The 113,765-nt window shown below is 40.9% G+C and overlaps 4 protein-coding genes across 5 annotated transcripts; 3 read left to right on the plus strand and 1 right to left on the minus strand.

The window, feature by feature from the left end:
• Nucleotides 1–4,317: 4,317 nt before the first annotated feature.
• Nucleotides 4,318–42,202, plus strand: TRAPPC10 (trafficking protein particle complex 10). Its single transcript, XM_038150225.1, has 23 exons — nucleotides 4,318–4,521; nucleotides 13,733–13,814; nucleotides 14,502–14,637; nucleotides 15,726–15,922; nucleotides 17,220–17,415; nucleotides 18,521–18,632; nucleotides 19,638–19,885; nucleotides 22,118–22,264; nucleotides 23,672–23,786; nucleotides 24,314–24,390; nucleotides 26,287–26,378; nucleotides 27,489–27,629; nucleotides 28,525–28,637; nucleotides 29,679–30,193; nucleotides 32,668–32,809; nucleotides 34,016–34,174; nucleotides 34,837–35,066; nucleotides 35,869–35,969; nucleotides 36,321–36,447; nucleotides 37,118–37,288; nucleotides 38,673–38,850; nucleotides 39,249–39,443; nucleotides 40,145–42,202. Exons 1-23 carry the CDS (start codon nucleotides 4,443–4,445, stop codon nucleotides 40,381–40,383), a joined length of 3,792 nt encoding a protein of 1,263 aa, XP_038006153.1. The 5' UTR covers nucleotides 4,318–4,442; the 3' UTR covers nucleotides 40,384–42,202.
• A 2,065-nt stretch (nucleotides 42,203–44,267) lies between these two features.
• Nucleotides 44,268–60,541, plus strand: PWP2 (PWP2 small subunit processome component). Its single transcript, XM_038146036.1, has 21 exons — nucleotides 44,268–44,363; nucleotides 44,477–44,589; nucleotides 45,286–45,380; nucleotides 45,739–45,838; nucleotides 46,348–46,491; nucleotides 46,903–47,038; nucleotides 47,474–47,694; nucleotides 48,164–48,307; nucleotides 49,030–49,100; nucleotides 49,810–49,946; nucleotides 51,037–51,185; nucleotides 51,803–51,950; nucleotides 52,984–53,134; nucleotides 53,480–53,660; nucleotides 54,607–54,754; nucleotides 55,739–55,847; nucleotides 56,128–56,193; nucleotides 56,340–56,558; nucleotides 57,626–57,776; nucleotides 58,834–58,908; nucleotides 59,060–60,541. Exons 1-21 carry the CDS (start codon nucleotides 44,346–44,348, stop codon nucleotides 59,217–59,219), a joined length of 2,736 nt encoding a protein of 911 aa, XP_038001964.1. The 5' UTR covers nucleotides 44,268–44,345; the 3' UTR covers nucleotides 59,220–60,541.
• A 649-nt stretch (nucleotides 60,542–61,190) lies between these two features.
• Nucleotides 61,191–68,520, plus strand: GATD3A (glutamine amidotransferase like class 1 domain containing 3A). Its single transcript, XM_038146044.1, has 7 exons — nucleotides 61,191–61,435; nucleotides 63,900–63,952; nucleotides 64,576–64,689; nucleotides 65,020–65,139; nucleotides 66,335–66,427; nucleotides 66,757–66,913; nucleotides 67,537–68,520. The coding sequence occupies exons 1-7, from the start codon at nucleotides 61,322–61,324 to the stop codon at nucleotides 67,663–67,665; spliced, it is 780 nt and encodes a 259-aa protein (XP_038001972.1). The 5' UTR covers nucleotides 61,191–61,321; the 3' UTR covers nucleotides 67,666–68,520.
• A 6,995-nt stretch (nucleotides 68,521–75,515) lies between these two features.
• LOC119706552 (V-set domain containing T-cell activation inhibitor 1-like) lies at nucleotides 75,516–107,011 on the minus strand. 2 transcript variants are annotated; one of them, XM_038150387.1, is made up of 8 exons: nucleotides 106,934–107,011; nucleotides 106,234–106,381; nucleotides 103,781–103,887; nucleotides 86,786–86,862; nucleotides 86,335–86,387; nucleotides 81,402–81,743; nucleotides 80,229–80,264; nucleotides 75,516–77,122 (listed from the first exon to the last, which is right to left on the minus strand). In XM_038150387.1, exons 4-8 carry the CDS (start codon nucleotides 86,791–86,793, stop codon nucleotides 77,019–77,021), a joined length of 543 nt encoding a protein of 180 aa, XP_038006315.1. In that variant the 5' UTR covers nucleotides 86,794–86,862; nucleotides 103,781–103,887; nucleotides 106,234–106,381; nucleotides 106,934–107,011; the 3' UTR covers nucleotides 75,516–77,018. The 2 variants fall into 2 exon arrangements, with proteins under 2 accessions (XP_038006315.1, XP_038006323.1); XM_038150395.1 differs by lacking the exons at nucleotides 80,229–80,264; nucleotides 106,934–107,011 and having other exon boundaries at nucleotides 106,234–106,702.
• Between the last annotated feature and the right edge of the window lie 6,754 nt (nucleotides 107,012–113,765).

Genomic DNA, 113,765 nt, shown 5'->3' on the forward strand with positions numbered 1-113,765 from the left:
TTCAAATGTGGATTTTCCCCTGTAATGGACATTGCATCAAAACATAAGGCAATTAGGCATTCACTTAAAGTTCTTTCCTTTCATTTACCTGCTGCTTAAATATTTGAAAGAAGTTCACCAGGAGTTGTCCCAGTAGAGACCTGAAGACTGACATCATATTTTAGGATTTAATGTCATAACAAAGAGCCAGGATTTAATTAACCTTCTTGCTCTTTGGGAGACCTGAGACACGGGATCCAGTTCCTCAGAAAACCACTGCAGCTTCTCTTGCAGTTACTGAGCTCATTAATCTCTGTGATATGGTTCTTGTGGGCACAGCTATGTTCCATTTTGACCACATGCCAAATATTTTACAGTGAAATTCCTTGTCCTGCCTTGCAGAGCACATCATTTAAACAAACCAGTAACAGAAGAAGAGCAAGGGAAAAAAGAAATGGAAATTCAGGATCTGGAAAAGGTGTGGGATATGCTGACTTCCTCTGTTTGCCTGACACCTGTGCCACTGGGTTTGTGCATATAAAATATGATAGAACAGGACAATGAGAAATTTAACTGTTGGGATACATTAACCACCACACAATATACACAAACAGCACCTCTGAAACCAGTTTCTTCCTCTGAAACAATTCCCACCTTTCAAGTCAGACTTCATTCCTCCTCTAGGAGGAAGAGTTCCCAAAAGCCACAGAAACTGCCCATGAAGCTAGCCTAACCCAAACCCAGGCAGGCAGTACTGATGGGACTGCCTGGTGGCAGGGGCTATTGGGTGTATAAATCTCTAAGTCATCAATAAGAAGAAACATCACAGAAGAACAACTGTGCAAAATGTTGATGGGAGAAAATTTTGAATTCTGGGTGGTAACTTATAAATACTATTGCAGAGAGAAGCTGTGAACTGAGGGAGAAGTGACGAGGCTGCATGATCAGAGTGCACAGACAAAGTGAAAGCTGGAAAAAGAGACACCAGCTCCTGCTAATGAAACAGTTACTGAGGTGCAGTTAAACCAAGCGAGCAATGTACAGAGTCTGGCTGTGGAAATTTAATGAGTTTATGTGCCTTGTTTTGGGAGAGAGTCTATTTTTCTGAGGCTGCTTTTCCTGCTGGAGCCCTGTTCCTGTAAACACCCCTGAGTGTTGATGGTGTGTGCTGTGGCCCTGCTCCATCAGCACACCTCTGCTCTGTGCAGAGGCCAGGCTGTGGAGTAGAGATGAAAAGAAAGGCCGCTGTGCCCTTCTCTCCACACCAACCTGAAATCCACAGGAAAATGAGATGCACAGACTTGGAAACCAGGAAACTCTTCCTGGTTTAGTAATATACATGCAGTCTTTCCATCCAGTCATACAAATGCCTCTTAGATTAATCTGTTCCCTTATACTGTGCCTCAAAGTCAAGATCCATCCCAGAGGTGACCTACTTGGGCACTAAGCCTGTGGCTGGAATAGAAATGATAATGCTGATACATAAAAGCACATGTACAGGCTCTGCCTGGCCATCAACTACCTCAAATTCAGCTCCTCCTCTCTTACTGACTCCTCATTTAAAGTGCAGGCATCATTCTGCCCTGCTAATGTGGCAACAGAAAAGTTTTAGGCACCTGGTACCCAGCAATCCGAAACGGTGAAGAGAATTTGCTTGGCTAAAGACTGATTGGTAGGCAAGAATTAAATTTTATCTTGCCATGCATGAGAGGTTGAAAAATTGGAGTGAACTATAGCACCACGGTGTCCTGGGGTCTGTAATGATTATGTTTTGTGGATACAAAGCTAGTATTCACTTAAGAGATGTAATGATTTCTAGTAGAGACAGAGAGTATTTTAGCTGCTGTAAAGGTAAAAGCAAAATTCTGGTTACCCTTCAAGTGGTCCCTTTTCCTCTTTTCCCCAGAAGGAAAATTCCATCCATTCATTTCCAAATGCAAGGTAGAACCAGAAAATTGTCGAAGTCCTAATTTCCAAATGCTTGTTTTTTTTGTTTTTTTTTTTTTCTCTGTGCAGTTTGCTATAAAAGATCTACCTTTCCCATCAGAGACCAGTCTGTTTCATTCCCTGTCAAACTGACTTCTAGTATTTTTGGCAATTACACACCTGAGACACAATGAAAAGTTGTTTTCCTGAGTCTTCTTGCCTGTATTAGTGAGTCTGTCTTGTTTTTTGGGAGGGAGAAGACAGTTTAGGAATAAACCACAAATGGAGATGTATTTGCTTCACTTGCTATTAAAAACAGCAAGCAGGGCTAGGACAGGGCTTTTCTTTTGGTTGGTTGGTTTGTTTTTTATAGAAGCAGCTATACTGCAACATAAAAACTAGAGAGGAAATAGAATTATTCATCAAATTGTATAGTTAATAAAATGTTAATCCCAATGAACTATTTGCCTTATCTCTAATCTCTGAGAAAAGGGGATAAACACATTTGACTTGGGTTTACCTGTTTCCCTACCTGTGCTGTTCAGGACCATTTGACACATGCACAAAATTTGTGCATCTGAGTTACTCTGGAACTTACTGGGAGGAATTTATAATTTTTTATGAGTGCATAAAAAGTGTTTTTTTCTTTTCTGTTTCAGTGAACAATTTTTTCCATAAACTTACACGGTAAAAGAGTGTTTAAGTGCTGACATTTTAAAAATAAAATTGTACTATGATATGTCTTGACTCTCACAGCACTTAAAAAATGTGTCCAACTCTCACCTAAACCTGAAAATCAGATTAAAAAATTTTATTGTGCTATATAAGATTCTTAAAATTTGACTGTGCCAAGGAAACAAGTTACAACCAAGGTGAAAGCAAATTTCTGTGCAAATGTTTGTGAAAATATTCAAATAAGAAACAACCAATAACCCCCCAGTAAAATGGTAGAGATAAAACTGGGAGTATTCAACAGTATTAAGGGTTGAAATATGTTACAAGGATGCTGTAATTATTTTTGAATCAACATTTTAAGTCCAGAAAATAGGGTTAAGGTTTTACTGAGAGAAAATTCTAAAGAAATTTACTTCTATAAATATTTGAACACCCAAACCACCTGAGCACAATATCACTGTGCAATAAAGAGTTATGATTAATTCACAGATTACTTATAGTCCTACCTGAGGTGACATTTGGCTTTATACATGCATGCAGTGTTTTCCATTTTTCACCCCTTATGGTAAGCTACTTTCAATATGTTCTTCTAGATCTTACTCACTTTTATTTGAGACAGTAAGTGCAAACACTCTAAGTTTAGGATTCTTTATTCTGAAGAAATTGCAGCTGACCCAGGTGAACAGCAGATTTTTTTAAAAGAAAGGAATAGCATCTCAGTCTAAAGTAAAGCAAGGGTCAATTTTATGGCTCTAAAACCACTAATTAGACCCAACAGAAGTGTAATGGGGTGTTACTATCTCTATGCATTTAAAACCCTACATTATAAACCATTAAACTTCAAGGACCATATTCACTTATATATTTAAAGTCAGTGGAAAATATGATCCCTAATGCACTTACTCCCACTGATCTAGCCAGGAACAGCCATGGGAATGACACATCAGGTAGCTGCCTGCGAAGTCCACCAAAGCCTCACAGATGTCCTGCAACAAATTTAAATAATATTCACTTCAATAAAGAGCATCTCTTTTATGAGGAGAGCCTGCGGGAGCAGGGCCTGTTTAGTCTAGAGAAGGCTGAGAAGGGATCTCATCCATACATATAAACATCTCCCAGGAAGGTGCCAAGAGGATGCTGCCAGACTCTTCAGCGGTGTCCGGCGGCAGGACAAGGAGCAACGGGCATAAACTAAAACACGATTAGTTTCACCCCGACACGAGGAAGAACTTCTTTCCATGGAGGTGGCAGAGCTCTGGAGCAGCTGCCCAGGGCGGGTGTGGAGTCTCCCTGTCTGGAGACATTCCAGACCCATCCGGACACGCTCCTGTGTCACCTGCTCTGGGTGACCTTGCCTAGGATGGACTGAGAGATCTCCGGAGGCCACTGAGCGCTCTCCAGAGGTCACTCCAACCCCGGCCATTCCGCGATTCGCGCCGGCTGTCACCGCTCAGGGCGGCCCGGGGGGGCTCTGCCCCTCAGGCACCTCGGGCGGTCCCTCAGGGGCAGCCCCGCCCCGGGTCCCCGCGGCTGCCGGGGCCCGCAGGCCGGGACCCCCCTCCCGGTTCATTCCCCGCCGCTTTCCCCCTTTTCCGGGTTCCCCGGCGGCGGCGCTCCCCGGAAGCGGTAATGCCTGCCCGGTGATCCAGGAAGCGGATGAGCCGCTCCCGCCCGCCTTCCCCTCCGGAGCGGCGCTGCGGGGACGCGGGGAAGGGGGTGGGGGGAGGCGGGGGGGGGGGGGGCGGCAGCGGCGGCACCACCCCCGCTCCGGCCCGGCCCGGCCCGTCCCGTCCCAGCCCCCCGGCGGTGTTTCCATGGCGCCGGGCGGGCGGGGGAGCCGGGGCTGACGACCCCGCCCGCTCATGGACCCCGCCGAGGAGGAGGAGGGCAGGGAGAAGCCCCCCGTGATCTACACCATGGAGAACAAGCCCATCGTGACCTGTGAGTGCCGCCGCCGCCGCTGCTCTCGGGGCTGGGGGTCCGGCCGGTGCCCCCGGCGGGCCCGGGGGGAGGCAGGAGCGGCTGGCTGGGTTTGGGGGGCTCCCGCAGCTCCGGGTGGGGACAGGGCGCCTGCAGAAGGGATCCGATGGCGGGGCTTGCCTCGTCGCTGCTTCCCCCCCTCTCTGATGGCGGTGGGGAAACTTGAGGTTGTTTCTGTAGTAAATAATAAACCGAATGCCGTGCTCGGAGGTGTCTAGGGGAAGAGGGTAAAATATGAGAATAAATCGCGAACCCCAAACTTCCTGCCAGCGAGCTTTGTGTGGCTTTGCTGGTGCTAGGAGAAGTTGCGAGGAGGCATCCTCTGCGGCGATCCCACTGATGCCTTCCCCCTGACATTATACTTTAATCTTTAGCTGCTTTGCTTCCATCCCTGGGAGGGTTGAGTTAACCAAAACGGGATCTCCTGCTTCCAGCTGTGAATTAGTTCTTTCAGGTAGCAGAGACAGGCAGGTGGTCCTGATGTAAAACGTGATCCCGCCTGCTCTCCCAGGTCTGGAGGGGGGCACTCAAAGTTCACTTAAAACAAGCACGTGGACTAGGCTGGGGACTAGGCTGGGCCTTAGGAAGCGTTTCTTTAACAGGAGAGGGGTCAAGCACTGGAAGAGGCTCCTTAGGGAGGTGTCTAAGTCTGTCCCGAGTCTGTCAGTGTCTAAGAGATATTTAGACAGTGCCCTTAACATGCTGTAACTTTTGCTCAGCCCTGAAGTGGTCATGTAGTTGGACCAGATGATCCTGGGAGGTTCCTTCCAACTGGAGTAGTCTTTTTTTCTTCTAACTACATCCATAATGTTGTTTGTAAAAAGGTAAAGGGAATGAGATCAGCATAGAGAATTCTGCTTTTTCTTTTTTAACAAAAGGTAGCCAGTGGCTGGTCTTAGTCAGAAGTATCTCTACTGATGATGTAACAAAATACATATTTGCACTTTATCACTAGAACACTGGGCATGCTTTATGTGCCTGTGAAATAGAAACTTGTTTCACAGTTCTGTGTTGTCTTATTATGAAGTAAGCATTTATTGGTGATTAAGGTCTTAGACCTTGCTTAGAAAAAGTATCCAACTGTAACCTTGTGGCTGTATAATTGTGGAACTCTGTGTGTATATTTTGTCCAGACTATTTTATAAATGTGCTTTTTTTCTGTCTTAAACTTTTTTCCTTTTTTTGAATGCAGTTCATAAGCTGAACAGGATCAGTACTGAATCTTCTCTACTCACCTATTTCAAGAATTTTGAAATCTATTTCACTTCAGATTTAAAGTCAGAAAAAATGTGCATATCAGAAACATCTGGAGGATATAGTTTGCTGGTGTTAATATTCAGGCTGTGGGGGCTTGCTTTAGAGATTTTCTGGCTTTATGTGTATTCAGCATTAGAGAGTCTCCATGTGTGTGGGAGGGGGACTTGGTGGTGCAGGTCAGTCTTCCCTGTTCCTGTATGATTTAAGTAACATTTTACTCTGTTGAAATACACAGAGTTTTACCTCAGAGTAAAACCTCGTTTTTTTTTGTTAGTGGGTACTGAAAATAGCTCTGGTCTCTTTGTACAAGGGAATTTTCAAGCTTTCAAACACAAAATTTAACCAGATTTCAATCAAGCCCAGTTTTCTGATATTGAAAATGGTATTAATTTTGTGTGGTGAATGAGCATACATTATGGTTGTGTAATGTTTTGTTCTCATCCCCATCCGGTATGGTAGCAGCAGACTTACAAATGAGATAGGAGGTGAGCATTACTTGTCATTTGTATGCCTCACTCCTGGACTGAGGAAATAATTTCTATTGCCCTGGACAAGCACAACAGTAATGTCTTTAGTGGTGTGGACTGGAGTGGCTTGGTCTGAGACAGCCTAATTCAGGAGTTGAAGTTAAATCATCAAAACTGCTCACAGATTACCTCTCTGGTGAATGTAGTAAGGGTGACTTGCTGGTTTTTAAGCAAAACATTTGATTTCAATGTGGAAATGCATTTTACTGTAACTGCTTTAGCTTCTCTTCTTCTCTGTTCAGAGAAGTGGAGTACTTAGAGACTGTAGTATTTCAAATAAGTGCATTCACCAATAATGGCTTACTTGAAGGGAAGCTCCTCTTAGCATTATATTGCCAGAGATTTACACAGGGGTGAGGCTTGGCCTTCCAGGGAAAGGCTTGACTAGGTGTGGGTTCATTGCAAAACGCATTAAAAGCCATGGTATTAGAAACTGCTCAACAAACACAGTTTATCTTTTGTCTGTGGTTCCAGTTTCAGGCAGTTGGAATTGTCCTGGGGTAAGTGTCCCACCCAGGAGGGGCATGTGGGGGAAAAACAGACCTGTGAGGGGATGGCTGGGTTCTGATTATGTGAAGGAAGAGTGAAGGTTAAATGAGGATGCTTTTCAGAGCAGAAGTATTTCCTTTTGCTGCAAGATTCAGATTAATCTCTGTCAGGCAAACTTCTGCATCATGAAATAACTCCTGTTAACTCTTAGGGTTTGTTCTTAATAAGAGAGAACTGAAGAGGGAGTTTTGTTCCTAGTGAAACTTCTTTTCAACATTGTCCATACCAGAGTTGTTCTGTAAACAAATGTTTTTACCTCCTTGAAATAAATTTGACAGTGCTCTGAAAGGAACGCGTCTTTGGCAGAGAGAGTTATGCTTTCAAATCTATGAGTTAGTCTTTATTGTAACAGTAGTTATTTGCTATATTGGCACAACCCTGAATTCAGCACTCTGTGTACAGGCTTTGGCCTGTGGAAAAAAAATGGCAGGTTCCACATGTCTTGGACATCTGATGCCAGTTGCAAATGCAGCTTTTGTCAGCACTTCTTTCATGTTAGTGCTGTAACTTGATTATTTTGCCCTCAGAAGCTGTGTGTAAGTGAATTAGCCTTGTTTTTATGGTGTTTGCATCACTGGAAACACCTGTAGTTTTAACAGAGATTTTTTAGATTCATAGAATTTGTCATGGCATGACAAATTCTGGAGACCCTTTCTCTAGGCATACAGATTTTCCAAGTGTGGGAAAAGTAGTATATTCACAGAAAGTTGCTGTTCCTTTATGCATTTTCCTTTTTCCCAGTATGGCAGCACCCCTGAGTGCTAAATCACTCTTGTCAGGTGGGACTGAGTGCCATGATGACTCAATTCCAAATTAATTTGAGCCATATTTTTTACACTGTCAGTCTTACTAGATTGCAAAGCCACTGGGGAGTTTCGCTGTCCAGCTGTGGTTCCGCTCTCTCTGGCAGGTTACTTTGTAAACTCTCAACTCATTTGTAGCACTTTATCTGCATTGCTGCCAGACCTGGTAAGCTTGCAAAGTATTTTGAGTCATTTTACAGCTTTCTCCCTGCTGTAGAAGGATTATTTTTAGCATCATTAATTTTTTTTTGGTTTTTTTTTTTTGTAGAGGCAAGTTGAGTTTTTGCATGTAACATCTTGAACTTGAGTAGTTTCTGTAAAATGTTGACTTTACAAAATCTCTAAGCCAGTGCAGCTTGCTTTTCCTAGGAAACCCAAACAATGTTGTTTCCTTCTCAGGAATCCTATTTGAAACTTTGAGAAGGTCTTTGGAGCTTCAGTATAATGTTGTTGCACACATATATCAGCTGAAGAACTCATGTAGGTGATTTGCACTTAAATTATTAGCTCTATCCATATGAAGAGGAGGCTGGAGACTAAAGGCAGTTCTGCAAAATAAAGTAATTATTAGGTTTTTCAGAGCTAGAGCTTTCCTAACAAGCTGTCCTTTTGTAATTATCTTCATGTGGAATATTCCATTATCAGCTCGTAGTATCTGTTTATATTGTCTTCTGTCTGTTTGTGTTGTGTGTTTGCATGTTTGCTCTCACTGTCAATAATCTGTTTTAGCACAATGGACTTCATATATAATCTTTGGCGAGAATGGTGTGCATCATTTTTATCTGGTCCACGTTCAGAATGTGCTGTGATACAGCAACAGAAAAACCATCAGCAAATGCTTTGTAGGCCCGAGAAGAGAAAATGTTTGCAATTATCTACAGTAGGAACAGAAAGATTAATAAAAGCAAAGGGTGGGGAGGGAAAGGGAAGAATTTTGCATCTTTTTGTGGTGAAAAGAAATATTTGCAGTTAAGAATATTGTTCTGGGACTAGAGGAGCTTGATTCAAAAGTTCTTCTGTTACTAGTAGATAGATGTAATAAAAAAACGTGCCAGCAAGAAGCGGGATGTAGCCCAAGTGATTAGAATGATTTGCTGCTAGTGAGACCATTTAACAACTATATCCTATAAATTCATTTCCCCTGTTCTCAACCAGAACTCCTGCCTGCATTGTAAGTCATCACTGTTGTGTAGTTGATACATCATTCTGTGCTTAAATATTTGATTACATTTGTTATGAGAAGAAGTGGCATATACTTGTTAGTTTTAACCTGTTTTACAGATTCAGAAGCACAGCAGTGGAGATTTGCTTAAAGGATTTTCTTCTAGTGAATCAGCTGTGGTTTTTATGTAGCAATTTAGCTGTATTGTGTTTTGAACATTGAGTTAGGAGAGAGGGGGACCTTCAAAAGATGTAAATATAAAAACCTCACCAAAACTTCAGGTAGATCCACTTCTTACAGACTAGTGATTTAAGGAAAAAGATTCATAGTAGAACTTTTTACTAGTGGAAGAGTAATTGGGGTCAGAAAGGTTAGCTGTGAGTGACACTTGGAGATAAAACCCAAAAAAAATTACACCGAAGTGTAGTCTTGGCTCTGTATTCTTTTAAAGGTATTCAAAGCCTTTTATCTCAGTTGACTGGGCTTGTCATTGGTATCAAAGGAAAATATTTGTCTTCTTTAGTCATCTGACCTCAGGAGTTTTTGTTTTAAACTGCCTGTGTAGTTAGTGGGTTAGGATAATTTTCTCTAGAGGAAAAAAAAATTCACTGTGGTATATTTAGATACTATAGTGTCAAAGCCTCTCTAAGCATCTAAGAAGTATAGAAACTGTTAGGAAAAATATATTATTGGGGATTTTGATGGTTTTAGGCTGGCATGAACCTAAAAAATGTCAATATTTTATGGTTCATTGGTATTAGACAGCTGCTACAAAGAGTGCGTGTTCCCCTTGGAAGTCCTGGTTAGGTGGTCGTTCTGGTTTTCACTGTTCCTGTACAAATTTAGAGTAGAACCAGTGTCCTAGATAGGGAAAGAGGGAAGAGAAGAAGGCTGCACTGATTTGATCTACCAAAATGTCAGGAAGAAAGACAAGGAGGAAAGAATCACAGAATTGTTTGGATTGGAAAAGACTTTCAAGATCGTCCTGTTCCAAACACCTGCCATGAGCAGGGACACCTTCCACTCACTCTCCCAGGTTGCTCCAAGCCCCATCCAGCCTGACCTTGAACACTTCCAGGGATGGGGCAGCCACAGCTTCTCTGGGCACCCCATGCCAGGGCTTGCCCACCCTCACATGGAAGAATTTTGTCCTGATGTCTAAATGTGCCCTCTTTCAGCTTCACGCCATTGCTCCTTGCTCTGTCACTCCAGGCCCATGTACCAAGTCCCTCACCAGCTCTCTTGGTGGCCCTTTAGGCACTGCGAGGGGCTCTAAAGTCTCTTCTCCAGGCTGAACAAGCCCCTCTCTCAGCCTCTCTCCATAGCAGAGGTGCCCCAGCACTCTGAGCATCTTTGTGTCCCTCTTCTGGTCCACTCCAACTGGTTTATGTCGCTCTCATGTTGGGGACCCCAGGGCTGGAGGCAGCTCTGCAGGTGGGCACCTGAGTGGGGCAGAGGGGCGGAATCCCCCCCTCCCCTCCTCCCCACAGTGCTTTGGATGCAGCCCAGGACACCTTTGGCTCTCTGAGCTGTCAGTGCACATGGCCTGGCCATGTTGAGCTCCTCCTCAACCAACACCCCCAATTCCTTCTCCTCAGGGCTGCTCTCTGTCCATTCTTCACCCAGAGCAAATCTATTCTCCGCCCACAGCACGTGAAGTGTTTAGATAAGTGCCAAAGGCCCTACCCTTTGAACTTTGTCATGTAGAAAGAAAGGAAACAGGTGCTTTGTTCTTCTCTTTCTCCTGGGATATTTCTTTTTACTGTATATCACTTGAACATTACTGCTTTCAAGTGTTGTGTTATCCCTTCATGTGCAGAAGCACCCTGTACTTGGTGGGGTGTCACTGAAAGAGTCACTGTGTTCTTTCTGTATTTGTGGGGTGTCTGCTGACATCCAGGTGGGGAGAAGATTAATTCAGACATACATGGTTTAAAAGCTGAGGTAGGTGTTCCAGGAGGTTATCAGAGTCTAATGTTACTCTCTGGTTATCTCTGTAATGTATTTTGGTCTTATTTGCCTGTAGGTTATGAAAGATGAAAACCCTTCTCTAGAAGGCTTCTTGGTTTTAATTATGATAGGATTCCAGAATTACTTTTCCTTCCCATATATGCACATCCTTCCTTGTCCCTTTCAGTTGTGTCTGATAATCATTTACACTCTGGCCCCATTACTGACAGCCATAGAATAGTTTGGCTTGGGTCTTAGTGTTGAGACCAATCCACTGAAATGAATTATGAATTTGCTGTGATACGGTTGAGTCATCATATTTAAATTTTTTTTTCTTTTTCTTTTTCCAAAACACCTCAAACAAAACAATCTCCTCACAAAAAGTGACAAGAAGTCCTACAACAAAATCTTTGAAGCAATTCTCGGACTTTTGTGCAGACTTTTTGGGTTTGCTCTAAGTTTGAATTCTAGAGTTACTTGGGGTTTTGGAATGTTTCATTCTATATTCATAGAATTCATTCAGAAACAAGCAAAAATTCCTGTACTGGTGTTGTTTGCATTTTCTCCTTTATTTTTTCTTTATTTTCCATCTTTTTTTTTTATATTTTGGAAAGTGTATCATAGATACACCGACTACTGAAGCATCAGAGGCATATATATGGAGAAGAAAATGAGACTTGTGCCATGCTTGAAGTCTGTTGAGCCACAGGAATCTTGTTCAACACCACGCCAGAAACAGTGATCTTTTGGGACTTTCTGTTCTGTTATTTGTGCAGGTCTTGTCTCTGTGCTGTGAGGTGCTCCCCTCCCTCCCTGCAGCCCAGTAGCACCCAGTTCACAATTTATCGTGCATCTGACAGCCCTAACAATTCCTTGCTATACTTACTGGTATCAGTGCTGGTCCCGTGTCAGTGCTGTGCTGGTGTTGCCTGCTGATAATTTCATTTTAGTGTTCTTGGCTTGATCAGCTCAAACATGCTGATTACAGTAGATACAGGGTCCAGTTGAGCAGAACATGAAATGTTGCAGCCCTTTGGGTGTTGGAAATATGTGGTAGCAGCTTTGGTCTGTGTTCAAAGACAGCCAATGTATTTCACATTGAAGGTCTGTTCTCACTTTTCTTCTAATCCTAGAGGGCTGTGTTGCCTTGATCATAAAACACATTCTTCTGTGTATTTGATATGCCCTCAAAACCAATGCAGGAGGAAAAGCTGACTGGTTTTAAAATGAATATACCTGTTTTAAGCTGATGATGTGATGTGTCTGTGAATAGCAGGGTGCTTACACATTATCCTTTAATTCCTCTGTATTCAGTAGTAGTCCTTTTTACTTAAGATGTTGAATTCTGGCATATTTTTGTGGCATACATTGAATTTTTTGGTGCAGTGTAGAAAAATTACTTTGCAATACTCCAGAGATAAAATATGTGGCTTGTTCTTTCCAGCAGATTTGGAGCTCACAGACTCTCATTTTGATGTGGTCATCGTGCTGCTGCTAAGTCACTAAGCCATGTTTCACTCTCTGTGGGCAGTAATGAGTTGCAAATCAATAAACTGTTCTCAGCTTGGCTCACAGAGGTGTAACTTGGTATAAAACAGCATTAACACTGTGAATAACACTTGTTTCAGTATTCATTCAGGGCATTTGTTTGTGGTCTTAAATAGCATCTGGTATGGTACACTTAATTCAGATGGCATGAAGGTGAAGGATCAGGCATAAGGTACTTTTCTTGAGAAACAGGGCTAAAGTACTAATTATTTTTGTTTTGTTTTTTAACTATTTTATGAAATTAGCATTGTTGAATAATAGCTAATGTGGTTCTTGCACTTAATCAGCCTTTTAAACTTTAATTTTTTAATGTACTTTATTGTGTGGTGATAGAATTCTGCTAGTGCTGGTAATCAAAATGCTATATGGGAGAATAATAATATATATATAAGAAAATTGGGGAGAGTGGACTGGAAAAGGATTTTTAAGATGAGCTAAAGAATGCTAAAGGAAGGTGGAGGCAATGCCTGGCTTTGTGCCTGGATGTGAGATTGGGGGGTGGGACGGAGAAGAAAGGATATTAGGTACTTCTGCAGCTTCTAGTTCCACAGGAAAGTGAGATGATCTTCCTGTTCTGGTGTGCAGAATGATTGTGAAAAGGAAAACCACCAGGAAATAGCAGAATTGCCTATAAAGCTGTTAAAATCTTAATTAATGTGTTGTCCTCATCATATCTTCCCTGAACCTAAGTGAGTGTAAGAATTAATGTTGAAATGTTACTGGTAATACCTTTTTTTTCATGTGGTAAATACTACATTTTGTTCTGACTTGTATATAAGTAGCTCCTGCAGTGGTGTTTTATTTAATGTGGTTGTTTGGGACCTGCACTGTGTTAACAGACCTCATGTTTTGAAGAGCAGCATGGTAGTCAGGGAGGTGTTTGGTACTAACAACAGCCCCAGATAATGAGAGAGGAATCATATCCAGTAAAACATAGAACATGTGCTAAACCAAAGTTTCTCAGTGTAGATCCTGCTACAGGATGATGGGAACCACTCTCTACCCAGTCTTTGGTTTGAGAAATCTAAATTCTGGAATATTTTTAAATATACTTTTTTTTTTAATATAACAGTGACTCCAGCTAAGGAGCTGTTTGTTTTGTTTTTGGAGTTGGACCAGCTTTATGATACTCTCTTTGGGATATGGATTATGTAGCTCTGTGTAAAATCACAGTAAGAAGTTTGCAACAGTGTCTGCTTAAAAGTGTTGTATTAAGTCTTGAGACCTTAAAAACTCTAGTTCAGTGCTGGACTCCAGTCTCCACATAGCAGACAAAATTAAATATTCTTAGTAACAGCAGACCATTAGTAGAATAGCATATTAATACACATTCTATAATTTGCACATGCTAATATATGAATGCCTTTCATTTTCAGGTGCTGGAGATCAGAATTTATTTACTTCCTTGTATCCTACACTTTCTCAGCAGCTTCCTAGAGAACCCATGGAATGGAGGAGGTAAACTTTCATTTTATTCTGTGATTCTGTTTCAGTGTCTGGTTTTGACCTGGGTAAATGTGTATTTGTTGTGTTCTGAGGAGCTCTTACCATAAATTGAGTTGAACAGAGCAACTGACTCGAAGAAATTGGAGAAATTAGATAATCAAAGTGAATGTTGTGCACTTCAGGGTGATCTTTTCAACCCTTCAACTTTGCCTAAAGAAAAATGATAGTAATGCTGTGTTTCTCTTCCTGATTTTGTGGTTTGTGGGTTTGTCTTGGTGTGCTTTCATGTGCTTTGGCTGCTGTGTTGTGAAAGTGGTATGCTTTCTTCTTAATGAGAGTAGAGGTAGAACTCACATGGAATTAGATGTATTTCCCTTCAGAAATACATTTAATGTATTTGAATGTTTTGTGATTGGAAAAAAATTTTGGGGAATTCTTTTATTTGGTGTTTTCTACTTGTCCGAGAGATACAGAAATTTTTTTACTGAAAGAAAGCTGAAGAGCTTCTAGCTTCTGTACTTTAAAAAAGAGCTTTTATCTCATTTCAAGCAATACCAAATTTTAGTTGACTTTACACCAGCTGCAGTGAGTGTAGTTTGTGGGTTTCCAGTGCCAGAGTATTTCAGTTTATTTCTCTTCCCCACAACACGTGTTCATTTTTCTATTCTGTCCACTAATTTCAGTGTTTAAACTCTGTAGGTCTTACGGCCGTGCTCCGAAGATGATTCACCTGGAATCCAACTTTGTTCAGTTTAAAGAGGAGCTACTACCCAAAGAGGGGAATAAAGCCCTTTTGACTTTTCCCTTCCTTCATATTTATTGGACAGAATGTTGTGTAAGTACTCGGAAAAACTCAAATTTAAAAATTAAATTGTTCACAAAAGCCTGAAAAGCAAATGAAAATAACAGGCAGCACAAGAAGAAAGTCAAAACAATTAAGTCTGGTTGCATAAGCATGCATACCTGATATATTGCTGGAAACAAAACTTAGCTTGAGCACTTCTTGCCATAAGCAGTATCTGTTTGTAATGTTACTTGACACTAAGAGGACAGGCATTTGAATAACCTGTTTTCAGTACTTGTCACAAAACCCCCCAGGATCTTACAGTGATGCTGCAGTGGCACAGTGCACTTTCTTTGTAACACAGAAATGTGGCCAGGGTAGTTCAGTTATGATCTGTTGGTGCATTGGAATCTAAAGATACCCTTTTTTTTCTTTAGTTCCATCTTGTGTGTCTGTCAGGTACTGGTGGATGTCAGCAATTTAACTGGGCAAGATTTGGAATGTCTTAATCCTGTTTATCTCCAGTTCACTGCCTTTTGGTTTGCCTCTGTTGTGAATTAATTATCTACTTGAAGGACATGGGTGACATCTGATCTGTGACCAGTCAAAAAGAATCCAGAACAGCCTTAAGAATTATCTGTATATATCTGTGTAACACCAACCCAGAAGCAAAATAATTCTAAACAATGCTTCTGCTTTTTTAAAAAAAATATTTTTATAAAAAAGCTTTTAAACAGGTTGAGATTTGAGCAGTGCAGAAGGTGGAAATATCACGCTTCTGTTACTATGTGAGAATAAAACAGTTCAGCTTTGTAATTTCAAACATGTTTTTATTGCAAAGCTCCAGAAGGTGTAAAATAAAGAGCTTAAATGATGTTTAAAAATCTTAATTTCAGTCATCTAAAGAGTGATAATGTACCAAATACTACATTTAGTATTAACTAAAATACTGGAAATGAATTAAATTAAAAGGCTAGAGTTTTACTATGCTTTACCTTATTTGATTTTTTTCAGTAAGTGGACTGTCGCTAATTCCATTTGATATGTCTTTCTGTTTGCTTTCTTTTGGAACAAAACTTGCCTTTTGAAATTGTTCAGAATGTCTGTTTGATTTGATGATTCACCACTTCTCATCCCAGGACACGGAAGTGTACAAAACCACAGTCAAGGATGACATCACCAAGTGGCAGAACGTTCTCAAAGCTCACGGCTCAGTGGACTGGCTGATTGTGGTGGTTGAGAGTGATGCCAAGAAAAAGAACAAAACCAATATCCTTCCCCGAACTTCTATAGTAGATAAAATAAGGAATGACTTCTGTAACAAGCAAAGTGACAGGTGAGCATTCTTGGGCTAGCAAACATTTTCATCTTTTGACCAGTGTGCTGATTTATACACTCAGCTTCATGTGCGAGCCATTCCTTGCTCGTTTCAAGACTTCCCTTGATGTCCAGTATTTACACTGGTGGCTCTGTAAGATTTGTGCTTTGAAGGAGGCTGGCACCAAGAATAAAGGGAGAAATTGTATTTTCAGTTTTCCTGGGTTTGTGGCAGCTTTGAAATGTGTGGTATCTCCTCCTGGCGTAGAGAGGTTTAGGCAGAACAGTGTGATGTTAATCAGCTTTTAGACCTTCAGGGTTTTTTGTTTGCTTAGGTGCTTGCAAAAGTCTTACCAGAGTTTCAGGTGGTGGGAGTGAGGTGAGTAGGGAATATGAAGCCCATAGGGCTTATTTTTTGCCATTTTACTTTCTGCTGTTCACTTAATCACCTTTCCACTCTGAGATAATTGACATAAGGCCAGTTTATTCAGGTGTTTTTATTCTAAGGAAATAGTAATGAATGTATAAAACTGCTCTTGCGTTCATTAAAGCCAACAAAATAGGATTTTCTAACCAGAAATAGTGTTTTACTTGGATGAGAGATTTTCCTGTCTTTAGATATATCATTAGTTTTTTGGATGTTAATAAATTGTGGTAGAAAAACTGAGGAAGGAAGATGCTCTGAAAAAATTGATCTGTAAATAATGGGATCTGTTTATTTTCTGAGAAAAGCAGAGGAAGTTTTAGCACATAGGATATGTAAAACCAGATTGAGATATTTCAAGAATCTATTATGGACGATTATTTCAAGTGAGTTAGGAAAGGCTGACTATATGTGAACTAATAGATCCTGATTTGTATTTTGTATAATCTTTACCAGGAGTAGCTATATTTGCTGCTCTGCTGATTTGTATTGCCAGGCAGACTTTTCTTTTCTAGGTTAGCTACAGCTTTACTTATATTTAAATAGTTAGAATAATGTATCCATTATTTGCTAAAAAAAAGGAAAAGCTTTAGCGTACTCAATCTGGGTAAAACACTTAACTCTTCTCATAAACTATATCACATGACAAAGTTTTTTAAAAGCTACCAAGCCCCAACCAAAAAAAAAAACAAACCCAACAAACCCAAAACCCCAACATAGCTGCCTCCAAACAAACAAACAAACTTGTTTTTTTTTCCTCTGATTAATGTGGATTGAAAAACTAAATATTGTTCATTCTGAATTTGTCAGGAATGCACAGTATTCAGCTGGGCATTTATATGTGAATTATGTGTTTGCCTCCTCAAATAGAATTTTATCCATCTCTTTACAGATGTGTGGTACTTTCTGACCCTTTGAAAGACTCTTCCCGTTCTCAGGAATCTTGGAATGCCTTCCTGACCAAACTCAGGACATTGCTTCTCATGTCCTTTACCAAAAACTTAGGCAAGTTTGAAGATGACATGAGAACTCTGAGAGAGAAAAGGACTGAGCCAGGGTGGAGCTTCTGCGAGTATTTCATGGTCCAGGTAAGAGTCTCTTGAAATTGAAGAAAATACTTGAGTCCTAGTTTTAAAAATGGTGCTTTTTTGTTGTGGTTGGATTTCTGGTCCTTTTAATGCTCTGATCATTCTTTGAGGGCTGTGGCAGGAATTATGGAGGCTGGTTTAAAAGCAGTGTTTTTGGATCCTGTTTGCAGCAGGTTTGAGTTACCTTTTAATGCACTAATACAGTTATCTGCTGTTAAAAAAGCAGAATTTCTTCAGGCTTGTCAAAATTTTATGAACCTCAATTGAAGCAAACGAATTGCATCTAAAAAGTGTTTTAGTAGTTGATCTTGAATTTGGGGTAAATGTCCCATTACTGTGCATACACACTCAAACTCACAACTGGTATTTAATATGAATGCTGCTGTTTTCTTTGTTCAGATTGTATCAGTATTTATGGAGGTGATGTTTAGAAAAGTGTCTATTTTGAAGTAATCCATATAGAGAGTGCCATGAATTCTATTTTTATGTAGTTATAAATGCAGTTTTGTTTTAGCTGGTTTAGAGAAAAGAAAGAACTTCTTGTTTGATAAAATTAAAGATCTTGATTCCTTTGGAATTTTCTGGTTCCTGTACAATGCTGATCTCTACTCCACTGCATCCTCCTGTCTCCTTTGACTACATGTGCTATCTTTTGCATAGGATATATCTTCCTTTGAGGCCTTTTCTACTTAGCAGTTTGGCTTTGTATACAAAAAAAAAACCTTTTATGATGCACTGCAGTTGATGCCTTCCTGGTGTAGACTGAGAGGAAATAATCAGTACTATTATGGGAGATGTGTTCAGCATTTATTCATTCATTTATTTAAATTCAAACTTTTAATAGATCTATGAGCAATATCTTGTAGTGAATCAGGATCTGGATACACATCAGAATTTACTGGCAGAGCTGTATGATTTAATCTTCTTTTGTGGACCTCCCTGTGTTGGGAAGAAATCTGCTCCAATGGCAGGTTTTTCTTATATGTCTGAAATGAAAATTAGAAAAAGTAGTTCCTGGAGCTCTGTGGATGGATGAGGACAGGCTGTAATATCAGACATGAATAATGTCAATAACATGTTCCCTGTATTGTTTGTGTGCCAAAAGGAAGAGCTGGCCTTTGTCTTTGAGATGCTGCAGCAGTTTGAGGATGCCCTGGTGCAGTATGATGAGCTGGATGCCTTGTTCTCTCAGTACGTCGTCAACTTTGGGGCCGGTGGTAAGTGTCTGAAAATGTGAAATAAATGTTGAGTGCAGGAATTCCTTCACTGTGCTGAGCAGCCCTGTGCTTTGGGCAGTCCCAGGGAGGCTGCACCAGGCAGTTTGTGCTCTTGTTTTATGCTGTGTGCAAACCCAAATGTCCATCAGTTACAGACTTACCAAAATTTTGTTTCTTGTCTGTGAGGCTTAGAAGCAATTTTTAATGAAAACCTGTGTTTTGCTCTAATGGAATGATTGTTACAACCAGAGCCCTGAACTATGAAATGACACAAGTATTGATCTGGCTGAGATACAGCTGCTGTTTTTACAGCTCACTGCTAGGTTTTTCAGTAAAGAGCTTCCTGGAAAAGTGCATTCAGTGTTGCCTCAAATTACACAAGATGTTTGGTAATCACTGCAAAACCTAATAGAAATAGGTGCTTAATCTGCACTACAGAAGATTTAACTTCATTTTTGAGAAAAATTACTGTGCAAGAAGTATCAAATAGCTTTAAACTGTTTTAATGAGCTAAAGCACATGCTGTTATATAACAGCTTTAATCAGATGTGTTTTATGAATCTGGTGAAAATATAGTGCAGGAGTAATTGCAGTGAAATAGATTTGTGCTGACTGAACCTAACGCAAGACCTAGAAGTGGGGGCACATCCATCCATGATGTCTGAGTGAGAAATATTTAAACAGATAAAGCTTGTTTGTTTTGAACTTCAGGTAGGCTTAATTGCTAATAAATAAATTAGAAACTGGTTGCCACTATACTGATAACAGACATACAGTGAAGACAAAAAAAGCCTGTGGGAATTGAATGTGAAATTGAGTTATCTTACCTCACTGTGGAAGTTCTGGTGGTTTTTTGGTTTGCCTTTTGAAGCTAAGACATTAATTCATTTATCCACGTGATAAACTTGGGAAGGACTAAGGCAGCTCACAGCCTCTGGAGGGAGGATGAAGAGGCTTTCCTAGAAAGCAGTGGTTGATTCTTGGATATTAACTTTGTTTACTCAGATGGTGCAAACTGGCTGACGTTTTTTTGCCAGCCAGTGAGGAGCTGGAATGGTTTAATCCTGCGGAAGCCGATAGACATGGAGAAGAGAGAGCTGATTCAGAACCAGGAGGCAACGCTGCTGGACCTGCGCAGTTACCTGTTCTCCCGGCAGTGCACCTTGTTAATCTTCCTGCAGAGGCCATGGGAGGTTTCCCAGAGAGCACTGGAGCTTCTTCACAACTGTGTGCAGGAACTCAAGCTGTTGGAAGTGAGTCGGTGTCATCTGTTCCATTATGTGAATTATTTCATCCAGTGATGATCTGTGACATTCACATTCTCTGAAAAAATCCCTTCACCCAGGATTTTTCTCCTGGGAAGCTGAGAAGCCTCAGAGAAAAGGAAAAAAATTCTTATCTCGTTTGCTTCTCCTCTGTTCTGCTCCTTTGGAATGTGTTTGGAGATTGTTCACCCACAGGTGATTGTTTCATTGGATTCTGCTGTGAGTTGTTTTGACTCTTTGGCAAATCAGGGCCAAGCTGTGTCAAGACTCTGGAAAGAGTCACAAGTTTTCATTATTCTCTTTTTAGCATTCAGTAAGTATCCTGTCTGTATTCTTTAGTGTAGTTAGTATAGTTTTCTTAAATATAATATTGCATAATAAAGTAATAAATTAGCCTTCTGAGAACATGGAGTCAGATGCATCATTCCTGCCTTTGTCAGGGCAATGCTCAGCAAATACAATAATGACTCATGAGATCTCTCAAGTTTAGCTGTCGGTGACCAGCATTCAGTAAGTGCTGGCTAGGAGTTATCAACAAGATGCTGTAATAACAATTGTGCTGCAGTTGATTGTGTCATAATGAGGATGTCTTTGGCAAGAAATTTAGAGACATCACATCTGGGAACCAAATCTGTTTAGTTAAAGTGCTTTAGTCTTCACCTGGAAAGTTATTCTCTAAGCTGGTAGTCATTTGCCTGCTTCTTTCATGGATTTATTACCAATCTGTTGAACTGTAGCTCCCATAATTTAAATCTATAGCGGTGTTGTATTGAGGGAAATAAGGCAGGGTGGTTATTATGCTGTTATGCAGGCTAATCCTCTGTAACAAAAAGAAGAGATTATTTCTGAATATCACCTGGTGGCTTACCCATGTCCTCATCCCATGGGTGCTCTGTTAGTTTTATCTGTGCCATTAAAACAGCAGCTGCTAACTTTTGCCTGTCTGACATTGTGGTAGTAAGTTCCATCTGTTCATCTGCATTTAAAAACTGCAAATCTGCTTCAGATGCTTTGCTGACACCTTCATGTGTTCTTAAACTAATGTGTAATTCCCACAGATAGTATTATTTGTGTGTGCATTTGTGTGGGTTTTTTTTTTTTAATTTCCAAAGTGCAGCCTTCTAGATCTCTGAAGGCACTTCCTACAGTTCCCCTTTTGCTGCACCCCAGGTCTGTCCTGTGCCCCCAGTGTTTGGAGTTTTCCTCTGCACTCTCTTATTTCTGCTGTTCCTGTCTGGCTGTGGTGATCCAAACTGAATGCAGTGTTCTGACTGTGAGACAGTGGCCCTTAACTGTACACAGCTTGTACTTATCCCTGTTGTGATCCTTTTTCTTAATGCAGGAAAACCTCTTAACGTGGCTTGACACCACTGACACACAGCAGAAATCTGAGCTACTCTCTTCTTAGGATCTCTACATTCCTGAAAATTCTTTCAGAATTCAGATCTTTATTATTTCTTCAAGTTCATTGTGCTCATACTTTGGACTTTCCTATCCTATTAGTCTCTTAGTTTATTATGAGTTTTAGGACTTTTATAGTCTTTATAAAAGGAACATTTTTGCACGGGTTATGAACAGGATTTTGAAACACCATTATTGTCTCTACATTCCATGTCTTTAGTTATGCTCATCTTTCTCTTATTCTTGAAAATATTTTAGTATCAGACTCTCTTGTCTTTCTCTCTTTCTCTTTTTCCTTTGTGTTCCTTTGTTTGTTTTCATCTCCATTTTTTAATTAGTTGTCCATGACAGATGTCTTATCCTTCAATGAATAAGCTCATTTTTGTGAAGGAATCTTAGAGACTAACTTGTTTTCTCCATGTTTTTAACACTTCTTTATACTTTTCATTTCAGTCTCACTTAGAACTGATGTCTCCTTAGGAAAGCAATAGTCTATTTACAGAAATTTTTCCTAACTCTCTTTTCCTTAAGCTGAGTTTTCAGACTTCTGGAATTTTTCCAAGACCTATTAGTCTTCTTTCCTTCTCTTTCATCTTGATGAACGTATCAGATCTAGTTAATGTGTTTCATGAACTAATATATATAAATTATTCAGGAGGCAGCAAGAGTTGTGCTGTGCTTTGTGTATTCTGACAGTAAACTCTTCCAAGAGGTTTTGCTGTGTTGTGTCAAGAAAAGTACTTTTGCTGAATTATTTTCTCATCTGATGATGGTTGATTTCCCAGTTAATTTTATCTCTTCTGTCTCTTTTATCTCCAGGTCTCAGTTCCTCCTGGAGCTTTGGATTGCTGGGTGTTTTTGAGTTGCTTGGAAGTCTTACAGAGAATAGAAGGCTGCTGTGATAGGGCTCAAGTAGATGCAAATGTTTCCCACACAGTTGGCCTGTGGAGCTATGCCACGGAGAAGGTGAGTGAGTGATGTTGGGGTCGTGGTCTTACAATGTTGAAATTTATTTCCCTGAAACAGATTTTGTCCTTTTGATTGTGGAATTTAATACTGGGTTCTGTACATTGTCTTGAGTCTAGTTTAGATGAGACATCAGTAAGTTCCACTTACTCTGTTCCTATGAAAGAGGTGATGTTTGAGGTTGCTACTGCTTTCCACTGCTGAAAAACATTTTAGAAAGAAGGTAAACTCCAGAAATTATTGAAATGGTCTACTGTGATATCTGTGGATGTTTTTGAAGACCGACATCTTTTGAAGACTCACCCTTTTGTTTGCATAGCCTGTAGAATATTTGCTCTTTATTTTAATTATAGTTTGCTCATGTTTCAGTAGACTTAATAATCCTATAATTGAGCCCTTGAGGTCCTTGTTTTATTGCAAAAGCAGGGAAATGAAATTTCACTGCTTGAAGAGTTACTGCTAAAAAAAAAATAAAAAGAGGGGGATGGAGATCAGAATAAAGGAAGCAAAGAATTGTTTAAAATGGCAATTGGTGCATCAGATTCTTCCCATACTCCTTAAATGTTTCTAGGGAAAATAAGCTCCAACATGAGCTAGAAATGTTCTTCCCTTCCATCATTTTTCTAACACAATGGGTAAAGGGAAGAATTTTAGGATAATAAGTAGCAGTAAGGTGGAACTGACTGAATGGAGAAATTTAGCAACTAGTGACAAAATTAAGTGGAGCTTAAAATAAATTAACAAAAAAAGGTTAATGTCCATCCCCATTTTTTATGTGACAAGCTGAGACCTTTATTCCTTTGCAGGCTTAGCTCTGCAGTGGATTGAGTTTTCTAAGTAAATTAACCAAATGGCCAGTAGATAAGAGCTTCTCTAAGACAATATTCTTGGTGTTGAGGCACCAGCTGCTGTCTAGAAAGGGTTTTTATGGTAGTTAACTCTGTTAAGACTGTTAGTTATGCTAATCTCTTTTTCAGGAAGATTTTCACCTGAATACAATACTTCAGGTGAATTTGCAAGCTGCCTAATCACTACACTGCAGACTTGCCTGCTGTTCTTGATTATGCAATTTTCAAAAATACAGACACAGCTATTAGAAATAATCTTTGGTCATAACTGCTGAACATCTCAAGCTTTGTTTGTGTTTGTGTTGAAAACCAGAAGGATTTATTCAGATTAGGTGTTGTGCATGTAGCAATCTGTGTGTGTAAGCACGTGTTCCAATATCTGAGCCAGTAATTTAATTCCTTAATAAGTTACTTTATACTTTGAGAATAACAGTTAATTTTAAGACCCTGTAAGCAGCATAATATGAAAGCAATGAAAATGGAACAATGTAATAGAACAAGAGGAGTTTTATATTGATTTTATAGCCTATTGAAAGCAAGCATCTGACTTCTCTTCCAGTTAAAATCTCTGGGTTACCTGTGTGGACTTGTGTCAGAGAAGGGACCCAATTCAGAAGACCTTAACAGGACTGTGGATCTGTTAGCAGGGCTGGGAGCAGAACGCCCTGAAACAGGTACTGCCAGGAATGGTGGAGATCCTTCAACAGCTGACATTGTCTGAAATGCAGAGCATAGAAGTACATCAGTAATACAAATTTTCAAGTATTCCTACATCTACACACACACATTGACAGAACTTCATGTCTTGCAAGTTCTTTTTTTAATGTCTATTTAACATTTCAAACCACCAGTGCATCTCCTTACTGTTGCAAGTATAAGTTTTTCCATCGATGCTCCACTTATCAGCATTTAGGTGATTGGTCTTGAACAGCACTAGATTTGAATTAAGTTCTTAATGCTTTCAGAAAAGCATTAAGTACTTAATTCAAGCATTATTTCAGAATAAAATTATTGGAAAAACAAATGGAGCATCCTTGATTGCGTGCAGACAGATAACCTGCACCTGCAGCTGCAAAGTGATATTAGTTTTCAGTTTTCTCTCCACTTTCTACTGGAGAAAAAGCAGGGAAGGGATGTGGGGGGATGCTGTTCTCAGAATGTGTTTGTAGGTAACAGCTCTTGCCCTGCTTTTTTCCCAAAGCCAATGCATCACAGAGCCCTTACAAGAAACTCAAAGAGGCCTTATCATCTGTAGAAGCTTTTGAAAAACACTACTTAGTGAGTATGAGTCTTGGTTATTTATATTAGTTTTGTGTGTGTTTGCACTGTAGATTAAATAGGGCCAGAGTTTTCAAACCTGAGAAGATACATTGAGAACATAAATTTGTGTTTCCATGTTTTGGTATCAAAGGTTATTTCTTGCACACTGAACACAACAAGGCTGATTTGTTTAACAGCTGGAAGCCTGTAGGGGCCCCAGGTTTCAAATATTTGCATTAACTTTAATATTTACAGTTATGAGCTGGAGGTTATTATCCGTGGGTACGTATACCTAGATATTAAAAAAGCCAATGTCATGGCTGTCATGTTCTGCTGTCCCAAACTCAGAATTAACTGACTCTTACCCAGAAGAATATTGATATGTGAATTCAGCTTCCTTTTAAATGGTCTGGGCTTGCATTTTGCAATGAGTATTACATGATTAAAGTTATACTCTTGATTAAAAAAAATATATATATATAAAAGCTGCGGGACATCTGTGGATAATAGGGTTGTACCTGGCATAGATTGATGCACAATGAAGATTCTAATATTGTGCATCTTTATTTCCTGACAGCTCCCCAACTGAGGAGCCATTGTAATGATTTCATTTTTTTTTTATTTTGCTGGTTTTGTTTTTCAAATAGAAGAATTCTAAATAAAACAAAATCTCTTGACTGTCACAAGAATGTGTTTGATTTTTTCAGGGCTTGGTTTGACAGTTTTTGTTGGGTTTTTTGGTTTGGTTTTTTTTTTTTTTCCCAACCAGTTTTGCTTGGGTGTTTTTTTTTTCCTTTAAATAATTTTCCTTTATAATTTCTCATATTTGCATATGGCCAATAAGGTTTCCTGGAGAAAACTTGAAGGAAAATGGAATACTTCTTTTGAAACATGGAAACTATGTGATACTCAATTTTACAAAGTTTTATCAAAATTAAAAAAAAACTCAAAACATTTTGTCTGAAGATACTGGGTTTCACTTTTATTCTTCATTTATTTATAGGAGTAGTTGTGTAGCTGGATCAGAATTAAAATCCTGAGAGTTGCCAGCTTCTCTTATCTATTCTTCTCCATCTTGCACCTGAATATCTCTGCTAAGCTCAGCAGTAACTTCCTAAATTTAAGAAACTAAGTGGGATCTGTAGTGTTTGCCAGAGGAATTGCCATTTCTCTTTGTATTTACGACTGCACTTTTATGCAATGCAAATTCAGGTATCAGATACACTCTAAAAGATGGTTTTCTGTGTAGTTGTCATGTCAATATATACATTTTATGTATGCCTGTGTTTAATCTTGTCCTGTATTCAGTGGACAAGAACACAGAAATAATTAAAACTTACTGACACACCTATGATAATTTATTTGCATTTTTAAAAATAAAATCTTTTCAATTTGAAGAGATTCTCCTTTATCCTGTAACAGTGTGATGTATTTATTATATTTTTACATACCTGGTCAGAGATGATTATGGACTTTTGAAAGAAGTTGGGAGGTTGAACGCAGTGTGTGTGTTGTAACTGCTAATTTTGTGAGAAAGGTTTGCTGCTGTTATTAAAGCTTAGGGCAAGGGGAGGAAGGTGACACTTGGACATTGTGGCTGCATTGGAGATTAAGCTTAAAGATGAGGGATAAACTTCAATTTGGAAATGCAAGCAAAATTCCTTTAAGGCACTCTTATGAAAATAATTATCCTGACTATAACTTAGCATTCACAGCTATTGGGATATGACCAGCTGCAGGAGCAGTGAAGGTGACCTGTTACAAACTGCTGTGTATTTTGTGCTCAGGGTAAATGTGGCTCCTTCTGGGCATTTTGTGGCAGTAACTTAGTCTCTGGCTATGAGTTTGTGTGAAATAATCATACAGCTGCCAAAAATACATAAAGCTTATAATGGTTTATTTTCTTTTATACAGGATCTGTCCCATGCCACCATTGAAATGTACACAAACATTGGAAGAATTCGCTCAGCTAAGCTTGTGGGAAAGGACTTGGCAGAGTTTTATATGTAAATGACTCTTTAAAATGTCCTAAATGCATTGACTTTGAAAAGGTTGAATATTATCCCTGAGGAAGATACACTGTCATTAAACAGGAATTTTTAAAAGTATTTTTTTAAATTTTAACAAACCCTACTTCATGCTGTATTTCAGGAGGAAAAAAAAAGAAAACTAGCAGTCTTTTTTTATGAAACTTTAATTCTCACCTCATGATTCTGCACTCTAACTGTTCTGTGTTCTTTAGCTTCAGCCTTTCTTCTTCTGGGGAGAAAAGGCTGGGAAAGACAACTGTGAACTTAGAAACAAGTCAGAGGCCTCCTTAGGAAGCAGGCTGTAGTAAATGCAGTTGTTACCTTAACTACATCTATGAACTGCACCTATCTAAAAAAAGCCAGGAAACATGTCTTTGGAGAGTAATCCATTTAATATTTGAGGTTATCGTTGCAAAGTGGTTGTTTCCCCGCCTGTGAAATAGTGATTTTATTCCTGATTTCCAATTTTTTTAAATTGTTTTTATTCCTGCTGTTCAAATCCACTGAGAAAACCTACTGCATTTTTCAGTGTCATTTTGTATTTCTTATTTAGTAGAATTTGGGAGTCATAAGTGGTTTATTTTGGAAAATATGTTGGGGCATGCTTCCCACCGATATTCACTTAAGCAGTCTGATCTCCATTGCAACGAATTCTCCCAAATTAACTTAAATTTTCACCAGAGGGAGTCATGTTACGTTTAAAGACTGCCATGGAACTGCCGTGTGGCAATAAAATTTTCATTGAAGTATTCTTCTGCTTTAAAATTTTTGAGTAAACAAATTTTTATCACACTGTAAGAAGCTTTGGGTGGCTTTTGTTTTATTTGTGGGAGGTTCCTTCACCTCATTTGCTCTGACTTGGGATAGATCTGCATATGGAATAATGACATTAATTGCATTTCTACTTGCTGAAGTGAATTGCAATAAGGAAGGCCCATATGTTGATCTGTTACCAGAAAATTAAAGATCATAATGGTTCACTGCAGTTTGTTCCTCCCCCATCAGCACTTTGAGAAAAGATGCAGAGAGTCTTCCTGGCTGCAGAGGTTCTTACGTTGCTCTGTGCTTGTTTTTTCATTTTCCAAGGAGGAAGAAAGGTCCCCAGAAGGCAGAGGTGTATCTTCAAGGAGCACTGAAAACCTACCTTGCTGAGGGCTGGGCACTGCTGGTCACACACACGAGGAAGCAGCTGGCTGAGTGTCAGAAGCAGCTTGGACAGATAGAAAAGTATCCTCTAACAGGCAGAGCCAGAACAATCAAGACAGGAAAAATGATGGGATTATTTTTCTGACTTATTTTTAACTTTTATTTAACAGTAAAGACTGCCAGACATTCTGAGTCTGAGCTGAGACACCTGAGTTATTTGATACCAGAGAGTGTGTTTTGGGGGTTGTTCTGTTGTGCTGATTTTTTGTTGGTTTGTGTGCTTTTACAGCAAGACACATTGTACATGTCAGCCTCCTTTGCAAATTTATTCATAAATAAAACAATGAAAGCTTTTCTGGATTTGAGCTGCAGTATTTACAAAATATTCTGACATCACTTTTAAATACTTCTAAATTTTTCTGCTTCTGTGCAAATTCTCATAACAAATCTGAGCGAGTAATATTGCATTCTTAGCTAAATATTCAAGTGATCATTTATATCTCCAGCACTTAAAATTTTAAAAGAATGTCTTGTGACTTAGTTATGGTAAGTGGTGCTGTAACAGCTGGCAGGTTCTCAGCCAGGTAAATTGGAATAAAATAGAATACTCAAGATTATTTAGTGCTAAATGTCGACCAGTGTGATGCGAGGCACTGTGTCTTTAACTTGCACACTGCATGGATTATTGTCAAATAATTAATTTTCTATGCTCATGAATCTTTTTAGATGAGGCAAGATTGCACTGGTTTATTATGGATCATATTTGTAGTAGGTCTGCTGCAGAAGTACTGAGATTCTGCAGTACTCTCAGATGATGGTAAATCTTTCATTTTTTTCTTTTCTGGTGGAAAAGTGCAGAAATGATAATAGCAGGTCTTGTCTTTAAAGCTCAGAAAAGCAGTACTTGAATGTCTTGTTTTCAGTCAAATTTGTCATTGTTGTGGGTTTCTATCTCCTGTTTCCTTAACTTCATCAGTTATCTCCAAACAAGCAGCCTTTTAGCTGGTGATAGTCACTTAACAGAAGAGGAACGCAAAAGATTTTGCCAAGAAATACTAGATTTTACCAATCAGCAAGCAGAGAACCAAGGTGAGTCTGGGTCTTAAAACTTCAGCTACTCCAATCTGGTTGTTCCCTAAAGGTAGGTGGGGAGGCCTTTTCTGATTGAGTTCATTATTTTGTGTATAATTTCTAAACTTGAGTTTCTGAACTTGTAATTTTTGAACTTGTGATTGATAAATGTTTAAAACATTTATAAATTTACACTAAATAGGAATAGTCAAAGATGAAAGGGTAATTAACATTTTCATTCTGAATACTGCAAGGTCTTTGTTTTCCTTCAGTTATGTTTCTCTGCTTTAACAGCCCATAATTTACTGTGTGTTGAGTTTTTTCAATTCCTAACCTATCTTTGTCTCAATGCTGGCATGCAAGTGGCAGCTCTGTGATGATACATCCCGGATTTTGATGTTAGATCTGTGCCTTCTACTTGCAGCCTATTCTTTTGTCCATCCTGCTTCTTCTCTTTATTCTTCATGCTGCTTCAGTAATATCTTCTTATCAGATATTAATCATAATTCAAATTCATATGGAATACTTCCTATAGATCTGAAGACTGCTTATTTTTCTGCAGAAATTTTTTCTTAATGATTAAATGTACCATAAGTAATATGTGACTTTAGACTTGATTCATAAATAATTTTAGGTACTGCCTTAGGGTTTTTGGAATGTAAAAGAGAGAATGAAAACCCCTTGCATAGCAGAGCTGCTGGCTCAAGGCACCAGCCTGATTATAAGTTTCTTAAACTTGTACAAGCTCTGGGAAGTTGGTTACTTAATGCTGCTGTGTTCTGTTGTAGTGAAATGTTCAACTTCTGCTTGGACAATCTCTTAATTCAGGTGTTTTTAATAGCCTGGAAATGGAAATTGTAGTCTAAGTAAAACAAATCTCAATGTCTTTTAACTCTCATGCAAGATAAAAAATTGGAAAGCAGTGATTTGTTGAGAAATAATTAATTGTTGAAAAGTTCTTGGTCCATTCAATTCTAGGAACTGAATTTTTAAGAGAAAAATTTTGCTGATCTCCAGCAGCACTCGAGAATAATAAAATCCCCATTTTTATCTTTCCAGGTCAAAAGGTTATATTGCCTATGCACTCCTTTGCCCAGCTGAAAACTCTGCATTTTGACCCTCCAAATGCTGTTGTCCACGTGGGTGGAAAGTTGTCCATCGAGCTGACTTTGCTGAGCCAAATGCCCATCCCTGTCCAGGTGGACCAGGTTGCCATCCACGTTCACTTCAGCATCGAGAAGAACAGCTACAGGAAAACAGCCGAGTGGCTCACCAAGCACAAAACTTCCAACGGCGTCATCACCTTCCCAAGTGAAATTGCGGGCTTGCCTTTGTCCAGAAACAGCCTGCCAGCCCTGGAGCTGGCTGAAATGTACGAGAGGAGCCCCTCGGACAACTCCCTGAACACAGCAGGAATCATCTGCAAGAACGCGCACATGCTGCTGCGGCGGCAGGAGAGCAGCAGCTCCCTGGACGTGCCCTCGGGGCTCACTTTGGAAGATGGGGCTCACGTCTTGAAGTGCAACAACTTGACTCTGGAACCAGGGGACAATAAAATAACGTTCAATATTCAGGTATGTTTTTGTAGCTGGCTGATTGTAGCACTCGTGAGAGAGAAACTGGAAATGCTGGCTGAGGAAGAGCGTTGCGCTGGTGAGTGGTGCCTGTTATTGCATATACAGGTATTGCTTCCTGTTACACTTGGATCATCCATTCCCCTTGCAGCTTTTTGTTGTTCTCCACCATCATTTCCCTTGAAAGGATGCTCTTGTGTTTATGCTAAAACATACAGATGACTCTTCTACTTGAAATCATTTGAGTCAGCCTTCCTAAACCTATTTTAAACATCTTGACTATTGCTGCCAAAAATTGAACTGATAAATTCATATACAATATGATGTACTGCTCATGAAGTCTGCTTGTGGTGTTGAGGTTATTCAGAATAACATCTAAAAGCTTTGATGTGAATTCTTTTTCCAGCCATTCAGTAAGTGATTGTGTGGTTAAATTTGGTTGACAGCCTTTTCTTCTCCTCAGAGGGTGGTAGAATAATTTTTCATTTGGGGGATGTAGTAAACCTACTTGTAAGAAGTTAAGATCAGCTACAAGCATTTGAATTTAGAAGAAGTTAGAATTAAAATTGTCCCCATTAGTCATCATCTAAGTTGACTAACGTGTTAGTTACTAGTTATCATCTGTGGAATGGCAATGCAGTCATTTGAACTACCTACTGACCTAATTTCTGAGGTTTCTCAGCCTTTTTCAAAGGATTGGGACAGGTTAATGGGATTTGGACCAGAGGCCTTGGTGGCTGGAAATGCCATATTCTGTAAAATGAATTCACATGTATGTAAAAGTGGATTTCAGATGAAGGAGCGTTACTAGAAGAGAGCTGTTAGGGGCTGCACTGACCTGGCATTTGGGTTTAGTGGGATCAGGATGCAATTGGGAACACCAGGAGAAGAGATGGATGAAAAGCTAGATAGAGCTCTGCTTTGAATTTGTCTGGTTCTTCTGTGAATCTGATGGCCACTGGAGGATGGACAGCCTTACTTTTATAACTTTGCTATTTTCCCAACCTTCCTTTCAAGAAAAGAACTTTTTATGGGAAGACTGCTCAGTGTGAATCTCACAATATAGTTGTTTAAGGCATGGTTTACCTGTCCTTAAAGGGAAAATCTGAGCATGTTATAATTTTAACAGTATATTATTAGATAAAACAATGAAAGCTTCTCTAGATTTGAGCTGCATTATTTACAAAATATTTTCTAAAAATCCATTAGCACTGTAGTAATACACTGTGTCACTTCTACTGGATTTCACAGCTGGCCAGAGGACAGAAACTGCTGACAACTTGTTTTCTGGATTTTCTTAAAGTAATGCTTAATTGCACCACTTCTGCAGGAAGAGGAATGACTGTGCTTTTGTGACCCAGAGGGAGTTTGATCATTTCTGTAGACCTTACACTGATGATTAGCATTATTTATGCTGACAGCAATCTTCCATTTTTTTCCAAGCCTTAAGAAGAAATCAGAAAGCATTGTCTAAATTCTTGAGACCAATATTCCCATCCCATGCTAAGATTTAAAGTATATATTATGTATTACTTTATGGATATTATGTGTTACTTTACTCATTTACTGCTTTTATTTTTATTACTTTACTGCTTTTCTGGTTTTTTAGGGCTAAAATGTAGTGACTTTAATGTCAGAATGCATCATACTGAATTTCAGTCTGGATTTGCCATGTAAATAACTGCATGAGGTTTGACTGTTGAGTTGGTACAGCTTTTCTCCATAACTTGAAGACTTATTTAATTATACCCAACATTGTTATTTATGTATTACACTTGGAAAGTGGCACATGAAAAAAAGAAAACATTTCCTATTCCCCAGCAGTCCCTAAGAGCAAATAGAATCAAGAATAAATATACTAGAAGGTGTTACAGATTTGCTTTTGTTTTTAATCTTATGGAGAAACATCCAAAATATTATTACTCAGGGTATGGGAAGGGTTGGAAATTAAATATGTATGTGTTACTTGTAAACATTGACTTGGGGTGTGTGTGAAATCAATAGCTGGAGCTGAAAGCTGTGCCTTATAAGTGCTGTGGGATTTTATAATTGTTTTTATGAGTTAGCCAAATAAGCACAGGTGTTGTTTAGGCACTTAATAATGTTTTTTTTCATGTATGTTGCACTTTGGGGGAGAACCAACCAACAAATAATGCAAAACACACCCCAAAGTAACAAATTGACAGCATAGCTACTACTTTAGTTATCCTGATTATTAGTACTGGTAATCATGATGTTTTCTCTTGAATCAGACAGCACTTGAGAGCTTCTGTCTCAGTGGGCCAAAAGGTTCCTTTGTGCAAATCTTGTCATTTACTCAGAAAACTGAATTTTCTGAAATCTGCGATTTTACCTTACAAACCCAAAGTACCTGATAAAATTGAGATGGAAACATGCTGTTCTTTAGCAGAGGGCTTGTTCTAGGAGTATTTTCTTAAAATTAAGAAAAAAAATTTGAATGTTTTTCTTCCAAGGCCAAAGAACCTGGGACATACACGCTCAGGCAGCTGTGCACTTCAGTGGGAAAGGTGCAGTTTGTCCTTCTTCACATCTACCCCATCGTGCAGTACGACGTGTACTCCCAGGAGCCCCAGCTCAAAGTGGAGCCCATGACTGGTAGGTGCAGTGGCTGTGCTGAAGCTGCCTTGATGATTCCTCTTGTGCTCCTGTGGGACTAGAGAAAGTGTTTCATGGCTTCGGTGTTTCTCAGTTTGCCTTTCTCTGCCTTGTAAGTCTAAAATACAACCTTGCTTTTCAAATTAGCCATCATCGTGTCCTGCCATTTCTGGCCCTGGACACAACTTGGCTCTGGACACATAGTGTCACTTTTGAACCTTGATTTGAACATGCATTGTCACTGAAATATCAGGTGTGATTTGAGCTCCCACACTGGCTAGAAGTGAATATTTGCATTCGTAATTGACTGAGCTCCTTATTGGTTGTGATGACAGGATCAGTTAGGCTGGAAAAGACCTCTGAGATAGAGTCCAACCTCTGGCCAGACACCACCATGACACTGAGTGCCATGTCCAGTCTTCCCTTTAAACACCTCCTGGGACAGTGACCACCTCCCTGGGCGGCCCATTCCAATGTGTATTCTCCCTTTCTGTGCAGAAATTCCTCCAAACTTAATGTTAGAGTCCCTTTGATATTTACAAGAAATAAGTAAGAAATGGGATTCTCTGCTAGAGAGGATATAAACTTACTAAAAATGAATATTGAATGCATCCATTGGTTTCAGGGACAGCTAAGCACTAGTTGTTGTATAAATGGAAGTTAATAGTGATTTGTTTTCAGGCTATTGAGTGTGACAGCTGAGGAGTTAATATGAATTTTGTGCTGGCTTTCCAGGTTGCAGTGTGTGGCAAAGGAAGGACAGGCATATTGGGCATAAATCAAATTAAGGACCCCTATGAAAATGATAGCTGTGATTCTGTGTGCACACTGGCATTCCTGTTGTGCTGATCATGTAAATACAGTACATGGGTGTGACTGGAATCACAGGTGTGAAAATACAGAGCTGTCTGCAACTTGGAGAACTTCAATAGCTTAGTAAATTCTTTGGGGTTATTGTATTTCACTGAAATCTGTGCTAGAGAGACAGCTCATCTAAGCCATCCAAGATGCAGTGGGTGTGAGCTCTCAGGTTCAAACAAGTGGTTTCCCCACAAGTTGTATCTGAGCTGGGTTTAATGTGTCCCATAACACCAAAACCCCACACTTGTAAGTTACCCCAGTGTGTGACCAACTGTCTGCTAACAAGTCTTAGTGCACTGTAACCACGTGCTGGAATCTGTTAACAATTCCTGCTCTGTCCTCCAGAAAGCCTTTTGGCTGGCATTCCCCAGAAGGTGAAGTTCACAGTGACCACTGGTCACTACAGCATGAAGAGCGGGGACACTCTGCAGCTGAGCAACGCGGATGCCATGCCCATCCTGTACCCCCCTGAGAGCAAGGCTGTCATCTACTCCAACACCAGGGGTAAGCCAGCGACTGAAAAGGAATCATCTCTTAAAGGCTCACAAATCCAGTCATCCTGAAGCTTAATACTTACAGCATTAGGAACGCTGACACTGTTTGTCAACAGTCATTATTAAGAACAATTTTAGGGATTTGCAGCTGAGTACTTCAGTGCAAGAAAGGTCTCAAATTTTCACCCTCAAAGTAGCAGTATGAACTTTGACAAACACAGCGGGACAATTTTACTTCCATTGATGAAATCCAGAAGGCATGTGAAACTGCTGCATGTGTGTCCAAGGTTGCTTGAAGTGAAATGATGAGGCTTTAAAAAGGTGCTTTCACTTTGTAGATACCTGAGTAAGTGTCTTATGATGGGCTAAAGTAGCTCTTAGGCTGGTTTGGAGTTTGTTGTTAAAGTGCCCTCTCAGTTCTTTCCTGAGCATTAGGAGCCTTTTATTACATGGAATGTGGTGGTTAACTTCCTGCAGTTAAAGAAGGATAGAGCATTACTCCTGGGAAGTTAAATATTCAACATGTGCAGATTATAGCTGGTTTGAAGAGATTACTGTGGAGTTTTTTAACATGGTTTCTCATTACTGTTTTTGCAAACATTGCTGGGAAGTGGTTATGGCCCCACATATTTTTCTATTATTTTCTTTTTATCCCATTCTACACATCTACAGAAAAGATCTCAGAGTCATCATTAAGGATTCAGTCTTCTGAGAAGATCACAAGCATCAGCTTGCCAGTGGCTCCTGCTTACCATGTGATTGAATTTGAACTAGAAGTCATGTATTTGCCATCAGCCTCGGAATCTGCAGTGGAGAAGGAAAATACTACAAATAAAGAAAATCACAGGAAAAACAAAGAGAAGCAGAAACAGGACAACTGCATGGCTACTGTTGATCAAAAGGTAAGATGTAGCTTAACTTTTTTAGTGTGAAATGTATTTGATTGCAGGGGTAAACACTTTGGGTTAGCGGGAACTTGCTTGTTTGGAACTTGTTTTCTTTTAGAAGACATTTATGCAAAAATCATACTGAATGTTAAAATGTAAAGAAATTGTAAATATAAGTAGAAATATGCACTGTTGTTAATAAATTGTCAACTGTTCCTTTGGCTAGTAATCTAACTTCAGGTGTTTTAACACAGATTATAAAGCATGGAGGGTACCTGTGTCTTTGTAGAAGGTAGCATGGTGGTCTTTTAATTCCAGCTTCTGATTCATGGGAGAGATGAAGTCAAGTGTGCTACTTCAAATTAAAACAAATATGCATTAAATGCATTTATAAATATATTTTGAGCTTGTATTTAATATATTAAATTATTTTAAAGACATTAAAATAATAAATCTTACAGATTTATTTGATGCTGACCTTTACGGGGGTAAAGGTGTCAGAGATGCCATTGGTGTCCTTTTTTTTCTTCTATCCCCCTTCCTTTTTCTTGTAGACTTTAGAACTGGGTATTTCAGTTCCTAGAGGAAAAGCTGCTTTGAGATTTCATATCCCACTCACAGGCAAACAAAAACCTGTTCTTTTTTTCAGATTAGATTTTACATACTGATTTTTAAAAAATGTTTATTTGTTCCCCTCCTGGATGCATTAGGTATAGACACTTGATGAGAAAAATTTCACTTAAAAAGGAAAGGAAAAGCAAAATCATTGTGCCAAAGACTATTGCAAATAAGAACTTTGTTCCATTTTTTCCTTTAGGTGACCATTGATTGTCCTTGGTCAATTTACTCCACTATTATTGCATTAACATTCTGCATACCCTTTAATGCCAAGCATTCCTTATTGTCAGCTGGCAAACGGTAATGTACTCATTGTTTATTTATTATTTCTTTCTTATTACAAAGTATGGAGCTGTATGAGGTTTCATAACTCTTATTTATAGCAGGTTTTTTTTTTAATACATAAGCTGGGCTTTTACTATCTTCCCCCTGGAAGCTTGTGCATTTCCTCTCGTGTTCTTTCATGACAATAAAAACAAATTTGTGGTTTTGGAAATGAGGCCACAGGATGAACCCAGTATTCCTGTTTGTGTGTAGTTCTTTGGTTTTGTTTATGTGAAGGAGGAAGTTTTACAGCCTTGTTTTATGGACATGGACTCTTCCAATGTAACTGGTCAGTTTTTATTGAAAAAACTGTGTTGCATTTTTCAGGAAATATGTGCAAGTCTGCGTACAGAATTTGTCAGAACTCTGTTTCCAGCTTTCAGACTACAGCCTAAAAAATTCTGTTGAGTGTACAGATTTGCAGCTGGTACCTCTCAACCCTGCATCTCAACAGGTAAAATTCACTTGCTGGTTTATTCAATTTATTCATCTTATGGTTGCAGTTTGTCATTGGGTTTTAGGAAAAAAAAATCAGAGACAGTTTTCCAATTAAATACAGCTGTAAACCAGCTCAGTTGCAGAACAGTTTCTTACCACAAAATTATAGAATGGTTTGGGTTGGAAGGGGATTTGAACATCAGCAAGTTTCAATCGCCTGCCCTGGGCAGGGACACCTTCCAGACTGGGATGCTCAGAGCCCCATCCAACCTGGACTTGAACACTTCCACAAGCTCCCTGGGCAACCTTGAAGTTTCTTTCAGCCTCATATTAAATTGTTCAGTCTTGGTGCCCATAAAAAGTATGTAAGAACATAGTAATAATTTTATTAAATTTGACTTTTGATTAAAATATTTTAAAATATGAGATTGGACTTCACTGAATGTGAAGTGTTTCCTCTTGAAACATTTGATTCTGACAGTGAAATGGATCCTTCCTTTTAAAAAGATGTGCATTGTGAAAAAAGATTCAGTTAGTCATTTTGTTGCATATTTCCACAAATGATTTATTGAGTTTCTTTCTGTAAACTGTACCAATGTCAGAACAGACAAATATGTTCATGTGTGCATTTCCTCTTCTTTCCTCAGAGGAAGGAAGCAGCTAACACTCTTAACATTCTCTTTCAGGTCGTGTACAGTAAGCAATCAATATTCTTTGTATGGGAATTGAAGTGGACAAAAGAGCTTCCTCTCTCCTTGCAGTGCCTGTTTTCAGTCAGCTTTTGTCCAGCTACCTCTGAAGAACAGTCTCTTATCTTGAAGCCGTTCACTTACGAATTTCAAGTGGAAAATTTTTTTGTAAGTACTCCCCTAAGTTATAGGATAGCATATCTTAACTGAATATGGCTTCCTAAGAAGTGAAAAGGGAAAATCAAAAAAATATATTAGAAAAATTCTGTTTAGATCATGAGGTTGATAACCTACTTAGAATCATTGGAAGTCAGTTTGTGAGTGACAGAGCTACAGCCTGATGTGATGTAGTGGAATCATATCCTCGCCACAGAAATGTGGTGAGGGCTGTAACACTTGTGCTTAATTGTGTTCCATTTTTTACTGTTTTCACCTTCCTGGGTTGGTGCCATGGAGATTGTCTGCAGCTTACTGAGCTGCTTTTTCCCTGCTGGCTTAAGATTGTGCTCTCCAAAGCAAATTGCAATTTCCAAAATGTCTTTGCTATTGAAAGCATCTGAGTAGTTTTTTGCAGTGCTTGAGATGAGCTCCCCTTAATGAAATATTTAGGGTTTTCTAGGCCATTATCTGAACTATTCTTCTTCCCCTTTATGGACAAACTTTTTATTCCTTTGATCAGCTAGGGAGCTCATAGGCTAGGTAGAATTCCTTTAATAGGAAGTTTTATCAACATTATTTAATCTCATCTCTAAACTCAGTGTTCCCCTTTGTGATGCTTGGGTAAAAAGCAGCATCATGAGAAGACTCTTGTTTTTTAAATCCTTTTGTCTGTTTCCAGTGTTTTCTACCTGCTTGTTGCAAACTGGCATTGAGCAGCATTTCAGGTGTTGGTTTTCCTACTGCCATGTAACAAGCATTTTTGGCACCTCTATCAGCATCTTTCTGGAGTTTTTAAAGACAACACCTGTGTGAAACAGTGAGGGTTTTCTGGTAGAAATTTAATCTTGTAGGAATTAAAAATCAGTTCTTTGATGTGGGCACTGTTATTCCAGGGTCTATGACAGGAAGAGGGATGAAGGAGTTCTGTATTACTCAGAATCTGAGTGATGTGTCTGAAAGGGAGGAGCTAAGAAAGTGATAAAAATTGTTAAAACAGTAAGGTTTGTGTCCATTTAGGAGCATTGAAAGGCTGTGTTAAAGTACAGAAGTCAAGGAAAAAAATGCTATTTTCACTGCTGGTACCAAAAATAGATTGACTCAAATTTGATTTGTTCTACTGGAAGGTGTCCCTGCCCGTGGCAGATGGGTTGGAACCAGACGATCTATAAGGTCCCTACTATTGCACAGCATTCCAGGATTCCATATTCTGTGATTTTATTAAACTGAGCAAGAAAATGAAGTGAACATTACTTATAAGTGACTCTTGCATTAAGAAGATTTAACAGGATCTGTTACGTGTAAAGTTGGTACCGTACCCATTGTCCAGTTCAATTTAAACGCAAATAAAACACTCATTTTTCTCTTGATAACAGCATTGTTTTCTTCCTGACAGACATTGTACCATGTGAAAACTGAAATCTTCCCACCCTTGGATGCAGAGTACTGTAAAACAGGCTCCCTCTGCTCCTTAGAGGTGTCCATCACCCGGCTTGTTGAGCTCTCTGAGGTTGACAGAGATGAAGCATTAACAGAATCAGATGGATATTGCACAACAAAACTTATGTATGAAGGTAAGACTATTTTTCGTAAGCATTTTAATAAATTTCCCCCTAATTTTTTCTTGACAATGACATTTGCCAGACTTGCTGTGGCATAAATTCCTTTATTGTGGGTACAGCTGCTTAGTAAAGCAGTTTTCATTTTGCTAGGCTGGGAATATTTTATTTTCCCCTCATTAATCTGCCTTCCAGTGGAGTAGAAATGTTCTTCAGACTGGATGGATATGTGCCCAGCTATGGTCCCCTCTGTGTAGGGCTGTTTTCTTACCTTGCACAGTTCTTCACACATAAAAGCTGGTGGGCTTTTAGATATTGCTAAAATGCAGATTTTCAAAGTGCTCTAAAACTATCCTGAGGGTTCTCGATTTTTCACAGAAGAACTTTATAGTGTTTTCTCCTTGTTCTTGCAGTTGTTGACAACAGTAGTAACTGGGCAGTCTGTGGAAAAAGCTCTGGAGTGATTTCTATGCCTGTAGCACCTCGAGCAACTCACAAAGTGCACATGGAAGTGATGCCACTGTTTGCTGGGCATCTGCCTTTCCCTGATGTCAGATTGTTTAAATACCTCCCTCACCATTCTGCTCACTCCATGCAGCTTGATGCTGGTAAGGCCAGTTGGACCACGCGGCTACTTACAGAAATTACTCTGCTTTTCCTGTGTTCTTGTGTAAAGAGAAAAGCAAAGCAAGAAATACACTGACAATATATGGGCCAGGTACTCACAGGTGTCTTTGCTACCTTCACTCAGAGTCCTAAATTGAAACTTGCTCTAAGGGCAACTTTAAATTCGGGTTGCCACCTAAATCTCTGAGGAGGAATAATAAATGCATTGTTCTCTTCTGTTTCCTTTAAAGATTAGTATGCAAATCACTTGTCACTGGATTTACAATCAAGTGAAAACTGAGAACCCTCTAATTGTGCAGTTCCATTTTCTCTAAATTGTGTGTGTGTTTTCATTAGCTTTGAGATTTTTTTCTCTGTTTTCAAGGGATTGAATGTGAAATAAAAGAACTGCTGAAAATGTGGGCCATTCAGTTAGATGCAGAGTTTAAATTACCACAGCCATGTAGAGTATCTAGCTTGTGACAGATGTGAGGTCATGCTATTGAAAGTTTCCTTTGAAACCAGTATAATTCATTCTGTTACATCTGGTGCTGGCCAAAAGTGTGCACAGACTTATTTATCATCTCAGCAGAGATGATAAATAACTGTGAACATGTGTCAAGCTGACTGTCAGAGCTCTGAAATGACCTTTTAGACTTAATTGGTAGAATAAAACTCTATTTTTTCTTCTGTTTTGAAACAGATAGCTGGATTGAAAACGATAACCTGTCTGTGGACAAGAATGTGGATGAGCAGGCTGACAGCAGCAGCATCAGGAGCAGGGGGAGCCTGCATTCCACAGCCAGCGGGGAGCACAAGGGTCTGCCCATGCCCCGGCTCCAGCCCTTCTCCCCGGGCCAGGTGTTCAACAGCAGCACAGGGATGCAAATCCTGGTCATTCCCAGCAAGGACGACCACGTTCTGGAGGTCAACGTCACGTGACAGCTCGGAGTGGAGACCAGGAACCCCTTAGGAACTGGATATGAAAGCACTTTATGGGATAATGACCTGCTCAGTCTTTGTTGCAACATTAACTCCAAGGAGTCCTGTGGCACCCGGCGTGTACTGGCCATGGAAGCAGCAGACAATTGTATCAATTTAAATGTACAGTGAGGCTTGTGTCAGCTAGTTTATATTGCCACTTTAGTATGTTTCGTGTCAGCTATTGGGTTTTCTTCCTGCAGTCACATCCCTGCATCACAACAACCAACACAGGGCAACAAAAAGCAAAAAATCCAAATCTTTGGACCACTTCTTTATTTTTGTTGGGCAGCTGAGAGATCTGTTTCATGCTTCCTTACATATTTTAGAATGTAGAGTTGGATGATGTAATTATCCAAACCTTGAATTTTTATGTAATAATTTACAGGCTTTTCCACACATGTGCCAGAAACATTACAGAGCATACAACAACACATTCACTGGTGTAACAGTTGCTTTTCTGGTTTGCTTTTATTTTGTTTGTTTGATCACTGTTAATTCCTGCCATTGCAATTTTATATTAAACTTCCATCATTTGCATACTTAGATGCATGGAAGAGCTACTGCTATAAACAATCTTAACTGAACAAAATTCCTTAATTTTCTGAGGCTTTCTCCTTCACAGAGTAGACACTGTGATGTCACATATTATATGATTTTTTTTTTGGGGGGTGGGCTTTGGGTTATCCTCTTGCATATTTCTTACCAAAGAAAGATATTGATAGAATTTAATAATAAATTATTTGGCTTATTGAGTTCCCAGATTAATTTCTTTTATTACCATTTCCAAGTGGCTTGGTTTGCTGCCCCAATTTTTAAGTTGGGGCAAAAATTTCACTATGATGTGATACTTGAACAGTCAACCTTTCATCATAAAGGCTTAGTGTAATTATTACTGATTAGAGGCCAGGCTTGTGCATTCGTGATGAAAGAAGGAGGTTGGTTTGATACAGGAAAGCTTGCAGATGTAGAATAATCGTGAAGCAAAGTTAAAACATGTAACTTAAAGAATTTCATTATTTATATCTGAAATGTAAATACAAAAAAAATGTAAAAAAAAAAAAGTGTAATTTTTGTGAATGTTGCAAATTCACCTGTGACTGGAAAAATTACAACTTCTTCTGATGTCCTGCTTCTGATATTAAAACTTGTGCATTTAATGTGAGAATGACCTTTTCTACTTGCAGATCTATAATGGTGCGTTGTCAAGAGACTCCACAGAGGAAACAGTCCCATGTCAAATACTTGTCAGCAAAACTGAAGTGAGGAGCTGCTCATTAGACAAACTCATCATTTTCTTTTCTTCTGCTAAACTACAAAGGGGAAATAAAAAACAAACCCTCTTTCCAAAAAGAACCACAACTAAGTTGAAAAATGAATAGGCACCCTGCACTGGTCTAAACATTTTACTTTAATTTTATTTTTTATTTAAAAATTCTAATTAGATGTATAAAGTAGACCTGCTAGCTGAAAATGTTCTTATTATGCATCTTCTTTCTGTGAAGGAATGCCCTTTCTCTGTGGAAATCATACCATTTTATTCTGGATAAAACCCAAAGCATCATTTAGTGCGAATGACTGCTGGGATTCTTTGACTGGAAAAGGTAACAAGTTAGTGACTTTGACACTGCAGGTATTATTAATTCCATTTTCATGGTTTGCTATTAAATCATTTTTCACATTGTTCTGTAATATACTGTTAGATTAAACACATTGTACTAAGATTGTTTAATGAAATTGTAAGCGTTACAGTTCTAAATATACATGTTTTAAAAAGAAATCAACTTCTTTGCTGCTGTCAGTTCTGTTTGGTCTGGAGGAGTGATGGTGTCATCTGTTTTAACCGAAGCTGCTTTTGTCTGCAAAAATCTACCTGGTGTGCAACTACACACCTGAAGGAGACATTGATTATTTATTTATTTCAGAGTTGCACAAGCCTGGAGTCTCCACAGTATTCCCCTAATTCAGCACACCCCTCCAGACTTTTCCTGCTGTTATTTATACACAGAAATTCAGTGTTGGCAACCTCCCAGGTACAGCCCCTCTATTATGAATGGTTAATAATTTCCAAAAAAATTGTGTAATACCAGCTGATTTCTATGCATCCTCCAGGCAAGGGTCTTCACCTGGGCAGGGTCTTTTTGCCCTGTAGGTCTGACTTTTAGTATTATAATAAGTTATAACAATATTATAATAATATAATAATTAGTTATAATAATAATACAATAATTATAATATTATAATAATAATAATATAATCAGTTATGGGACACCTGGATCTGAGTCTTTTGCCAAGTTAGCAACATCTACATAAGACATACATTCATATCTTGATTTACTGCATCCTTAAAGCAGTAAAGTTACTCATTATAGTTCCAGGATATCCATTATAGTTCCAGGATATCCATCACTAAGGGACACTGCTCTCTGTACCACCAATTAATTCTCCTTCCTTGCTTATCAGGCTTGGAAGTATACAAAGATCAACCATCAAAGAACATCCTGACTTAGGTTAATTTTGACATATTCCACATTTTGCAACACTAACACCTGTGAGTGAGTATCCAAGGACCAAGCTGAAGGAGCACAGACAGTAAGGATTTAACAGACTGCTAAGCCTCAAACACCAATAACCGTTCAAATGGGAAATAGGAAGGTAGGGCAGCATCTTTCTGGTGCCAGTTTTGCTGTCAGGTCCATGGTGGCTACACAGTCCCCAGTGCAGGTGCAGAGGTGGGTCATGGAGCAGGCAAGAACAAGAGAGAGGATTGAGACCACCGAGGACCCCAAAGCAGCCTGTGACACCTTTTGGAACTCTCCCTCAGCAGGTGCTGCATGCCCCAGTCTTGTGTCAGACATGAAGAATTCCCTTCCTGGGGAGGGATCTGGGTGTTCCAGTGTTACTCTGACTGTACATAACCTGAGGAAGTTTTTGTTTTGTGGGCCCCAATCCCCAAAGGATTGTGACTGTGACCATCTCTCTGACCAAGGGACATCAAAATGCCAACACTCAAGTCCCATCACTACATCCATGGGTGGTGTTATGTTTCCACTACCTACTCTTATCCATTTCTTCCCTTTCTTTCTTTTCCTTCTGTATTTTCTTTGTGATATTTTTACACTTTTATTGAAAAGAATCCTGCCCACCAACATCCTTTCCGCTGCAATAAAACTGCTTTAAAATAAACCTCTCACGTCTACACACTGGGCATTCAGCGTTGTTGCACTCTGATTACAGAATCACAGAATAGTCAGGGATGAAGTGACCTCTGGAGATCACCCAGTTCAACCCCCTGCCCAGGCAGGGTCACCCAGAGCAGTGACACAGAGCACATCCAGGTGGGTCTGGAATGTCTCCAGACAGGGAGACTCCACACCCTCCCTGGGCAGCTGTTCCAGAGCCCTGCCACCCTCAACATAAACATAAATTCTTCCTCGCGTTGACTTGAAACTCCGTGTGCTTTATTTTACAGCCGCTGCTCCTCATTCTGATGCTGGCCACCACTGAAAAGGATCTGGCACCATCCTCTGACACCCACCTGGGATATAAATGTATGGACTGATGAGGTCTCTCTTCTCCAGACTAAACAGGCCCAGCTCTCACAGTCACCCCAAGGCATTTACTAAAAAGTATAAATACCGTAATATATTTAGTAAAAAGAACAAGAGCTCCTCTAGCTCGGGGCGGCCGCTGGGGAGTGCTCGGAGTGGCTGAGGGCGGCGGCGGCGGGCCCGGGGCTGGGGACGGGCACACCGAGCGGGGCCACGGCTCGACAGCGGCAGCCTGCAGCAGCCGCCCCTCCCTCTCCCTTTCCCCTCCCTCTCTCCTCCCTGTCCCTCCCTCTCTCCTCCCTTCCTTCCCTTCCCTCGTTCCCGCCCCTCGGTGCCGCAGTTCCGCGGCCGCGCTCCGCACGTGTGGCCGCCATGCGCTTCGCGTACCGGGTGAGCGCGGGCCGGGGGGCAGCCCCCGATCCCCACAGCTTCACCTCCCCGTCATCTTCCCCCGGTCCCCATCTCCGCAACCCCTCTAACCCTGCCCTTTCCTGCCCCCGCAGTTCTCCGGCCTGCTGGGCACCGTGTACCGCCGCGGCAACCTCAGCTTCACCCGCGATGGCAACTCCCTGCTCAGCCCCGTCGGCAACAGGATCTCCCTCTTCGACCTCAAGAAGTGAGAGGGGCGGGGAAGGGCCTGGGGGTTTCGAAGGGTTTCGGGGGGAATAAAGCTCTGAGGACGTTTTGGAGCCCGATCCATGGGGCTCTCCGGGATGCTCGGCCTGCCAAAGTGTCCTGGAAAGCATCTGCTTTAGCATTAAAAGGTAGAGGCCTGCCTAGTGGAGTGCCTGTCACGGTGTTGTGCGGGTACACCCGTGTGGAGAATAGCAGGGGAATTACCTAAAGGTGTATTTCAGAGGGAAAAAAAATAAAAAGGAAGAAATAGATTTGTGTTTGATTTAGTTGTATGGTTTCTTTGGGTGCTTCTGTCTTGTGTATAACAAGAATTAGCGCATCATCAGCCTTTCCTGCGTGCCAGAGTTGTGATCGATGCTCCCTGTGCCTGCATTCCAGTCAGGAGCCTGGAATTGTAATTCTGTTATGTAGAGTTAGAGACCATCCTGGAGCCTGGAATTATAATCCTGTCATGTAGAATGACAGACCATCCTGGACTGGAGGGATCATCGAGTCCAGCTCCTGGCCCTGCACAGAACAACCCACCTAGCTGGTGTTCAAGGATTTTGACAGCTAAACAAAGTTGATGGGGTTTTACATTAAATTTTGTCTATGGCCTTAAACAAAGGTATCAAACCTTTGATGTTCTTCCTGCATTCCTGTCCCCATTTTACAGTTCTGTGTTTTTTTGTTGCAGTAACAAGTGTGAGACGTTGCCCTTGGCTACACGGCTCAATATTGTGTGCGTGGGGCTCTCTCCAGATGGAAACCTTGCCATTCTAATTGATGAAGGTACTTGCACAAAGAGATATCTGTCTTACAAAAGAATTCAGTAAAAATGCAGCCTTGAGGGGAGGAAATCTGTATTGTTAGATGTTCAGCCTTAACACAAAATTGGAAGTAGTCTGCTTTAGAAATTGCATTAGAATTTTTGGGGAAGGTATCTTTATTTACAGAATTTTAAAATAACTTGTTAACAGAATTTGGATAGTGTCTCATAATTTGGACTGTATTTTTTTATTTTAATGATATTAAGCACACTGTCTTGAAAAGGTTTTGCCCCTCCTCTCTAAGAAAATAATGTTTTCTAGGGTTATGATTTCTTTGGGTACTCAGTTATTCTTACGACCCTTTCTTTCTGCCCTTACAGAGGGAGCTGCCTTGCTTGTGAGTTTGATTGGGAAATGTGTGATACATCAGTTTTATTTTCACAAGCCAGTTCACAGTGTCAGCTTTTCCCCTGATGGCAAGTAAGTAAAGAGTGCATGCTTCAGAACAAAACAGCAGGAATTGCCCCATAAACCTAGTTGATTATGAAGACATCCTAACCAATCTGGGAATGTTTCCTATTCATGAGTGAGGGGAGATTTTGAGCTGATCAGGGTCACTTTGTGAAATTGACAGGGGGAGAAAAGAAGGAAAGCCAAGCCTTGGAAATAGAATATCCTGGTTTGAGTGTTTCAACTTTTCCTTCTGTTTTGGGGCTTTGAGAATAAGAATTTCATTATTCAACCCCAGTGATTTTTACTGAAGGTTTTCTCTTTTATAATGCTTAAGTTGGGGGATAATATCTATCTGCAAATACTTTGTTTTCCATTCAAAATTTTTTGTTCAAAAAATCGATCCATTTTTGTCATTTCAGTAGTGCAGGAACCTCTTTATTATTGTATTGCTTCATTGTGTTGCAGTCTGTACTGAACAGTTGTTTGCTTTATCAGCTTTGTGTGCAATTACGTCTTTTTCCCCCTCCTTACGCCAGGAAATTTGTGGTTACAAAAGACAATCTTGCTTACCTGTACCACGCTCCTGGGAAGAAAAGAGAATTTAATGCATTCGTTCTGGACAAAACCTACTATGGCCCATATGATGAAACAACTTGTATTGACTGGACTGATGATTCCAAGTGAGTTGTTCAACTGAAGCACTGTTTACCTGCACATGTTGGTATTTCAATGCACGTTGCAGTCCCATTTGCTTTCCTCTGAAGTATTGTAGTAGCTTTAAAAATTCTGTCTTTAATTAAAAATACAATTAGGCAGACCAGAAAGTATAAAATTGGGAATCAGCAATGGATTCTTACTTGAATATGCATAGTAATTCATGAAAGGAACATATCTTAGGAATGTGAGCAGGGTTGACCTTTTGAATGTGTTTTAGCCCCTTCTACCTCTGCTACAGTCACCAACCACAGTTGACAACACTTGTTTGTGAAATTAAAGTGGTGGCTGGTGGATTTGAGCTCAGAACATTCTCCAGCCAGGGAGGAGTTTTGCAGTCCAGTGTTCTAATTTTCTTTTCTGTTTTTCTTTTGCAGGTGCTTTGCAGTGGGGAGCAAGGACATGTCTACATGGGTGTTTGGAGCAGAACGATGGGCAAACTTGATCTACTACTCTCTTGGAGGCCATAAGGATGTCATAGTTGCCTGCTTTTTTGAAGAGAACAGCCTAGATGTATGAATAATCACACAACACACTTGAATTGTAATATTAAAGTAGTGCAAGCAGAACCTTATCTGTAGGTGGCTATTTTGACAATATTTCAGAATTTAGAAAATACAGAAGTGTCTCTTGATTGCTCTGCCATCATTATGTGTTTGAATTTGCTCAACCAAAACATTATAACTTTAAATATGAGAAAATGATTTAGTTTAGCTGTGATGCTGACTGGTAATGAAGTTGCCTTTGGTCCTTGCAAAATATTTTTGAGGGCAGGCAAATAATTCACCAGTTCTCAGGATAAGTAAAACTCATTGTTCAAAGCACCTTGGATTCTATCCTGTGAATAGAATGCACACTTGCTAACCCTTCTGCAAGTCCATATTCATATTTTTGCAGAGAAAAGAGCATGGATATTGGACAATAATAATTTGTGTGTTTGTATTTTAGCTGTACACAATTAGCCAGGATGCAGCTCTGTGTGTGTGGCAGTGTGACACTGAGCTGGATGGTTTGAAGCCCATGCCCCCTAAAGATGCAGCAAAGGAAAAGAAGGCAGCAGAAGATGATGAAGAGCTGCTTGAAGAGCCCAAGGGTGAAGAAATTCATGGGAAAGCTGATCCAAGTGAAGAAGAGACTAGAAATAAAGTTAAATATTCACGTGTTGCGAAGTAAGTGATTTTCAGTTATCAAAAATTAAAGTTGTAATGGGGATTTATTGTACTGGGTTCTTTTTCATCAGTTATAACTTACTCAAAGCAGTATAAAACTGTCCAGGATTTAGAAATTTACTGCAGATCCCATTTTAAGTAGTTCTGGGAGAACTCCTGTCTGTCTTACCTTAATTATATGATGGGCACTACCTTTCACCTTCAGAATAACAAGTGTAATTTTAACAAGATAAGAAATACTGGCTCATGGTGTGCTGTTGTTTGGAACTCAGAAATTGTAAATGGGATCTTTATTACAGTACCCTCTCTAAGTCTTGAGGCTTTGGTTTCTTGCCAGAAGGGGTTGGTTGACTTCAGGAGATGACATAAAGGTGGCTCATCAGCCTCTTTGGTGAGCTCCTTAGGGATGCAGCTCTGACAACACCCTGTTCTTCAACATTCACCTTTTTTCTTGTTTCTTGGGTGCCAGGTATTTTTTCAATAAAGAGGGAGATTTTAATAACCTGACAGCTGCAGCCTATCACAAGAAGACACACCTTTTAGTCACTGGTTTTGCCTCTGGAGTCTTTCACCTCCACGAGCTCCCAGATTTCAATCTGATCCATTCCTTGAGGTGAGGCATGGGCTTGTCACTGTATTTGGGTTGGTTTTTGTGGGGGAAGGGAATATATTTTTTTGCAGGGGTTTCATGTTTGTTCCATTGAGAACACATCATGTTAAGCAGTGAAGGGTGAATAAAAAGAGCACAAAAATCTCAAGACATAACTGTCTATTTAATACTGTAATTTCTGGAAAGGCGGAACCATAAATTTATGTAATAAATGCCATATAATTCCAATCCTTATTCTGGAAAAATGAGGTCCAAACTGCTCAGGAGTTCCTGGTTGTTGGCTAGACTTCTTTAATTCTGTCCATTTTAATATTTTCAATTTCTTTGTAGAAAATATTAGCTGGAGAGTTCTGCATATGTAAAATTGTCTGTAAATTGAGTCTAAGTTGAGAAATCAAATCAGATTCTTTTCCATAACTGTAGGATGCCAGCTTAATAATTTCCATGTACAAAAAAAACCAACCCTGTTTTATTTTCTTAAATTTGAGGAGTTTTACTCTGTTGGCAAGTACATCTTTGGGATGTAGATACTCTGCCTTCATTCTGAATAAAGAATGTTTGATGGTTTAGAGTGGAGCAAAGGAATGAACTTTGTGGGTTTTGGTGTTACAGTGGTACAGAAGTTCAGTAAAACAATCAAACAACTTGCTTGAACAGCGTTAATAAATATTAGACTTGAAGTTTTATCACACAAGTTTGTTTATTGGTTAATTCTCTTACTTCAGTATTTCAGACCAAAGGATAGCTTCTATTTCTATCAACTGCACTGGTGACTGGATTGCCTTTGGATGTTCAGGTTTGTCAGGTTTTTTTTTTTTTGGTCTGTATTCATGGGAAAGATAAGGAATGTGGTGGGCATGAGGCCCAAATTTCTCTTGCTAGTTTTGACTCCAAATGTTAAATAATCGATAGTCTCATATCTCTGGTGTCTAGGTGTAGTAAAGAAATTATCACTAATTAGTCTCTCACAGAATTCTGATGATTCAAGAAAGTATTTTGCCGAGACAGGAAAAAAATACATATTTTATATAGGAAAGGTTTTAACAGAGTTAGGGAGACCCCAGATCCCCTGTAGTTAATTTCTGCTTTCATTCTGGGCAGTTCTCTCTCCCTTTGCCACATATTGCCCATGGCATTTTACAAACCTGCCTGGATGTTCCAGCTTTCCCACCCTGTCCATAATGGTTTGCATGAAACCCAAAATTGTACTCTTCTATGCAGCCCTGCTTTTCTTTCCAGCTATTTTATCAACTGGTTGATAGCATTGCTGTTGTAGTATTGCAAACATTATTCCAAGTAACAGCTCGTGGAGGAAATTTTTTGGGGAAATTGCCTTGAAGTTATAAAAGGAAAAAGCTCTTATTAGACTGAAAGATGCAGAATTCAACCTGTCTGCATTAACCTTTGGGGATTTTTTTTGACATTGCTTGCCACAGTGTATTTTGTGGCTTGCATTTGCAGGGTTGTTGTCTTGGTGGCTGTGGTTAATCCTGCTGTGCTCACAGGTCTGGGTCAGCTCCTGGTGTGGGAATGGCAGAGCGAGTCCTACGTGCTGAAGCAGCAGGGCCATTTCAACAGCATGGTTTCCTTGGCATATTCTCCAGATGGACAGTACATAGTAACTGGAGGGGAGGATGGCAAAGTAAGTGAGGCAATATTGCTGGAATGTGAACTTTTAACAACATACTAAGCAGACTTTCCATTTTATGTAGAAAGCTCTGTTACTGTAATTGGTACATATTTTTCTTCTTATAAAGTCATAAATTTTTATCCTCTCCTTAAATGTTTTGATTTTTCTCTCTAGAGTTTATATATTTTGCTTTGTGACTACCTGTGGCTGCAAATTGCATCACTTATGCTTTCTAGCAGGTGATTTTCTGATTATTACAGGTCCAGTCACCATAAATGCAAAAATAACTGATTCAGCAATATTAATTTATTTATGGTCTTGTGATATCTTGGGATGAATGAACTTCAGCTACCCAATTTCTTGCCCTTTTAATAATTGTTTTTTGATATGAAATTAATTTCAAATGATTTATGCAAGTGCAATTTTCTTGTTGAAATGTGCCATTCCAGAAGCTTGTTATTGAAAAGAAAAAATAACTTCTCAGAATGACTTGCATTGAAATGATAGGCTGTGTGTACAGGTACTTTTATTTTAAAAGGTGTTTTGCCACAATGTCTTGGCACATAAATGGGAAAACAGTAGTAGCTGATGTCCTGTCAAAACTTTTAAATGTCAGAAAAAGATCTGCCACTTCATGGTTTCTGCCATTCAGGAAGAAAATTGGACAAAACCGAGAAGTCTCAAACTGCAGAAAGCTAAATGCATAACATTTTTGTTCAGGGAAAAAAACCCAAAAAACAACTGGAATATCATCTCACTTGTAACTTCTGTAATAGCTTTAGAGTTGGTTCTGAATTTGATGCCTGTCTTACTTGACCGTATAAGCTTCGAAGCTCAGGATGCTCACCAAGTGTTACTTTCCTTTATTAACTTTGTTTCAACTTTGTTTGTGTCTGTCTCCACTTAGATTTTTATGTTGCAAATGTGTCTTAAGAGGTTTAATGGTAAGCTCTGGTCTCTTGACTGCTATTACTCAAAGTCTTTTATGCTGTTGCAGAGTTCAACAGAGTTAATTTGGTTTGCTTTACTGCTGCCTTACTCTTGTTTTCTCTCTTTACTGATGATGGAGATTCCAAGAAGTCTTTTCTTGTCTGTCCTGCAGGTGAAAGTGTGGAACACTTCGAGCAGCTTTTGTTTTGTCACCTTTACAGAACACAACAGTGGGGTAACTGCTGTAACTTTCACTTCCACTGGTTATGTTGTTCTGAGTGCTTCCCTCGATGGAACAGTGCGTGCCTTTGATCTGCACAGGTAACTCTTTGCATGAAAGCTTTCGTGTCTCGTTTAGTCCTCAGCTTTCACACTCCCCCCAAAATACAGCAAATTGCTGACTGCTTGTTTGAAGTCTCATAAAGGTGAGCAGCACTGCCTTACTGGTTTTTGGCTCAGCCTTTGATTTAAATTTAGAGAGTTATTAGGAATGCTCTTACTCCATCCAGTTTCTGTGAAGAAAATTCTGGAAGAACTTTCCTCAGAGAAGCTGAACATCCAGGAAAATCATTGTCTGGCTTTGCTCAAATGGGGAGGATGCACTTTCCTAACGACACTTTCCATAGTATAATACAGCTGTGCACAGAACTGGGTGTGAAAACAAGCCCATGTTTCTAAAACATTGACACATGCTATTTAATAGAAGAAAGCTCCTGAGAGTATTTTTGTCTCCTATTTCTGCGGAGTTTTTCATACTTCTTTTGGATCTTGCAATCATGCTGAGGCATCACACCTAGTTTTATAAAAACAATATTTTTTCTGTACGTAGCTTAGAAGTCTTTACAAAACAAATGAACTCCTTTTGTAAATAAACTTGTTAAACACACATTTAAATCTATGTAAAATGTTCTCATAATTTTTTTTCACTTTTTCAACAGGTACCGGAATTTCCGTACCTTCACATCTCCACGACCAAGTCAGTTCTCCTGTTTAGCTGTGGACTCCAGTGGTGAGATTGTGGCAGCTGGTTCCCAGGATTCCTTTGAAATATTCATTTGGTCAATGCAGAGTGGGAGGCTGCTGGATGTAAGGACCCAGAGTATTGGGAGGGCTTGAATTTAACCCTGTGTGAAGTGTGGTGATACTCAGCAACTTTGGGATTAGCCAGGGGGGTTTCAATACAACATGAAGTGTTTTGTTATATTTATATTCAAAAACTGGAGCTACACTATGTTGCTCTCAGCATTTTTTTCTTTATTCATTGCATGGAGCTCACCCTGAATTTGTGTGGGAAATAGTTGTTAAAATTTTTGAGTAATGAGCTCTTTCTAAGTGATGAAGTAGCACCAGTGAGTGTTGCTGAGCTAACGCATGGGCACAAGAATCTTTTCCTCCTTGTTCAGAGATGTTATTGTCTACATATTTCCTGCAGGTAATGAAGAAATTGTAGTTGCTGTAGTAAAACTGATACAGATTTCATTAAGGGTTTTGGTGGAGCAGAGCAGGGGGATAATTTTTCAATTATTTTTTCAATTCTTAAGCATTCCTGTATGTCTTGTACAAGTAGAAGAGCTCACGTATTTAATGTGGCACAGCCATGGAATACAGATCACTACAGTAATTCAGGATATACTTGACTGGATCTCCAGAGTTTTGAGTTTAGTTTCTTTCCTTGATATTTTTGAGGAGTAGGAACTCCATGAAATGAAAATCTCTGTTACTCTTATTCTCAGTTTTTTATTTTTGTTTTTATTCTGAAGTGCTGTCAGCTGCAGGAGATACTGAATTCTCAGAGTAATCACTTGGTTTTTCACAATTAGTCTGATTGTTTTGAAAGGAGGGAGGAAAATGGCACACTGCATTCCTAAATTGTGTGCATAGGAGTGCTTGTAGATGCCTATACAGTGGTAGCAACTTCAGGGAATTTTTTTAAAACTTGTGAAAATAAAAAGTTGAGAATCACTGGCGTGTATCATGCCCTGTGTCCAAAAGTGATCTCAAATGTGTGTGGACAAGTCAGGCATGGTTTATTGTCTGTGTCTGGAGTTTACTGAATGCAGACAACACAGATTTCAGTTTCTTTCACCTAATTCCAGGTTGTTTTTTCTTCTCTTTTTAGGTCCTAGCAGGTCATGAGGGTCCCATCAGCAGCTTGTCCTTTAATCCAATGAAGTGTGTTCTAGCCAGTGCCTCTTGGGATAAGACTGTAAAATTATGGGATATGTTGGACAGCTGGAGAACTAAGGAGACATTAATAATAAACTCAGATGGTAATTTTTGTTTCATTTCCCATCTTTTATCAAATATAAAAATACTATGTAAAATATGTTAACAGCAACAGAACATGTCAAATACAGAGAGACTCACTCATGGAAATGGAAATCAAAAGTTCAGATACTTCACTCTTGTGCTTGGTTAACAGTGCAATAAATACTTTATTCTAGCTTAGTGTTATAATTAACTAAACATTTGTATGTTGTCCATGGGAAAAAGTACAGTCATACTTTTTACTCTTAAACTTTTTCTAATAGCTGAGATAAGATCCTAGAAAAATTAGGGTATTTTCTTAGAAAAGCATCTGACTGCATTTTTAACTGTTATTAAATTCTTTGCAGTTCTTGTTGTTGCCTTCCGTCCTGATGGCAAGGAGCTCGCAGTTGCTGCTTTGAATGGCCAGATAACATTTTGGGATCATGACAATGCAGTGCAGACTGGCTCCATTGAGGGCAGGCATGATCTCCAGATGGGGAGGAAGGAGCTGGATAAAATAACTGCCAAGCAGGCAGCCAAGGGCAAGTACGTCCAGGGGGCCACAGTGACAAGAGGGTGCCACGCTGGGTTACTTTTGAGTTGTTTTTCCATTTGTTTTCTACATGAAGATTGCAGAGTGCATCTGCTGTTCAGATATTCCTCATTCTGATGCTGGATTTTAAAAGCCTGCCTGACATCTAGATGCCTTCCTTTTGTAGCTGGCTGTGTTCTCTCACTGGTCAGCATCATTCTGAGCACATGTTCTTTCTTATCTATTAGGAAATTGGGTTGCCAACATAATGTTAAGCTTCTCAGGCCAAGGTGTTAATTTGCTATGGGTTTTTAGTAGATATCTTTCTACAGAAATGCTAGTGTACAACCTTTAGTATGTAGAAACTATTACATTTTTTAAAGAAGGTAATTAAAATATGGGGTTTATTACCTGTTGCTATGCATGTGAAGTAATGTTTAAAGGCAAGTTAAATTTGTGCGCTGTCAAAAAATAGATCTAAGAAATGCTATTTCTTCTCTTTCCCCCCTTTTTTTTTTCCATATTGCCTCCACTCAAAATAAAAAAAAAAAAAAAGAAACAATAACTTTTTGGAAAAAAGTTTTGGAAAAAAGCCATATTTTTTTGCTGGGGAACTCTCAACCATGTCTTTCAAACATGCCATGGCATTGGTTTTTCTGTAGCTCTTCTGACTGTCTTTCAGTGTCATGCGTGATGTAGTTGAGAGCTCATTGACTGAGCTGTGACTCAGATTCAGAAGAATGGAAGTATTTCATAAAGCTGTTGATGTTCTAAATTGTCTGTGATTCATAGTAAAGCACCAAATGCTTTTTAGTAAATGTGTGTGAAGTACATGCCTTGTGAATGAAGATCTCCACTTTTACCATGGAGTGGTTATTTTCTGAGTCTTCACACTGTACTCATATCTTTTAGCTCAGATGTGGCAGTGAAATTAAACTGCTTTCTCTTTTCCTTTACCAGATCTTTTACAACTCTGTGCTATTCAGCAGATGGTCAGTCTATTCTGGCAGGTGGATTGTCAAAATTTGTCTGTATATATAATGTCAAGGAACAGATTCTTATGAAAAAATTCGAAATTTCATGCAACCATTCTTTAGACGCAATGGAGGTATGTGAACACAGGAGTCTTTTTTAAATTTCCTCACCCCCACAAGACTTTGGTTTTCATATAACATCTCATTGAGAGTGATTCATGAATGTTTCTTAAAGAATGGGTTTATTTTTGTGCAGGAGAGGGGGAAGGAAATATTCCTCTTGGAACAGAATTAATTCCTGAAACTCTTTCCAGGTTTGTAGTGTGCTTGTGTTGAATGGAATGAACTTTCAAGCATACTAAGTTAGTTGGCACTAGATTTAAAGTGGAAGTGGAAATTTAAATTACCAACCTTTTGTAATAAGCTAACTCCCTGGGTGTCAGTTTGTGTTAGCAAAGAAATGAAGGATTTTTTTTTTGTGGACACAGAACAACATCACTGACCTTTATAAACTCTGTTTCTGAATATTGCCAAATGCCAAATTAAATTCCTTCAAAAGTAAAGTGAATTATGAAAAACATCAGAAGGGAAAAAAAATTCCAGTAACCCTTTTCATCATCCCCTTACCAGGAAGAATGATTGTTGTTCATGTCAGGCTGTATCTGAAAAAAATTCCAGTAACCCTTTCCACCATCCCCTTACCAGGAAGAATGATTGTTGTTCATGTCAGGCTGTATCTGACTGTGGTTCCAAGTATCCTCCTTTGTGAGCTGGTGTAGATCAACATCTGGCTTAAAAGAAAGTGAACAAGCTGAAACAGAATCCTGGAGGGGATGGGTATTTATAAAAGGGGACCGGGGAGGTCCCTAAAATCTCACTTGCATTGTGAAGTGCCTAAAATCTCATTTGCAGTGTTCTGGCCACACAGCCCTTGCGTTAGCACAGTGCAGTTATGGAACCTGCAGGATGGAAAGAGTAGGGCTGCAGCTGAAGAAGCAAACAGTGCATCCTTCTCTGGAGTGAACAAAGCTGTAATAATGTGAAAGCACAGTCTAAACTGAGCTCTGCTGTTTGAGAAGAGATTCAGTGCAGTGAATGGAACTTGCATGTCTTTCCAGGAGTACTTAGATCGGAGAAAAATGACTGAATTTGGCAGCATGGCTCTGATTGATGAAGGCGGTGGAGGTGACGAAGGTGTTGCCATCCCTCTTCCTGGAGTAAAAAGAGGTAAGGCTTTGGCTTTTCTCTCTTGTTTCTACTTTTATGACACAGATAAGAAGGGTTTGACTTGTTTAGCTCAGTTTTAACATCAGGATTACAAAATTTGGTCCCACCAATTAAACTGTAGGATCTCTTGGACATGGACTGTGCCTTCCTTAGCCAGTCTTGAATTCTGCCAGATTTTACCATGCTGCACATTATTTAATGGTAACATCGTAGTCAGAGTTGATAACTGACTGTGAACTTGTGGTGAACGTGTTAAATCACTTCCAAATTTCTCTTTTAGGTGACATGAGCTATCGACACTTTAAACCAGAAATAAGGGTGACTTGTGTGCGATTCTGTCCTACAGGTTAGTATCAACTGTTAATTTAGGAATTTTTGTTTGTTCCATATGAAACATGTGAAAGAATGGAGTACTGGAGGATTACCTTTACTCTTCTGTTTCCATTCTAGAACATCCCTCTTTGTTGTTAAATACTGTTATTTCTCTTTTAGGACGAAGCTGGGCAGCCACCACCACAGAGGGTCTCCTGCTCTATTCACTGGACTCTGGGCTAGTTTTTGATCCTTTTGAGCTGGATATTGATGTCACACCCAGCAATATCCACAAAACACTGACTCAGAAGGAATACACTGTGGCTATTGTCATGGCCTTCAAGCTGAATGAAAAGAAATTAATTCAGGAGGTGATAGAGGCTGTGCCTAGCAGTGAAGGTGAGTGGATCTGCCATGAAACTGGGCTGAGCTAGCTGTAAACAGACATGTGTGAGCCAAGGTAAGTTGAGGTGTAAAGGCAGACTTTTTAGTGTTAATTTATGTTTTAATTTTACCCATCTACTTCATGCTTATTTAGTGACTTCTCAGCATGGAATTTGATCAGGCCCAGAGGTACAGGGAGAGTTTTTGGATGTCAGCTGGTGTTGGAGGGGCACATCAAGTTTCACCTGAGTTAGCACTGTGCCTGTGGGATGAAGACCATTAACTGGTAGCAAGGATGTAATCAGCAGTTTGAGGAAAGTGATGAATCTTGTTTGTTGAGCACTTGTGGCACCATCAGGAGTACTGTACCTAGTTCTGGGACTGACAGCACAAGAAAAGACATTGATACTCCAGAAAATATGGTGGAGAGCTTGGAAAGTGATTGGAAGGCCAGAGTACTGAGGAGAAGCTGTTGTAATCCATTGTTAACAGGATGATTGTGTGCCTGTTAAGCAAAAGCTGGGTTTGAGAGTGGACTATATATAATGAGGTCATTTAGTTAAATGTGAGATTATTTTGGATGCTTCTAAATTGTTTCTTTGTGCTGTGCTGCTGCTAGCACTATACAGATGCTTCCTGTGTGGGCAGGTGACTTTGCTGTCTTTTCAGGTATTACTGCCTCTGATTGTTGTGCATAACTAGTTCCACTGAATACAGAAATTTGGGTGAAGTCAGGAGCAGCAGCAATAAAGTTACTTTAGAAAAGGAGAAAAGGGTGGAAGTAAAAATTCTGAAGGAGTGCTGCTGGGGAGAGTAATCTGCTAGGAGGAAGAACTTGGAGGGGGAGGAATTAATTTCTTGCTTTTAAATACAGTAGTGTTTGGAAGGTTCAAAGGAGGAACATTTATCCCCTGAGAGATTGTAATACTGTACCCTGAAATACAGCACTAAATATCCACCACTTGCCAAAATGCTGCTTTCTCCTCCTTCCCCCATGCTCTCCTGTGGTCTCTTTCATGTTATTCCAAATAGCAACTCAGTTCTGTTGAATGTTTATGGTTTTTTTTTTCCTTTTTGCCCAGTTGATGTTGTCTGCTCATCACTGCCAGACCTGTATGTGGAGAAGTTACTGGAGTTCCTGGCCTCTGCATTTGAGACCTCTTGTCACTTGGAGTTCTATCTTATTTGGGCTCATAAGTTGCTTATGCTGCATGGACAGAAGCTGAAAACAAGGTGAGATCCCATGAAAGTGAAAATGCTGACAAGAATATTAAAATTAAAAACCTGTTAGTTTATGGCTTTTACTTAACATTTACTGACAATCTAGAGAATGCATGCACTACAATTAGAACACTTCAGTTTTACAGCTTCTGTATGATAAAAGTTAGAGTTTGGACTTATCTTAAATGTCTAAAAAGATTCTAAAAGGTGTGTATGACAGAATTGGAATATGTTACTGGATTTGTGAGGAAACATTGCAGAAACATTTTTCAAATACAATAGGTAAAACTTGCTTGAGTTGCTTAGACAGTAACTGCACAATGATTTCAAGAGTGATAGTAAGATTTTGGCAGTTGTGTTTTTAAACAGTTATGCACTTAAATGTAACTGAAAGGTGATGTGCAGGTACTGATTGCATTTTTACAGACCTAGCTTGTGACTGTAGCTGGTAGTACTCTGCCTTCCTACAGAGTACTTCAGAACTTTGTGGAAGAATTCAGAATTCACTGGTCAGTGAATTATATTCAGCCCACCCCTAATATGGAATTTTTAGACTTCTAGGAACAAAACCAGGCAAATTTACAAATTTAAAATGGGCTGAGAGATAATCTGAGAAGAAGTCCTGCAAAAAAACAGTGCATTGTGTAACTCTTCCCTTGCTTCAACATGGATATTAATGTTTTAGTTACTGAAATGACTGGAACAGAATCTCTCCTGTGTTTCTGCTAAAGTAGAAGAGGACAATTTAAAACGAACTCCTCCTTGTTCAGAAAGTCTTGTAGTATCTGGAAGGAACTGTCATTGCTGCAGCAAGCAGAATTAGCTCTTTGAGATTCACTTGGACATTAGAAGAACTTTCTCACAATATATTATTTGTATTAAGTGTAATCATTGTGGGCAGAGTCAAAAGCAGAGAGCTTTCGTTTCTTTATGATTATCTTAAAAAGTTGGCATTGAAATTGTAAGCTTGTTAGAATCTTGAGAATATAGAAAAGTTTTAAAGTTCATGTTTACATTTCCATATGTAAACATGAACTGCACTGCAAATTGCATATTTTCTCCATCCAAGGTCAGTGAAGCTGCTCCCTGTGATTCAGTTCCTCCAGAAGAGCATCCAGCGCCACTTTGAAGATGTTTCAAAACTGTATGTATTGTTACATTTGAAAGTCCAGATCAAAAACCTGGAGTGATTTGGGGTGATGACAGTGTGCTGTTAAAACTTTTGAGACAGCCTTCTTTTAGAGTTGTTTTTATTTTAGGAGGAAAACAGCGTTTTTTCCTATTTATTTTTACAGCTGTGAGTGGAACATTTACAACATCAAATACGCCTTGGCCATTTCACAGCAGCGGGGCATGAAACGTCCAGCAGAGGAAACACCAGGAGATGAAGAAGAATTGGATTCTGACAGTGATTATCTTATGCAAGAAGCTCATAAGGATAATTTGAGTTCCTAATTACTCCTTGTGAGAGGGAGAAAACCTCAGACAGTATTTTATGCAGTGGTATTCACTGAGAATGAGTGGCCCTCATAGTGGCATCAGTTGCTAACAGTGTGATGGAGTTCCCTGGGAGGTAGAGATGGAAATGTAGGATATGCCATGGATGGCACTTGGCCTGTTTCCTGTGCCATTTGGCTGTAAACTAGATAGCATTGATTTCTTGATTAACTGATTTCTTTTTTTTTTAAATAATTTCTGATTTCAAGTAAGAAAACAAAAAAGTGTTCTTAGGGAAGTTAGAAGTACAACTGGAAGAAGTTTATTCTTCATTAAAAATACCTTGCACATTAAGTATTGTGAATTTTATAGTGCAAGCTTATCCTAGACTGACTGAATTTTAAAAAGGATAGAAAAATTTTCTTGATTGGAAATATACTGGTCTCAACTTGTTTTAAATGTTGTTTTACTTGGATTTAATATGTACATATTTCTGGAACACTGTTTTTTTAGTTCTGTAACCTCCAAACCTGATGAGATTTCAATAATGAGGAGAAATGAGGACCCATAGCAGCAGCTATTGGAGAAAATTTACGGGGCTTTACAGCTTGTGTCGAGGTTTGCTTGACAGCCTTGAGATACTGTAGTGAAAATTTGTTGGGACATTACCAACTCAATAATGTAACTTAAACTGTAAGAGAACGTGTTACAAATGTAATGGCTTGTTGGATTTTTTTGAGGTTTTTAAAATTTTGTCTTTTTTTGATGAAAGCCCTTTTGTGTCTTTTTTTAAAATGTTGTTTATTAACATATTAAAACCTGAAACTTTTGATTCCCATTGTTTTTTGTGAATTGATGGGAGAACTGGCTAATAAGAGCAGGAGCTTGAATACAAAGAATTTGGTCTGTCCTTGTAATACTTTCAAGCCTTGTGCTGAAAGGGCTTTTAATGAAGATACTACAAATATTACCAATAAACCAGAATTTATTTTCTCAGGAAAATGTAGGAATGTGCCCCTTGTTGACGGAGTGACAAAACTATCCTTTGTCCCCTTATAAAGGAAACAAGCCCAGAAGTTTCTCTCCTCAATTAGGTGAAAAGACACCTCATAGGCATGGGGGACTTCACCTCAAACTTAGGGATAGCCAAATGGACAGGAGCCAAAAAGTCCTGCCTGGGCAATTCACTAGAAAAAGAAGAACAAAGAAAATAATTGCTTTTGTGAGGTGTTTTAGCAGGAGCAAGAGCCTCTTGCACCTAGCTCGGGTTTTCTCTATTTGTTATTTTGCCTTTTATTAAACTTTGTTTCCAACACTGCAACAGAAGCCATCCTGCTGATTTTATGCTTCCAAAGGTAGCTGAGCTATCTTGGGTGCGAAATAGACCTCCAAGAGCTTATGAGACCTGGCTCAAGGAGGCTCCTATATCACCTGCTCTTCTGGATTTGTTTTCTGGTCACTTTTCACTGTTGGAATAGAGGAGAGGTATAAATATTAAAGGTAACTGCCATGAGGTCTCCCCTCAGTCTCCCCCAGGCTGAACAGACCCAGTGCTCTCCACACAGCTTCTCAAGGCCTTCACCATCTTCACTGCCCTCCTCTGGACACTCTCTGATCGTTTATTACCTTTCTTTTCAGCCTTTCATTCCCCAGTCTGTGCGTATATCCAGGATTGCCCCATCACAGGAGCAGAATCCAGCACTTTTCCAATGTTCAACTTCACGCAGATGGCGACTGCCCATCTCTCTGATTTAGCAAGGTCTCTCGGCAGGCCCTCCGTGCCCTCAAGGGACCCAACAACTCCTCCCAGCTTTGTACCGTCTGCCAACTTGCGGAAGTTACCGGGGAAAAATAAGCACCGTTATCTTTTTACCCTCAGTCCCCTTCCCACCGCTGCCATTCCCGATAAATGCGGCCCGGGAAGGGAACAAGGGCCCGCGGGTCCCGGCCCTGAGGTGGCCCCTCCCCGCCTCCAGGGGGCGCCGCCGCCGCCGCCGCCAAGGGCGCAGCGGCCTCCGGGCGCCGCCATCCCGCTTCCCGTGGGCTCGCCCGCTGCCCTTCCCGGCTCCTCCGCTGCCGTTTCCCGGCTCCTCCGCCGCTGCCCCCCAGCCCCCACAGCCATGCTGACCTCCCGAGGCCCGGCCCTGTGCACGGCGCTGCGGCGAGCAGCGCCCGGCGGCCTCGCTTCCTTCCACTCCTCCGCTCGGCGCTGCCGCGCCGCCCGCGTCGCTGTGGTGAGTAATGGAGGAGCGCGGGGGCCGGCGCAGCGCTGAGGAGAAGCGTTTGGTTTTGTTTGTTTGTTTGTTTGTTTTTCCGCTGTCTGGCTCTCCATAGCTACCTTCGGCCCTGCAGCCGGGGTCGCTCCGGCAGTGGGGCCGGTGCAGGGGCGGCGGCCTGGGAAAGCCTCGCCTGGTGGCTGCCACAGCTGGAAACCCTGGGGAGACGCTGAATTTGAGAAGAAAAGGCTGCTTGCAGTTCAGAAACTTGGAGGAGGCCAGACCAGCAGTGGGAAACATGTAAAAATTGGCGTCTGTATAGTTGGCCTGGAGTTGATTTGGGAAGAACCCGAGAACCACGGGATGGCTCAGGCTGGAAGGGACCACGGTGGCTCACCAGGTCCAACCTCCCTGCACCAGCAGGGCCAGCCCAGAGCACTGGCACAGGGTTGTATATAGACGGTTCTGGAATATCTGCAGTGAGGGACACTCCATACCCTCCTTGTCACTCTGTCCCAGTGCTCTGTCACTGCACGGGAAAGAAATTCTCCCTCATGTTGAGGTGGAACTTTGTATTAGTTTATGCCCATTGCTCTTGTCCCATTGCTGGGCACCTCCCAAGCAGAGCCTAGTCCATCCTCTCACACCCCCCATTACGATATTTGTACACATTAATGAGGTCTCAGTCATCTCTTCTTGAAGCTGAACAGCTTCCTCAGCCTTTCCTTATAAGAGAGATTCCTAAGTCCCTCACTCATCCTCACTGCCCTCCCCTGAACCCACTCCAGGAGCTCCATGTCTCCTTTGTACTGAGGAACCCAGGAGGATTTAACTTGAAATAGTTTATAGTGTTACTGGGTGAGGTACTGGCAGTGAATATATTTAAACTGGGTTATGCTTTTTGGCAGGAAGGGGGTAAAACATGTGACAAACACAGAAGAAAGCAGAGGTGGCTACAATTGCTAAAGAAAAACACAGGCTGTAGATGGTGTCACAAATGGATACACAGTTGTGGAACTCAGTGGACAGTCTTTGAAGCTTGAGCTTTGCATAGTCTAGACAGCATTAAACAGGAAAGAATAAGAAGGCACTACCTAAACAGGAAAGAATAAGAAGGCACTACCTGCATGAAGAAACGTGTTTGGGGCAGAATTGGTTTGGGAAAGGGCAGAATGCTGGTCCAAATGGCTAAAAAGTAACCCAGCAAGAATGCTGTCACTTTAGCAAGTCACAGCTTTTTGAATAGAACTGGGAAAAGAATTACAGTATTTTGGTTTCACGGAATTAAAAAAAAATTTTGAAAGTGTTGCTCATAGAGCATAACCTTAACACAGTTGCTTGTCTGTTTATTCAGTCTAAAATGAACGAAAGATAAAAAGTTATGAAGTAAAAGGCAGCTCTGAAATACCAGAACAGGATTCACATGGGCAGAAGAACATTCATGTGTCTTGCTCATTTGGTGATATTTGGTGAAGTGCTGCCCATGATAGCAGACAGCTGGGTGTTGTGACCTGAAAGTCCCTTCAAGTCTAACATTACTAGATAAGACTTTCTCAAGTGTGAGTTTCTGTTCATGTGTCTGCGTTTAAAAACTCAAGTTTCAAAAAAACTCAGGGAAAACCAGGAAGGAAGAGATTAAAGTAAAAAAAAAAAAAAGAAATTAATAAAAAGAGAAAAGGAAATAGACTTCATAACTGGAGCCAAACAAAAAACTCTGAAAGAGTTAATCTGTATACTTTCAGGAACTAGATAGACCTTTATAATTTTTTTGATTTTGTTTCATTCTTACAATGGCTTTTAGGAAAAAAAAAAAAGTTTTTTATCCTTCTACTTGGTTAGATTCTCCACCCACGCAAGGGTAGCTGACTCCTTTGTGCTTTTGTTTTCTGGTGTGTATAAACAAATTAAAAGTAGTATTTCTACATAGTTAAAGAAAAGTAAGGCTAATATGGCATAATTGTATTACTGCATTAAAAGTGATTTAGCTGTTGGTCTCTGACGCAGATGCTCAAGTGAAATACAGCAGCTGGTAAAATAGTTTATTTTAGGTGCCACCTCAAAGTGCATTTCTGTTCCTCTTCTGGTAGATGTGCACCTGGATGAGGATGTGTTTTACATGGATGTGGACACTACATAAGAAAGATGGATGACACTCAGAACAACCCCACTGTGTGCACAATAAAAGCATTCCTAAGGGTAACATGTCAGTTTATTAACTGTGGTATAAATGTATCAGCCAGGAAGTAAATAGTGGTTGTTTCTGAGCCCTGTGTTGGGTTGCTATAAATAGGAAATGCCAGTTCTGCAGGGTGTCAAGTGGTGACACCTGTGCTAATAGCATGGCGTTCACTGGCATTGTAAGAGCTTGCTTTTAAAATGTTTTTTAATAGTTTGTTAACTATTTTTTTAAAACCTTACCTTGTGAAAGATCCCATGCGGAGTTGTGTGTCACCTGCAATACTCTGTTATTTTCTCACTGCAGGTCCTGTCTGGCTGTGGTGTCTATGATGGCACAGAAATCCACGAGGCATCAGCGTAAGTTGCATTTTGGGACTGTGGGCTCCACAAAAGTCTCCATTACATTGCAGCAGTTCGTTTAATGTAGTTTTGCTGTCTCTGGCTGTCAGAATTACCCTGAGAGATGAACGATGAAGCTTTCTCGCAGTGTTCTCACAGCCTGATTGTGAGCTTAGGCTGCGTTCTTGTAGAACCCAGTGATTGTTCAAAGATGCAGCACCGTGCATGTGATGCCAGAACAAGGAGTCTGAGAGAGACTCTCTTCAGAAACAGAAATTCAGAGTTCCAGATTCAATCTCAAGAGGGTCAAAACCAGACCTAATTTCAGAACTACTTGAGTTTCCGTTCCTGGGGCTAAATCTAACAGCAGAATTGTTAATGCTTAAATGGAATTAACTCTTACTGTGAATTAATCTAGACCTAGATTAAATGTTAATGACTATGTTAATTGTGAGATTCTTCCATAACACCTGGGGACTTGGAGAAAAGAAGCTTTTGTTGTTCCTGGTTGTCTGCTTTGGTAGGATGTATGTTTTTCGTCATCTTTCAAAGTGAGTTGGTGGAATATTTGTAGCAGGTTTAGGGGTCAGATAAAGCCTCTCCCTTTAAGTTTCCTGCATGTTGTATCTCTGTGTTTGCAGTGTCCTGGTTCACCTGAGCCGTGGGGGAGCTGAGGTTCAGATGTACGCTCCAGATGTCCCTCAGATGCATGTCATTGACCACAGTAAAGGGCAACCAGCTGAAGCTGAGTCAAGGTAAATCTGTGATGTGTTAGGCTTTCTTCAGATGTAGCAGCCTGTAATGGTTCTTGTAGCACTTGGCCGAATGCCTTGAGTAGCTTTATGCCAGCTGTGGTGGTTTTCTTGGAGAGAAGATATTACATGAGAGTTCTGGACTTGATTATATACAGTCTGTCAGTGCCTGTGTTTCCCAGCAGTAGCATTTCAGAACCATCAATAGTTTCAGTTACTAAACACCAATGTCCTTGTTTCCTCCCTTCCTCCCCCTCCTCTTCCTCTGCAAAACACTCTGTTCTGTGTGGAAATGCTTAACTAATCACATTGCTTTATTTCTGGTTCTTCAAGGAATGTTCTAGTGGAATCTGCCAGAATTGCTCGTGGTAAAATCTCAAGCCTGGCTAAGCTCACTACAGCAGACCACGATGCTGTGATATTCCCCGGTGGATTCGGAGCTGCCAAAAACTTGTGAGTGCCAACTAAGCATCAGATTCCTCAACTAAATATTCATCATTAACTATGCATAATTAGCCTGGCAAAGAGAAGGCTTTGGGGTGATCTAATTGCAGCCTTTCAGTACCTGAAGTAAACGTGCAGAAAAGATGGAAAGAGACTTTTTACAAGGGTCTGGTGTGATGGTGCAAGGGGCAATGGCTTCAAACTGAAAGAGAGTAGGCTTAGATGAGATACTAAGCAGCAGCTGCTTGCTGTGAGGATGGTGAGGCATTGGAACAGGTTGTCCAGAGAAGCTGTGGATGCCTCATGCCTGGAAATGTTCAAAGCCAGGTTGGATGGAGCTCGGAGCAACCTGGTCTAGAGGGAGTTGTCCCTGCTTATGGCAGAGGGGTTGGAATGAGATGATCTTTAAGGTCCCTTCCAGTACAAACCATTCTGTCATTCTATGAACTAAGATTCACACAATTAAAGCCATAAATGGCCTTATTTACTACATATGTAACTCCTAATTAATAAGGATAACTCCTTTCAAAGTCTTGTCATTGTCTTGTTTTAAGTTCTCTGAACAATGTTGATGAGAACTCAAGAGTTTAGATAATGCAGAAGAAGTCCTTTTTCCTGTCCCTAGTGCTGTTTCTTTTTGGGTCTGAGGGAGGTACAGGTAAAACTTAAATGGTTTAAGGTGCTTGTAGTGTTATTATTCTGTTTCTTCCTCTCTGCCTACCAAAAAATCCCCTGTTGCTTTATAATTATAAAACAACAGTTGTCTCACGAAAAAAAGGAAACAAAAAGTGTTAGCCATGTGGAATACTGGTTATCTTGCTATTGAGATGCTTTTTTGTTGGCTTGGAGAAACATGAATGTTACTTCCCTTTTCTTCTTACATATTTTTCTTCTTTGAAAAGATTGCTGTTCAACTTCTCAGTAAAGATTGCTGTTCAACTTCTCAGTAATCCTAGAAAGCTGATTTGAGGATTCTCATTTGAAGATATTTTTATTAAGTAAGGGACTTTCTGGTAGACCAAAGCCTTGAAAAAAGAGACATTTTGGTTAAAGCATTAACGGTCATCTACAGAGTGGTTTTAACCAATTTTTTAGTAGCTGTTAAGTTTGGTATGACCCTTTGGAGCCAGTTTCATGGCAGTTAGGCAAATACCTCTGTTTGTAGGTTTAAACTGAGCTTTGTGTAAGTTTCTTGTTGTGACAGATCTACCTTTGCTGTTGATGGGAAGGATTGCAAGGTGAACAGAGAAGTTGAGCGAGTCCTGAAAGACTTCCACAAAGCAGGCAAACCTATTGGGTACGTATGTGAGCTGGATGGCATTTCATTGAAAGTATCAGCATGGAGACAACCTGTGTCTTGTTGAAACGTGCAGCTGTTGTTGTTAGAACTGGAAAAAGGATCTTCTGTTTTGTATCATTTGCAGCCTATTTTTTATATTTGTTTTTCAAGACTTGTGTGTGTTGGTGTTTGTCGAAGGAGAAGCTGGGGAAATGCTGAGAGGAAGTTGCCTTGTGATGTATCTCAGATTTTCAAGGCTGTGTCCTTGTTGTTGAATCATGTCAGTTGTGAGCAAGTTCTGGAATAGTGGTGTTGTAGAATTACTCTTACAGTTCCTTCTGTTGCAGCCTGTGCTGCATTTCCCCAGTGCTGGCAGCAAAGGTGCTCTCTGGTGCTGAGGTAACTGTGGGCCATGAAGAAGAGGAAGGGGGCAAGTGGCCTTATGCTGGGACTGCAGGAGCCATCAAAGAGCTGGGAGCAAAACACTGTGTGAAAGAAGTAACCATATCCTTTCCTGGTCATTTCCACGTTGGGAGGCAGTTTAGAAATGTGTCATTAAAGGAATGAACGTGTGTAAAAGCTGTGCTTTTCCACATAGATTTTCATGGGAACGTCCAGCAGGTAGCAGATAGCAATGGTGCAGTGCAGGATTAGAAACTCTTCTGTACACAGCTGGGTAACTACTGCTGTGCAACTACACACTGGGAGTTAGAAGTTGTTCTCAGTCAGCTCCCTTGGGCACCCAGTAATACACTGAGTGCTGAATGAATTTGCACATAAAACTGGCATGGGTCACAGCTGGTCGGTTCTCTTTGAGATTTTTATTCTTTTCCTGAAGTTTTATGCTGCAGATTGTACTTCAAGATCCTTTACTACCATCAGTGAATTTTGTAGGTTTTCTTGTGTTTCTGGGTGTTTCCACAGGTTTCTTATGCAGCATTTGTATTTCTGGCAAAAAATACCTTGTCATAGCTTGTATTATAGGTTGCAGCTGTCTTTACAGCTGGATGGTATAGCATATTTGGAGGAAGTTTTATTAGGATAGAGGAGCTGTGAAGTTTTCTCACTGCTGGTTCATTTTGCAGGCAGCATCTGCAAGTGCTGTGTTTTCCTTAACTCCTTTTTACGAAGCTCATGTGGATACAAAAAATAAGGTGGTGACCACCCCAGCATTTATGTGTGAAACAGCATTACACCACATCTTCGATGGCATTGGGGCAATGGTAAAGAATGTGCTAAAATTAACTGGCAAATAAAATCAGAAATGTTCAAATTTAGGGTGTGGTATCAAACATACCATGGACCAATGGAGACCTTTGCACCTGCTTGTCCTGCTCACACTCTAGTGAATGCTGATACAAAGCTGACTGATTCCCAGCTGTAGGATTTGCCATGCCTTTTTGAGACAGGGGCATTGCAGAGGACAAGGAGCCTGGCCTGAGACACCGAGGATTTTCTTGAGCTTTTCCATCTGGAGCGAGCTGACAGGATGTATTCTGAAACAAAGTCTTCTCAACACACCAATGTCAAACCAGTTTTAAGGAGGGAAAAAGAGACTCAAGACCCTTTCAGAAGCTGAGGGCAGATGTGTTGTAGGGATTTGGCACATGGCAACATATCTAGTAGATGAAGAATGGGAGTAGAGGAATTAATGCATGGTTCAAAGTGTCTAAGCTCAGGCCTGTGTCTGGAAACTAACAGCCAAGATCATCTGTTGAGGGAAAAGACATCTTCCACATCTTAATTTAACTCTGTATTAATGAAAATATTTTGTTGGCATTTCAAAGAAACCCACTTTCACAAGTCATTCTGAACATCAGCCAGCAGCAGGACACAACTGCCACAACAGTAGCACTTTGAAAAACTCATCCATTGGCCCATTATAGTTTTAAAAGCTCTGGAAATAAAGAGGAAAATAATATCCGCTGATGTGACGCACAACTCCTACAGACAGCACCCCTGTTAAAGCAGTTGTATGACAAGTAGTGAATGGAAAAAACAGTCTCAAAGTATCCTAACTTCCCCTGCTTTAGGACAATAAAGCTTTCTCCAAAGAAGTATTGCTGAATGTCTGGAATAATGATGTATAAATAAATTAATTTCTGCCTTTATCTTGTCCTTTCACTTTTGTTTGGGAGCTGCTTTTGATAACTTTCAACTATAACAACTTGAATGGTTGGTGCATTTTAGCAATTTTTCTGCTTTTCAGTTCACTAATTTTGTTTATTTTTTCCATATAGAATCCAGCAGAATCTTCTCCAGCTCTTCCAAGTTTTTTGTCACCTTTCTATTGAGGAGGACACAACATTTCTCAAATTCAAACAAACAAACAAGCACAATGACACCCATTACCTTGGACTAAAGTTTCTCTTCCATGAGAGACTTGCTGAAGTGAACCCATATTTTCAGGGGAGAAGTCTGTGCTTCATAAATGAATCTACAAGCCTTAGACTGAGTTGGTGTATGGCAAATGCCATTTGTGGCTGAACATTTCCCAGGGGCGTGGGGTGATATTTTTTTATTGGGGTGAATGAAAAGAAGCTTGAGAGTGAGTGTTGGGCATGCTCAGCTCTTGCTCAGTCAGGGTTCAGGGAATAAGCATTTTTGCTTCTGGGGCCTCCTAATGACTAATTTTTTGTCACTAAAAAAAAAATCCAGATCTGAATTTAGAAGATTTGGATTTGTACTGCAGTGCTGGCACTGTTTTCTTGGGGGATTTTAGAGATTGCCTGAGCAGATCACCAGTGAGGTTACAAAGGAATCATACACAGACACCAAATCATTGTGGAAGTAGGCATAATTCATAAAGTGAATTATGGACCTTTCTCTGAAACCTTTTTTTCTTTTGCATCAAATTCTTAATGAAATTTTCAGTATCAAGTTGGTAAGAAACAGAATTGAAAACACTGCCCCTGTATAATTCAGTGCAAAAACACCCCTTCATGAACTTTGCTTGTACAATGTGGATATTTTTAGGATCAGTTTTATACAGAGAAGCTTAGCAGAGCATAGGAGGTCATTGCTCATATAAAATGTAATAACATTTTAAAAGTACATGTGTTTCCCACATCTGCAGGAGGTTTAAAAGAAACTTGGTAATAGAAATGGTATTGAAATCCCCAGGGTGGAAGAACAGCTGTTGTGTCTGTGTTAAGAGCACCTCCCTCAGCTGCAAGAACTCAGCTCTGGGTTAAACCTTCTCATGAACTCCCTCACCACATCAGGGCTGAGGGCTGGGATTTAAGGTTTCTCATCTCTACAGTTCCTAGTCAGTGAAGCTGTGGTGGCACAAAGCTTCCTTAGATGCTGGATCTTCACATTCAGGCGCCCTGAGAAAAAACATGATCTTTCGAAGAAATTGCTGTTACTCTCAGTAAGCAGCTGTGGGAAGTTGGTGATTGATCATCTAGACGGTTTCTTTACAGTTCTCAACTCTCTTTACCCCTCTTTTTAAATTTCTCCTAATTTAGAGACAATGGGGGGTTTTAAGGGAGAAAGACTCATGCACCAGAATTGCCTTTCATTTTTTAAATTCTCTCTAATTTCCCAGTAATGTCCTGACCAGAAACCTCTGATACACACATTTTTCAAGGATTTGGTGCTATGGGTTTTTTTTGGTTGTATAGTTTGTTATGTGTTTTTTGTTTTGGTTTTCATTTTTGTTATCAGAAGAAAGTTGTTTAACTTTGGTGGAAGATGTAGGATTGTCATCTTGGCCTTCAGCCTGTGTAAATTTGGAGGGAAATTCCATGTGCATTTAGAGATTATTATTACAGATTTGTCTGCAAAGCTGGGATTTTCCTTTCTTTCAGTAGGGCAGATTGGAGCTGGTGAGGGGTTTGCTACTTTCAGCCAAGTGGACAGGAGTTTATGATTAATATATTTTGCTAAATGCTACCAGAAATAAGAAGTGAAAGAGGCTTCTTAAAGCCTCCACCAGGAGTCATGCAGTACCTAGCTTATCAATTCCTGACATTTCTTATCTTTGGGAAGCTTCAAGAGCTTTGTGCTGCTGAAAGGGAGTTGTAATAATTGTGCTCCTGCTCGGGTTGCTTTTCCAGTCCCTGCAGGGGTGGGAGGAGTTGCTGCCTCTCAGCTGTGATTGTTTGTCCCCTTTTGCCTCATTGAAGGTTACACACCAACCCCGTTTTGTGAAAGGTTTCTCTGCTGGTTGTTGCAGCGTTCGCAAATTTGGCAACAGTGCTTTTCTCTTCTAAAAGCAGAAATGAGAGTCGGGGTTTGAGAAGCCCATTTTGGTTTTTTACCCTTTGGTTTGTGGCTGCAAGAGACACTTTCTGGGGGGGAATAAAAAGCCAGCAGAGGGCACTTGGTGAACAACGTTCTGTGCAGGGTTCCACTTAGCCAGGGACGATATTCCAGCTGTGTGGCAGCTGGAACGTGGGACAGTTCTGTAGGGCAGGTTTTTTTGGACATTTTGGATCCATATGGAGAATAAAACAAACATTTCTTCCTCCTAGCTTCACAATAATAGATAGGACATCCTATCCCATTTTAGTGAATGCATTTGTCCTTCTGTGTTGTTAAGATTCATTTCTTCAGCACAGTTATTTAACCCCCTGAAAATATAATAGGAAATACACATCAATTAAGCTCTAGCCCCTTCCTGTGGTACAAATATCTTGAAAAAAACATGTAGTATGAAGTCATAAAGGTACACAGTGAAGTTTGGGGTTTCTTTGTAGGGTTTTTTTTTTTGTTTTCTTTTGTTTTCTTGTTCAGGTTTTATTTAAATACTAGTGGTGTTATGGCCAACGTGACTAAAATGAAGGTTTGTCAGGAAGGACTTTTATCAGGCCTAGAGATATCCCTGGAAAGAAACACACTGTTTCTTGGAGTGTCTGTGTCTTTGCAAGCTAGCACTACTTTATATGTGTGAATATGCACTTTTTTTTTTTTTTTTTTCAGAGTGGGAACTTAGATAATTCTCCACCTGCAAATTAAGAGTTGCCTTTATTCCAGGGCTTGAGTCTTTTGTTTTTCTGATTTTCTTCTTCCTGTGGCTTCGAGGGGAAGCTTCCTTATTGAATGGGTGAGCCTTAGCCCTGAGGAGAATTTAGGAGCTCATATTTGGTTATTTTCTCCAGGGTGATTCCAGTGGCGGCCAACATCTCTGCAGAAAGAGAGAGAGAGAGAGGAAGAGAAGGGGCTAATCTGGGACTATCCCAAAAGCTGAAACAGAAGCTGCAGCGAGGATTGCGGCACCGATAGCCATGCGATTTCCTGCTGCTTGTTTAAAAATAATCACCTTCCCTGCTTGCTTTCACTATTTTTCAGTACTCTGTTCAACTTCTGGGTGTCAGGCTATGGAATGACTGCCCTCAGGTTTAGCTGAATTCATGGTGAAAATTCCAGTCTAGTGGAAGGTGTTCCTGCCCATGACAGGGGTTGGAACTGGAAGATCTTTAAGGCCCTTTCCAACCCAAAACATTGTAAGATTTTATGATTCTGCATCAAATGTGTCCACATTAATTTCTTGATGATGTTCTCTATGGGCCATTTCTCCCACATCACATGAAACTAAAGGCAGCTGACAGAGGAAAGCACTAACCAGTTAATCTGGCCTCGCTGTAAACTTGAAAAAACATTATCAAGCTAACTCCTGGTCGTCTCTTACCATTATCACTGCTAAATATTGAAAAAAAAAATCAATTGGCTTTTACAGCCATTCTTTGGCAATAATAATGTCCAAAGACCTCTTAAAAATTTCTTCAATGTAACATATTATCAGCCATATGCTCCTGCCATATGGAATACGTAGGTGTGGGCCACCAAGGTACTGCAAGTGAGAGAAGTGAAGATTACTCCTTAAATGTGTGAATTGGTTTTGTGCTCCTTAGTTTTCAAAGCAATCCCTCTCGTTCCCAACGAAACTCTGGAAGACACAAGAGCTGTGTGCTCCTCACATTCTGCACAGTGAGGGAACTGTCAAGGCAGACACCTCCTGTGTCACCACCCAGCCAAGGAAGGACCACTCAAGGTCAGCTGGTCACTCAAACCTTCACTTGCAGGAAATTGTGGTTGTAGATAACCACTGGGAAGGGCATGAGGTACAGCTCTGGGAAAATATAATAAACAGGGACATTTAAACATCTCAAGTACAGCTGCAAATCTGAGTCATAAAAAAGAAGAGTAGTAAACAACATTTAGAGGTCACCCATGCTCTTCTGTAGTCACTCAGCTCACACTTGTCAGTGGAGGTGCTCACACAGCACAGAGCAGCACACGGCAGTAATTAAATTTAAAAACAGATGGATGATACAACAAAGAAATGAATGTTATTTTCCCAACAATAGCACAGTATGTGGATCCAAGTATAAAAAGTTTATGCCACATGAAGCATTTTCAAAAACATGAAAACATCAGAGTCTTATTCATATCATGGCTTTGCAAATCAGTTTTAATGGGCTTGATTTACAGGTGATAATCTATTAACACCATTTTTTTTCCAGTAACTTTTCACAGCAGCCATAAAAATTGAGTTCTACAATTTTTTTGAGTAAAGCTGGTAGAAATTAAATAGTATATAATCTAGCTCATGTGTTTATACTGGGCTTAGTACTAACACAGTTCCATATGCAATACACTGGATGTGTCTGTGTTCTTGTGCAGCTATTACAAGGGTTTTATTTTCAAAATATACTCTGAGAATGAGTACATTAGTCCATTTACATGATTGGACTTCTAATATTTTTTTCAGTTTATGACCAAAAAATTATGATGCTGATAGAATAAATGCCCAATACTGTGTAAAGCAGTAGCTAGGAAGCTTCTCCTACTTTTGGCACAAAACAAACCCAAAACAAAGGGAGGAATCCTGACTCAGGTTTCTGATCTGTCAGCAATGTCAGCTGGAAAAAATTCCACTGCTTCAGCTTTCTCCCCCTAAACCAGGAATGACTCTTTTCCAGCACTGCACAGGGATGGTGTTGGGGAGCTCCCTGAATTTATAGAAATACTTTGAGCTGCCTGCATCAAAAGGGCTTTGTGTGGCTGGTCACTGGGAAAATGAGATTTCTGCATTAGTGTCTTCTGTGCTTTAAAGCAATTGGGAAGTTTGCCTCCCTTCTGTGCCATAAAAACTCCTTCCTGTAAAAGACTCTGGTTTGGGGCTGGAATTACAAGGTTTCTTTAGCCATGCAGGTGTTACTGAAATGGATTTCCTTGTGTTTTAGTTTTATTCTCCTTTGTTGGAGTGTACTGTGAAAAAAAAAGCAGCAGAAGTCCTCTCTTTATTCAGCAATAAAGGTGCATCCGGGCTGGGAGCACAAGAAGGACCCCGTGCTACCACTCTGGATTCCTTAAATGCAATTTTAAGACTGTTTGCATATTTGCTTTTGCAATTTACATAGCCTATTTACATAACAGTTTACATTACAAACCAATTTACATTACATCTTCAGTGACTTACCAGTACCTGATCCTCTGGGTCCTTGCAGCTCAGTTCTTGCTGCTGCCCTTGCACCCTCATGCCCTGGCTTGGTCTCTCTTTCTCATCTCTGGCCAAGAAGCTCACTTCAGCAATTTTGGCAGGCAAAAAAGATTGCCATCAGTATGTGTAATAATTTGGAAAATGCCATGAACCTCCTTTTCCTCTCCCCCCTTGCCTTCATTTGTTTGCTCCAGATCCTCATTCTTAAAATTCTTGCTATTAAGGAAACAGGAACTGCTTGGCCTGTGTTCTTATGCCATATTCTGAGTGCATCATGTGTAGTGATACATTTCTGATAGTCCTTTCTTCTCAAAGGGTGAGATACAAAAAGAATTTAGAAAAAAAGAAGAGAAAAAGTAATTAAAAACTAGGTGTGGGAATATTTTAGTTCTGGTTAGGTTTTTTTTTGTTTGTTTGTTTTTTGCCGTTTCAACTTTCTTTTGTGACTCTTGTCAAATGTCTTTCCATACTCAAAAAGTATGGAAACACCTTTTTAATTCCATGTAAAAGTGAAGAAAAATGCTGTTCTTAGTATAGGCTAAATCAGCATTCACACAGGGCCTGTTGATCTAGAAGGGGTGAAAGGCAGAGCTGTGTGACTGATGTGGGGAGGGGAAAGGGAGGAACTGAGGGAGAGGTTTTAGATGTCTTATGTACAGTGTAACTGGAAGGCATCTGGGATGAGATATAAACCCAAAATCTGGCCATAGCTTAGAAAAGAAAGGCTAAGAGAAAAGGTTTAAGGTAGAGACTAATGGGAAAGGAGAAGAGAAAGGAAAGGAGGGGAGGGTATCATTAAAGGAAGAAAACAGCCAAGTTACACCTACACTGCCAAAAAAATCCATCTGCATTGGCTAAAAGATGTGACCTTGTCTTTTTTGATGTGGCTGTCAGTGCTATGATTAAGGAATTTTATAATTTATAATTCCAGTCTGGATTGTTGCTTCATACAGCACTATGTGGGAATGAAATTAGCACAGCTAGAGCAAATTATTCCAGGATGTGCTGTTTCGACATCCCTTTGCCTTGTGACACCCTTTGCAAAGAGAAGTTTGCTCCTAAAATGAACTGGATCCTGGTTTGTTTTCAAGTGCGACACAAAACACGGAGTTTAGTTTATAAATTAGATATGGTTTGAAGTCCTTGCTCCTAACAGACTGGTTTTTCCCTGGCAGCCCTCTGGACAGGGGCACTGCTGGCAAGGGAATTTGTCTCGAGTCTCTGTCTGCCTGCTGATCCATCAAAGCCATGTCTGGACGTGTGCCAGGCCTGTGTTCTCACAGAGAGCTGGCACCAAAATGTTGAGATTGTTCAACTGAGCTGCCACCCCTGGGGGATCTAAAAGATGTGTAGATGTGGCTCTAAGGGACATGGTTTAATGGTGGACTTGGCAGTGCTGAGTTAATTGTTGGACTCAATGATCTTTTCCAGCCTCAACTATTCTGGGATTCTACAATTCCTGAGAAATGCTGGGCTGCTTTAGTGACTATCAGATTTTTAGAATTCATGGAGTCCTTGAGATGAGGGCAGGCAGTCCAGACTTTCAGGGCCAACAAAACCACACAGATGTTTCCTTTTAAACCTTCTAATTGCAGAGGAGCCTCTCTAACCGTAGGTACAACTGGAATACAAATAAAGAACTCTTATAGACCAAGCGATTGCCCTCATCAGGGGTTTTGGTTTTATTTCAGGTTTTTATTTGTTATCAAATTGTGTCTTGAAAAATACACAAACTCTAAGACAAACATTTGGAGGATGTGACACAAAAAGACAGTCACAGTACGGACAATTCTTACAATCAAATCTCTCTGTGCAGTTGGACCCCATCTGTTCCACTGAGCTGCTCTGTACTCAGGGTAGCCAAATATCAGCTGAGCTTCACTGCAGCTCTTCCCCACCATGGGGAAAGGGCCTTTAGTTAAGAAATTTAAAGGTAACTGTCTCCTCCACATCCATTTTAAGCTCTGATTTATTCTGTCCCTTCCTGGCAAAAACAATCTTGTCTCTTCAATGGAAAAAAAAAGGTGCAACTGTTCCAAATCAAAATGACTTTGTGTGCAATTTCATGAGTCATTCCCCCTGCCCGAGGGCTCAGCGTGTTCAGTCTCTGCTGGTCACCAGCTCTGTTCTCTGGATGCTTTTTGGTTGTGAAACGGGGTAGTTGCAGTTCTGGCCTGAAAAAAACTTCTGCACTTCCTTGACATTGTTTGTATGCAGGATCCTTTGGACCCAAGTTGTGCACAGGACACCTCTGCTACCTGAATTGAACATTTCTAGAAATAAACCCTTTCGTTTCCATTGGTATCAGTTACAATTAATTCTGATGAGTTTTAAATATTTTTTCCCCTCCAAAGATACTGTTTTTACAGAAGTAACATTGTCACAGTAACGATTTCTCCTTGCACAATTCCAGCTTAAGAATCCAGCTTTGCCACATTTCATGACAGAAAAAGAATATACTGAATTCAGGCTTTAGAATTTTTTGTCTTATTTGGCTGTGGATTTTATAGTAATACATCACTTCCTTCCTCTATATGGATATTTTATGAACTTCTACCTTCTTTTTTCTCGGTCAGCTTCACCCTTCTGCTGAAGAAATACTACATTTCTTGTGGAAAAAAATGGTACTTACTCATAGCCCGTGACGCTTAGGAGTGAAAACAGAAGCTGAAGTTCCATAGAACCAAGTTTCAGAAGTTTTCCATCCTTACATTTCAGACAATGGAAGTGTCTTCCTCCTTACAGTTTTTGTCTGACACAGAGAGTAGTTACCCCCACTCCTCCTCTCAGTTGTCTTGAAGGACAGCAGACGAAAGGCAAAACATCTCACTAGGATCAGCTATAATCTGATCCTGGAGTTTTGTGAGCCTTTTCTCCTGTCATTAAAGCAAACCCACACAATCCAAAACAAGTGGTATATCCTGGCAGCACTAAAACTGGACTCCAAGAAACAAATGCAAAAGCAGACGTGCCACCTCAGAGTTTTGCTGCCCTTGGTTTTGTGGAACACCAGAATGTGGGACGTAAGCACCTAATGCTTGGTCTGTTCTCAGCTCTAGATGCTCTGGAGCAGGTGTCACACTGACCCCACAGACCTGTCCTGCCCAGAAAGGTCCTCTGGTGAGGAGAACTTCCCAAAGACAAGGTTGGCTTCCCCTCTTATAAGTGCCAAAGCCCCAGGGGGACCAGGAGGAGGAAAGAGAGGGGAAGAACAATCAGATTTGGCACATCCATGGGGCTTCCGGAGGGAATCTGATTCTGCTCTGAAAAATTGAAAAAGAGAAAGTCAGCATGTAAGTGATGGCTTGACAGAAAAAAGTGTATTAGAAGTTTGCATGACACGTTTTACATGAATGCGCTGATGGAGGATTGTTTTTAAAACAATGGATTTTGCCTCATTTTCATAATTCTCCTTTTTGTGTCTGTACAGAGTCCAGACAGAAAGGTCTCAAGGTACTGGGACAAATAAATTTTTCTCTTTCACAGAAAAGGTGCAGAAAATTGGCAACAATGATTGCAACTTTTCTGGATGACTGAGAATCTTTGTTTAAAATCCTGACAGAAAAGCAACCACCAGGCAGCTGTTTACTGGGAGCTGTCCCTGCCCATGGCAGGGGAGTGGGAACTGGGTGGTCTTTGAGATGCCTTCCAGCCCGAGCCACTCGACGATTTTAGGATGAAAATACATTTTCATTCTTCCTACTCAGGGCCTGAGGGAGATGTTTTGATTAAGAGTCCATAGATAATGGTAATAAATATTAAAAAATCTAGGTCACACACACTTTAGGTGGTAGCAGCACTGTTGGGCCTCTCTTGGTACAAAACCCACAACGTGAACCAAGGGCACAAATTACCCTTGACACAGGTGGTACCTTCAAGCTGTGCTGGATGTAGTACACAATTAAAAAGAGATTTTCAACCCTGTCCTAAAAAGAAGAGAATTTTTTTCCTATAAGTGTTCCAAGTCCTTCTCTGTGAAGAACAGGCTGTATATTGGTTTTTATCTACCTGAGGGCTGTTCCTGTTGCTGTGGGATCAGCTGTCAGTATCTCACTGGATTTAATTTATCTCTAGCCAGGGTGCTTCCCCCCTGTTCCTGGAAGGAGTTTGTGATATTAATGTGCAGAGAGCATGTAAACATCAGGTAGTCCTCAGTAATGCTTTGAAACAAATGTAAGGTTGTAACAACAAGCCTCCTGGCCTTTTGTGTCTTCTCCCAGGCCCAGGCCCTTTCATTTTTTCCAGGAAAAGTGTTAAACTAGTAGTTGGGAAAAATAATCCATGCAACAAACAAACAAATATGTAGCCATAGTGAAACAGATGAAAATTGTTTCTGTTTGACGTAAAAATAGTATTTCTTCATCTGGTTGACTGTGAAATGTGAGAACTGTTTCTGTATATAATGCCTTTGTTCTCAGTAGGTCATTTTTTAATTTTCCTAAGTCCCTTCTGAAATAACAGCTAATATAAAACAGATTCCCTTTCTCTCTTGCTTAAGAAATTGCTGAAAATAAAAAAAAAAGAAAAAAGGGAGGAGTTGTGGCTGATAATTTTCTTTAAAAGAAGTTGACAACAGGAAATATTGCCTTTTTGCAACAAATTACACTTAAAAAGTTAGGCTTCTCTTCTTTCCTCATCCCCAAGTCCCTCAAAATCCTGCAGTACAAGAACCCTCAGGTGTCAAAGGTGTGTGTTTCAGTTTGTACTGCTAAAGTGAAACACTCCCCTTTTGTTTCAATAATTTATTTGCTTTCTTCCTCAATGAAAATGCCTTTTCATTATAAGAAATCGTTTATATTCAGGGGTGGTTGTCAGGAAGGTTTTGGCTGGGACAAACACATATACAACTATCTCATTTAAATACAACCCACTTACACTTGGATTTGAGAATCTTCCACTGCCTCTGCATTAAGAAGTTTGACCCTCAATAATTTCTGATTTCTTCTGGAAGATAATAGCTGGAGATATTCTAATTCTAGTTCTATTTGCTTTCATAAAGTAATGTGAAAGCACATTATACCATCTTGAATTTAACTTCATGTGTTTCAAAGACCTTTGGGCCAGCTAGATTACCTAGCTTAGGTCTAAAAATTAATATTTCCTGTGTTTTTTCAAGTCGTTTTTTGCTCATCAAGCACAGGAACTGTTTTTTGGTGTTCTTCTCTTCTTCTGTGTGGTCATGAGATAAAACACTGGAACATTTCTCTTTCTTGGTTTCTATTTGAGTTTATGGCAGCCTAGTCTGTCTGTAATGTCATAGTGTGGCTGAACTTATCACATTAAATGTAATATAATAAATACTATGTAAAGGATCATATCTTCCAGCCCCAATGAGTAAAATGAAAACTGCTGCTGTTGATTTTATATGACAAAGTGTTACAGGTTTAATGCCAATTTGTAGCACTAATAAGAACCATTTGGCTTGCAAGGAAGATTTTTAGGGAAGAGCTCACTGACAATGGTATCTAGAAGCTGGACATCCTTTCTGCATTGAGTTCACTCCAGAAGTCTTTAAAAATTACCTCAGTGTAGTTACTTCTCTGTAATGAATAAAGCTAAATAATAACATCTGCACTATACTGCAATACTGCCTTTGGATGAATTCTACCTTAATTTCCCAAAAGAACTTATGAGGAGTCATTAATCATGTTTTTGTTTTTAATATTTATTACCAAAAGGACCCTCCAGATCTCTTGACCTGGTACCTGGTAGTGTAACTTTAGAACTACCTGAGAGGAAGTGGTAGTTAGATGGGGGTTGGTCTCTTCTGCCATATCTCAAAGGAAAGGATCAGAGGAGATGGCCTTAAATTATGTCAGGGGACATTCAGATCAGATATTAGAAAAAAACATGACTGAAAGAATGGTTATAGGCATTGGAATAAGTTGCCCAGGGAGGTGGTGGAATCCCTATCTCTGGAAGTGCTCAAGAGGCACCTGGATGTGGCACCTGGGGATATGGTTTAGGGTTGATGGTGGTGGGGCTGGATGACCTTGCAGGTGTCTCACAGCCTTGATGATCCTGTGGTTTATTCACAGCAAGGTGATTTACAAAGCCTTAACTCCCAGAATCGAGTGGCTTCTGTGTTCCCTGCTTTTTAGTGGTTTTTATGATGCCCAGGCTGGTGAGTGTCTTTATGGACTCGAGACTCCTGGAGCCTTCTCCTCCCTGCCGTCCAGGTCTGTCTCAGTGCTGGAGATGTTTTTCCCTGTCTGGGACAGCTGTATTCTGCCAGGCTTAGCGAGGGAGAACAAGCACTCCAAGTTTATTGGACTTTCTCTATTCAGCACATTTTGCCCATCTTGCCATTACAAAATAAAGCACAGGATAATCACTCAGACACTTGCAAGTTAAGGAGTGTTGCCTTACCAGAAGGGGAAGGTGGCTCCTCAATCCTAGGTGGAGCTGGGAAAAAACCCCACAATAATCAAGGTTAATCGTTTGAACCTAGAACTTTTTCTGTTTTTCTGATAATTGATCTAAGGGTTAATGTTAAATTTTTTTTCTACATTTGTCAAACAAACTGAAAATTTAAGTATGATCACAGAATAATATCAAAGACACCTTACTGCTCCCAAAATTTAGATAATTGAAACATTTTGTTTCTGCGTTTTCAAAACACTTTTTTTTTTTCATTTTCAAAACTGCAAAAATTTTTTTGAACAAATGTTGTTTCATTTTACATTTTGAAAACATTTTTCTCTCCAGAATTATGTGCATTAAAAGAAAGATATTAAAAGGTTTATATTATTTGAAAACAATTTTTTTTCTATTTTAAGCAGAAGTAAATTTATGTGGTTGAGCATAATGAAAGTTTCCAGCTGATTTATTCAAGCAAGATGCCTTAAAAATGTATGATTTGTTTTGATGTGTTTTCATTATTTTTTTGATTTTTTTTTCAGTTGGTCAGCTGGTCAAACTCAATGCCTCACTCATCCTTCTGGTCGCTATGCTTTAGGTAGCTCAGAGTTGTTGGGCATTATTCAAACATGTGTTGTGGTGTCACTCATTTTCCTAAGGAGGAAAAATAAAAGTTCTTGTTGCATCTGTCCACCCATGCCACCAGATCCAGATCTTCCAGCTGCAAGGGAAAAGGAAAGCAGCAACTGGCTGTCATTCCTCTGGAAGGGTCTGTGACCTGGACTTTGGATCCAACTGCCAGGATCAAACTTCTGCTTCACAGACCCACGTGCAAGCAGTGAAATTAACTCTGCTGTTCCTCAGGGGCAAAGTGGATCAAGGACAGTACAAACCCATAAATAACCAGATGCTTAAATCTGGGGACGTTATTCCTTAATGTCTCCTCAAAGGGAGGATGAAGAGGCAGGTGCCTTGCTTTTAGGAGTCCTGAAGTGCTAAAGCTTAACAAAGAGGATTTATCTTTTCTTTCTCACATATTCTTCCAACAAAAGCAAGGAACAGAATGAAACTGAGTAGAAAATTGCTTTAAAAATTGAAGTAATCCCTTTCAATGGCTGCATATGGCTTATCAACAAGAAATGGTGCCCTCAACTCACTCCTCTGTACTAAAAAAAATCTTACCTGATACATTGAGTTTAATTGTAGATTTCTTTGTTTGGTGGCTCTCAGTCTGTCTGTAGATGCAGGAATATTCAGCATCATCCCATAACTGGACATTGGAGATCTTTAAGGAAAGGTTGCCATGCTTCATCTGGTCCAGAAAAAGACTGGTTCTGCCGTGGAACTTTTCATCCTGGCCCTCCAGTGAATCCTGCCCATTCTGAAAGAAGTGCACCAGCTGCTTGGTGCCAATCTGCCAGTAGAGCATTGACTTGGAAAGGGTCAGGTCTCCAGGAGGGGTGGTGGTGCAAGGCAGAACCACAGTTTCTCCAACAAATGCATGGCACGTGGTGTCCAGCTGACCTGGAAAAAAGCCCAGACAGTTCCATCAGCATGCAGCAGAGACAGGGGCACCAGGTTTCCTAGAATTTGGCTTCACCACATCATTATTGCCACTTTCCCTCCCAAGTTCTCCTGTTTCTAGCCAGGAGGGCCGTGTGTGCTCAGAGCCCAGCCAGCTGTGCAGCAGGACAGATGTTGATATGTGCATGTTGCCTCCACTTTGGAAGTGTGGCTTTTGCTTGAGCCTATTTCCCCTTAGCCGGTGATTTTTCTTCCAGGTTTTGGGAATCTCAGTCTTTGGGGTTAGGTGTCTGATTTGACTTTAATTAATAGGGCAGTTCACAAGAGGAAAAGGGGATGCAGGGAGGTGCGGGTGGGCAGATATGGTGAAACAAGTTCTGGTTTTGTAGGAAGTCTGCCTGAAAAAAACGAGAAGTGTGAAAACAGTGCTAGACCAGGAGAAAAATCCTGGATGAGTTTGGTCTCCCACAACTCCCATTATTTGGCTACCAGATCACAATTCCCAACTTTTAAGCAATGTGCTGGGGGCTCCCATTCCCCTTCCCCTGCAAAATCTTGCAGAGGGTCTGACAGTAAAGAACTTTTTTCCGCAGGTCTGGCTTGGTGCACTCTTGCTGATCCCTGTCCGGTGCTCTCACACTTTTTGGTTTTTTCTTTTAATTTCCAGCAGCCAGAAAGAAGAGTCTGTCATTCCCACTTTGGAGAAATGGTTTTTCCAAGACCTTGGTGGGTGTCCCTGACATCAGGCAGAAGTGTTACCAACCTTCCCAACCAATTCTAGCACACGCAAGAGCCAGGATGAAGGTATCCTGCAGGTGGGCAAACAGGGGCACAGGCAGGGCAGGCAGCCAGCTGCACCCCACTTACATACATTGAATAACTTTGGTGCCAATTATTTCTATAAATCCTTCCAAGTTAGCTGAAAGCATACTAAAACTTGCAAAAAATGGGTGAGTGTGCCACTATCAGGTAGGACCATTCCTTATCAGATTGCAGGACCCCACATTTTCTAGGGTAGGCTGGGTAATAAAGAAAGTTTTTATGTATTTATAAAGCATGAACAACTAGGTATTTCCAGCACAGAATGTGGGCTTAAATTAGCACTCTGACCAAACCCGTTGCATAAAATAATATTGTAAATTAAATACAGATTAATTAATTTGGACGAAAAGTTTATTCCCAGCACAGAACAGAACAAAAGCAGTGTGGGTCTGTGACTGCACCAAAAAGAAAAGCTAAAATTCACTGTGAAGCAACTCAATCTGCTTCCCTGGCCAAAGTTTTGTGAAGCATAAGGGGCAAGTAATTGGACTCGATATTGAAATAAATATTCTTGGTTGCAGTGGGGTCACTCCTGTGTTCCTGGCTTGCATCAGCTCTCTGCATATGTCAGGCTAAAGACCAAAGAGAGTTCCAGTTTCCCCTTGAAGTCAGTGACATCAGCCATGGCTCAGCTTGTCACATGCTCAGGCCTCTGTTTCCATATCAATCAGCCTTTTTTGGTGTCACAGTGTTCATCCAGACATGAAAGCAGAAGGAAAAGCACGATCCAGACAGCTGAATCTCAGAGCCAAGTAAATGTCTTCGGTTATAACTCTATCACCACACATCTGCTTTTCTTTGGTTTTCAGAGTTTTCAGCCGAAAATCCCAGCCCAGTTTGCCCAACTATGTCAGTTTTTAGCTGAAAAAAACACATATCCCAAGACTTCTTTCTGGTCAGTGGTGGAGGGAGAATCCCTTTGTGTGGAGAGCTGAGCCATTTGGTCATTATGCTTTGGCCATGACAAAAAATTCTGCACAGGGTGATTAGACCTGGGAATAGGCTGCCCAGGGAGGTGGTGGAATCACCATCCCGGAGGTGTTTAAGGAAAGACTGGACGTGGCACTCAGTGGCATGATCTGGTTGACACGGTGGTGTTTGGTCATGGGTTGTACTTGATGATCTCAGAGGTCTTTTCCAACCTAATTGATTCTGTGGTTCTGTAATTTTCAGAATGTATCAGTTGCTGGCCAGGATTTGCTTCTCAAAGGGCACTTGAATTATAACAAAGCTCAGCCTCCCCTGTACTGTGCCCTTCCTGCCCCAGCATGTCTCACCCTACAATCCCCAGGCCCTGCAATCAGTGACACGCCCAGGCAGGGCCACCAGCTGTCCCCAGCACAACACAAGGGGCCACTGCTGGATGAAGGAGGGGAGGGAGCAGCCTGAGCCCCTTCCCTCAGCTGTTTGGGCCTGGGGGAATGATGGAACCCTGGATGCTGAGCATTTCAAACTTTCTGTGCTGAAAGGCACAGACCCTCAAGAGAGCACTGCATTTGACCTGAGGCTGTGGAGAAGGCTTCCAAAACTGAATGACAGAAGTGGGATTGTGGGAGTGTAGTTTGATTAGAAGTGTGTAATAACACACGGTGGAAAACTTGGAGTTTGAGGTTTTAAAATATAGTAATATATATAAAGCTAAGATGGAGGTTTTAGGTCAGTGGCTTCTCTTTCTTCTTCACCTTCTTCTCCATGGGTTTGGGTGGTATTTTGTAATTGGACAGAAAAGTCTGCATTGTGGGACACGAGTGATTAGTTATTGGGTTAAAAGTAAAAATAATTTAGGTGTCATTTCTTAATTGTATAGTTTTTCCTTAATAGACTTTGTAGAGAGATGGATATCGGGCATTTTGTAGCTTGTTAGTAGAATTGCTGTAGAACTCATGGCTTGTAAGATTGTGATACAGATAGGAAATAAACATTTGAGCCAGAACACAAAATACCATCTCTAGTGCTTTCATCCTGATCCTGACAGGGAAAGGCTGTGCTCAGCAGTGTCCCCAGGGCAAAACCATGGTGAAAGCAGATTGTGGTTCTGGCTGACCCTGACCGTGGTCAGGAAACCACAGTGGGAGAGGAGTGTGCCTGGGGCTGCTGCAGGGGGTTGGCAGGCAGGGGAACAAAGGAGCCTCCAGAAGAGAAGGGAGAGAGACTTTCCTGGTGGGAAAAGTCCTGTCTGCAGGGTGCTAGGAGGAGAGAGTGCTTGCAATGCATGGTGTTGCACTTGGATGAAGAAAAGTTGATAAACAGAGCTTGTAGCTCTATTCAGAAAAATGAACAGTAAGGATTTTCCTAATGAGCAAAGGAGGGAGGAAGGGTGTGGGTCCAACCTCCTGACTGTGGACTCCTGTACATTTGATACTGGTTTTGGAAGTGCACTTATTTCCTCTTGATTCTTTTCTGAAGGTGGAGGACTCCAGTATTTAGCATATCTGAGCTGAGCCATACTCATTCCCTCTCCTCCATGACATGGTGTACAAATCTTGTAACCCTCTTGAGGGCTCTGTGAACACCCACAGGGCTCAGCCCACCCTGCCCTCGCTGCTTCCAGCTGGTAAAATCAGGACAGAAGGAGGCAAAAAAAGAGGCACTCCTGAAGCTGGCAGGGATAAGAGCAGGTGACTGAAATCTGCTGGAAGGAGTTATTTAATCAGCCCACAGCTGCAAGAGGGCTTTTGTAGATGGGGAGAACAGGCTTCTGGGGGCAAGCCAAGTACCTGTCCTTATAGAAGCCAGTCTTGAGAAGAAGAGTAGAGTCCTGTGAAGGCTGATGGTGCTGGTAAGCTTCCCACTGAGGCTGTTGGTGCAGCAGGAGATGTGGAAGCAGGGAATTTCTGGACAGGAAACTGAAGCAGCCTTGTGGTGGCAGCTGCTGCTGAGGTGTGTAAATCAGGATTAAGAGTGCTCATCTCACCTACCAAGTAAGCATTGCACGTGGAAGGGGCAGTTCTCCATCTAGAAGAAGATGAATGTTGCCACACAGCTTTCACTTGCAGCTGTGAGGAAAGTGGGATGAATTTGTGGATTTTTTTAAAATTATGTGTTTTAAATATTGTTGAAATGTTTAAGCCTGGTAAGATGAAGTTGAATGTGACAATTTAGTCAATCTGTAAGAGTCCTGTAATGAGAAAACACTTCTGCTTCAGCAAAGTGTGGTGCAGGGAAGCTCATGAAAATTGGGCTTTTTTTTGTTCCCACCTTGTTTTCCAGGTAAAGTGTAGTGTCCTTAACCACCCCAGTGTCTGGTAAATGTGAGGCACTTCTGGGCAAACAGAGGGGTCCTGACCACACACAGAGGTCTTACTACTGCTGTCTTTAAACATCAATAAGGAAACAGCATCTTGTATAAAGTTCTTTCAACACCATGTACTAGTTTATCCTTTTCATAGGGAAGGTGGAATCTAATTCATGTAATGTCAGAAAGTCAACTCTGCTAGAGCTAAGCAGATGCAAGATGGTTTGGGGTTGAGATTCCAAGTAATCTTTAATATTATTAAAATGCTGGGGTACTTTTAAGGATGTGGCAGGATAAACTTCATAGGTAAAGGTTCATGGGTCTGAAACACCTTAAATTTGAAAACCATGTCTTTTGGATACAGAAGTTTATCTGAGGGTTATGACCTGTACTTGCAAACCTTGGATTGTGATGAAATATATGCAAAGCAATGCATTCATTTGTTCTGTTTTGCTCCAAGATTCTGCTTGCAGCTTGTGTGTTTCCATGTAAATGTCTCTGCAAATTCCTAGGTGTGCACTATGGAATATTTACCTCTGGGCAGAGAAGCCAGCAGCAAGCAGGCAACCATCCAGAGAGCAGTCTCCCTAATGAGAAGGAGAGAGAAGAGATAAAGGTCAAATGCTTTGTTAGAATGCTAGAGCAGAGATCAAAGACCTTTCCTCTGGCGTAATTTATGCCATCTTTCCCAGCTCCCTCATCTATGAAGGTAATTTGGATGTGAAGCTGGATGGGTTACGCACCCTGGCTTGTTTTGCCACCATGTGGGTTTTATCTGCTGCCTGTAGAACTGAGTTTTCTCCGTGTTCATGATGGGACAAGGCTTCATTTGCCAACTCCCTCTTGCCTTCACATATAGACAATGTTAATTGCATTTATATAGTCATAGTTTGATCTTGAGATTCTTTTCTGTTGGTAATTAAATGAAATTCCTTCTGCTCCCAGACTTCAGCTCCGTCACAGCCCAAGAAAAAGCATAACTTACCATTTCATTTTTGTGCCTTCCAGCCTTGGGGAATCTGTCAGGAGCTTCACCAGATGCTTCAGCTGCCACTTGTGTCTCTGCAAAAGAGTGAAAGGCTCTTCATTTTTGTTAGAAGTGCTCCCTATAAGAGAGACTAGGTTATTTACTGGTGCTTCATTTGCTGTTTTCTTTCACTTTGTGTATGTAAAACACAGGGTGTTATATAATTTTTGGGTATATATAATTTAGAGTCTGTGTTTGTACGTGTGTTTGCTTTTGCACACACTCTTGCAATACAAAGAATATCTTTTCCTGAGTAGGATGGATGTGAGTCACAAGCCCTGCACTGACTAGCCCTCAGCTCTCAGCCTGGTGAAGGGATTTTTGTTGTGCAGCCAGCTGAGAGTAAAGAAAGTGGAGGAACCTGATGGGTGTTGTATTTATCAGAAGGTGTAGGCACCATCCTAAAAACTGTTAAATACCACCAAAGCTGCACATCTCCCAACAAAATAATGAGCCTGTAAGGAAAATGAAGGGAAAGGAGTTTCTTTGAGGAGGCTTTTAAATCAGGTACTTTCTCAGGAAAAAATCCAAAATGGAGCAGGAGTGGAGATGGGAACAAATGTGGAGTTTGGGCTTCTTTTTGCCATCCTCATAGGATCTCACAGATTAAGGAGTACAAGTATCTGAGTGGTTGTTCCTCTCTGTCTGCTCCAGAGATGATTCTGATGGTGGAAGCAGTGGTTTAGCCAAGGTTCTCTTGCCACTGAGGAAGCTCTGTGTGGGGAAGGTGCTGGTGCTGTTCTCCTGCCTGTTACTCCTGCCACAGTGTGGCTTCCTGGGGAGAGCAAGGCCTGGATTTGTGTTCTTCCCTCTCTCCTCATGGCCAAGCCCTGCTTATGAATTGTTCAGCAGCCCCTTCTTGATACTCGGGACAAACCATCTGCCATCATTGGCTTTTTTGGCATTAACAGTGTGTCCTGCCTGTCTCTGCTGGACTCCTGTGGTTGCCTCCCTCCCTGCTGAGGAGGTTAATGTTTAAGGCAAGGGTATACATTTATGAGAGCTTATTCCATATTTGTTTCCTTCCTGCCTCCCTGTTGTGAATGAAACAGAGGCACTGATGGTCACTCCTGTCACAGAATCGTTTAGGTTGGAAAAGACCTCTGAGATAATCTAACCTCTGTCTGCTCACCACTTTGTCAGCCAGAGCAGAGTGCCACCAGTTGTTTCCTGAACACCTGCAGGGCTGCTGACTCCACCACCTCCCTGTGCAGCCCACTCCACTGCTTAACCACCCTTTGTGTGAAAAATTCTTCCTGATGTCCAGCCCGAACCTCCCCAGGTGCAATTTGGGGCTGTGCCCTCTCATCGTGGTTGCCTGTGACAAGAGAAGAGTTTATCTGTCCTCTCAGCTTTGTGCAGATGTTCCATTCCACGTGAAGCTGCCAAAATACCAGGAGCAGACTTGTTCTGCTGGACCAGGGCTCCCCAGCAGCCTCTCCTGTCGGGCAGCAGCGAGGTCTCTGGCCAGGCTGAGGGTGTCTGGCCCAGCAGCTGGTGCTCTGGGGTACTGTGGCCATGTCCACTCTCTCTGTGCAGAGAGGTCCTGATGACAATCTCCTTATTCAGAAACAGCTGAACACTTTAGCATGTGTGGCCAGCTAACAGGCCTTTTTAAAGGTCAGTGGCAGCAGACAGGAATGACCCACAAGGCAGAGCTCCTGAAAGTTGTATCGTTCTTCTGGAGGGTCAGTCATTTTCCATCAGTTTTCATTCTGACTCCAGGAAAACCAGGCTGGTTGTTCCAGCATGGCTGGTTTGTTTGAGTCCCTGCCTTTGGCTGGCTTCCTCCCACAGAGTCCCTGTGGAGTTTCTGCTTCTCAGAAATGCCTCTTCGCAAGTTTTGGACTGGGGAGTGACTGAGATCAGAGTTAAGATACCAAATTGTGTCTGAATTATGGATGTTGAGCTCTCTTGCCATCCATGTGATGGTGTTACTTCCCTACTGAAGTTAAGCTTGTGCATGAAGAGAGCAATTCAGGTCTTTTCCAAGGAAGAAAAGTCAAACCACAGGAATGCTTCAGATGGTCTAGCTGGAGCCCCTGACCCTAATTTAGCTTAATTCAGTGCTGTTTAGTTGAAATAACATTTCTTTCTGGTTTGAGCTGACTTGATGCTCCTACTACCCCAAAGGAGAGATCTGTTCCTGTCTGTTCAGTTGAGCTGGTTTCATGCACCGTGTGGATAAGCACTTTAAAAACAGTTTCTATTTGGTATTTCATTTTTCTTATTTTCCCTTTCTGGTTTAAATTAAATGGAAGCTTGGAAACAGTTTTTTCTTTCTATTTTTTTTTTTCAAATTTAAAATTTTACCCAGTTATTGATCATTTAAATCAGCTCTAGGAATTATTTAGGATTTTTTCTTTTTGCAGAGGTTAAAATAATTAACAGAGTAAGGCTTTGCAATGAATAATCACTTCATGAAGAATTCAAATGCTAATTAGTAACTCTTTAACACGCTAACCTATCTGAAATAACTAAGGCATTGGGTGCAACTAAAATATATGATTAAATGTATGATTAACTTGTAAAGCATATGATTAAATTGTAAAATTATGATCTTCTTGACAACCTTTGTCACCCAACTTTTGTGTTATAGATGCAAGGCCATGTATGGAGCACGCTAGCTCAGCCTGCATTAAAATTAAATTAATCAAGTGGTGAAGTAACCAAATGTTCCCAGTAGAGCAGCAGGGCTCTGTGTCCCAAAGCAAATGGATTCCAATTGTCCCTTTCTGGTGCAGGAGGGTGAGAAAGGGTCTGAATGCTGCTGTTGAAGTTATAATGCTCTTGGGAACCCTAAAACTCTTCCTTTCCTGTGTGGTGACCACAGAGTGTGATAGTTACATCCAAGTGGTTGTGAGCTAAGTGGGCAAGACAAACTGAAGGAACTGATTTGCCTTTTCAGCTCTTCCACTTCACCTGGCACCATCCAGCACTGGGCACTGAATGAATGGTCATCCAAGGTGGAGCAGACACCAGCTGCAGAAGGCAGCAGTAGTTCTGAAAGGATTTGCCAAAATCCCCCAGCAGATGAATGAAGGCCGCTGCCAAGGTGGAAGCTTCTCATTGTGCACCTGGCAAGGCTTGGCAGCTTAGTCATTGGTAATTTTTTCAAGCATGTTTTTTATTCCCCTCCCTTCCTAGCATACCTTTGGCTTTTGAGAACGGATTTATGCAAAGTGACTGTTACTGGCGCTTGTAGGAGCGTGGGGGATGCACCTTCTTCTGTGGCTTTGTGAAATCCTGAGTGTACCCCGAGCTGAAAATGCCACCTTGCTTTCCTTGCCCACATCAAGGCAATTTTCTGTCATTTCTTTCAACGCTCTCCTCTCATGTAACCACAGTACCAGTCCTATTACCTTTAGGTAAAAGCCATTAGTTAATAGAAAGCTAATGAGTGAGTTTGCAAGTGGAAATTACAGTCTGGTTTCTTAGAGAAAGTTTTATGATGCAACAGCCTGTACCGAAACTGTGTGATTACTTCTGGTCTCATTTGAAAGCAACTTATAAACAACATGAGGCATCATTTACAGGCCTGTCCTTTAATTAGTTCAAGGAGAGAGATTTAAGACATCTTGGAGAGGGGTACGTGCTGATACATAGTCAAAAACAACAGTGGCTTCCTCTTCAAGGATTCTAGGTTTTGAAATTGCCCTAATTTGAAAGCAATCTTCTGGAAGTTTGTGAGTGGTGGCAGGGAGTGTTTATATAGCCACCCTTTTGGATCAAGGCAGTGGGAAGGAGTGTCCTCTGCTTCCTTGGGGGACTGCCTGGGGCTTCAGGCTGCAAAACGTGCTGAGGTGACAGCTGAGTCTTGGATTGGGATCCTTAACTTCAGGTGCTCTGCTGTGCGTGGCTGGCCTGGTTTTCACGTTTTTTGTTTTAGCAAACTTTATGCAGTTGTAATTCTCTGAATTTCCCTTATCTACTGTGCTCTGGGGCTCTGTGTGCTCTGTGCTGCAGTCACACCCGACCAGCTGGGGAGGTGGTGGGTGCGGTGCTGCTGCCTTTGGGCTTTCCTGTGTTTCCCCATGCTGCTGGAATTTCCCATCGGCTGTTTAAGGGTTGTTGCGGGCCACAAACAGGCTCTGGGGACTGAAAGATTATCAAAGACATTTCTGATCTGAAAAGATTTTTCCTTCTGGGAATAATGAGTGAATGAATGAGTGATGGTGCATGGTTTGCTCCTGGTGGAAAGCTGTAGAATCAAAGAATCATTAGAGTTGGAAAAGTCCTTCAAGATCATCAAGTCCAGGTGTCAACCCAGCACCACTGCTGCATTCACCACTAAACCATGCCCTCAAGTGCCACCTCTATGTATTTTCTGATCACTTCTACAGATAGTGGCTCCATCATTTCCCTGGGCAGCCTGTTCCAGTGCTTTACAACCCTTGAATTTTTTTCTGGTCCTGTCACTTCTTGTCTGGAAGAAGAGGCTGACCCCCACCTGGCTACAGCCTCCTTCAAATAATTGTAGAGAGTGATAAGGTTTTTCCTGAGCCTTCTGTTCTTCAGGCTGAACATCCTCTCCTGCTCCTCACCAGACTTGTGCTCCAGACCCTTTCCCAGCCCTGTTGCCCCTTGTTTGCTCCACTGTACCTCATAAAGGTCCTGCAGCAGGAACTTAGAGCCTCTCTGGCTTTTAAATAAACAGCTTTGGTAAAAAGGAATTAATGTCTCTGTATGGAAATAAAATGTGTAGTGAAAACAGAAATTTCAGTTTATAATGGATCAGTTTCCAGAATTCAAACATAAACAAACATCTTCCCAGGGCTTGAAGGAAAACAGCGAAACTCTAGAGGTGTCTGGCCAAAAACGGAGAGTGTGACCTCGCCCACTTAGCAGACTGGAAGCCTTGGGAAACTAGACTGTGTTCTTGATTTCAGAACAGCCATTCTAAATAGCTCTCAGACTAAACTGAAGCAGTCTGTGGCTTTGTAAAATGGGAAGAGTTTGATGGCTCAGGGGACTGATGCTAAAAGTGGCGCGTTTCATTTCAAGTTTCAGGGGGAAGGAAGCATGCTCTTGGTATGCAAGTGAACAGAATTCAACCCTGAGCAAATGATGCTACAGTCTTGTGGGTATTTGGTGGTTTCATGTTAAGTCTGGTCTGACTGAATTCTCAGATGGTCAAGATCCATGGCATCCATATTTCCAGCTGTTATTTCTCAGAAATGTGTCTGCCATCTGCTCGGTTGCTTTGTGTGAAGGCTAATCCAAGAATGAGAAGGATTTTTGTGCTCATTCCAGAGGGATGTCATCTCTCTGCTGCCTTTGGGGTCACTGTCAGGCAGTTTGGCATGACATCTGTCTGGACTTTTCAGCAGAGGGCCCTCATCCCATTCTCTTAAGACATGCTTTATTTTCTGTGTTTATTCTTTCAAGAGAATGCTGCTGCTGTATGGCAGGGCAGTGCCTTCCGTTTGCTTTCTTCCTATTGCAAAGACTCTTGGCATAGGGAAGGATTTCTTCCCTCCAAATCCCTAGCAAGTGTTCCTAGCCCCACCCTTCCCTGTCTTGTGCGTCCTAAACCCTCCTGGGACTGAGTTCTGCAGATCTGACACTGTGACATCTCAGGAAGCACAGCCTAGGCAGCATGAGGTGTATTCCCTCCTTGACCCTTGTGCTCATGGGTGAGATTTATTCCTTGTGACTGGTCGTGTGTGGAGGTATCATGCCCTTTGATGAAGCTTCTGGAATGAGACCAAAAAGCCATGGTTCCTTTTTGTAAAGTCCTTCTGACAGCTCCCACAGAAGTTCTTCTTTTTCTCAATTCCTTTTTGCCTTTCTGAGAGTTTCCACTGCTCTTTATCTTCCAGTCCCAACAAAATATATTTTTTCCTCTTTTGGTGAATAAATTATTCTTCTCAAGAATAAAGATTTCTTTCAAGAGAGTGTGTGAGGTTCTTGCTAGATACAAACTGGGGAGAAACTTACTGGAGTAGGAGAGAAGATGGGTGAAATAAAAATACCTCACTACCCTTCCTCTGACCATCCACACATGAATTATGTATTAATTATGTCAAATGGTAGGAATTCCTGAATGCAGCTCCTCAGAAGACAGATACAGGCAAGAAAGACCAAAATGGATTGAAATATGTGGGAAGTTCTTGCATGGTATGGGTGTGGTTGGCAGGTATTCTCCTTGCTTTTTTTCATGGCCTTTCCCTCCCATCATATTACTACCTGCCTTAAAGAGCTTTGTGCCACCTGGATTAGAGATGCCCTATGTGAAATAATTCTGTCTTGTTAAAAATGAGGATGGAAGTCTAATCCTGTTGTTAATCTGTTACTTGCAGAAACCTCCCTGCACTGAAATATCTCCACCTAGTTTAAATTTCTGCAAATAGTTTGCAGCTGCAGTATCCAAAGGGCTGAGCTCCTCTGCTTGCATGGAAATCACACAATTATTTGAGCTCTTCCTTTGTTACTGAGCTTCCACAGCTGTGCAAGGTGCATGCACAGCTAGATGTGTACAAGGCTGGTTCAGGCTTCTTGGAAAAACAGAGTACAGAGGGTATTGCTGCCTGAAATGGTGGAAACGGCAAGGAAAACTCAGAGAGGATGTGACTTGACAATAATTGAGTTACTGAACACTGAGCAAGAACCCAAGGATGGATGAGGCTCTGAGCAGCCCAGTCTAGTGGAAGAAGTTGCTGCCCATGGAGAGGGGCTGGAATGAGATGATCTTTAAGATCCCTTAAAACCCAGACCATCCTATGAACAGTATTGAGCTGTTAAGATTCTAAAGCTCCAAAACGATCCATTTTAAAAGTGTGGGTTTTTTTCCTGTCCAGTCTGCAGCTATCTTTCACACTGAGCCAGGATTATAAAACCCCCTTGGTAAATGTTATCAGCCAAAGGAAGGAAAGAGGAAAACTCCCTCCCTTGGAAGTTTTGTATTCAGGTATTGGATATAGCCTAATCAAATGGGAGAGGGAGAAAGGGAAATTCTGGGGGAATTTCTTAGGAAGCAGAAGAGAAACTATTTCAGGCTCAAAAGACTGCTTTGAGCTGACAGAATAGTCAATAAAATGCCTTTATTACTTTTGTTTGATGACTTGTATAGGAGGAAGTGTAATATGCTAACGCCAGAGAATTTCTATTCTCCAAAATGACTTTCCAGCCCAATACTGTGAGAGCAGGGAAAATCCATGCAGATGTTTATTTTCACTAGCAAGAAGCTCCAGGATTACCAGTTTCTTTTCCTTATTGTGATTCTTCTCTTCCCTTAGCTATTTTTTTTTTTTTTGCATAATGTCTCAAAAAGAAGTTCTTTCTACAAGATGTGGTTGTTAGTGATACATATAAGAATCCCACCAAGGCTCAGCAGTCAGTTTATTTCTTTCCTCTATCAGACCAATTAGGACAATGTATCTCATCCCTGACTTGTAATGCCAAAATAATTGTATTTGTATTTCCTATCAGACAAGAAGAGGAAGAAACTTGGACCAAGTTCAGAAAATGTTTTTGTTCTACAGGAGGGAGTTAACTATTCTTCAAAAAATTGATGAGCCTCACCGATAAATGAGGCTAATTAGCAGCCTATGCAGTTGAAGCTGCTGCAGTGGATGTGGAAATGCTGTGTGTGAATGGCGGGTCTGAAAATGGAATTTCAGGGCGCCAAGGTGAGAGGAGAGAAAGAAACTGATATTAATCAAGGTTGGTGTAACTTTTCTTGGCTCTTCCCTGGAGAATAATGTTCACTTGGCACTGAGGTAGCAGAGGTTGCTGAAGGTTTGTACACCTGGAAGACAAACCCTGACAACAGCTCCTCTGAGCAACAGCAACCACCTGAGTCACAGCCAGTGTTTTTCTGCTCAGCTACTAAACGCAGTCGTTTGAACATGTTTATGAGCAACTGTTCATCATAAAGTTTTTATAGATCTGGAGCAAATCCTGGGGCCAATCAATGATAATAATTAGCTTGCTGATGTCAGAGCTAAGGAACCAAAAGCAGCTGGTTTCTGCCTGAGCTGGCCTCTCCAGGAGCGTTGCTCTCTTCAAGTAAAAGTGAAGGTGTCTGGGTTTTATTTGAGGTTTGTTTTCTCACAATTCTTGTAAGCAGACCTGCCGCTGCAGTTTGTGAGAACTTTTCAAGGAGAGAGGAGCTGTTTATAGAATAACTTTTCCCGAGTGATTCATAGCATGCCCCCAGTACCTCTGGTGTGCTGCTGAATTATATCTGATACTTCTGCAGGTTCCAATGGCACCTTTTTGTAATGCAAGGAAAAAACCAGATGTGTAAATAATTAAGAAATGGAAAAGCTGTTCTCCAGGAGCCCAACCTGGCTTTTTCCATAGATGCCCACTGTAAAGCACAAAGTGTTAATGGAATACTTTGTACTAGTAAAAATATGGACTCCTAGAGGGTCAAGGACTCTTGAACCAGTGACAAAAATAAGAGTGAGAGTTGCCAAATGTTGCATGCTTAAACCTGACCCCCTCTTCCCCATGGAATAGCTTTCCCAACCAGTGCTTTTTGAAAATATTTATGAAGCTGAAGCCTACCCAGTCTTTTAAACCTAGCTGCTCTGGTGTTGGAGCAGAAAGCTTCCAGTATGGCTGTGTTACAACCACAGTAATATTAATGTCCAATTAACTTCTGTTTGTCAGAGATAGATATGAACAGGATCCCAAGCAAAGGCCCTTAAAAATGCCTGTAAGCACTTCATGCTTCTTTTGCTAATCTGCAAATAATTGTTCCAAGTGCAGAACAGTCATACAAAGATATTTTGCCCGGGTGCTGAAGGATTGTAGATTTTTGGCTTCATAGTTGAGGTGGATTTTTTTTTTTTTTGTCTGAAGAAAATGTCTGTAACAGTCAAATTGTGTAAGTAGGAGAGGGAAGAGTGGGGATCATAAGCACTTCCTGCAGGCTTCATGCTCTGGAATGTTTCTCAATGTCAAAGATTACAGATCTTTTTAATGCCTGGTTCAGATTTAGTTCAGATTATTTTCTATCTGGAGCACTCATCTCTCAAGCATTGTGCAAGCATGATTAGATCTTGTCTCATTCTTGTCCCACCAGCAAAAGAACAATTTCTGTTATTAGTGCAATAGCATTAATAGCATTTTTTTACCCCTGACTGTAATCACAGCCACACAGGGAGGTGCTGGCTGCTTTTCAAAGTAAAAGGCTTGGGGTTTGAAGGCAAAGCAAGGAACTCCTCCTTTCTTTTGAACCTCTCTAAAAGATCACTTGTGTTTGCTTCCAACTTATGTATTTCTGCTCAGAAACATGGCATGAGAATGAGGTGGCGTCTTCCCTCCTACCCTTTTCTGACAACAGTGCCCTGTTCTTCCCATGGCTGTGTGCATGGAAATTAATTTTCATATTACCTGCTCTCTCCTTTAGGATGTGGGAACCTGCTGAAGTTTGTTTCATTATTATCTGTGCATGTGTCTTGGTGGGGAAGGGCTGTGTGTTACTTTTTGCTTTTTCTGTGGTAGTTTAGTGCTTTGGTTTTCCTGTTGGAGACTGTAGGACTTGAGCAGGTTTTTTTTAATGATCTTTTAAATAATTTTAAATTATTTTAAATTATAATGATCTTTTAATTTGTTGAACTGTTTCTCTTTTAGAATTGGAAGATGACCAGCAGCTCTGGTTTTAAAAATCCAAACCCAGCTCCTCCCATCCTGCTCTCCCATTTCCTCCAGTGGACAGTAAAAGGTCTCTTCCCCCAGGAGAAAGCAAAGGAACAGTGTAGGATGGAAACCACAATTTCTTTCTGTGTCTTCCCTTTCCTATTACAAAGCAGCTCTGGCAGCCTTGCAAGCCCTTATCTGGGGTAGCTAGGAGAAAGAATAGAAAATCCAGCTACAGCAGCATTACAGATGGTTTTACAAAGGATGAATTTAGAACTGAGAGATAGCAGCAGTTGACATAGAAATGTTTTGCATCGGGTGTTGCATTTCCTAATAGACTGTGGTGAGGGAAGGCGAACTGTTGTTCCATAACTGCTGTGAGAAAAATGCACAGAAGTGTATAGAAAGGGCAGATGAATCCTGATATGGGTTCTCTGATGTCTCCTGATGTTAATGCTTTTGCACTCTAGCACAAATTCCCTGGACTCAAGAGCTAACTTTACAGAACTGTCTTAGTTTTGTCTTTTCTCTTGCCATGAGAAGAGAATCCCTTTGGAGTTTTTAAAATTTGTTTTTTATTTTTGAAAGATTTGTTAAAGGGCTAAAAGGGATGTTGGGGGGAAGAGGGAGGAATTAAGCAGGTGTTTTGCTTGATCCCACAAACCTTATTCTTCTTAAGAAACCAGGTTGTGAACTGTTAATTACATTTTTGTGCAATTGGATGGTGCTGATCTTTGTGATAGAGTGGGAAAGGTTATGCCAGTCCTTGAACTTAACAACTGAAGATCACAACCCAATATGTAAATTTATTATAGCTTCCAAGAACTAGAGGGGGATAGCAGTCCTGGAAGTTACTGACTTCTTAAGAAGTCTTTAGTTTGCTCTTCTAAGGTGAAATGGTTCAGTGAGAAGGGAGCTCTGGTAATGAACTGTCTCATTGCTGCAGAGGATGCTGTTTTTTGTTGTAGCCACATAACCCTTTCAGCAGTGACTATGTTTAATACCAGAGAGTCCTGAAAGTAGGACACAGCTGAAAGTAGGCTGGAGAACAAATATATGAAATCAGCCAGATGGTATCAGGCTAATGAATTCTGCCCAGATGTCTTGTGTTGCAATAGCATCTGGTGGTCACTTGGTAGGGGACAGTAAGGTCATCCTGAGGGGGGTCATAGGTTCATCCTGTGGGCTGTGGTGGAGGCCCCTTTAGATATGGCCGTGGGCCCAAACAAAGTACCTTAGCAGTGAGTCGCTGGATCAACTGTGTGAGATTGTTTTCTAAAGGAAACTTGCTGGCTACGCAGGCAGCTGCATCTACAGCAGGGAGCAGCACATGGGTTGCTGCTGTCTTGTCTTTTTTGTAGTCTAGAGTGCACCAAAAGAAATCTTTCTCAGTGTCAGAGCTGCCAAGCAGCGTCCCTTTTAGATGCTTATGCTGTTTGGAGCATGTTGGTAAGCAATGACTTGAAAAGAAAGAGCAGCAGTTTGTGCAGAACCACAAGGTTTCATGCTGTGAAAGATCAGCCTGACCTCTTTGTGGTTCTACACTTTCAATGTAGGAAATCCCCCCGTGGAAGTTTTAGGTGAACTTCGTTTTGCAGTCAATTTTCAACTAGCCCTGAAGTGGAAGATGAGGGTGTGAAATGCACAACCCACACAAGGCTTGAAAATTCAGCAGAGCATTGCACTGCCCCACAGCTGGGTCTTTAGGACTTGCCTTCCCCCAGATGACTGAGCCCTTTCCTTTCCAAAACAGCAACATTTGCCTTCACCAGTATTGTTGAGAGGTCTTGACAGTGCTCTGGCTGAAACACTACTTGTGTGACCTCTCCCTGCTCCCAACACTCATCCTTACTTCCCTTGAACTCATGCTCTTTCCTTTCCATTGATTAACGCCCTGTGAAATATCTTCTGATGCTATCTCACACCAGATGTTTGTTTTTTTTTTTTTTCCTAGGATGATCCAGTAACTGCTTATGCAATGGCAGGAAAAGGTTGTAGCTCCACAGTTGTGATCTGGTATCTCTGGATAGCTGCAGGAGCTGTTTCAGTGCCACGGACACAAATCTCCCCTGCACAGTAGCAAGTGCCCGTGGCACATCTGCTTTGGCACCCTCTGAACTCATGGCTGGAGTTCTGCACAAGTGATTAGGTTTTGCATCACCTAGATGACAACTGTTCTTTGGAAATCCAGGAAAAAGTGGCGTGGAGCACTACAGTGATTGTGTCTGTGCCAGTGATTTTGGAAACACTGTGAAATAGGTGTATTATATGGCTGCTAATTGCTGGTTGGGTGCATGATGTGCCTTGGAGCATAAAGGGCAGAAAGATGCACTGTTTGTTCTAGCCATGTCAAAAATCAAGGGAGTGTGTGAGTGGAAATCTCTAATATCACCTAAGGACTCAGAATCCTTGGATACCTTCTCCTGGAATACAAGAGAAGCAGTGTCATTCATGAGGCCATCCATAACTGAGCAGGTGGCTATGGCTGTGCAGTATCAGGGCCAGCCTTGTCAAATGTTTCTCTGCTCACATTTCCTAGAGTCATGACAAAAACATTGGGTGTCCAAGCTGTTATAACTTTTAAACTGGTTACTCTCAAGCTCCTCTGATATTCTCTGCTTTAGTAATCTCCTAAGGTGCAAATAGACCTAAATCAGAAACAGGATCTCAGCTTTCTGTCATATCATACACACTGAGAACACCAGTGGATAGCCCTGTTTTCTGTGAAAGCAAGGTATGTCAAATATCAGCTGAAGGAACTATGTTTCTGTATATGTAAGAGGTGATCATTGTTTATCTCTGGGTTTTTCTAGTTAAGAATGCCTGCTGCACTTTCCTTAGAAAGGACTACCTTCCTTTAATCTGTTCTTGCACAAAATGTTTAAAATCATTGGCCAAATACTTTATTATTTATCCATGTGCAGAGTAGAGGCAGGACAGCATCTGGCTGGGCTCTTTTGGCATCTCGTAGTATACTGTGGATATTTTGTTTGGATGGAAAGGATGTCCTTATTTGCATGCCTTAAAGTACATCTCAGTGTGTTTCCAATACACTGAAAGTGTATGAGAGTCAAACTCTCATAAATCACAATATTATTCAATGCACAGCTGTTACTGCCAAAGTAAACAATTGATTATTCCGCTTTGCTATCAGATTCTGGGGAAGCAGGCACTTCTGGGAGATGTCTAACAAAGCTGAGCCAGGAGGATTTTCATCATTGCCATGTGCTAGACAGATGTAGCAACTATTACTCTAGGCAGATATAGCAACTGAGTGGGTCTTCCCTGGTTCCACAGCTGGACTGTCTGAATTCACATCCTCTCTTGCTATCAACTCTTCATGAAAACCCATTTTTTCAATGTGCCCAAAGCTTGAGTTCTGAGTATTTGTGGTAAGAGATGGCCAGACTTGGGCCTTTAGAAATGACTAAACTTGAGGTGAAAACCGCACAGAAACTTTGATTTAGAAAGGCAGGACTCCTTCTCCAAATTGGCTTTGCTTATTGGTAAAAAGAGCTGATGCATTCAATGGGAACTTGAGTTGATTGATCCTTGATGGGAATGTGACATTACCTACTTCTTACCCAAACTGTGTCTCATAACTTCAGCTGGGGCAGTGGGGAGGAGTGTTGGGTGGGACTTTTGTGCAACCTACTGCATCCCTAACTCTCGAAGGAAAAGGGATGTGATGCGCTCAGATGGGAAAGTACCAGGTGCTAATTGATTAGCTATGGCATTGTGCATATTTTGCAGGCAGCTGCCAAACATCTGGAGGCCTCATTATAATGCAGGCAAACAAAGAATTGTGTTTGGCTCTTTAGAGCACTATGGAATGGCACAAAACATTCAGCACTACAGCTGCCCTTTCTGCAGACACAAATGTCCATTTGTGAGACTATGTTGTGGAACAAGTTGGGGGTTTTTTTTCCTCCCTTTGACACATTTGTGGAAAGCTAACTACTAGTTATTTGATGTGATTTGTCCTGTGCTTTAACTGCCAGCTGTTAAACAAAGTAATAGTTTCTGGGTTCAACCCAAGGGAGAAATGATTTGTAGAAAGCACTCAAGGTATGTGAATTTTACACAACCTAGTTTTGAAGCACTTCCTCAGAGCACTCACAGAAATCTTCTCTAGATGTTAACATGCTCATCTCATATTTGTGGTTCAAAGCCCTTACATTCCTGTCCTGCTACCAGATGGGCTTTGAAGAGCTTTGTTATGTTTGTCTCTTTCAATGCCCCAGATCATGAGGAACTCAAAGCTGACCTCGGTGCTTCTAGGACTGTTTATTTAGAAGACTGAACTAAGAGTGTTACATGTTGGCCTTTTTATAATCACTCAAGCTGTAAACCATCATTTGAGACGCTGAACTGGTAGCTGAAGGACAGTGAACACCTCAGAGCAGCTCTGAAACATTACACAGGTTTCATAAATTGAAGCAATCCTATTTCTGTGCAGTTTTTCAGGGATGGCAAAATGTCTGGGCCTTGCAGCCCCTGTTCTGGAGCCACCCAAGATGAAATACCCTCCCTGGCCTAACCAGAGCAAGACGTGGGGTGTCTCTGATCCACACCTTGCTGGTAGGGAGTCAGTGGTGGCCTTGCCATCATTTGTGTTACCTCCCTGAGCTCTGTCTCTTACAGCTGCTTCATCCCAAAATCCCTGCATTTTATGGCCTGCAAATGCAAGGCACATTGGAGCTGAACTTCCCATTTGCCTTTGGAGCTAACCCTTGACGTGAGGGCTGTTTCTTTGTGGGAACTTATTCATGCATCTCTGAACACAGAAGAGTAAGAGAAGATAGGAGCCAAGCTGATGAAACTGTATTTTAACCAGGGATAGCCTAAGTTAGATCCTCCTCTCCCTTCTGAGGTGTGAGGCACATCTGTGGCTGGGCTTTGCCAACCATGTCAAGCCAGCGAGGCTGCCCTGACTGGGATCAGCTCCTGCAGCTCACTCTGCATCTGAATTGAGTTGTTCAGCTTCAGTGAAAGCAGTATTTGGAAAACACCTGTAATAAAATGGTTTCCTTTCGTGACCACCATGAAAATTGTAGCCACAGTGAGGGTCTCAAAAGGTGAAATTAACCGTGTGAAGGATGATCTTTGAGGACAGAAGTTTCCCATGAGGAAATTCAAAGATCCCCTAGACAGACCTACCATACAGCCTGCTAGCTCTTTAATTAGATGTTTTGCTTTTTGGTTTGAGACTCTAAAGGTTTCATCCAGGTACTCCTGCAGCTCTATCCTGGTGTAACAAAAGGAGTTTGTCCTCAGCAAGACACTGCTGCTTTCCTTGGCTTTAATAGATCCCAAGTGTGGGCCCAAGCAGTGTTTATGGAAGTAGGCTTCCCCAGGGTACACTTGCTGGATGGATGACAACACTCTAGTACAATCCAACACACTCTTTTCTGCCTCATTCCTCTGTGGTGAGTGAAGAAACGGGGGAGGAGGTAGTAAAATGTGTTACAGCACAGGGACTTTCATGGGTCTTAGGGAAGAAATGAAATAAAATTCTGACCCCTGACTCTCTTGGCATAGCTGTCTTGTAGAGGGGACCTTTCCAGGAAAACCTTTTAGCCCTAAAGCTTTTAATTTCATGCTCCTGCTCCCTTTCCCAGCAGAGGATTTAAAAAGTACAAGAGATGCAACACAACATGAGGACCCCAGGGAGCTTTCACTCCCTTCCTCATGTGTCGTTGCAGAATTTCTTGTAAGAAAAAATTCTTCCTCATCTTAAACAAATCATTCTATAAAAGAATATTGATTTTGTTATAGGAGAGAGTTGAAGCTCTGATAGATTCTACTCTGTAGATCCTATCACTGTGGGCCTTTAGATTCATACAGGGTCATGCTTTGCTTTCAAAAATCTCTGAAAAATACAAGTACAGTGCTACCTATAGTCCTGGCAGCTGCCAGAAAAACTTAGCTTGCTGCCTGAGTCTTCAGAAGCACTGCTGTGGGTGACTGAGTGAGGAGTGTATGGGAGTGAATTAACCATGGAATGGCCCTTGCTGGATCTGTGATAGAGCTGGAAAAGTGGTGACACTCCTGTCTCCATTTCTTCTCACCTTGTGGGTTTCTCAAATGTTTCTGGGCATCTCCTTCTTTCCCTTCATCATTGCTACTGCTGTTTAAAGAAGATGTCATCCTCTGGATAATACATTCCATTTGGTTAAGGAGAACAACCAAGTTTTTGCTCGTCTACTTCAGAGGTGGTGTATGGAGTTCTGTCTGCTCTTCCCTTTCCTGATGTCAAAATAAATTGGTTCTCTTTGGAGATACAATGGGAAGGATCTGCTTGGCTCCAGCTCTGACCTCTCTTGTGGTGACAACAACCATTGTCCTGGCAAGACTACTAATAAAGAAGCTGAAAGCAATTTTGCTTTTAGAAAAAATTCTGGTTCAGGACTTAAGTACATGCCAATGTAGAACGTGGGCCACTCAAATGTGAGAAGAGAAGCCAGAGTTGAACATTACACTTAAATGGACTGTACAACTAATTAACTATATTCATAAAGCGATGCAAGGCCAAAAAAAAAAAAAAATCAAGCAAATAGCAGTCTTCTTAGTCTCATTTAGTGTGCTCTTTTCAGCAGCCTTGCAAGGAAATTGCAAATGGAATAACATTATATGGAAAATGGCATTGTAACATATACACAAAGTGGTGTGAGAGGAAAATATATGCAAAGCTAAGTTGTGGAAATAATTTTAAATAATAATTTTAATAATTAAAAAAAATTAGAACCCTATAGATTATAACCCATAATAGTTATCTAGAGCAATAATTTGCCTTTTTTCTTAATCCTTTCCATTCTCTAATAAAGTTGCGTTCTTCAACTACACTAAGCAGAAGCTGGATTACACCACTCACCAGTGTTGTTTTTTTGTAGAACAGAACTGAATTTGGAGGGAAACTTTGGGTATTGGAGTGATGCAATTAACAACTCCCCTTCAGCACACGGCGTTCATGCCTGTGCAATGCTGCACGAAGAGAGCAGCACTTCTCCAGCTCCTGTTAGCACAGGCACCTCTGCACCACACCTTGCTCTGGGGTTAGGATTTGCCTCAAGGCACTGAGGTGCTGTTTTAAAAACATGTGGGCAGATGGTTTTGAAAAATCTGAAATCAATGAATGGAAGTCTCTGAGGCTCAGGCTGCTTTGAAAAATATGACAGCAGGGACACTCACAATGTGTACACATCCCCAAATGCCCCTGAACATTATCAGTGCTCAATGAGACACATTCATTGAGGTATGTCCAAGTGTCTGTGTGTATTTATTGCATTATAGCAGAAAAGTATCTCATTGCTCAGAGGAGAGTTTATATGCCTTTTCCTTGCCTCCCCTTATTTCTCTCACCTGTTGTTGAACCAAAGCTCAGTCATGGACATGTCCCAGCACCTGGACTGTCACCTTTGGTGGCTGTTCAGGGATGCTCATCTTCCACGGGAGGCAGCTGCTTTGTCCTGAGAGGGAGGGAAGGTTGTAACACAGTTCAGAAAAGGAAAGACAAACCAGCTAAACTCTTTCAAAGGATTCTTAAGTACTCATCATAGAAGCACAGAATGATTTGGAAGTGACCCCTGGATCATCTTGTTCCAACCTCCCCTGACATGAGCACGGATATCTTCTACTATACCAGATTGCTTAGAGACACATCCAACCTGGCCTGGATGCTTCCAAGGATGGGGCATCCTCAACTTCTCTGGGAAACCCATTTTAGTGCCTCACCACTCTCACAGCAAAGATTTTTTTCCTTATGTGCAACCTGCATCTACTCTTTTTCAGTTTAAAATTGTTGTCATTTGTCCTGTCACTACAGGCCCTGGTTAAAAGTCTCTTTTTTCCAGCTCCTGAAAAGCCCCTCTGAGATTTCCACACAGCCCTCTCCAGGATGAACAACCTCAACTCTCTCAGCCTGTGTTCAGATGAGAGGTGTTCCAGCACTTACTATTTTTGTGGACTTCTGGATTTGCTCCACCAGGTCTGTTTTATGTTAGCAGAAAACTGTAGATGGCATTTACCATGATAAGGTGGGAAAATCCAAAAAGCCCCCTAAAGAGTTGACTGCACCTTTGTATTGGCTTTTTTTTTTTTCTTTTTTTTCCTTTTTTCCTTAAAGAATAGATAGGGGTTTTTTTTTTGTAGCATGAACTGTTCTTTTCCCACCCATCCCTCACCTCCCACCAACCACTGAGTGGCTTTTCTGGAGACAAAATGTGCAGAACTGGTGACTTTTCTACCAAAAGATCAGTCTCCTGAGTGTAGTATACACACATGCAATCTTTTTTTAGGGCTTTCCCAACTGGGGAAAGCCTAACAGAATTTTTTTTGTAATGCTCATCTTGCCAGATATTCTAATAACCTGGTCTGTATTACAAGAAGAGCCCTTGGAGCTGAAAAATTCCTGTCATCTCCTTTCCCTTTCCAGAAATAGATAAATAATTTCTCTGGAATAAAAAAATCTCTGCTGATTTCCACCTTTGCACTACTTACACTTGTGTTACCAAGATAAACACCAAAAAATGGCAAGTTTTTTGATTTAATGAGAACTGAAATCTATAGCTCTGTCATTTCACTTCTTCCTCAGGATTCACTTTTAGTCAACTGGTGAAACATTTCTATTTAGCTTTCTAAAAGGCAAGATTATCTAGCATGAGCTGGCTCTTGAGGGGGTCTGAGTTCCAGGTTCACATGGAGGAGGTGTGAGAAATTGATCTTCGTGGCATCTGTTGCTCTGTGCTTTTCCCAGATGTCTTTCTCCTACCTTCCTCTGTCCCTGCATTGATTTGGTGGGTACAGTCCCCTCTAAAGGCAGCAATGAGCTACCAAAAATAAAGTTAGATTTTAAGACAGGAAAGTTGTTTTAAATGCCTTGTTCTAGGAATTAGCCTGTACATCTCTTGCTGTGTAGGTTTTGTGGTTTGTTTTAAAATTAATCTAATAATTAATTTAATATTTAATAATAATTAATTTATTTAATCTGTCAAAACCAAGGCACCAGGTTTGTCTGGAGCCTATTTGTGCAACAGAATTTGATATTTTTTTTTCCCAAACTCCACCACCGCTTGTAATAGAAACGAAAGTGACTCAGTTTGGGAAAACCCTCCTGGGCAGCTGCTTGCCCTCTTTCTAGTCTTGTCACTCTTACACTTGCCTTCTTCACTACCTGCAGCCTGGACCCTGGGACTTCTTGCCTTCCTTTTCAGCTGCTGTTACTCTCTGCCAGTTTGTGAACAGCGACCATTCAGAACCTGAGCAGTTACCCAGAGCTCCCTTTCTGCCTGGATGCTGAATGTCTTGAGCCTTTGCTCTTGCTCAGGTGACATTTTGAGGCAGCAAGTGTGATTTGATTGTTTTCAGCCTAGTGTTTGCCCTCTGAAGTTCACTAAACTCCCTGTTCGGTCACTTCTGTCAGTGTGTCACTTTCATGACTAAGGAAAAGCAAAAAGATAAGGGCAGAAATAAAGGCAAAGTGGTGCTGAGTGATAAAATTAGTTGGAAATGCCTTTTGTTTTAGTGGTGGGCTCACTTTAATTTTGCAGTCTAAGCACACCCCAGCTGGGAGCCAGCACAGGGGAGAGCAGTTACACAACTGGGAACCCCCTCAATCTGGAGTTTTTCCTCTCTGGGAAACTGCTGCTTATGACAAAGAAAAAAAAACAAACTCCAAATCCACAGTTCCTTTTCCATTTTTCCCATGGAAACATCATCTGAAGCAAGTGTAAAAGACCTTAGCCAAACCCCATAGCACAAATGCTGCAATTTTAGCACTTTCTCATCCAATACAGAAAACTTGATCTCTTGCTTACCTCTGTGGAATCTCCCTGTGTTCCCTCTGCATGTGCTGAGATCCAAACGTGCTGCCGCAAGGAGCTTCTGCTGTGGATGAGGAAGTGCTGGAGCAGGGCAGGATGTGAGCAGTGACTCACAGAAATCAGGGGCTGTTCCTCCAGCAAGCTGAAGAACAAACTGAGGTGTTGTCAGCTCTCACCATAGCATATGCAGATGACGTAAGGGCTTCCAAACTACCACTTTACCAATAAAAAAAATCTCAGCATCCACCTTTGATCTTTTCCCAGAATTTAGCCGTTTATGATAATGCAGCCTTCAGGTATTGCAGTTCCTTCTAGGACTGCCTACCTTTTGTCTCATAGTTAAACATTTCTTTGCATCGGTGTCCTACTTAAAAATGTTCAGAACAAGGATTTTGCCAGTGTTTCTGAAACAGCTCTTGTCTCTCAGCTTAAGCAGGCACTTGAGACTTTGCTTAATTCTTTCTACTGGGAAAAAAAAATTAAAATCTTTTATCATACATTAACATCAGTCACAACTAATTGTATTTGGTTTCCTGTGCAGCTGAGCACAGAGGCTACCCCTTGCAGTTTCGAAACGTGCCTTTCCAAACTCTACAGTGCCAGAAAAAGCTGTTTCTTTTATTTGCTCTGCAATCAAGGACTGCTTTTTCCCTGGCTCTCTGCTTCTCATGTGCAGGTACTGAGCAGTACTTACCCCTTATATTTTCAGCCAGCCATGGCAGAAAGCCTTTATTTTTCTCCTTGAGAGCTCTTGCATCTCGCTGAGCTGTGGGTCTGGCATGGTCTGCTGTTGCATTTCGTGAAGAAATTTATGTTTTCCTTTCAATGGGCATTTGCTGCCAAGGGCATTTCTTCACTAGGGTGTTTTTTTTTGCACATAGTTGCATAATTGCACAGTTCAGCAATTGTGGAAAAATAGACTTGTGTGTTCTGTTCAACATTTATTCAAACTGCTGGTTTCTGGGTAGTCTCTCTTACATTGAATTGAATCTTTCTGGCATCTCCCTTTGTTTACAGCTGTATACACACACACTTCTTAATTCACTACTAGTCTTGAACTTTACATTATATAAACATGCCATAAAAGGCATACCCATTGATTTGAATTATTATTAAAAAGTATTAAATTATATTTACTCTTAAAAAAATAAATAATAGTAATAAAACCACTGTTCTCATTCATCTCAGCTCCTCCTCTCCTTGGATTAAGTAGAGAGCTTGCTATTTAATCATGCTGGAAGAATTTAAATATTAACACGTAACACTCATACAAAAAATACTTAAACTTTAGAATAAGCCTGTTTGTATTTTGTTGCTTGTTTTTATTTTTGGGGGGGGGTTGGTTTTTTTTGGTTTTTTTGTTTTGTTTTGTTTTTGGTATTAAGCTAGACGTTAAATAATTGAAAAAAAGTCTAGAAAATTGTCTTTCATTATACTAGAAAACAAACAAAGCCACCCACACTCTCTTTAACTCTTTTGAAAGTAAGACTTAGTCAATCAGTCAGCTTCATGGTAGTATTTCAGCAATATGTAATTTCTCACTCAAATAGGGCTGTAATGGAGTTGCTCATTCCCTCCTGTGGCAGTGATAATCCACAGTATTTCCTGAGGCACTTTGCTTTTGGAAAGCTTTGAATGCCTGATGCAACTCATATTTAGATGGGTGGGAGACAGAGCAGAGGAATAAACTTCTGAGTTTGTAGAACTTATTCTCTCTAGCACTGAAACACAGGAGTGGAAGGCTTCCAAGACTGGAATTCCTGATGAAGTACCAAAACCATCTATGGCTTCACTAATGTCAAGAGAAAGTTGTATTTGAGGGTTTTTTTCCCCCTCATGCTCTTCTGAGAGCTACTCTTCTGGAAGATCTTAATCCTACTCTGAGAGCTCCTCTCACAACAGCAGAAGTATTGTCCAGGTTAACTCAGTTGCTGGAATCTGACTCATAGATGCCATGTCCTGCTCCAGATAAAAGAAAATCCCTCCATAACAAAGTTTAAGGATGTGACCTTAATGCTTCATAGGCTAATTCCTTCTTTACATGCTTTGAACAAGTCTAAATTTAAACTATCAGCTGACATAATTCCCCTGTGTGTCCAGTGATTTCAATGGCCTTTTCCACTACATCCCTTTAAAGCCCGATGTCTTTAAGCACAAGTTTTTCTTGTGTTTTTTCTTCCAAGTGCCCTGCCTGGTGATTAAGTACCACCTAGCAAAAAACTCATGAGCATAGAAAGGCTCCTGTGTTCCAGCTTTGTGCTCAGATACCCCCTGTGTCTTCCACTCTTTTCTCATGTTATTGCTGTCCTCCCATCTTGCAGGAGGAGGTGGTGCAGATATGGATCATTATTGCATTCTTTCAAAACCTCTCAGGATACAAAAATACAGGAGCCCAGCCACCTGTGGTCATTTAATGGTCTGGATGAAGGCTGTGGGTCTGGTGAGCATGGCCATACAGTTTTTATTCAATTTGATTTGATTTTTTTTTTATTTGTGATAAATACAAAGGAACCATACTGATCTGGGGTGGCTGCTCGCCAGGATAAACCTTTCCAGGTTTGAGCTTTAGTTTGGAGTTGGTTTTGTTGGGGATGATTTTTTTTCCAGGCTCATCAATGGCTCATGTGACAGCAGTGAGGTGCTGTGATTGCTCAGTGTTCCACTGTGCTACATTGAATGTAATCAAATTTGGAAGAAAATTAAGACCTGGCAGCAGTGCAATACTGGCTTATAATTGTTTATCTTGACAGAAGGAAAAAACGGAAAGAAATATTTTTCTCTTCCTAGCCTTCCTGTTCTTTCAACATCGTCCTATTAAACTTAGCATGGGTTGAGTGACCTGAAGGAGACTGCTGTCATAATTTTTCCACAGTCACAGAGTGGTTGAGCTTGGAAGGGACCTTTGGAAGTGATCTGCTTCTGCTCCCCTTCTCAAGCCAGGCCACCTGCTTGATCTTCAGACAGAGCCTCCCGTGTGTGCCCATTTCCTCTGGGCACTACTGAAGAGAGCCCGGCTCTGTCCTCTTTGCACCTCCCTGGAGGGTGCAATGCCACTGATGAAATCCCACCTGAGCCTTCTCTGCCCCAGGCAGGACAGCCCCAGCTCTCTCAGCCTTTTCTCACAGAGGACGTACTCCAGTCTCTTCATCATCTTCGTGGCCCTTTGCCCTCTCCCCTTTAGATTGATATATTTGTTGTATGGGGGAGCCCAGAACTCCAGAACTGGCCTCGTTAGTGCTGAGGAGAGGGAAGGGATCCCCTCCCTCAGCCTGCAGGCAATATTTTGCCTAGTGCAGCTCAGGATTCTTCTTTGCCACAAGGATACAATGCTGTCTTGTGTCCAACATGGATCCTTCTTCTTTCTCTTCTTGAAGACAGGGGTGATGTTTGTTCTCCTCTTCTTCTCTGGCACTGCTCACAATTGCCATCATCCACCAAGGATTATCCAGAGTGGCTTTGCAATAATACCTGCCAGCTCCCTCAGCACTCATTGGTGCATCCCACCAAAACCTTGAATGGATCAAATTCCAGGTGGATTTTGGCTTTTTTCAACTGTGTTTCTGCATGCTCAGACAGTGTCTCTGTTCCTTCCATGTTATCCACCTCTGCTCCACCCTCTGCAAACTTACTTTTCTGCCTGAGTTTTGTCAGGATCTCCTTGACATGCAGGCTTCTTATGTGATTTTGGTTTTTTTTTTTTGCTTCCTACACATTGCAATGAAGCAAGCACAGAACAAAACTTGAGACAAGCTCCCAAGCCAACACAAATCCTTAAGCTGGCTCACTTACTACAGGCCATTGTCTAATGTCTTGTTGGTTTTCAGTCCCTGGGGTTCCTCACTTCAGTGTTTGGAGATGTTCACATGATCAGTACCTTTGCCATGCTGCTTTCAGGGTGTATAAATGTGCTTTCTCCCCTTTATTTGCTATATCCTGCATATTTGCTAAAAGGTTTCCAATTAAAGCAATATACAGCCTGCTTTTCCACTCAACACAACTCCCTTTTTTTTACCCAACACAGGTGCCTACACATCTGCTAATTCAAACACTGTGAATCAGATACTTTCCAAAATCAGAGCCAGACTGTTTTCATCACCTATAAGTGAATTGATGGAAGAACAAATAGCTTATATATTTAATTTCCTGTATCTGGAATATAAACTTGCATTCAGCTAATGCAAGATGCAAGTGCAGACTGGTCGAGCGAGTTGTGTATTTTCATTTGGTGCTATTATAGCATGTTGTAACCTTGCAATATTCCTTTTTCTAGTTGTTTGTTTCCTCTCTGCTTGTGTTTGTTATCCAAATGGCTTCTAAGAGTTCTCAAAAAAAGTGAGTCTTTTTTTGGCTGTTGTTCATCTCATATTGGTGATCGTAGTTGGTATTACTGATAAATGTGAGTTTTCATCTTTGTCCTGCTCCCCATTTTGTTATTAAATTAACCAAATAATATAGTCTTAGCCAAGCTCTCCTCAGAAGGAAAATGCAAACTCCATTTGTCATTCTGAGCAGAAGGTTGGTTGGGTAAGGCAGTACAGACCAGCTCTATCTTGTCATGCTCATCTTCTCCACTTCCTGTGATAAACCTTAATCCTTCTCCAGTTCAGGTGGAAACCAAAAGACTGTTCAAATGAGGCGAGTGAGCACCTGAATCTGTGTGCTTTATTTGTCATTTTGGATTTGGCTGCAGTGAGGCTTTCCAGCCCTGCTTGTGCCTGGTTTCCCTGGTTTCCACATATTTAGCTAATACCTTATGTGGTTAGGACTCTTATCCCAGGGTGAGGGCAAATGCAGAGCTATGAAAAATTAATGAGTTTTCATGCTGACTTTTGAACCAATTGAGCAACAGTGACCTTTCCTGGTGCAGCCATAGTAGCAGAAATTGAAGCAGTGTGTTCAGTTGCAAAGGAAGAGGCCACAGCCAGCAGCATTGCTGTCCAAGAGATGTGTAAGTCCTGGCAGTGGGAGATACTTGGCAAGAAATGTGTATCTGTTACTGAAGCCTGATGACCTGAACATGCCAGTAGGGATGGGAACAAAAATTCAGCTTGACTGTGAGAAAGGAACGAATGCGAAGCTGATTTTTGCTACTACTTTTGTCAGTCTGATCCTTTAAATGACAAAGCTTTTGGGCCAATCAATGAGCTGTTTGTTTCTCTCTGAAGTCAGTTCCCCCCTTTTTCAGGGTACCCTGCAATGGGTGGCTGCCTGAGGGCTCAGGATCTCAGACACTCAAGGGAGGATTTGTACTTTTTCTGTAAAGGTGTTGATGGTTGTATTTGCCACGAGGCTTCTGGGTTTTCCTAGGGAATAGCAGCAAGCACTGGGAGGTGTTGGAAGGGTAATTTGCTCCATGTATGGTTGCTTTTCTCCCAGCATAAGCAAGACATAAAATAGACTATTTCATTTGGGCAGGACCTGCTTTAATTGGGTGGGGGGAAGGCTCTGCTCAGCCCAGAAATGTGCAGGGAGCACGCCCACCTTTTGAAAGGTATTTTAACATTCCAGCCAGCTTATTTGCAACAATAATAGTATTTGGGGGCGTGACTGGGTTCCTCTCCGGGCCTGTGAATTGTGTAAGCCAGGCATTGAGCAGAGGTACCTGGGGGAGGTTCAGCACAGTCCCAGCAATGCCATCTGCAGTCCTCCAGTGATGCAACTGCTCGGGCTAAGGCTGATCATAGGAAAGGTTCTTCCATCTCATGGCAGTGTTATGCATGAAATTGCCAATTTAATTTTATCAATAATTTGCCAGAGCCAAATTATGATATAAAAACAAAGTACAAAATTTATTTCGCGCAAATTGACAAAATTTCGGTAAGCCACGGATCGGACAGAGTCTAGCCCGGGAATAGACCCTGGGTGTCGTGCTGAACAGCTCCAAGCACTGGCAGCTTCGGAGTGTAGCGAGCACACCGAGTTTCCTCCACGCAGGTCTTTTATCCTATTTTTCTTGCTGCGGGCTAGGAAGTTCATTGTCTTTTTCATAACCTAACAAGTTCCAAAGGTTTCTCCGGTCCAGTAGAATGGTATCTGATGGAAGGTGGTCCTGTCCTCGATGTCTTCGGGAATAATTCATCGGCTTCTGGTCTTGTGCTAGACAGGACTAATCTTAACAATACACAGTCACATCCCGAGAGAGATATCCTTGTTATCACTTTGAATTCCGATACTCAGCTCTTACTGGAAATCTCTTTTGCAAACCGAGAGGTTTCCCAGAACTGTTTTAAAATTCTAAACAGTGTGTTCTCCCCCCTCCAGTCGGGAGTATCCAGGTGTGCTGCTGATGGCATAATTCCCTGTGTGGTTGCAATCTTGAAATCAAGGTCCCTGTTGGGTTTCACATGTAAATGGAGTCTATTGGTATGGTATGTGTTGGTATTTTACTGCAGACTGACTTTTCTTGGGATTTTCTCTGAGAACATATCCAGACGTAACTCTCCTTGTATCCCCTTTTACTTTAATATCTATCTACTTTATTATTTTATATTATTCTAAATCTATTCCTCCATTCTAATAAATATGAATTTTGACATCTATTCATAACAGCAGGGATACCATGAGATCCAAGAGGAAAAAAAAAAAAATCCTACAACTTGGTTTATACTCTCAGAGCTATGGTGCGTGCTATCCTGTGTAAGCTTTGCCAAGCCTGATGTGTTCATTTCTGAACATAACTGCAGATCCAGCCACTCCTGCTGTATTTTGTAGAGGGTTTTTTGCCTCTGAAGGGTTATGTGTTAATGTAAATGTCAGCAAGCAATGAAAGTGCCTGTTCTGCAGTTGTTACCTGCAGTTCTTTACCCCTGGCCTAGGAGAAGTTGGTCTGATACTGGGGAAATTGTTTAGTTCAGCAACACCTGCTGTGCTGTGAGTATCCAGAGGCTCTTAAGGCAACACCTTTCCTGTGGCTGTGACACACAGGGACAGCAAGGTGAGTAGGGACTTTGTGAGGGGTGAGGTATATAGCAGCAACTCTTCAGATCTTGGACCTCACCTTAGCTAAAAATCAATATTTATTTATAAATTTCGTGAGAGAAAGCACAATTTTTCCTAGAGTGAAAGTTCAGGCAGGCTCTAATAGCTGTCTGTGTAATTAAGTTGATGGTATTCTGCCAACCTGTGGGGAACAGCTTCTCAAGGGGGCAAAAAATAGTCTGTGCTGTCTTGGCAGAGAACAGGGACATGAGCTTTGGCATGTTGGTGTGCAGGGGAGATAGGAATATCAATCTTCCCCCCACAAAAACAGTCTGAATGAAAGCAGTGATGTTCCAGTTGTGTTTGTATCCAGCCTGTGACAGTCCTGCCACTCAGACAAGGACATTTTGGGAGCCATGTGCTTTCTTGCTTATCTCCTTGCAAAATTTGACCAGCATTTGGCACACTGCTGAACTGCACTTTATCTCCATTCAAACACACTTTTGTGTGTGGCTGCTTTGTGCTCCCCTCTCACTGTGCTGACTGCTTATATGGAGCTTCCAGCTGAGATAGGATATATCAGAGATGTCTTATCCAAGCGTTTATTG

Source organism: Motacilla alba, chromosome 1 (genome assembly GCF_015832195.1).
Source record: "Motacilla alba alba isolate MOTALB_02 chromosome 1, Motacilla_alba_V1.0_pri, whole genome shotgun sequence".
Lineage (NCBI taxonomy): Eukaryota > Metazoa > Chordata > Aves > Passeriformes > Motacillidae > Motacilla > Motacilla alba.

Excerpts from the sequence above, each read along its gene's own strand:
- TRAPPC10 (XM_038150225.1), top strand. The coding sequence starts at position 4,443 with ATGGACCCCGCCGAGGAGGAGGAGGGCAGGGAGAAGCCCCCCGTGATC. Across the intron at positions 15,923-17,219 it reads TGTAACAAGCAAAGTGACAG|ATGTGTGGTACTTTCTGACC; the intron begins GTGAGCATTCTT and ends ATCTCTTTACAG. Across the intron at positions 17,416-18,520 it reads GCGAGTATTTCATGGTCCAG|GAAGAGCTGGCCTTTGTCTT; the intron begins GTAAGAGTCTCT and ends GTGTGCCAAAAG.
- PWP2 (XM_038146036.1), top strand. Across the intron at positions 53,661-54,606 it reads AAGCAGGCAGCCAAGGGCAA|ATCTTTTACAACTCTGTGCT; the intron begins GTACGTCCAGGG and ends TTCCTTTACCAG. Across the intron at positions 54,755-55,738 it reads ATTCTTTAGACGCAATGGAG|GAGTACTTAGATCGGAGAAA; the intron begins GTATGTGAACAC and ends ATGTCTTTCCAG.
- GATD3A (XM_038146044.1), top strand. The coding sequence starts at position 61,322 with ATGCTGACCTCCCGAGGCCCGGCCCTGTGCACGGCGCTGCGGCGAGCA. Across the intron at positions 61,436-63,899 it reads GCGCCGCCCGCGTCGCTGTG|GTCCTGTCTGGCTGTGGTGT; the intron begins GTGAGTAATGGA and ends TTCTCACTGCAG. Across the intron at positions 63,953-64,575 it reads GAAATCCACGAGGCATCAGC|TGTCCTGGTTCACCTGAGCC; the intron begins GTAAGTTGCATT and ends CTGTGTTTGCAG.
- LOC119706552 (XM_038150387.1), bottom strand. Across the intron at positions 81,744-86,334 it reads GCTGGCTTCTCTGCCCAGAG|GTCAGCTGGACACCACGTGC; the intron begins GTAAATATTCCA and ends GCTTTTTTCCAG. Across the intron at positions 77,123-80,228 it reads GGAGCCACCTTCCCCTTCTG|AGCAGAATCAGATTCCCTCC; the intron begins GTAAGGCAACAC and ends TCAATTTTTCAG.